This window comes from Emys orbicularis, chromosome 24, assembly GCF_028017835.1.
Source record: "Emys orbicularis isolate rEmyOrb1 chromosome 24, rEmyOrb1.hap1, whole genome shotgun sequence".
NCBI classification, from domain to species: Eukaryota; Metazoa; Chordata; order Testudines; family Emydidae; genus Emys; species Emys orbicularis.
Window position 1 is genome coordinate 8,961,094 of NC_088706.1, and position 121,362 is coordinate 9,082,455.

The following is a 121,362-nucleotide window of genomic DNA, read 5'->3' on the forward strand; positions in this document are numbered from 1 at the left end:
CTGAAATGCAGGTGCTAACTCATAGCCCCCGTACTGCCGCCCACGCCCCTGATCGAGCGGCTCGGTTTCTCTCCTCTCTCGCAAGCGGCCTCTCTCGGTACCAACTTATCTCTCGTCTGCCTGTCGGGCAGAAAACGAGCCTGTCCTGTTAGGAGGATGCCTGCAGCTTCAGCATTGCAGGCTGTATTTTTTCCATTTCTTTATTAGTAAAGAGAGAGCCCTCCAGCTCCCGACTCACGCTGTTAAAATCAATGTTTTCACATAAAAGGAAATACTTGCAAACCTTTGTGTTTCCAAAGGGCTGTAAATAGCGCTGCGTGGAACATCTTGCAACAGTACCATTTTTGACTGCTCTATTACTGCTCACTTAATTTATACCCTCCTTAAGCCTGGGCCAGCCTTTCCGTGAATGCCCCCTATTTGCAGGGGTTTAGAACTTGCAATGGAAAATTCCCGGCGGGCTGGGGCTCGGTGCGCTGGCTCCCACCGGCACCTTTGTCATCCGACCTGAGGCAGCTCTCCTGCTTAGCTGTATTGCTACCCGTTGAGGAACTGATTCAGAGTCACCGGTTCTATTAGCTGGACTGTTGTTCCAATGTAAACCCTAGGATGACAATGATCTTGTACCAGCAGATCGAGGGATATGATCATTCCCCTCTATTCGGCATTGGTGAGGCCTCAGCTGGAGTACTGTGTCCAGTTTTGGGCCCCACACTACAAGAAGGATGTGGAAAAATTGGAAAGAGTCCAGCGGAGGGCCACAAAAATGTTTAGGGGGCTGGAGCCACATGACTTATGAGGAGAGGCTGAGGGAACTGGGATTGTTTAGTCTGCAAAAGAGAAGACTGGGGGGGGGGGGGATTTGATAGCAGCCTTCAACTAACTGAAAGGGGGTTCCAAAGAGGATGGATCTAGACTGTTCTCAGTGGTGGCAGATGACAGAACAAGAAGTAATAGTCTCAAGTTGCAGTGGGGGAGGTTTAGGTTGGATATTAGGAAAAACTTTTTCACTAGGAGGGTGGTGAAGCACTGGAATGGGTTCCCTAGGGAGGTGGTGGAATCTCCTTCCTTAGAGGTTTTTAAGGTCAGGCTTGACAAAGCCCTGGCTGGGATGATTTAGTTGGGGATTGGTCCTGCTTTGAGCAGGGGGTTGGATTAGATGGAGTTCCAACCCTGATATTCTATGAATGGTCTAAAGCACCTTCCACTGGATGATCTCAAAGCGCTTTATAAACCTGAGCTCACTATCTTCCCCCCATGTCAAGTAGGTAAGTATTATTAGTCCCAATTTACAGATGAAGAAACTAAGGCATGTTGAAGTGAAGTGACTGGCCCCTGGTCACCCAAGGAATGTACGGCAGAGCTAGGAATGGAATCACGGTCCCCCTAACTCCAAATTCAGTGCTTTAACCACTAGACTATGCTCCCTCCTTTAATCACAATCTCTGTTATTGTGCTACAAACAGCAGTATGCCCCATGTAGAGGTCACAGGACAAGGATGAAGGAGACCTGGTTTCAATTCCTACCACGCACCTTGTGCCATTCTGTGCCTCAGTTTCCCCATCTGTAAAATTGGGATAATGATACTACCCTCCTTTATAAAGGGTTTGGCGATCCACAGTTTAGAGTTAGGATTTGTAATCCATAGCACCTGTGTCCTCATTCCCTGCCCCTGTTTGAATGACTCCATTTCCGCCGACCAGTAAAGCCATCTCAACCCCAGTTTTGATGTTACTCAAAACCTTTGAGAGGTGCATTTTCAGCAAGGGCTAGTGATTCTGGGGGCCACCTAGGGTACGTCTTCACTTACATCCGGGTCCGGATGTAAGCAATCGGTTTTCTGAGTTCGATTTATCGCGTCTGGTTAAGACGCGATAAATCGATCCCGGATCGATCCCGGAAGTGCCCCGGATCGATCACGGAAGTGCTCGCCTTCGACGCTGGTACTCCAGCTCGGCGAGCGGAGTACGCAGCATCGACGGGGGAGCCTTCCTGCCGCGTCTGGACCGCGGTAACTTCGGACTAAGGTACTTCGAATTCAGCTACGTTATTAACGTAGCTGAATTTGCGTACCTTAGTCCGAAGTGGGGGGGTTAGTGTAGACCAGGCCCTAGAGACCCCTTAAAGGGGCGTGACTTTCAGAGAGCAAGTGCCGAAAGCTTAAAGTACAAATATTAAAGAGCATGATTCCGGAGGGTAAAGGTTTGAAACTGGATTATTTAGGAAAGGGAGACACTGAAAATGCTTCAGAGCAATCGACTTATTAATGGCTTCACCCCAGTGGCCTGGATTACCTTCCCATCCCATATGATCTGTATTATCATAGCGCCTTGGGAGTGCTTCTCATTGACCGGGACTCATTTGTACTAGGAGCTGTACAAACATATACAGTCTCTTATGTGGTGTTCCTCATATACACGCAATGGCTGAGCCCGCTGAGGCCAAAGCCCCAGAATGACTTCCCTCTAAGCAGAGCTTCCCCGAAGCCAGCGCTGTAATTTTTGCCCATCAGGTCAACGCAGTGAAACACATTTTTATTTATTGTGTTACAACAGCAGCAAGACCCTCCAACCAAGATCAAGGCCCCATTGTGCTAGGTGCTGTAGTGGCAGTCTCTGCCCTGTAGCACTTACAACCTCAACAGACAAGGGGCGGGCAAAAGGAAGGATTGTTACCCATATTTGACCAATGGGGAAACTGAGGCACCGAGCGAGTCAATGACTTGCCCGCAGTCACAGAGCTGGGACTTAAACACAGATCTCTTGAGCCAATGAAAGCGCCAAACCAAATTTGTTCAAATTCAGCGTAAACAGGTCCCACCGTATGCAAACAGCTGCATCACCAACCTGCTTCTCTTTCCCAGCTGTCCTAACATGAGAGCTTTTAGTTATCATGGTCTGCAGTGTGTTGCTGTTCCAGGCAGGATGAAGCCCAGCACCTGTGTTGCTTCATTCACTTGTTTCGGTCTCTAACACAATCACTGGCTAAGTGGCTCGGTTTGTGTTCGTGAGTCCTAGGCAGGTCTTGTCTGTCTCTAGGTCTTTCTCTTGCCTGAATTGCTGCATTCATCTGTGTGCAGCTTTCAGCTAAGCTGATAACCTTGCTTATGAGCGCCTCACTTCTTTCTTCCTTGGCGGGTTTGCAGGAATCAAATTCCTTCACGCAGCGCCGGTGGGGCGCGGCAGGAGAATCGGTCCCTGAGTAATGGTGAGCACAGGTTATCATCCAGCCAGGAAACTGAATGGGTTCCAGAATCCAAACTCTGGCATAGCAGGGAGCCGGAGAAATAGAGTGCTTTGATGTACTTTGACAAACACAAAAGGAAACCAGCAGGAGTGCTGCTCTCTGGCAGGTTGCAGGGACTGAACAAAATTATATCCGCAAACGTGGCTTATAATGCTATCCGCTCTCGGGGTGCGAGCTGTGCTGTGCTAAAGGGCCGCTCACCTGCCACACGACCAACAAATGTCACGTGGGTCTCCCCCTCAAAGAAACGAGCCAGATTTTAAGGCGGGCACGTTAAAATGGGTGATAAGTCTTATTCTGCGTAGGTAGCAATACAGATCCCAGGTGGGAAGACAGTAATGTAGGTCTAATGGGCTTTCCAATGTACGCAGTGCATCGACCTTCCTTTGATGTTTAGGGGATTTTATTCCACAGTAATACCTAGCCACTAAATTACACCTGTTCTCAGAAAGGGGGAAAGAACCCAGGAGTCTTGGGTCCTAGTCTCCTACTCTGTAAACCATGTGCCCTCCTAAAGCGGAGTACAGACCCCAGGCGTCCTGATGCTCAGTCCCTGCCTGTTCTGCCCGCTAGACCCTCCTCCTATCCCAAAGCTGGAATAGAATGCAGGAGGCCAGATTCCCACCTTCCTCTGCTCTTAGACCAAGATGCTTTTGTGTGTGTGCACACCTGGGCCAGGAGGGGAGGGATCATTACTCCAGGGCAAGGGCTGAATCACATGGTTGTGGTTTTTGTTTTTTTTCCCCCCCCTTCCAGAGAAGATGGACACCTTCAGCACCAAGAACTTGGTTCTGCAAGCTCAGAAAAAGCTGCTGAGCAAGATGGCCTCCAAGACCATGGCGAACATCTTCATTGATGACACCAGCAGCGAGGTTCTGGACGAGCTGTACCGGGTCACCAAGGAGTTCACCCACAACCGCAAGGAGGCCCAGAAGATCATCAAGAACCTGATCAAGATCGTCATGAAGCTGGGGGTACTGTACCGCAATCGGCAGTTCAGCGCCGATGAGCTGCGGCTGATGGAGCACTTCCGCAAGAAAGTGCACACCCTGGCTATGACCGCCGTCAGCTTCTACCAGATAGACTTCACCTTTGACCGCAGGGTCATGTCCGGCGTGCTGAACGAGTGCCGCGACCTGCTCCACCAGGCCGTCAACACCCACCTGACGGCCAAGTCCCACTCCAGGATCAATCACGTCTTCAACCACTTTGCGGACTACGAGTTCCTGTCGGCGCTGTATGGACCTTCTGAACCCTACCGCACCCACCTGCAGAGGATCTGCGAAGGGGTCAACAAAATGCTGGATGAGGACAACATATGAACCAGCAAAGACAAGGCCTGAGAGCAAATGTTTGGCTCTTTGCCTGACTCTCTTCCACCTGGACTCTCCAGGCTGCATTCTGGTATCCGTGAATTCAACGGCAAGACGTCTGTTGTTCTCAGTGGGGTCAGGCCTTCTCGCTCGCTCTTTCTCCACGTTGCGAAACGTCTTGCTCTTTCCTTTTTTTCTTATGAAGACCAAGGACCCTTCACTTTCTGTCTAAATGAGGTTGCAATCTGCTGCTTGTCTTAGTAGCTGGAATCTCTTCACCTCACTTTAGCTCCCTAATGAAATTAAAATGAGACAAAGCAGCTTCCGTCTCTACCCTACTGGGGCACAACCACACCAACGGCGGGGTTGTTTGTATGAGTGAAACTGGAGAAAATGCTCTTTTTTGCACTGGCTTGATATCTCCGCTTTGGAACCCAATCCAGTGTCTATAACCCATCAGAGGCCAAGCCCCACAGCCCCTACCCACTGTACATGAGCTCTCTGTTTAAAGGTTCTTGGTCTCACTGTATATATTTTTATCCACCAAGTGCTCTTAAACCCACAATTCAGAGTCCAAGGAGTCCTGCTGTAGCAAAATCTCTCTCACTTCTAAATCTGTTTTCATTCTGGTGAGGGGGGAAACCCACTCCGTCTTGTGTGTAGCCTTTTTTTTTTCTTGGTTAAGATTAATTCAAGCAGAGAGCATGGAGGAGTGGTTCAGGTGTCCTGCCACTGCCAAGATGTAAGGCTGTCTATCCTGAAGTTCAACCATGGTAGCTGGGTTTAAACACCGTTTCCCTGGCCAGCGTAGAAAAGGATGAGCCATATTCTAAATGCTTTACAAATCCATGCTATGGTCTAGCACCCCTAGGCCAGGGAAAGTGCATTAGCACCTTGCAAGCAAGAATTGGGTTGTGGTGTTTACCTCACTATTGTCTCCCGGGAGGCCAAGATATGGATAGTGGGAGGATCTCACATAGGGATGGACCCTGCTTGGATGGATCACCCCACAAGTAGAGTCCTGCACGGATACAAAATTGGTATCCACATCCGCAAATATGGTCTGCGGATATAAAGTGGATATCTACAGATTTGCAGGGCTATACCCACCGGGTCCCAGGATGGGGAGGGACCCTTGAATGGGGGAGAGGCTGCAATGAGGGTGGTCAGGTTTAGACACTGTTGTTGTGGTTTGAAGCTTAACACAGGTCAGGCCTAAACTAGGTGCTGAAGCAAGAAGTGGTCATGCTCCAGGTACCACTTGCCCCTCCTGACTGTTGCCCAATGGGTACTTTGGGCCAGTTACGGAGGCAGCCTCTCCCTTCTGACTGAAAATGGTGGAGCATTATTTTCTGTCCATGTTCCTTTCCCATAGGGGAAAAGAGGAGACTGTATTTTCAAACCAAATAGCAAATGTGCACTTTCCTCCTCCTCCTCTGAAATCCAAACTGAATTTCTCTGTCGTCAGCCTCTCCGGCTGATTATATCAATGTAATTGTTTAGATTTGGTCCTCTGGGGCTTTCCCTAGTATGTCGTAGGTTGGAAACAACGTCTTAGATTCCAATAAATTAAAAAAAAAAAAAATGTAGCCCTGGTGAATAAATAAAGTTGCATCTTCCATCTGAGCACAGTACAGGGTTTGGTTACCAATTCTGTAAGTAACCAGGGTGCATTGCTGGCAGATCCTCGCATTGCTTTTGCTTTTTAAGCAGAAGTACTAGCCTAAGACCTCTCCTTTGCCTTTTTGGCACCAGGGTTCTGCCCAGGAAAGCAGAGATGCAGAACTGTGTTGCTGCACCTAGAGGTGCTGGGGCACCCAGAGATCCTACCCACGTTCATGTGAGTGGAGAGCATTTAACCCCGTGCAGGGCTGGGCCTCTGGGGAGCAGGAGCTCAGGTTAGGCACTTGTTGTGTCCCCTCTGACAGCCCCCGCTGTTTCGAATGTGTGCGACTCTGAACCACAGCCCTGCTCACTAATCCCAATCTTTTACCTAGCACGTTTCAAAGTGCTTTCCAAAGGACATCAGTAGCATTGTCTCCATTTTATGGATAGGGAAACCGAGGCACAGAACTGGGAGGTGAATTGTCCAAGGTCATCAACCGAGCTGGGAACAGAACCCAGCTCTCCTGAGTCGCAGACAAGTGCTCTGTTCACTAAGCCACACTGTTTCCAGTTAAGGACGATGGTGCTCCAGCCCTTAACCATCCACTTTTGTCCACAGAGCAGGTACAAGGTGGGCAGTGGCTGGGCAAGCTTCCCTCCCCCCACCTCAACCCTGAGCGGGAGGGGCCGTTTCTAGAGGGTGAGAAGGTAGTTGGGTCTTCACCCCCTGCTAACTTGGTGCCAGGAGGGGTCAATTGTGGTCATCACCTAGTTAGTGGGAATTAGCCCCGAGACCAGTTTGTTGGGCATAGGCCATTGCACCACCATCAAGTAGGTGATTCCATAATCCCATTGGCCAGCCATTCGAGTCATCCAGCCACCCTTCTTCTAAATAAAGTTTGACGGCTTTACTCTACTGCCACCATTCAACCAGGGGCTGGGCTTCAAAGGCGAATGAGAACACTTGAGCCGGGGGTGTTCGTTCCCCTTTGGCACACAAACCCAAGTGCTGTGTTCTGCAGCGGCGTTACCAGAGTGCCGGGGCCGGGCCCCGGATAAAGCCGCTGTTTGGCTTCTCACTCTTTTAAGAATGAACTGAAAGGCAGGGTGTGAACGAGAGCGCGGTCTGAACCGGATGCCACCCTCCAGGGCCTGTCTTCAGCTCTCTGATCTCTGCATTGTGCTTGGAAAATGGTCTTTTAAACAGAGCAGCTGCTTCACAAAGGCGGCCTTGCCTTATCTCGGTGACTTCCTTGTGCCTCCTATTCCGAGGGACGTCTCCAGGCGCAGCAGCCCGCTAATGCTCACCCTGTAGATTTAGAGCAGTGAAGCTGCTCGGCCCCTCTGATACACAGCACCTTTTCTGCTGCTGGTTCGAGGCACTGATAAATTTCAGGCTTTTAAAATTGCAAAGCCCCAGCCTCCTGTGTTTAATTTGGCTTATTCTGAACTATCGCAGCTAATTTAATTGTGCAAAGCAGCTGGGGATGCAGGGGAAAGGAGTGGCTACAGGTGCATGAATATAAGAGAGCCCAGCGGCACGCTGTGTACAGCAGCTCTTCACCTCTGGGGCTCGCCGTTGTAAAAGTTTGCAAGCGGAGGTTTAATCTCTATTACTTTACCATCCTGCGCCTGTCAATCTGTGCTGACGAGAAGCCCAGGCCTGGAACAGCCTGTCAATAGCCAGCTGGCGTATTGGCAGATGTGCAGAGAGAAACCGAAGCGGAACCGGTCTGATTGATGCGGCAGCAAAGGGCTGGAATGCTGACAGAAAAATGCTTTACTGCTCTATTCTCAGCACCATTTATGAGATTATGTGGAACATCTCTGGGGGGAAAAGTTGTCTGGACTCAGCAAGAGTCCTCAATCATGAGTCACTGGTACGACAGTGCATGACGTAGCATACCTCAGAACTCACCAGGAACGTGTCTATATAGCAACTATACAAGGAGGGTCCCTCAGAGATGGGCCTTGCCTGGAACTTCCCTTTTTCCCCCACTCGACTTCCCCCAAAATCTTCCCCTTTCTGTCTTTATGAGAGCTACGAGTTCTCAGCATCTCCGGAAATCCAGCAGGCTTCTAAAAATCTCAGTACAAGGCGCAACAGACTTCCAAAGAACACGTGGACTCGACAGAATGTAGGTTAACCAGTCCCTAACTACTGTCCAACACACAAGTGACCCAGCAACAGCTACTGGGAGAATGGGACAAACTCATAGATTTAGTGTTGTCTTTGCACCATGGCTGGGGACTACAATAGATGATGGATTCAGTGTTGCAATTGATCCTTTGCATCCCTAACTTCTAGGTTCCTCAGGCATAGGCCATGGGTTATCTCCCTGAAGTGGCCTTTGTCTTATGACATGTCAACCTCCCAACCAAGGAGACCCAGTCTGAGGATTTGCAGGTGTCTGCTGATTGGATGTCAAACTGAAGAGCAAAGGCTATTCCACACTCCGGGCTCCCAATCATAGAGACGGTAAGAAGCTGGAACAGCCAGAGTGACCAGTCTAAGCGAACTTGGAGACAAGATGCTTTGCTTTATTTTATTTTTTTATATACAGATGAAGGGAATTCTGGATTCCTTCACAGTTATTAGACTAAATAAGAAAATCACTTCAGTATATACGAAAATAGTCCCGGAACTGTATTGAATAATGGATGCCTCATTGGATGGATTTCTGTGTGGTATCAGAATAAACAAGGCCTGTGTGGACCCCACAGTTCTGCTTTTCTTATGCCAAGGTGCCAAATTCTGATCTGGGCAATAGGGTAGAGTTTCCTCCTCAGCTCACCAAATGCTGCTCAGTGGTGATCACCCACCAAATAGGACAGTGAATGGGTTTGGCCAGTTCCGTGCCCCCTCCTACTACCCGTTTAATCTGTTCTTCCTGTCACGCTTCTGGGCAGAAACCCTATTCCCTCTCCAGAGACTAGAGAGTTAACTACTTTCCTTTAGCAAACCTTGTTAAAATCCTGCTCCTTATCTTTCCACATTGCTCTGCTTAGCAAGGAAGATAAGGAGACACAGCTAGAGGAGAGCTTTACCCTATTCAGCTGATCACTGAAGCAGAAAGCAGGCAACAGAATGGCTGGCTACAGATCAAGAATCTCAGAGGAAGTCTCCAGCTGCAAAGGCTTCTAGCATCTCAGGCACCTGGTTACTCTGACACAAGACAGAGGGTATCTGTCTTAACACCACCGAGTCCAGTTCAGAGCGGACCCCAATATACTTCTATGTGGGAAACAGGAAAGAACACCCTAGACAACCAGCAATTAAGAAAAAGTCCCCTTTATCCGCCACGCTTCTCCAGCCGAGAGACAAGCCCCTTCCCTAGGTCCCTGGATCACAACTCGTCATGGGGCGTTTTCGCTACAATCACTAGTTTGGACAGTTCGGAACGGAACTTCCCTTCTTTGTGAGCCACTAGAATGAGAGAAAACACAACAGGGAGTAAATGGACGATGAAGCATCAACTATTAGAACCGCCGGTTCCTTCCAAGAGATCGAGAGGGCAAATCAAAAACTGAACTGCACTGATCACCTACAGGTGGAGTGTATTTGCAGCGTTTCTCAAATGCAGCCACCGTGGCGGGGCAGAGGGGTGGCAAGCTCTGGTCACAGGGCTTTGGGCTCCCCCCACCCACCCCCATTGCCCCTGGCCCCCGCTGCATCAACCCCTCCATCCAGGGCTTAATTTGTCCCCAGGCTTGACAGGGCTGAGTAAGTCTGCTGTGAAAAGCGATACTTGTATGCTTGTTACCAGGAAGGGTTGGTGGCCACACTCTGAGGCCACCAAAATATTTGTCCGGAGAACCCCCCACCTTAGAGGCTTATTAATAGTCATTGTCCCCCCTGCACATACATAGTGTGGTAACACCTATGGGATCCAGGAACGGTTCAGGGCCCCATTTTGTTAGGTACCGTACAGCCAAGCACCAAAAAGTCAGTTCCTACCCCAACGAGCTCACAATCCATGGTTACCATTAATACACCACCTGTGATTCGGAATCATCCAGGGCACAGGTGCCTTTCCATCCGTCCCCTATTAGACTGCCAAGCTCCAGACGTGGATCAAAATATACCACAACCATCCACCTGGGTAGCGTATGTAGTTTTTCCATACTTCTGTTGCACATTTGCATCTAGTCTAAATGCCCATTTCCCCAGGATATACAGAGATCTCTCTCTCATGTTGGATAAGTGACCTCATCTCCCTCACGAGTCACCCTCTGCTCTTTAGATAGCTACATACCTGTGGTTTCAGTGATTTCAAATTCCTCCGCCTTTAAGGGGACGTCGCTCTGTCCACCCGTCGCAGCTTGGGACTGAAATGGGAAAGAAGAATTGTTACCGTGTGAGCTAATCCAGAGAGCTTCCGTGTTAAACAAAATAATCATCTGGCTCCACTGCCAAAGATCGCTTTGGCTCCTGGAGCTTGTAACAACTAGGGTCAAGGGATTAAATCAGCAAAGGAAATTTAGAGGCCAATCTCTGGGAATTTGTCCTAGTTCCTCTTAACTTTATTTCCCTGGGGAGGTGCTGGGAAGGCTCATCATTTGAGACGTTTAGAACGGGATAGGGCAAAGCATTGCAGAATAGCATGCAGGGGGACAATTCTGCACTGGCCAGGAGTACGGTTTGAGGAATGGACTGGACGGACCATGGGGGTCATAAAGCGGTTCCATGGGGTTATAAGCTCCCTTCCTTTTTTAATGGCTACATAAAACGGGGGAGGAGGGGAAAATTTTGTTTCTGTTGGAACATGGGGTTCCAGTATAGAAGAAGCTGTGAACCACAGAACTAAAAAGTCTTTTCTCTCTCATTTCTGTGGTTCTCTAGAAACCTTTTGTATCTTTTAACGGGTCCAACAGAGGCTTTATACACTGCACAATGAATGATTGGATGGATTGGGCCACAACTCCCCTCCCCATGCATCCCATAGCAGCATTGCTTCGGAACTACTGACAAGAGTAGCAACTGGTGTCCATAAAGCCAGCAACCAGTCAAAAACTTTCAGGGGGCAGGTACTGTATGCTGCACGAGGGTCCTTTTTTAGCCACGTTTCTGGCCAGAACCACGCTTTAATTCAGTGCATAACAGAGCAATGATTTCATTGTACACATTTTATAGTACAGCTGTCTGATCATTCTGATGTATAGCCCGTCTCCCATATGCCCATTCAAAGTAAGCAGCTGGGACTTACATAAGCCATGCCATACTCTATCTTTGCTCCTTTCACTTCAGCTTTAAACTGGGTAAAGAAGAGATAAGACTTTCCTTGGGGCCTGAAAAGGAAGAGCAAAATCTTTGACTTTGAAAGAGGGAAAAGGTTATCCAGAAGGCACAGAAGAGGAGCGCGCTGCCGGCCCGGCGATTAGAACATCACTGCCACTCAGGGAAATCGGGATCTGAATTTCGTCCCATGGCTTTCCCAGCTAGCAGGGGTGGAAGCATTACAGACATCGCGCTCAGCCGAGGGAGGAGGTGACGTGTATCTCTCTTACTGGCCAACAGGGGTGGGAAGAAATGCTCTGAAAGGAAGCAGGTCTCTGGTGGGGGCTGGACGTCCCTGTTGTGAACTGGCCCAGCACAAGAAAGGACAGAGGTGCAGTGAGAGCATGCATAGGGATAGCTCAGTGGTTTGAGCATTGGCCTGCTAAGCCCAGGATTGTGAGTTCAATCCTTGAGGGGGCCACTTAGGGATCTGGGGAAAATCAGTACTTGGTCCTGCTAGTGAAGGCAGGGGGCTGGACTCGACCTTTCAGGGTCCTTTCCAGCTCTAGGAGATAGGATAGGTAGTGTTCACAGGGTGTACTGTTCCTTCAGGAATGTACCAGGGTTGTGAGGGCTGGACTCAATGACCTTTCTGGGTCCCTTCCACTTCTAGGAGATAGAATATCTCCATTCCTCACCTTTCTCCTGTACTTCCACCTAGTGAGGAAAGGCTGGGGGACGGCAGGGTTTACAAACTGCTGCCAGGCTAAGGAGGCTGCCGGAAGCCTGAAGATTCCTTTGGGGGCAAAAGCCCCCTAATAATGTGCACAAGGGTTTAGCCTGAATCCAGCTAGGCTCATCTGTTACCAGGGACTCCAAGTTAGGGGAAGGGGAAATACCACCTAGCATGAAAATGTGCGATGGTTTATCTCCACCCTGAATCCTGGCTGACAACTAAGTCTGAGGGCTTGTCTACACTTGAACGCTTCAGTGTAGGCCCTACCTATGCTGATTGGAGGGGTCCTCCTACTGGGCTCTCCTCTGAGAGGTGGTACCTAGGTCGAAAGAATTCTTCCAGCGGCCTAGCGCTGTCTGCACTGGGGGTTAGGTCAGCACAGCTAAGTCACGATGGGGTGTCGATTTTTCACCCCCCTGAGCGCTGTAGCTGGGTCGACCTGGCTTTTTAGTGGAGACCAGGCCTCAGCGCAGAAGATCCCAGCTGCATGAGGAGGGACACGCCACCGAACGAAGAAAAGAAAAGAGTTAAAACGGACCCCTACCAGATCCAAACATGTTACCAAATGACCCAAAAGCCTCAGACCTCTGCAGGAGAGTGCAAAGTGGGAAAGAGTCTACCAAACAGAGAGGATCTCTGGAGAACTGAATACTGAGAGCAGAGGGGATTCAAGGGACCAGGTACAGAGAACAAGGCATAGTCTTAAAGGACTCCACACACCTCCACACTGAACAGGAGAAGAGCTTGTTGTCTTCACTGACTCCAATGCTCATCTGCCATTGCTGTGGAGAGAAAAGGTCTGAACAGTAAATCTCGGTAGCATTTACAGTCATGCCCAAAGCAATGGTGCTAGCTACACACATCGCAAGCCTCCCCCGAAACAACTGACACTCCTGGGGAGGGATCTCATGAGAAAGACCAAGACTGGAAACTTAAAGTCACATTCTTCATATTGTGGCTTTATTGCATGAGGAGGGAAAGCTTGAGAAGGGCAGAACATGATTCTCAAACGAAGGGCAGTGCTTAATTTGTGCCAGGGCTTGCTTGAGCCCCGGCGCCTCTGGGCCTGGCCGCATCAGTTATGAAAGTAAAAAAATTGACAAATTTTGCGTTGACAAAGGGTGATTTGTTAAAACCGCACATACACCATTAAACACCGTTTGCCACTTAATTACCCGTGGCTCTTTTTAATAGCTTCACTTCTAGCGGGTGGAATACAGGGGAACCCTTTCCTCTAGCTCCGCTTCTTGTCAGTACCAATGAAAGGGTGGAGCAGCAGCGGTCCCCTGCCCCACCCTAGAAAAGCCATAACCCCATTCATGCTACAGGGGCTGACCCTTCTCCAGAGGAAACTGCCACAAGAATCTAAAGTCATTTTGTTCTGTTTGTACAGCAATGGGGCCGTGATCCACGCCTGGGCCTCCTACGTACTATTGCAATACAAGTAATAATAAAGTCTTCAAGCCTCTTTAAGAACAGAAAGCCTGTTGGTTGTTTGCACATAGATTTCCCCAGCACCAGTAAGGGGTTGGAAAATACCACGCTCTTCTAGAGAGAGTTCCTGCCCCATGCCCTCAAAAGCAAAACTAACTACAAAGCTATATAAACTTTACAGATATCCAGGACTTGCTAAACACAGCTTATTATAGCACACAAAGACTTCATCCACAGGTGAGGCTGACACAGGTGATTCTCTTTTGCAGACATGCAGTGTTTCCAACTCTCATGATGTTTGTTTGAACTTTTAAAGCCCCAGCTCCCTGAGTCAGGGGATTACAAAAGACTCTTGGCCTTTTTAAAAAAAGGCCAAATTTCTAGCCCTGGTGGTTGTGGAGAAAAGCTTGAATACACGAATCCTAAAGGCGCAACAATCAGAAGGCAGTGGGAAAAGACCCAACATTTATTAATTTAAGTCAATAATTATTTTTGCAGGGGGGCTGCTCAAGATGTTTAAACACTTTGGGTTGCTGTGATAGAAACAGAGGTCTTTATCAGATAATTTCTATATCCAGAAAGAGGGATGCAATTGTTCCTTATTCTTACACTGCAAGATCTAGAAATCTAAATACACTAATGTTCTCCAGAGACCCAGAAAAATGGTGAACAAAGTAATTAGCTACAGTCATTCTACAGACAGACCTCTTGAAAGGTTTCTTATTCTACTTCCTTGAAGCCTCTGCACCTGTGTTTCTTAAGTGAAGTGTTCAAATAACTCACCTCATTGGTCCCTCCCTGAGACGCGTATGTGAATGTGCAGGTGTAATCCTCCTTGAAAACAGCAGAGAAAAGTCAGTAGTTTTTCTAAAACAAGATATGCTATGTTACTAGCTATTTGTTGAGCATAAGCAATTTGCTTGGCATTGTACAGAACATACGTAACCTGGAGAAGCTAGGGGGAATTTAGGTTCTGATTTGCCAAAAGCCCTTAAATTTTCTCTCCAAGCATGAGAAAGTGGTGAAGTATTCACAATTCCCCCAGAACGTGGCTATAATATCTTGTTTCCTCTATGCACAGGATCAAGTTTAGTTGGGTTAGTACCCAAGCAGGGGCCTTGCTGCAAGCTGCCTTGAGTCGGGTTGCCAACTTTCTAATCACACAAAACCGAACAAACCTTCCTCGCCGCCCGCTCGCTCCATCCCCCCTCCCTCTGTTGCTCACTCTTCCCCACCCTCACTCACTTTCACCAGGGTGGGGCGGGGGGTTGGAGTATGGGAGGAGGTGAGGGCTCTGGCTAGGGGTGCAGGCTCTGGGGTGGGGCCAGAGATGAGGGGTTTGGGGTGCAGAAGGGGGCTCTGGGCTGGGGTAGGGGTGCAGGAGGGGGTGAGGGCTCCAACCAGGGGTGTGGGCTCTAGGGTGGAGTTGGGGATGAGGGGGTTGGGGTGCAGGAGGGGGTGAAGGTTCCGGCTGGGGGTGGGGACAGGGATGAGGGGTTTGGGGTGCAGGAGGGTGTGGGTTCCCAGCAGCATTTACCGCGGCTCCGGGGAAGTAGCCACCAGGTTCCTGTGGCCTCTAGGCACATGGGTGGCCACTCCAGGCAGCTCTGCCTTTGTGCCTGCAGGCGCCACCCCCAGCTGCTCCCATTGGTCACGGTTCCCAGCCAGTGGGAGCTGCGGAGCTGGCCCTGGGAACAAGGGCAGCGTGCAGAGCCTCCCTGGCCATCCCAGTACCTAGGGGACGCAGCGACCTGGCGATCGCTTCCGGGAACAGCGCAGAGCCAGGGCAGGTAGGGAGCCTGCCTTAGCCCTGGGCCTAGGGTGACCAGAAGTCCCGATTTTATCGGGACTGTCCCGATTTTATCGGGACTGTCCCGATATTTGCTTCTTTGTCCCGCGTCCCGACCAATGTTTGGTCGGGACACTGGACAAACAAGAAATTTTGCCCTCCGCTCTGGCACTCGCGCCCCCCCTGCCCGCCCCAGCTCCGCCCCTTCCTTCCCCCATTGGCTCCCTCCCCAAATCCCCGCCCAGGCCCCGCCTCTTCCCCAACCACTCAGCATTCCTCCTCCCTCCCAAGCTTGCAGCTGCATGGCGGAGGTGGTGCCTGGATCCTGGAGCTGGTGAGTCAGCTCCGGCACCCAGGCACCGGGCGGGCAAAGGGGGGCTGGCAAGGGAGGGAGACGGAGGGGCTCAGCTCTGAGCCCCCCGCCGCGCCAGAGGGCTCCTGCCCGGGCCGCTGCACGCCAGGAGCGCAGCCTGGAGGCTGCTCCAGCCCTGCAGCCCGCAGGGCAGCGCAGTGGGTCCGGGCGGGGACAGCGCGGAGCGGGCAGGGGCCGGGTGGGCAGCGCGGGGGCGTGGGCCGAATCCCCGCTGCTGCCGGGGAGCCCCGCGCCTCTCCCTCCCGCTCGCGGCTCCTTCCCGGCAGGACGCGCCCCCCGGCCCGCCCCGGGCACATGCGGCGCGCGTCCAGCAGCTCCTTCCCGGCGGGAGGGAGACTAGGCACGGGGGACGTGCACCGCATGTGGCCGGGGCGACGGGAGGGAGAGGCGCGGGGCTCCCCGGCAGCAGCGGGGATTCGGCCCGCGCTGCCCACCTGGCCCCTGCCAGCTCCGCGCTGCCCCTGCCCAGACCCACCGCACGCCGCATATGCCCGTGGCGGGCCAGGGGGCGGGAGGCTCCGCAAGGAGGGCAGCGCGCGCGGCCGGGGCCTGCTAATGCCCCCGGCCCCTTTGAAACTCCTTCCCCCCCCGCTTGCGTCCCAATATTTTATAGCGCTGATCTGGTCACCCTACCCGGGCCTCCGCTGCGCCGCCAACCGGACTTTTAACAGAGTCGAAAACCAGACACCTGGCAACCCTTAGCCTTGAGGCTGCACTTGATTAGTGTGGTCCTTCCCTCATACAGCATCCAGTTCAGCTTGGCGACGCTGCTGCAGTGGGAGTCCTGCAGGCTGGGGGCCAGTCTCTGCAGGGCTCAGAGGGGACACTTGTGGGTAGGGGTCATTGGGGGGTGGCAGGGGTCTAGTCACAGACACGCAGGGGTGGGGGGTGCGGAGGGACTCATAGGATGCCTCTGTCCTGAGAACCTGGGGGCCCACAGGACAGGCCTTTGGCAGGCGATGGGTGTGTATTGGGGGGCGGGGGGGCTACCTCTTCCTATTGAAAGGGGGTTACACATGAACACCCCCAAAAAACCACTGGGGAGGGGCTCATGGAGCGACCCCCCTCTACAGCAACTCGGGGAGGGGCTCCAGACTGAAGCAAGGGGCGGGGCTACAGGCCCGATGCCCCGCCCCCCGGCTCAGCCTTCCCGCCCCGGGAGCCACTTGGCCGGAAGCGGCCCGGACCCGGCCACATTGAGACCCACCCCGTTTCCCAGTTCCGCGTCATCACCCCTCCCGCCCTGGCTCTCAGCCAATCAAAGTGGCGGGACGTTTGAGCGACGTGCGGCTCAGCCAATCAGGGCGTCGTGCCCATACGCCTCCCCCCCTCACCAGGCTCCGGGAGAAGGAATGGACCATCCCGCCGGGCCGCACGTCGAACTCGGCCGTGCTGGGCCCCTCTTCGGCCGTGGCGAACAGGAGGAGAACGGGGACTAGCCCAGCCCAGAGCCGCCAGGCGCTTGCTCCATTGGGCGCCGCCATCTTGGAAGAGATGCCTCCCTACGGCGAGCCGGAGGGGTCAATTCAGAACGAGGCCGAGCCGGATCACGTGAGGAGCATCCCTAGGCGGCCATCTTGGATGTGGGCAGAGGTACCAGGCTCGTAGATTAACCCTTTGGGGACATTCCCATTCTACTCCCTAGAGCCCTGAGGGCAGCAAGGAGGGAGACCGGGCCCCCACCTTGCCATGAGCTAGGGTGGTGTGGGGGATAGTGCATGCACGAGGGTGCTTCGCTTGCACAAGTGCCACGGCCCATTGTGTGCATGAGGGCGCTTGCACAAGGGTGGTGGTGTTTGCACAATGGAGGCCCAGCTGACTGTTTGCAGAGTGGGGCAGGTGGGCGGCTTTGCACTGCGGCGTGTTGGTGTGGTTCTGCGGCAGCAACGGCTTCTTGGAGCAGCATGTTGGAAGGAGCAGTACAGTGGGGATGCCGTCCGCATAGCGGCACCGTGCAGGGCTCGTGGTGCGGCGTGGGGATGACGTTCGCCAGGCATGCGGCAGTGACGCTGGGGCAGCTTCTCTTAGCAGATGTTTGTGCCACTGTAGAGCTGTGGCACCGTTTGCACAGCAGGGACGGCATTTTCCTTCTGCCACGGTGACGGCTATCTCGACTGGTGCTGCCGGGAGCGGGTTCGCAGAGCAATCGAACAGCGGCATTGGGTGATCAATGGTGACCTTACTCTAGGAACGCTACCATAGGAATGGCATGTGCAGAGCCGTTGCCAGGGTGCCCTCCATGGCAAGGGGCCTGCAGGGTAGTCGAGGATTGAATGGGTGAGATAATATCTTCTGGACAAACAGACGTCCAATGAAAGATGTTACCTCCCGCACCTTGTCTCACTAATATCCTGGGACCAACACGGCTACAACAACACTGGCTTGAATTTCAGAGCGGTAGCCGTTTTAGTCTGTATCACCAAAAGGAACGAGAAGTCCTTGTGGCACCTTAGAGACTAACAAATGTATTTGGGCATAAGCTTTCATGGGCGACAGCCCACTTAATCAGATACATGCATGTTCTCTGTATATATATATATATCTTCCTACTGTATTTTCCACTGCATGCATCTGATGAAGTGGGTTGTAGCCCACCAAAGCATATGCCCAAATAAATTTGTTAAGTCTCTAAAGTGCCACAAGTACTCCTTGTTCTTTTTACTGGATTGAATGGCTCCTTTTCACCCCCTACAGGTCAGTATGCTGGCCGCACACCATAGGAGAAGCTTGCACTGCTGCTCACTGCCCATATTTGATAACGAGAAGATTTCATTCTCCAGGGCTGTCAAATAGGCCAGCACTAAATTAGCCCCCCCACCCCACCCCACCCCCAAACCATAAAATAAAAAATCTCCTCTTCCCTCCATCTCTTTCAGGTCCGTGTCCATTGGGTCTGGCTCATATGCTCATGCAATGACCTTAGCCAGCCCAGGCCCCCTGCTAAAAATGAGGGACTGGCTGCTCTTTGACAGAGGTGCTGCGGAGAGCCAGCGCTGCTGCCTGTAAGCGCAGCAATCAATCTAACTGTTCCTGAAGCTGGCTGTGAAATGCTTGATTTATACCATAAGTACAGCTTGCGATTTCATAGAGCGAGGGGCAAATAAAGCTGAAGGAGCTGCTAATTCTCTCATAAATCTCAGGAGGTTTAGCATGAAGGACACCAGCTGGGTTGAGTGTTGTATGCTGCAAAGCAAATTGTCAAACTAGGCTTCCAAGGCACAGGGCAGCTTCGGCGCAGCGTCCCGAGAATAGGCCAGAACAGCGACAGCAGTAACAAGGCTCATTGAGCAGAATTCTGGACTCCCCCCGCCCTTCACACATGCTGATGCTGCTCAGATTGCATGGCTCTTGGAAGCCTGGCGAAGAGACAGGTGGATATCTGCCGTTGGCATGGGCAGGTGTTCGCTGCCTGAGGTCCAGGGGTGACCTACAGGTCACTCTTTTGGGCTGGTACATTGACAGATTTGAACAGTTGCAGGCATGAAGCACCAGGGGCCTCCCTCCCAGACTCTAGCTTTCAGCTGAGAGCTTTACCCCTCGCCCACAGCCACCTTCTGCCTCGGTAACAAGCAAGGAATACAGCCTAGAAGGGCGGGATTGATGGGAAGGGGCTCCAAGCACATGAGACCTCACTGCAACAATAGATGAAGCTGCTATCCCCTTTCTCCAGCGGGGCTCAAAGGGCTTTACAAACACCACGGCAGGGCATTTGGTCGGTATTATCACCCACCTGCTGTGGATGGGGAAACCGAGGCACAGAAATGGGACGTGACCAGCCCCAAGGTGTGTCAGAGTTGAGAATAGTGCTCTGTTCTCTTGCTTCCCAGTTCTAACCATTGGGCAGTACTCCCCTTTTGCTTTACTCAAACATTGTTGGGTAATGGTCATTTTAACAGCCCTGTGGGTTTTTTGTTTTGCAAATACCAAAGAAAACGAAAAACAAGGTGTAAAATAAAACAAAAACTCCCTGCAGTGGCAGCTACCGCCTGTGAGGTTGAGCCTGGGGACCTAGTACACGGGGTAGCAGCAGCACTTGGGTTTGGCCCAGCTGCCCCTCTGTCATGATGGTGGGAGATGGCTGGGCCAAATTTGAGTGAGTAGCATTGCAAGCTGGCGCATAGGGCCAAAGAGTATGGGGTGGGTTTGCATTGCAAACTCCCCCCACCCCGGCTTCCTACTCCACTGGAACCAGCATCTGACCCTCCTCTGGCTGGAGAAAATGAAACCACACAAAATTCCCCCCAAAAATAAAATGAAAAATGATATAGAGAATTTGATGGGGTTCTAATCGCTTTCTTTCTCCCTGGCATCATCATATCTGAATAAAGAGGGCCTGGGGAGCAAATGTAACGGGAGCTATTTATATGGCTTCTTGCCTTGTTGTTCCTGTTTGGTTGTAAATACATATCTTCAGGACAGTAAGCTCTGCGGTCTTAGATCCTGCCTGCACAGAGGCAGTGCTTTAATAATACAGACTCAGGTTACAGGCACTTCTACACCTTCCCATCATCATCTTCGTGGTTTTGTTGGCAGCCGGTTTGGCACGGTCTCCACGGGCTTTTGGGCTTTAGCTAAAGAGGAAAATGGGATCTAACAGCTAAGGGAACTTGTGAGGTGTATAGAAAGCTCCTACGGAGAAGCATCTTTAATCATCTTTCAAACCCACAAGGAGACTGGTTTTCACACTGAGAGGAAAACATTCTTTATTTTATGAATACGTCGGACAGGCCACTAAGCCTCGTTCAGCGATGCTGCGGCGTAACCAGAACAGGACTTACCCAGGCTTGCAAGAGCAATTTGCTGCACAACTTTTAATCGCTTCTAAACCCATGTAAATCGCAGCTAAGAAATAGCCCAGAAATCACTGCCAGGAGCAAAAAGAATCTCCATGCTGAAGACGAAGATCAAGTCATTTTGACTGTGGGAAGAAAAAAAACCCCACACAGTATGTGAGGCCTTCTGCCATGCAGGCCCAGGGCAGGAGGAAAACCCAGCACTGGCTACAAGACGGGATAGCTTGCTTGATTGGCCACACCACAGTGATTGTTGGCTCCTTTCGCCAGCCGGATGTAACCTTTTTCGCCCCATAGCTCAGACCAGCTGCGGGAAGATAAAGTGAAGAGAGCATGAGAGAATCTCTGTGGGAACAGAAGGGCGTTTGAACATTATAATGAGAAAGAAAAGTTGTCCCAATATGCTAGACCAGTGGTTTTCAAACTGCGGGCACTGGTTAGCACCGCCGACCGGGCCGTTAAAAGTCCCATCTGCAGTGCTCCCGGCTAAGACAGGCTAGTCCCTACCTGTTCTGACACCACGCTGCGCCCCGGAAGCGGCCAGCAGCAGGTCCGGCTCCTAGGTGGGGGGGCAATGGAGCTGCACGCGCTGCCCCCGCCCCGAGCACCGGCTCCGCACTCCCATTGACCGAGAAGTCTGCCTTTGCACCCCCGCTGTGCCGCTGCCCGGGAGCCGCCCGAGGTAAGCCCGTGCCCCAACCCCACGCCCCAATCCCCTGCCCTAAGCTCCACCCTAAACCCAGAGCCCCTTCCTGTACCCCAAACCCCTCATCCCCGGCCTCACCCCAGAGCCTGCACCCAGACCCCAGACCCCCAACCCCCAGCCTTGATCCCCCCCCAAACCAGAGCCCCCTCCCGCACCCCAAACCCCTCATCCCTGGCCCCACCCCAGAACCTGCACCCCCAGCCCAGAGCCCTGACCCCCCACCCTGCACCCCAACCCCCTGCCCCAGCCCAGAGCCCCCTCCCACACTCTGAACCCCTCATTCCCAGCCCCCCCCCCCCCGCAGCCAAACCCTCTGCCCCAGCCCCGAGCCCCTCCCACACCCCAAACCCCTCATCCCCAGCTCCTTTGGGTCACGGGCATCAAGAATTTTCTTCAACTGGGTCCCCAGAAAAAGAGTTTAAAAACCACTGTGCTAGAGGCCAGCTTCAAGGATGCTTTGAGCATCTGCCTAACCAGCTGTCCACTGGCTGATCTCAGGTTCTCCAGACCATCCAATGAAGGCACCAAACGCTTGTTCTCTGCAGCGGGATGCTGTGCATTGGCACGTCCCTTCTGCCTTCGATCACAAAGGGAATAAATCTGGCAGCCTCAGCTAAGCCATTTCTCCAGAATACCCCTCCGTCAACTAGCAAGTTTGGCCTTCTCATTTCAGGAGTCGCCAGGGAGAGGGGAGGGAAAGTAGCCACGTGGCACTGAGGCAGTGGAAGGTGGGGGAGGCTTGCCCAGCGCTCAGTCCACGTACGCCTGGCTCCTGACAGCTGCTTAGCTCTTTCATTTTGAGAAGGCAAAAATCCAAAGACAGGCCCAGAGCGAGACAGATCTCCGGGGTGGGGAGGTGCAAGTTTGCACGAGTGCCCATCCTGAGGCCTTGGGAATGCGTACGGTCGGGGAGCAGGGTGAAGGGTTGTGAGTTCACACGTGGGCACCTGCATGCTGGGGGGCAGGATTGAGTTGGCACAGAGTGTCCTGCAGGAGGGGTAAGGGGGGGAGTTTACATGTGTGTGTACATGCAATCTGAGGGGAGGGTGCACATCTTGGGGGCGGGGCGTGTTTTGATCATAGAATCATAGAATATCAGGGTTGGAAGGGACCTCAGGAGGTCATCTAGTCCAACCCCCTGCTCAGAGCAGGACCTAATCCCCAACTAAGTCATCCCAGCCAGGGCTTTGTCAAGCTGGGCCTTAAAAACCTCTAAGGAAGGAGATTCCACCACTTCCCTAGGTAACCCGTTCCAGTGCTTCACCACCCTCCTAGTGAAATAGTGTATCCTAATATCCAACCTAGACCTCCCCCACTGCAACTTGAGACCATTGCTCCTTGTTCTGTCATCTGCCACCACTGAGAACAGTCTAGATCCATCCTCTTTGGAACCCCCTTGATGTGTGTACACATACAGTTGGGGGCTGGGGAGGAAGTGGGGGGGTGCATTTTCACAGAGGGCATGGGTTGGAGGCAGCTTTGGATGCCGCCAGAAGGCGACAGAGGTGAGTGTGCCAAGGGTGTCTCGGGGAGAGCTCTCTCGCCTGGCTACTCCCCCTCACCTGTTCTTTAGGAGCCAGTAGGGGGCGGTCTTCCCATTCTCCTGAGATGTGCCGTAGCCCACGGCCAGCATCGCGTGGTTCACTGTTTGGCTGCACTGGCTGTCGGTGAAGACTCCTGGGGAGAGCAAAGCCGGAGTGAGATGAGCTGCTGCGGGTCTCTCCCTCTCGGAACAGAAGCAGACCCTGGAGGGAGGTCCCAGCGGATTGGAAGGAAAAACTCCCCCAGGGCATTGGATTGAAGCCTGCTTGGTCCCTGCAGGCTGTCAGATAGCAGGCCCAGCTGGGGAAGGAGGTAATCAAGTGCCCCCCGGGAGGTGAGATGAAACTAAGCGACAGACCCAGTCATTCCGGATGGGAGCCCGGACAGCGCAGTGAAAAAGCCCCGAGCCAAAGTGCTGGAATCCCGTGTCCTGTTCTGGTCTGCACAGAAGGACGTCGATAAATTGGAGAGGGCTCAGAGCAGAGTCATCATGACGATCAAAGAATCTGGGCTTGTCTCCGGCTGTAGCGCTTAGCGAAGATGCTCCCTATGTCAATGGGAGAGTTTCTCCCCTCGGGGTTGGTACTCCACCTCCCTGAGAAGCAGTAGCTCTGTTGACGGGAGAAGGCCTCCTGTCGCGGTAGTGCTGAATAGACCCGGGGGTTAGGTTGGTATAACTATGTCGCTCAGAAAACACGCCCCATAGTGATTGACTCAAGCGAGGAGCTCAGTTCTATTTAGCTTCAAGTGAAGGCTAAGGGGTGACTTACCAGTCTCTAAGTACCTCCAGGGGGAATAAATATTTGAGAATGGGCTCTTTAGTCTAGCAGACAAAGGCGTAACGTGATCGAATGGCTGGAAGTTGAAGCTAAACAAATTCAGACTGGAAATAAGGGGCAGACTTTTCACAGTGAGGGTAATTAACCATTGGAACTCACGGTGGATTCTCCCTCCTGGGCAATTTTTAAATCAAGGTTTCCTAAAAGATCTGCTGAAGCAGAGGTGCTGACTCTGTGGGTGCTCTGGGGCTGGAGCACCCACGGGGGGAAAATGGTGGGTGCGGAGCACCCACCGGCAGCCCCCCTATCAGAACCTCCCCCTCCCCGCAGCGCCTCCTGCCCGCCGCAATCCACTGTTTCACAGCATGCAGGAGGCTCTGGGGGGGAGGAGGGAGGAGCAAGGACAGGGCAGGAAGAAACGGGGTGGGGGTGGGGCCTTGGGGGCGGAGGCGGAGTGAGGGCAGGGCTTGGGGCAGAGCCGGAGGGGCAAGCACCCCCCCCCCGGCACATTGTAAAGTCTGCACCTCTGTGCTCTAGCAATTAATTCAGGCAAGTCCTACGGCCTGCATTATGCAAGACATCAGACTAGATCAGTAGCTTCCAACCTGTGGCCGGTGGACTCCTGGGAGTCTGCCGACAATGCCTCCGATTTCCAAAGGGGTCCGCCCCTCCATTCAAAAGGTATGGGGTCCGCAAATGAGAAAAGGTTGAAAACCACTGGGTTAGATTATCCCAGTGATCCCTTCTGACCATAGACTCTCTGGGACGTTTGGTACCTGACTTGTAGAAGTGGAAGTAGAAGGTGCTGGCATCCACGGCAACGGAGACCGGGCCGACAGTGGCCACCGCCTGCTCCAGAGCTGTCTCGTTGCCCGGCTGGATCTGCATGAGAGAGGTGCAGTTGGCAGCGTTGTCCTGGGGGTTGTAATGGCAGCTGAATTCGTCCTGCAGAGAAAGGAGATGGAACGGGAGCTCGGGCACTGCTCCCTGGAGAAGCAGCCGCCCGCCCCAGAAGGCCACGCTCGCCTACGTTACCCTCTCCAAGTAGGGGTAGTTGAGCTCCGAGTTGATGCCCTTGTTGTCCCGCACGTACTGGAAGGCCCGAGTGATGAAGCCCCCATGGCACCCGTTGTTCCCCAGCCTCCTCGAGCAGTCCATGAGGTTCTGCTCGCTCAGCGACAGCAGTTTGCCCGTCTTCTTGAAGACCAAGCCCTCCAGGGCTCCCGTGGCACTGAAAGCCCAGCAGGACCCGCAGTGGCCCTGCAGAAAGCAAGGCAGGTGGGTGGGGGACAGGTTCTAGCTCAGACGTTCTCAATCTATTTGGCCCGGAGGACGTCCCATGGGCCGCGGCCGTGTGCTGATTGGGCCACGGGTTGAGAACCACCGTTCTAGCTCAACCAGGAGCTGCTGGGCTCAGTGCAAGAATCCCAGCGGGAGGTTCCCTGGGCTGTGTGATGCAGGCAGGCGGGCGGCTTAGATAATCGTCAGGGCCTTACAAGCTCTTGCTCGCTGGAAAGCGGCGGGAGGGAGTCCGAGCCCCAACGCGAGGCCGGGGAACCGGAGCAGCAGCAGCAGAGAGCAGCTGGGGTGCTCTGGCTGCCCCTCCGTCCCGTGGCAGAGCTGGGGGTTGGGGATTTGCAACGGGGACCCTCGCCTCTGGGGCTTGCTCCCTCTGGCGGTTGCTGTTAGACGGGGGAAGAGAGTCCCACCACCGCCTGCTTTTAGCGATCCCGGCTCCCGCCCCAGCGCGGCGGGGCACGTGGCCGAAGTGAACCCAACTCCTGCACGGCAGGGTCTGGATCAGGCTCAAGCTCCAGGCAAAGGCCCTTGGGGAGGCAGAGGCAGGGCCCCAGGGGGGCAAAGGCCCATTCCATGGGGCTTCATGAAAACCAGGACAGGCCAAGGGCCTACCAATTCCACGCGGGTTAGCCACTGCCACCCCACCTGCCAGGCCGTCCTCTAGGCCCCGGGCTGAGCACATTCCAGAGGGGCAGCCAAGGGCCCCTCCATCCATCAGCCAGGAAACCACAGGCAGCGACGCTGTTCGGACAGGCAGCCAGGCCCGCCTGAGGCTTGCCTTGACCCAGGCTCTGGGGGCCAGTGACAGGGAGCTCCGGGGCTGGGAGGTTTCCATGGCTGGCTGAGGGGTTAGGCCCCAAGCAGGGAGCTCTCTGCACCGGCACCCACCTGGTTTTTCACGGGGGTGACGTAACCCTTTGCGCGCCAGTCCACCTCCGTGGGAGTCTCCCAAGCAGCCAATTCCTGGAAGAGAGGCACCTTCCCGCCATGCCGCTCGGCTAGGAAACCATTCAGAAGCTGGTTAAACTCTTCGTCCGTCTGGAGGGGAAGGAAAATTTTAAATCCGGAGAGCACGCGACCGAGAACTCCTGGCCAACAGAGGAGCTGCATTCTCAGCCCTGGCCCTGGCCCCCAACCCCTGAGGATACAGACAGATCAGACAGCTGATGATGTTGAGAGAGGGGGAGGCAGCCCCACGGGGAGGCTGGGGAGCTGCGTAGGAGGAGGCTCTTGCACCAACGGCAGCTAGGAGGCCAATGAAGAGGCAGGTGCTGAAGGAGGGAAAGTTATAAAACAGCGGGGCCCTGACGTGAGTGGGGGCAGCAGTGGTATGGAGGTGGATGGGGCGAGGGGAGCGGAGTCACGGGTGGGCTGGGAGCTGGGATCTGCCGGGCCCAGCGAGAAGTGGGGAGTCATGTGAGGCAGGGGGAGAAACCAGGGAGGAGGCTTCGGGTTTGGTCCCACGGGTGCCTCGCCCCGCAACCAAGTGCCAGGATCCGCGCCGGGGGGCAGGTTACCAGGTCCCCGAAGTGGTTCATTTCCAGGCGGTAGCTGTGCTTCCCCAGAGACTCCTCCAGGTTGTGGCGCTCGATCCGCCGCAGGTTCTTCTCCCAGACCGTCCTGCGGAAAGCTTCCGCCTCCTGCCAGGGGACGGAGCGACAGCTTGGTTACACTTGGCCAGGGCCCCCGCGCCCTGCAAGCAAACATCTAGCAGGCAGGCAGTGACGGGAGCCGTGGTTGGCCCCAGCCTGGCCTGGGTTCCATTGAGGGGGGCGACACGTGGGAATCCAGGCACCCGCAAGCCGGCCAGGAGCTCGGCTCGCCTGGGCAGGCTCTGTGCAGCCGGTGAGCACAGGCCGCGGGGCTGGGGAGGGCGGAGCAGCGAGGGTAAGAGAAAGCAGCAAACATTTTGCCTCAAACGTTTGAGAGCTGGTAGCTTTCCTGCCTGCTCCCAATCCTCCCTGATTCTCCGTGCACCACAGCTGCTTGCAGGGGCTGAAGTACGGGGGCAGAGCACATGTCCCCCTCCTCTCCCAGGCCTGGCTAAATAGGGCATCCCCTAAGACTACCCCTCCTTCTCCCAGCTCCATTAACCCCCGAATCTCCCTATTTCCAGCTGGGAGCAGATGTGCCAAAATCCAGCCTAAGAGTGGCTGAAACCCCACAGGAGCTGGGGGAGCCCTGAGGCTTCCCAGAGGGTGGAGGAGCAGCCAAACCCCTACAGCCATTGGGGCTCACCCCATCCTCCATCAGACCCCAGCGAGGAAGAAAGCAACAGCTCCCCTACAGGGGCAGCTGACATCCAGGTCCTACAACCTCCCGGCCAAGCCACCACGGCTCTCCGGGAAGTCGAGTCTGGCCGTGCCCTGGCCGCTTCGCACGGCCCGGTGGGTGCTGCTCGCTCTCAGGCCGCTGGGGCTGGAAGCGCTGGATTGCGAGAAGGCCTTGCTCGCTACTTCCCTCTCCTCTACCCCCAAATCCTCGAAGCTCGGGCTCTAGCCACTCGGTTTGGTTCAAATGCAGCCGAGCGAGGAAATCCCGCTCCCAGGGAGCGGAGGAGATGGAGCGAGCCGGGGGACAGCCGACGAGACGGTCACAGTGGCCAAGCCACAAAGAGTCACTGGGGCTGCAGTACTTACTTCAGGATACTCCTTAGCGTGGAAGGTCTTCCATCCTCGCCAGCCTTCCTCCAGGGCAGGGTCCGGTGCCCGGGACGCACCCAGCAGGACCGCAAGGGACCCCACCAGCACTGGCAGCTGCATCTCTCTCAGGCTGGGTGGGTTAAAACACACCTGTTAGAGTTTAATCCTGGCTGCTCTTGGCATCTCACCGAGCCGGGGCGTGGAGGGGGACAGGAGCCAAGGAGCGCAGCTTGTCCTCAGTTCCCAATTGTAACTCAGCCTACGATGTCCCCTCCCCACCATTGACGGCAACTTGATGGGGAAACCTCCAAAAATAGAGCCCTAGGAAATTCATGTCAAAGACCCCGCTCTCCCTGGCAGCTCCAATCCAGCCCACAGCTGAAATGTGCCGTCACCTGAACAGCTGCGGAGTGGCTACTAGGAATCAGTGGGTGGCTCTCAGTCCAGTTTCTAGCTGGTTACACCTCAAAGATCAGCAATTGCCCATGATTTCTTCGTTCTCGGTCTCAGCTGGGAGGCCGAGGACGGAGCCCAAGCTCCAGGTCTGGCCTGGGGCTGTCAGCTGGTCCTGCCGAGCCCTGTATTGCATACACGAATCCAGGCTCAGAGCTATCAGCTGGGCCCCTTTCCCCCTCACCAGCTGCAAGGTCACTGGTTGCACACTGCCCACCCTCCTCCTTCCTCCCACTGTATTCAACAGAGGTTTAGAAAATAAAACACAGCAGCAATCTGAAGATCTGGCTTTCCGGCTCTGCTTCCCGGGCCCTGTGTGTGTGTCCAGCATTGGGTGCCGCCCGCACTGTCAGCTAGCACGCTAGGTTCCCCAGGCCAGGGACTGCATTTGCACCTTGGCTTTCTTCAGGGCCGAGCGCACGGCCGGCTCTCACCGATCATATCGTAACTCTGATCAACCTAACGGATGCGTCAGCCAGCAGCATCTCTGCGTGAGGACAAAACACCCAACCTTTGCCGCTTGGAAATGACTCAGCCTGCGGCTTCCTCCCTGCCAGCAGTGCGGGGCTATTGCAACATGCTGCCGGCGTGTGCCCTACACCCCAGGGGGGCATCACCGTTTTGCAGCCAAGAATTTAGCAAGGTTCAAGGCGGGCTTGGCCTTCTCTGTGCGTAACCAGAGGCTCTAGTTAATGCTAACAGAAGCGGAAGAGAGAGAAACGCTCAGGCGTCAGGGCTCAAACTGCTCTGTATTAGGGATGAGGATGAGATTGTCAGGGTGGGGCAGATTATTGCACATTGGCCTCCAGCGGAGTTTTTTTGCACCTTCCCTTGAAATGTCCAATGCTGGCCATGGTCAGAGCTGGGAGCCTGGACCGGCTGGCCCATGGGTCTGATCCAGCCTGGCAGTTCTCCCCCAGGCTAACCCCATTTGCGTTAACACCAGGACAGCCCACTGGTGTCAACGCCTGAGATCAACAGGAAATAGGACTCTCCCAGCCAGGCAGGGCTGCTGCTGCAGCCCAGGGGCAGTGGAAGCAGTTGGGGCAGAGGGTGAGCACACCAGCACTGGAAATGTCCTGGGGGCTCAGCTCCCATGTAAACTTGGGCACAGCTGGGGGGAGGGGCGCAGAGGCAACAGTGGGACCTGGAGAAGTTGGAGCAGCGGCTGGGGAGCAGGGGCTAAGACCCAGAGGGGCTCGAACAGGCTGGGAGCAGGTAGGAACCTCAGAGACCCTCTTTCTCCAATCACAGGGAGGTTCTGCCCCCCCTCTGCTCTTTCCTAACTGACCCCCTAGACTTTGAGGTCAGAAGGGACCATCATGATTCTCTACTCTGACCTCCGGCCCATTGCAGGCCACAGAACCTCACCCACCCACTCCTGAAATAGACCCTCCAACCTCGGTCTGAGTTACTGACGTCCTCAGATCATGGTTTAAAGACTTCAAGTTAGAGAGAATCCACCATTGACACTAGTTTAAACCTGCAAGTGACCAGCGCCCCATGTTGCAGAGGAAGGCAAAAAAAGAGAACTGGATAAATTCATGGAGGTTAAGTCCATTAATGGCTATTAGCCAGGATGGGTAAGGAATGGTGTCCCTAGCCTCTGTTTGTCAGGGGGTGATGATGGACAGCAGGAGAGAGATCACTTGATCATTACCTGTTAGGTTCACTCCTCTGGGGCACCTGGCATTGGCCACTGTCGGTAGACAGGATACTGGGCTAGATGGACCTTTGGTCTAACCCAGTATGGCCGTTCTTATGTAAGGCAAAAAAAACCCCAGGGTCTCTGCCAATCTGACCTGGGGGAAAGTTCCTTCCTGACCCCAACTATGGTGATCAGTTAGACCCTGAGCACGTGGGCAAGACCCACCAGCCAAACACCAGGAAAAGAATTCTCTGGAGTAACTCAGAGCTCTCCCCATCTAGTGTCCCAGCACCAACCATTGGAGATCTTTGCTGCTCGCCGTCGCAGATCAGCTACATGCCATCGTGGGCTGCCCCACCATCCCATCCCCTCCATCAACTTTTCTTGAAGTCAGTTAGGGTTTTGCTCCCAATGCTCCCCTTGGGAGGCTGCTCCAGAACTTCACTCCTCTGATGGTTGGAAACGGTTTAATTTCAAGCCTAAACTTGTTGATGGCCAGTTTCTATTCATTTGTTCTTGTGTCCACATGGGCGCTTAACTTAAATAACTCCTCCCTCCTCAGTGGTTAGTAGGCCCACTTCTTTCCTTTTATTTATATGGCTATAGAACCTTTCGCTATTGGCTTTAATTCCCTTTGCAAGGTCCAACTTCGCTTGGCTTTTGGCAGTTCTCACTGTATTCCTACACTCTCTGACCTTCCCTTGCTCATCCCTCCCATCTTCCATTCCTTGTAGGCGTTCTCCAATCACCTGTTTGAGATGCTTGCTCATCCAACTTGGTCTGCAACTCTTCCCTACAAATATTTCCCCCTTGCTTGGGACCCAGGCTTCAGAGAGCTTCTGCAGCTTTGATTTAAAGTAATTCCAAGCCACCTCCACCTTCTGATCCTTGAGTTCTTCAGTCCAGTCCGCTTCCCTAATTCCCTTCGTTTTTTAAAGTTTGCCCCTTTGAAATCAAGGCCCCTAGTTGCAGAGTTCTTTTTGTTTATCCTTCCATTTAATTTAAACAGAATTAGCTCATGATCACTCGAGCCAAGGTTGTCCCTTGGTGATCACTGCTCACCAAAGCCAAATCTAAATGGCTGCACCTCTTGTTGGTTCAGCGCCTATTTGGTGAAGAAAGCGGTCACATACATCCAGGAAAATCTGGGCCCTTCTATTAGTAGTAGCACTTGTCCTCCACTCTGTATCAGGGAAGTTAAAGTCTCCCATAATCACACAATTCCGAGCAGTATTTTATTTAATTAAAAGCATTACAAAGCTCTCTCTCCCTCTCCATAGCCAGATCAGATCCTGGGGGCTTTAGCACACGCCAGTGACTAGCCCAGGGGAACCCCCTCTGGTAGCTTTCTTCCCCCAAGTGGTTTTGGCCCCGACTCGGTCTTATCCATTCCATCACTTCTCATTTCTGTACAGTCTGCCTTCTCATCAATACACATCACTACTCCGGTGCATCATTCTCATCTTCGCCCCTTCTTTCACAAACAGCCCCTCGGCCTCGGCGCTGCCTCCCTCGTTTGCAGCTCCCTCACCTTCCACTCCGGGCTGTTTCTGTGACGCCTTCCAGCAATGACCTTGGTTCTGCTCCACCTCAGGCTTGGATCAGCCTCTCTGGCTGAACTCTAAGGGTACGTCTACACTGCACGATTTCCAGGCCGAGCAGACGGACTCACGCTCGCTTAGCTTGAGCTAACACGAGTCTCCCCGCTGCAGTGACTAGACGCTCCCTACACTTCTTGGGGCAGAGACCTGCCTCCAGCCCTCCAGCTCTGTTGGTTACAAAGAGGTTGGGGGTTCAGTGTGTGTCCCCTAAGTATTTAGCTCAAGGCTTGATGCTGCTAACTGGCAAACATCACAAGGCGAGTGGTACAACTCCCTTTGTATTTTTTTTATAATTTCAACTGATAAATTGATTTTAAAAAAGCTTAAAAATCAAGTTTTCATGGTTGTGCAAAATGATAGGGGGAAAACGCTTAAAACCATTTTTATCTTCACAGTTGCAGGAAATTGGGGCGGGGGGGGTGTCAGGCAATATTTATTTAACAGTTGGTGCTGACATTCAACAAGTGAAAGCTTCATAAACTGTTAAAACACCCGTTGGCAACATCACCTGTCAAACTATACAAAAAGTCAAGAGCCTTAAATCAAACTCTGAGAAGTTATCAAGCTACGTTGCCTGTCAGTTTCAGTTAGCAGCAGTGGGATTTTTGTGCATGTGTGATGAAATCTACTGACATTTACCGATTTGAGAAAAAAAAAAATCTAATTTTTCCAAACCTCCTCATGAGCAAGAGCTTAGAAGCATCGTGGACAAACATCTCTAGGAAGCTGGTTTTCGTATTGCCCAGAAAGTCAGAGTCCAGCCCAGCCCAAAGACCTGGTTGAAAATTAGTGCTGGGAGAAAATGTGTCTGCAACATTTTTAAACAGTAGAGCGCCTCCCCTCCCTCCCTGGGCTGTGGCTGCTGCAAACTATCACACGTCCTCCCGCAGCGCTGATAAGTAGAGCCGTTTGTGAGCAGCATGATCGGAGGCAGAAATAGCATGTGTGATGGATAAGGTCAGAGAAACTGGGGGAAGGCGAGAGAAGGCTGTTGCTTTGCATTGAGGTTTAGTGCAAGGCGTGGGTGAACACAGAGCTGTGCGTGATGGATTGAGCCTTCAGTTCTAAGCTCAGGGCCCTACCCGCTAGGACTCAGCTCAGGACGACTGTAGGAAGGTTTGTCTAATGCCTAGGGTTAAGGGGAGGTAGATCTGACTGTCTCCTCCCTCCAAGCACTTAAGCACCCAAAGGAGCTGCAAAACCATCCTGCATACAGCTCCCTGCCTGCTCCCTAACTGGGGCCTCTAGACTTTGTTGCAATATCAGTAAACCCCATTTTACAGAGGGGAAACTGAGGCACGATGCCTCGCACTGGGAAGCCTGTGACAGCTAGAATCCAGCTGTGACTGCGGATAGAAGACCATCCCCAAAGAGCCCCTTACTCCTGTGTCAGCTTCACCGGAACAAGTTGATTTCCTCTCCCATTTCCTCCCAGAGAGCATACAGGGTTGGGCTGGTCAGGGATGCCCTAGCTCCGTCACTTCAGGAAGCTAGCACTTGCTGAATTGTTGTGACCCCCTCGTTCTAGGTAAGCGTTGCTGTAGGAGGGTGGAAACAGCATGCACTACTCCTTAGCACCTCCTTTGTGGACCAGATTCTCCATTTCCCTGTCACCTGTGCAATCATTTACCCCAAGGCCAAGCAGGTATACAATGAATGAATGGTAGAGTTGATACACACTTGCCCCTGGGGTAAATAACTATATGGGGCATAGGGTACTGGCCAATCCATCCCAATCAATGGAATCATTGCATCTCAGCTGGAAAGATCCTAAATGTTTTCACCCCGCTATTGTAGAGCGGGGCCAGTCGTTCCATAGTTAAGGTTGCAAGGGGTGGCTGAAGCCAAGTGTGGGCTGTCAAGCAACTGCGTAAGTCAGATCGGCCTTAAAGTTAGAGCGGAGGTAGAATTCTACAAAATGTTAAGTGTATTGGACAATAGCATCCTACTTAACAGCCTAGAAATAGTTGAAGAGCTACAGCGAAGGAATCCTCTTTTCCACCTCTAAAACGCAGCTAGCTCTGGGGTGGAAAAGAGGGGCTGTTTAAGGCACTGCAGTGCTACACTGTTAATGGAGAACAAAACGGTGAGTGCTAAACATAGCTGCTGGCACCATTGCAGGAAGGGGGCTTGCTGGAGGTTAGAAGCTGGTAAAGATGTTTTCAGTGAACTCCCTTCATGAGAATTTTCTGGTGTATTTTAGCATACTTTATTTTTTGGTGTATTTCTGGTGTACTTCATTTTTCCAGCTGTGTAACAAAACTCCTCCCCCTACCAGGGCTGCAGGACCCCACCACCACCCACCCCTTGCCCTAGAATTTGTCTTCTAGCCACCACCTTATAAACCACTGCAGTGTTGTAAATAATGCAGAGCTGCGGGTTCTGCCTCACAGAGCAACACAACACTCCAGAATGTGGCAATACTGTTTCAACATGGCTCAGTGGTGAAAAAGCGATCCAAGGGCTCAATGCTTCTAGCCCTGGCTCCCTTGACGCTAAACATTAGAGACAAGGTGGGGGCTGTAATCGTTCAAGATCTTTCATTAGCTCACGCACCCTGTGTCTCGAATATCCTGGGACCCACACAGTTGCACCTCTACTTGACACCAATATAACACACTGTGCAGTGATCAAGGGAAATGCTAGAACGTTTTCCGTCAAAACATTTTGGGGGGGACAAAGTGGCTTTTGATTAAAACTGAAATTTTTCTGACCCCCCCCGGTATTTGTCAAAACCAAAAACTGGGGGGGGAAATATTATTTTAAAAACAATGTTCTGGCCCTTAACACCAGAACATTTTCCACATTGCAGAAAACCCGAGGGAGAGGGGGAGGGGGGGAGGAAGAGATGGACGAATAATTTGTTTTTTCAATTTTTCACAGGGAAAGAATTCCTTTCCCAACCAGCTCTAGTGGTCACTCCCATTCTAACAGAGTATTATCAACACTCACACCGAATCCCCAAATACCATTCACGTCCAGGTGCAATTCATTTAACATCTGTCAGCAGCTACCTTTGAGATACAGATGCAGTAAGGTGCATTGAACCTGGCTTCAGCAATATAGGAGGTAAGTATAAGGTAAGGGGCAGCTGAAAGGAATAAGGTGGAGACTCTTTGCATAATTTGTCCGCAGTGCCCAATAGGCAGTGCCAGATTGGAGTAGGTTGATTTCCCAGCTACTGTCTTTCAAGCTCTCAGTCCCCCACACAGAAAAAACAGCCCCTCTTCATGGCATGGAATAGTCTTACAAATTCAAGGGATGAGCTTGGATGAGTGCAGTAGCGGAGAGATTTGTAAACGCTTCAGGAGAAGGACTTTAAAAAAAAAAAAAGATGTTGCAGAAGCATTAAGTCCACTTACTGCACAATACAACTACAATCAACTGCCTTAGGCTCTTGGGTCATTGCTGGTCACCTACCACATAGTCTAAGGAGGAGGAGGGAAAAGAAAGAACACAGCAGGCTGGGAATAAGGGGCTCAAAGGGCTCAGGTCTGTCCTGCGATCCATCACGCTTTCAGCTGTGAGGAAGCTGTTAGGATTAAGGAAGACAGAAGAGGAACAATCCAGGCAACACACAAAGGCTTTGTTGTTGACTGGCACTTACTTACCTGGATCTCCAAAGGCCGGGAGAAAGCACAAGCAACTCCAATCTCTCTCTTTCTCACAGCAATGTGGGGCCACCAGTACCTTCACTCGGGGAACTGCAGATGTGTGCAACTTCCTCCATCACATCTCCCTCCCCCAGCCCTGCTGCTCAGTCTCTTACCCCACAGGACTTCCTGAAGCAGCTAGAACAAGATTACAACACCGTCAGGCCAAGATAGAAGAGAAGGAAGGGGGGGAAGAGGGAGATTTTGAGAGTAGCCACCAGGTAGGAGGATCTTCCAGGTTCAGTCTTCAAAGGTCGGGTAGATGCCCTGGCTGTGAGATAATATTCTGCACCTGAACAGGACCTCTGGCTCCATCTCTCTCAGGCTTAATTAATGCATCACTCCCTTACACAGAGGGTCAAATTAATGCAGATTTTTTCAAACTTCCCACCCCAATTGTGCCATGAGATGAGCACAGGCAGGCCTGAGCACCCATGCAGAGGGGCTCTGCCCAGGGGACCACCTGCCCACATTTCACTGCAGGGTCAGACCCTTAGATGTCAAATGTGAAGTACCTATGTGGCCTGATGTCGAGTTGCAAGCGTGTCCAACTCCCACAGTGATCAGTGGGAGCTGCTGGTTGATCAGCTCCTCTTGAAGAGTCAGGCCACTTATTACGGGACCTAAATACGGACCTGAGGCCAACCTTTTAAAACACATCCTCCCGCAAGGACGCACTGAGCCGGTGGCAGGCTTACAATCCAAGAGTCCCAGCTGTCTGCAATTTCAACCACTAGCTCATGGTTCTCCTGAGGAATGTCGTAGGGGCGTAATACGTTCCCAATCCGCAGCAACAAAACTGAGCCTTTTGCGCTCACCCCGCCAGCAGCGTCGGCCACGGCAGGCGAGGCACTGTTTCCCTCCCCGAGCTTCCCCAGGCAGTCTGAAGACCAGTGAGCACTGCTGGGTCTGCTTCCAATATTTTAATGAGTCGCTACATCGTACACTCATAATTATAAAAGAATAAGAATCCATAAAAATATTTTCTTTTCATAATACGCACTTAAAATACTCGAGGGCAAGTTGATGTGGTTCATTAGGATGGGTTTCTTTTTTTCTTCGCCCCTGGCAGAACCCTTGGCGTGGGGGGTGGGTGCGACCCTGAGGTGCAATTGCTCGACCCCCCCTCCCTGGAACTGCAGTTCCCGTTGAGTAGGAAAATAAAAACCAGAAGAGTGTTCACCAAATAGATGCGCGAGGGAAACAGTCACTGACCCGCAGAGAACTGAAGCACAGCCAATTTCAGTGCACGTCTGAAAGCTCAGGGCATGGTTGAGGAGAGAAAGGCAGGGTCGGGACACAGCACGAAGAAGGGTAGAGGGGCGGGAAGGAGAGAGAAGGGGGGGGGAAGTAGTTGCATAAATATCCATTGTGTGTGGCAAAATCCAGATGCTGCTGCTGCCATGCGCTCTGTTGGCACGGTTCTGCCCGCGAGCAGAGAAAGGTGCCCGAGGATGCTGACTGTCGCCAACCCCAGCTGCTTCCCCCAATCTGCTATGCAAAATTAATTTAAAAAAAAAAAACGACTAGTGTTGCATGCTTCTACGGAGCTCTTCTCAGATCCCAGGGCTCAGATACTCGTCACATACGGGCCAGGAAGCAGCAGCAGTGATCGGACTCCACAGGACGCAGCAGTGGATCACCCTCTCCCCTCTCCCTCCTGGCTTAAGGCAGCTTGCTGATTTGCCTCGTCCATCTCCAGCACAGGCACGGAGTTCTTGCAGGTGAGTGGAGGTGCAGTGGAAGGAAAAAGGAAAGAGGCAGACCTCAGCCTCTGGAGACACTCCACTGATTTCCCAGCGTAGAGGGAGTAGCAGCAAAAAAAAGCATTAACAGCCAGGCCAGAGAGGAGAGCGGCTGAGCAGGGCAGAGCTCCAGCTGGAAAGTGAAGGAAGGTGGCACTGTCCAGAGGAAACAGGAGGGGTGACTTCCACCCTCCCCCTCACTGGAGGCAGCACCCCTGTTTGGGGGTGGGCACTCAGTGATTTGTGCACTGGATGAGGAGGCTTTTGGGCTGGGGGGGGGGGCAGCGGCAGGAGGCAGAGTTGAGCTGTCAGTGTCCAACAGTTTGCAGAGGCCTGTGCGCTCAGAGGTATTCTTGTAGAAAGTGCAGCAGTGTGATTTCATAATGCTCTCCGGACTCGGGGCACCGAATACTGTGTCTCTCGTTGGGGTAGATCTGCCAGAAGCAAAAGGGATGGCCGTTAACTAGGAATAAGTCATAGAATCATAGAATCTCAGGGCTGGAAGGGACCTCAGGAGGTCATCCAGTCCAACCCCCTGCTCAAAGCAGGACCAACCCCCAACTAAATCATCCCAGCCAGGGCTTTGTCAAGCCTGACCTTAAAAACCTCTAAGGAAGGAGATTCCACCACCTCCCTAGGGAACCCATTCCAGTGCTTCACCACCCTCCTAGTGAAATAGTGTTTCCTAATATCCAACCTAGACCTCCCCCACTGCAACTTGAGACCATTACTCCTTGTTCTGTCATCTGGTACCACTGAGAACAGTCTAGATCCATCCTCTTTGGAACCCCCTTTCAGGTAGTTGAAAGCAGCTATCAAATCCCCCCTCATTCTTCTCTTCTGCAGACTAAACAATCCCAGTTCCCTCAGCCTCTCCTCATAAGTCATGTGCTCCAGCCCCCTAATCATTTTTGTTGCCCTCCGCTGGACTCTTTCCAATTTTTCCACATCCTTCTTGTAGTGTGGGGCCCAAAACTGGACACAGTACTCCAGATGAGGCCTCACCAATGTTGAATAGAGGGGAATGCCCCTACTTATACAGCCCAAAATGCCGTTAGCCTTCTTGGCAACAAGGGAACACTGTTGACTCATATCCAGCTTCTCGTCCACTGTAACCCCTAGGTCCTTTTCTGCAGAACTGCTGCCTAGCCACTCGGTCCCTAGTCTGTAACAGTGCATGGGATTCTTCTGTCCTAAGTGCAGGACTCTGCATTTGTCCTTGCTGAACCTCATCAGGTTTCTTTTGGCCCAATCCTCTAATTAGTCTAGGTCCCTCTGTATCCTATCCCTACCCTCCAGCGTATCTACCTCTCCCCCCAACTTAGTGTCATCTGCAAAATTGCTGCGGGTGCAGTCCATGCCATCCTCCAGATCATTAATGAAGATATTGAACAAAACCGGCCCCAGGACCCACCCTTGGGGCACTCCGCTTAATACCGGCTACCAACTAGACATGGAGCCATTCCCTCCCGTTAGCCTGCCTCTCGGTTCAGAAGATGTAGTCCATTTTAGGGGAGCAAATGACGGTTCGGAGAGACAGCGACCCCGGCGCTCCATTACGGTGGCATGCTATCTGCGAGCCAAAGGCCTGAGAAGCCTACTCAGTGGCATCAGCAGAAGTATCTACTGCCAGAGGGCAGAGGCCACCTGGGGAAATGAGATTCCCAGCCGTAGAGTGCAGGGGAAGAAGGACAAACACCAGCCAAGAGGGTGAGAGTCCAGATTCCGAACTACTACTCAGTATTGGAACACGCAGTGGATCAAGCAGTGACAGAGTGCCACCTACTGGCCAGGCCTGTGCAGTCAGCTGCCAACAAGCCAGTCCCACAGGAAGTCATAGGAGAGAGAACTCTGCTTCTCCAGATGAAAGAGCATCCACACTCCACTCATATTTCCCCTTGGGGGGGTGGAGGAGGGGAGTTTTCCATTGCCTCCAGGCTAAAGAGACCTTCCCACCTCACTCCAGTCCCTCCTACCTGCAGCTGGTAAGGCTTTCCAGCCCGGATTAGCTGGGAGACCAGAAAGTTGGTGTGAAAAAAGTGCACATTTTCATCCAGAAACCCATGGAGGATCAGCAAGCGGTTTGGCCTGGAGATGCGACAGGATGAGAATCAGAGCAAAGCCCTGCAGGAGCCCTGAGCGGGGAGCTGCCAGCCAGCCCCTAGCCCACTTGGCATGGCACAGTGCCACAGGCTTGGAGTCCTGCCTCTTCCCTGTGGGTGAGCACAATGCCACCCCGGCTCGCTGCAGAAGGCAGCGATGAGCCGAGCAGAAATAAGGCTACATGGGGCCTGGAACCACCCAAACAAACCTTCAGGGCCCTCTGGACAGATGTTCTCCAAGCTGAACAGACTCTTCCCCAACTAGACCCTCTAGTTAGACTCCCTGGTCATCATCTTCCTGCATCTTGATCTTCCTTCCAAGTAAGGCAGCTCAGCTCAACCCAGCAGGAAGGTGATGTGTCCTGCTCTGGCCAGGACTCTTCTCCCTGGGAGACTTGGACTCACTGGTGGCCAGTGTACCTGACATGCTCTACACTGGCCAGTGCTGGCGGAGCGGAGTTTCAGGAACCAGGGAGGAGAACCCAAGGCACAATCAACAAACCAGGAAGGATTATTCCTGTGAGCTTTTTAATAACGTCAACACCCGCCCCACACGCCAGAAAGCATTACAGATTCTCTACCACTCCTCACAGTGCAGGTGCCCAGAGGGTGGGCTTCCAATTATAAGCATCCAACCCCGCAGTACTCACTCATTGGGGAGTTTTTCTACATGCAGCGCCACCGAGCCGGCCTCATAACCTTGCTGGTTGTTCTCTGGGACATCCATGTACCGCTCGGTGTATCCAGTATCGTACGCCATCCAAACCGTGACAGGGGCACCTGCTATAGCAACCTGCCAAACAGGTAACGGGGAGGGGTGTCATTTTTCCTTTTCTAGGACATTTTTGGGGGCGGGGGGGGGAGAGCCCATCTGTTTCTGCAAGTGGTGATTCTCCCCTGCCAACCCATGTCATTTGCACCGGAGTATCCCACAACCAGGGAGTCAGGGACTTAGAGGTCTGGATGGTTGGTGAATTTCTTCCCCCATTTGTTATTTTCCTTCCAATTCAAGAATTAAAATCACTACTGCAGTGCTGGCAGTAACAGTCTCACGGGAAGCTGTGCTACAGCTAGTTGCTGGGGGATGCAATGTCATTAAACCTTTTTGGGGCAGGGACTGTCTTTGTACAGCACCTGGCACAATGGGGTCCTGCCCCAGGACTGGGGCTCTTAGGTGCTATGATCACACAAATAATCTGCTGTCTCAGCACACTCTAGTGTCTCCCCCCGCACAGTGCCTAAACCCCACCTGCTGGAGTCCCCACATGCCACGCCTGGTCTGAAACCCAGAGCCTAAGTGTGATGCACGCTGACCTGCCGGATTCTGGGGAGGAGCTCTGGCGTGCTAGCAGCAGGCTGAGGTGAAGGGACTTTTCACACTTCACTACAGTCTGGGTCCACAAGCCACCAAGGGCAGCAAAGAGTAAAGGCCACTGACAGGTTCAGAGCCCTAGTCCTCCCTGCCCGGTATTATTCCTCCCAGACACAGCAGGGACTTAGAGAAGGACATCCGACCCTAGCCAGACTCACCTTGAATACATGGGGCTTACAGATAAGGCCCATGAGGGAGAGGAAGCCCCCGTAAGACCAGCCATGTATGGCTACCCGACTCAGGTCAATGAACCCGTATTTTTCTGCTACGTAATGTAAACCTTCCACCTGGTCCTCTATCTCCACCTGACCCTAGGAGGAGGCAACAGGAAGGCGTAAGGTCAGTTTGTCTCCTCCCTTGTAACTGAAGAGACACCGAACAAGGCAGCGAGGGAAATACACACAAACAGAGTCAGGCTGTTCTAAGAGACGGGAAGAGGGAAGGAAGTGAAAGGAGACACCGTAAAACAGGATATTACCATCTGGTTTTTAAGGGCCCCTTCAAATTTGAGTCCTCGCTGGCAAGAGCCCCTTCCATCAATCACCACCACAGCGTAGCCTAGAGACGCTAGCGTGTTGAGCCTTAGGTACTTAATACCTTTGAAGGAGTTATTCACTAACTGCACCTAGAGCAGGAGAAAGGACAAGTCACAGGGAACGTTCCCCCAGTGAAATCTTTAGCCTTTCAGCCCTACGCACGCCACTAGAGGCCACCAACAGTAGCAACTGAGTGTGGCTGGGCTCTGTACTAGCAGAAAGGGCCATTCCCAAATTCCAACAGGTTCTGAGCTGGGCAACCAAGTTTGCCAGATGGGCAAAAGCCATTAACTAGGGAAGTTATGCAATTATGGATTAAATGGGAGAAGCCATCTGCAGTTCACCAAAGGGGGTTTACAATACTCCAGGCAAAGGTGTCCAATTCCAATCATGCAGAGTGCTTCCCCACCCCCGACAGAGCTGAGCTATGGAGAGCTCTGTCCTGGACCGCACCACCAGGCTCACGGAGGAGAGCCAAGGTCAGCGGTTGGTCCTGGCCGTGGCTGGGTCGTTACCTGAGGGCCTCCATAGACGAACAGCACCGTGGGGTGCTTCTTTCCAGGCTGGACGTTATGAGGTTTGTAGACCATCCCGTAGAGCTCTACGTCCGACTGGGTACGGAAGTGAAAGATTTCGGGGGGGATGTAATCTGCAGGACAGCCTGCGGGAAACAGTTCAGACGCTAGCTACCAGGCTAAGGACAACATGCTTTCATCATCCTCCCCAGCCCAAACCAGGTGAGTTCGACCTTTGCCCAACGTGCCTCAGACCAGGGGTCCCTCCCCACCTTCCCTTTCAGGATGAACAGACTGTCCCAGATCTTAGCAAAACCTCCTTTACAAGAGCCCCTCTCCGCCTGCACCTGGGAACTGACCACCCGCAGCGCTGGGACAACCCAATACAAAACTTCACCAAGTTGTGCTCCGAGCCCCTCGTACCATGCACAGCCCAGTGTGACCCTGTAAGGGGAGAGGAGGATGGGGTGGAGGGAGAAAGCCTTCCCAGCAGGCTGCAACAGCTGCTGTGAGCTGAAAATAATTCTTTATGGGCACCAAAAGCAGGAGTACAGGAGGAGCCAGCAGCTACACACATTCCTTGGATGAAGCAGTCAGTGGATCCCCACCCATCCAGTCTCTGCAGACCATCACAGGAAAGAACTCCAGGTTCACATGCAGCCGTTAACCTGGCACCCTGTAAGGAGTGTGACAACTTCTACAAGGGGTGGGTAGTACCAATGTATAGCATTAGGGCCCCTCTGGCCCCAGCAATGCCCAGTCTGTGTCAAGCAATCCACTGAAGAGATCTCTCCAAGGATTTCACAACTTCACCATGGCAGGGTGGAAATCAGCCAGGTCATTTGCCATCTACCGGTCTTTGCCTCTCCCTTTCCATCCCGTTCAGTTACGGGTCTCCGTGATGCTCTCCTGGCTAGGTCGCCTAGCACAGAGGGGATTGGGGAAGGACTTACTGGCTGCTTCCATCATGCTGGCCCAGAACTTGGGCTGTTTGTGGAGCGGGTCGTCAGCTGAGCCGTTCAGTTTGTAGACGTGCACGCAGGGCGGGGTGCTGACGCTGCTGTAGTGGCTGATGAACATGTCAAAGTTCTACAGACAAGAAACAGTTGATGGGGGTTAAGCGAAGATGGTTATTCCCTCAGGCCACTTCAGTGGGGGTCTGTATCCCTATCAGGGCCTTGAGAACTAGCCAACGCTTATTCCCCCCCGCCCCAACCCCCCCCCCATGCCTTCCTCTCTGGGGCATATTAACATCACTACTCCTCCAGAGGAGTAAGTCCATCATGAAGCCTTCCAAATGAGCACCAGCATGGACCTCTACTTCCCATGATGGTATCTATGGAGTCCCATCAGGAGATCATGGTAGGAACCGGATCACTCCCATCAGAGTCCAGCAGAGCAGTCACAAGCAGCCACGGCATCTAAGGGAGCCCTCATGGATCATTACTAGCCAGGACTCATACTAGCCGGAAGATAGGGAGCCTACATGGTATCCTATGAACGGGGCAAACAGACCTGGCTCATAGAGCAGCTGTGAGAGAAGCCCAGTGTGGTGAGCCGTACAATCTCGCCCGGGGACTCGTAATTGACCAGATAGAGGTGGTGCTCCAATGGGGTGTCCTTCGTGCCTTGGAAGTACACCAGCTTCGTCTCCTCATTCACCCAGATCTGCCAAGAGAACAGAGGGCTCAGTGTCAAAGGAAAACAGCTGACTGCTCCCTGCCCCCACTGCAACGATCTGTCACCAGGCAAAGTCAGGGACAGTACTTGGTCCTGCTAATGAAGGCAGGGGACTGGACTCAATGACCTTTCAAGGTCCCTTCCAGTTCTATGAGATAGCTGACTTTATATATGGAGATATACCTTAAATCAAACACATCACAGCGGTACAGGGTGCTTGTGGTATTAATGGTTAGCGCATGAGGTCTGTTGATCTGGTAAGTTACAGAACATACACAGTGCTTCTAGAAGACAGGATAAAGCCCAGTCCTTTGCACCGGAGGAGACAGCCAGCTGTCCAGAGGAAGCCTCACTGTGCCTATGTGCTAAAGAGCAAAGCCAGGAAAAGAGGATGTTCTGGCTCTGTTCATTCTGACTGAAACCCTGTTTGAGCACAGATGCATCCACCCAGTGTTCCAGCATTGCTTCCCTGACCAGCACGCACCTCCAACATTTCTGTCCAGCCACCATGCTATACGTTCATGCTCTACACTCCTTGCGGGGGGCGGAATAGCCACTACCCCATGACAGAGTCCCAAACCCAATTCAACTGCATGTCTCTGTTTAATCATCGGTCCAGATCAAGCCGTTTCTAAAACGATCTGGCCGGCCAGCCTGGAGGAGGTCACACTGCGTTAGAATTGTACCGCTAGACTAGAATAGGGCTTTTAAACGGAGTTCTAGCAGCGCTTCGCTCCATAGCTAGCCGGCCCGTTTTAGAAAGTTCACGGGGAACTTAAGGTTTCTGAATCCCGAATGCTATTCTTAGCCCAGCCTAGTTGCAGTCTGCAGCAGAGTTTGGCCAGCATGGCGCTGGGGGGGGGGGGGGGGGGGGGAAGAGAGAAAGAGATCCGTCTACATTAGCCAAGAAGACAGGGATAGAACCCTGCAGAGCAACAAATGCATTGAAATAATTGCTGCCAGTACAATTTCAGCCATCGTGTGCACAGAACAATACTGTGGCCAAAAACAAACAGCACATCCCACATGGATTCTCTGGGTGAGGGACAGAAGATGAATTCCAGAGTGGGGAAAAGCCGCTGAGACTAGCTGCATGCCCTCAAGAGTGTGAAGTGAGTGAAAATCCAAGTTAATTGGGGCTGAGCAGACAGGCTTGTAATTTCAGTTGAAACCGACTGGGTCGGAGCGATTAGGTTGAGGGCCACCTCATTCTTAAAGCAGAAAGGAACCGGGCCTTCCATAAGTCAGTAACAGGCTAATAAAACACCTATCTGGCTATTCTGTAGATACACAGTTCCCTCCTCTCCACCATCTCACTAAATCCCCCAGCCTGTTTCTCAAAACGCTCGGCAGAGGGATCAGCTAGATGGAAGCAGATAATTCCAAGCACCGGGCAACGTCCCCGATTCCCAAATGCCTTTTGGGGTTAAAATGCTGCAAACCAGCCCCACGATGGGTTTGCACAAAATGTCTTTTCGTGGCTATTAAACCTCACTCTACTCCTTTTTATGGCCTGACCCACGTGGTTTCCCAGAAGGAGCAATAAGAGACCTGATTAAAGGCAATCAGCTTTCTGTGCACTCGGCTACAGTGCTCCTGGGGGAAGCGAAGGCAGCAATAAAAAAAGGAAACTAGAAACAAAATGAAGCCTAAACGGTTGTAGCTGGTCCCAAGAGCCTGTAGCACAAGGTACATGCTAGGATTGTGGGCAGTGAGTACAGAAGCAGAGCACTGCAAGAGAAAATAAAGGTAACCGGTACCTTGGATCCATGCCTCGCCAACACCTCCCATTCCCCACTGGTCAGGGCGACCTCCTCTTTGATAGGACATTTGAAGTCTTCTAGAAAAGAGGGAGTGCAAGGATGAGACACAGATCCCCACCGCCAGAGAACAAGAGCTGAGTACATTCAGAAATGCCCTCCTGACGAGGGTGAGGCAGAAAGGAGGGGGAACATTCCTCGGAGTTGGGAGGGGATTTGCACTCACCTTCGCTAAGGACATATGGCTGAGTCCAGTCATAGCTGCTCTGCCTTAGGATGGCTGTGACTCTGTACAAGTGACAGAAACCGGTCTTGCATTCGTTGGCTCGGATGAAGCAGAGCTCTTCTTCCTCACCCTCCAGTTGGGCAAAAGGATAAAAGATATCGTGAACCTAGCAGACAAGAGATGGACAAAAGCACCATGAGCCAGGCAGCCCCTATGCTGGAATAACACAGCAGAAGCACAGCTTAGGGAGCCAACACTAACCCATGCACTTTCATGGGAAATCAAAATGACAGATGGTGGGGAAAGCCGGATCCTCACTTACCGTCTCACCAAAGGAAAGCCCTGCGTGCTCAAAAAAACCAGGCAGGTCAGCCTTTCCATCTGGCCCCAGGACACAAGTGAGCCCACGAGGCCTTTCAAATGCCCATGTCCAGCAGACACACCCTCCACCCCCACCCCTCCCATGTAATTTTTTAAAACCAAGCTGCGTCAGACTGACAGCCCCGGGGACTGAAGTCCTGTTTATTCACAGAACAAGGATAGCCCTGAGAATGCAAACTCTGTCCCCTCGTCCCGTGTCCATCAACTACCTAAACCCTGACAGAGGAACCAATTCTAGGGCTGAGGATAGTTCATTCTTCAAGATCCCTTCACTCCTTGACCTCTCTGCCAGAACCTTCACGAAGAAGTCAATTAGCACCACAGCGAAGGAGGTCTGCAAGGAGGAGAGCTGTCTACTAAGAGTCAGACTCACTAACTCATTTCACTCTGGCCACTCAACTGCCATGAACTGTCTTTTCCAACCTAGGCTTGAACCAGTAACTCAGAGGGGACCGTTCTTTATTATCCCACTACCAGTCCTTTGAACAATCAGAGTTTGACATGGGTCAGAGTACCCATGGACATTATCAGTCTCCTAGGGCTACCTGCATCGGCAAAGGCCAAGCTGGTTGCACGTCTCACACTCAAGAGGATGGGGGGAAAACCCAGAGGCCCGTTTCTAATTTGGGACAGCCCCGTGCCCTTACATTTATCCACACATCTGTGACTTCTTCATAGATCACGTATGGCTGGACGTTTTCTGGCACGGCTTTGGCAAATTCGATGCGCTGCTCCTCACTTTCTGGTACTGGGATAAAGAGCGCTGGAGGCAGGAGAACTAGCTGGAGCCGTTGCTGAGGTCTGTCTAGGAACATGGCCCAGGCGCTGGGAAAGAAAGAAGTTAGCAAAGGTGAAATTGACAGCATTGCAGAACAGAGATCTCGGCTGTCAAGAACACACTAGCTTTTCCTCGGCTGAGGAGGGGATTTAGGCTCCCCCTCATTTCGGCCTTACATATTTATTGGAAAGACTCATAACTTTGAATCCCAAGGCATCCATGGTATTGTACATGGGTAACATACAGGCAGGTTGTTTGGGAGATTTGCTAGAATGGCCATTTACAAAGAAACTCAATTAGCAGAGCTGCATTTTTAGAATTTAACTTTTCAGTGAGCAGTCCCGCTCCATGGGTAGCGGGGGCCACTTGTATTATCATGAGCTCCCAAAACAAAACGAGAAACTAAAATAACTACTTTGCAGCTTCCTTGCTGCCTGGCTATGCGAGTGGGGAAAGGAACAGACCAAAGATCAGTGCAAACTGAAGGAGTTGCTCCAGTCTCAGCTTCCTGTCTCTCAAGGGAGACAGCTGATTAATCAGGAGTGGTGCTCTATTGCAGTCCTCCTGGCTAGAGGAGGCAGGTCATCATTGCTTGGTTTGGATACCCCTCAGGCCTGTGTCCACAGCAGAAGAGATTTATAAAACTGGGAAAGATGAAGGAGCAGGTTCTCCCATGAACGATACCCTGCTGATCATGACCTGATTTCATAAACGCATGAGTACTGCCTACCTCGATGAGCCCTAGTGCATGGCAGTTGTATCATGAAGTAGAAAGCTGCCTTGTGGTTCCTATGTAACGCTGAGTAAACCTAGCGCTAGGGCATGGTGAATTAATCAAGAACGGGCCCAAAGGAAAGTGCAGCATCATGCTCCAGTTACTGATCAGCCACAGAAATTACATCTTCTGAAAACAATTTATAAATAGCCAAAACAAGTATGATCTGGATTGAAGCCTGCCAAAACCTTAGCAAGCTTTTTAAGCAAAATTAAAGAGATTTTAGTAGGAAAGAATTTTTTTTCAGATGCTATTTTGGGGTCCTGTAACAATTTTAAAGAAAAAGAGAGCCACAGCATGTCTGAGAATCATCCAGGTTTGCGTGGGGGAAGGGGAAAAATGAACATGACGTGGTTCTTGTACTTGGAAAAGCAAATCACTGAGCCGGGACCTTCACCTCCAAGGTCGCTGGACTATTTTTCTGTTGTACTTGGAAACAAAGATATACTGTCAAAGGAAAGCATGTCGGGAACCATGTAGCTAAATCTGCCAGGCACCCCTTAGAAAATACACACACCCTAATACAAGAGCCCCTTCCCATCTAGCCAAACAAGAAGTTCCCCAATACAGATTCACTCAGTCCTTCAGGGCTGGATGTTATGACCATTAACAACTTCTATAGCTATGTCAGCTGAGAGACTAACGTTCCAGAAGTGTAAGCTAGGCCTCTGCAGAGATAAAGGAGTTCTCCCAATATACAGAATGCACAAAAGACTAGGTGCATTGTGGGAATTTTTCACCTTCCTCTAATGCATCTGGCATGGTCACAGACAGCGGCAGGACAAATCATTGTTCCATTTAATGATGTGACCCTTTATAAAGTTCTCATTTCCTATCAGGAGTGTTGTGTCCATGTGCCTATGGGTTAACTGTCCTAGTCATGGAATTTTAATTGAATTCCCGGGGGGGGGGGGGGGGGGGGGTTGGTCGCACTTAATACATCAATGTCATTTACACTTGTGGCAGTGTTACGGTTCTGGCTTAAAACCCACAGAAGCTAGAAAACATGAAGCCCTTCACTCTGTCCTCCACTTGGTCAGTTACTACATGTGCTGTGTAAGGTCATATTATTGCAGGGGCTGAGTCAAGCGCAGCCAAGACTGGCTTTTGTGGGTTTAAAACCAGGCCTTTATGGTGGAAGGTGAGAGGCAAATTTCTTCAGTGAGTGGCTGTAATAGCTCAGTAAACTGGTGGGGCGGGTGAGGGGTAGTGTGTGGTAGAAAAACTATGTACTATTTGCCATCTCTGGTCCATCCAGCCCGTGCGATGTACTCCACCGTAGGGAACAATGTGGCAAAAGGCTGTACCAGCTCCTTGTCCTGAGCGCACACAATCTGCAACAAGAGACCAAAAAAGAGTATTAAAAAACTAGGATGTTCCAACATTGTGGGCTGGTCTACAATGAAAACTTAGATCAGCCTAGCTATGTCTCTGAGGGGTGTGAAAAACTCACATCCCTGAGAAATGTAGCTAAGCCAAACGAACACCAGGTTTAGACAGTGCTAGGTCAACGGAAAAAGAATTTTGTCGACCTAGCTACCGCCCCTCAGGGAGATGGATTACCTATGCTGACGGGAGAACCCTCCTGTTGCAAGTATCAGAGGGTATTCACCCACGAAAGCTTATGCGCCAATATGTCTGTTAGTCTATAAGGTGCCACAGGACTCTGTTGCTCCTGTTGCAGTAGTCACTGCTTACCTTTCCCTGGCTGTCCATTTTAAACTCTGCCAGTTTTAATGAGATCTTGGGATTTTTGCTACCTGCAGAGGAAGAAGCAATGAGAGAGAACACCATTATCAGATGGCAAGCGGTCGGAGCATCCCAGGAGAACAAAAATCTGAGCCTGATGCTATCTGGCTCTGTGTGGATATACACCTGGGGAATGGCATTGCTGGTGTGGAGATAAGAGATTCCATGTGTGGAGAAGTATGCCTGCCCATGTGAATGAATGCATGGGCAAGCATTCCCAGTATGGAGAAGGTGGGATTCCAAGTGTACTCAGCAATATGGCAAAGGGATACCCTCCATCTCGTAACAGCAATCCCTTTACTTAAGTTGGACTTTAGCTGTCCTTCCTGCAATGAACTTTGTGCTGACAGATTCAGAGACTGTCCTGAATATTTATGGACCTTCTCCTAAATCCTGGTAAGTATCTAGATTAATAATGCAAAGTCGATAGCACAGATGATGCTTCAGCCTGCATGAGGAGGCAGCAGCTGCATTAGTCGCTCCCCTGCGCCTCACTGACCTGTCCTGGGGTACCGATAGGAATCGGTTTTTCTCTCCTCCAGGGCAGGTGAAGGAACATGAATTATCTCCACCTCTGACTCGTCCACTTCTTCATACAAGATCCGCAGCGTTTTCCAACCCTCTGAACCTAGGACAAGACAAGGTAGGTCTGTTTGCCATCACGCAGTTTCCCAACTGTATCGGCTTGCAAGGACCACCACAGCAGCACATACTGGGCCTACTGGTTTTCCACATCTCCCTTAGGGTCATGCCGCACCTACGAACTATTCACACAAATATTTACCAGCACACAGTGCACATCCCATAATGAATGACCTGGAACTCAGCACCTTAAAGGGGCCAGTAATTATGTTACCAATGCAGCTTGGCCTCTCCAGGGCTAAGCAAAGCACTGACCTTCTAGGGTGGCTGTGGGGCACCACCAGTACCCTGTGAACCGATCAAACTCCTCCTGGATGACAAATGTGGCTACACCTGCCGATTTGGGGTCATCTAACACGTTGGATAAACCTGCAGATAAAAGAGAGCAGAGAGCGGTTGAAGTTAATAGAAAGACTGAGCCAGAAAGGGAATGAGACTCAGATGAAAAACAGAGGAGTAAATCCTTCTGGTCAGACTCTTGTTGTAAGAGGTGATTCTCCTCCAGATGTGGAGGAGCAGTTCCTGTTACCTTTATGGCAATAAGTCATCCGTTTCTCCTCTCCTGTCTCGATATTTGCTACCCACAAGTCATTGTTATTGATGAATGAAAAGACGGAGGGGTCGGCAGGGCAGATCTTGGGATCCATTCGAGGTCCTGTGCACTGGGTCTTGATTTCCAGGGGCTTCATTGGAGACACCTGGGGAAATAAGGCACATGATGTGCCCCTATTCTGCTTTCAGCTTCAAACAAAGGCACAAACTTCTCGATAGATCCAGCCCACCCACAAGGGAACCAAGACCAAGAAAACAAGACTAGATGGCAGACCAGAGCCAAGGTCTGACTCAAGAGGTATTCACTATGGGAACACCACGCTGAGCTGCGGAATCCCTCAAACCTCCCACACAGCCGTTAGCAGACCCACCATGAAGCCATTCTGGCCCCCATCTCGACAGTGGAAGAGGCTGTTGCTGGCCTGGAAAAGAAAGAGGCCGCTCTCGCTGTGGAAATCGTAGGAAGTGATTCCAAAGACCCCGAGACGCTTGCGTTCCCTCAGGAGTTCTTCTTCCCTAGAGTACATCCCATGGTGAGGGGTTGCCTGGTTGCGAACGACAGAGAGAGACAATCTGCAAGTCTGAAGGAATGGCAACACTTTATTAATGAGACCAGCTAATCCAGGAGTGGCCAGAATGTAACCCACTAGCCAAATGCAGCCAGCAGTCCTACAGCACGGCCATCACCATCTTTAGTGTGAAAGCGTGGCCCACAAAGGCTACACCCCCATGACCTTCCAATTGCAATGTCCCCATCTAGATCTGAGCCAAAGGCTTGGACCTGTAGTCTATGAATGGCACCTCCACCTTAAAACTGAGGAAGAGCTGCCGCTTGTTTATGCAAATTAGGAGCAGCCAATTCACCTAATGACATTATCCATGTCCTCTCATATACAGCTTCCAAGTCAGACACTGCAAACAACTGCTATTCCAGGAATCTTAAGTTAGTTTCAAGGGGACTGAGAAGATCCAAGTGTAGTTCCAGGCACTTGAAATCTCTGCTTAGCAGAAGACCTGAGAAGTCAAAAGCCAGTCCCATACCTTCCACCCTCTTGTTGCTGAGGCTGGCGAATTATTAATGGTACCAGAACACCAGGCCCCTGTGAAGATAGGGAGCGGGAATCCATTTCCCTTCCTAATTCAATCTGGTTTATGTGAGTCTAGCTGGCAATGTATGTTTAGAATGCAGACAGCAGATTGATCCTTATTCCACACATTTGATAAAAGTACAAAGTTATCAAAAATAAACATGGTAATCAATGTGCAAATGGAGGGAGGGCAGGTGGGGGAGTCTGGCCAAGACAGCCAGAGCTCTGGTCTATTCTCCCAACAGTTTATGTTACTGGTTTATAACTGGAGGTAGACTGCAGGCAACAGGAGACTTAGGTACAGTGTTAAACCAGTCCTTGCCCTGCCAGCTGTTGTTCCATGCTCTCACTGCCAGCCCCATGCCTGGCACACCAGCCACTCTCCTGTATTACTGGGGAAGGCATCTTCCTACACAGCACTCTACCAATGCCATGCCCACAGCACCAAGCCCTGCTCCTTGTTCCTGCCTTACATGCCACTTCACCGAACTCCAACATACCAGCTACCACTCCAACATCCTACTGTCAGCCTGGGTCCCCACGCACCACCACAGCAAAGAGGATGTTGCAGCGCCTCACCTGAAAGTGATCCAGCATCTGTTTCCATGACAAGAGTAGCAGGGCCTCTTTCCGTACTTTTTTGGGAATCTCTGAGTAAAGAAGGGAATTCTCCCGGCTACCATATGGCATCCCTGTATGGAAGAACAAAACAAAACAATCATGGCAATTTCAGAGACGTCAGCCAGGACGAACCCAGGAAAGGCAGATACACAAGGCCATTTTCTTAAATATTCAGGAAGACTAGATGGCTCGGGAGCTTTTTAAGAGGTGTCTTTCTCAACCTGCTCTTACACAGTCCACTTACTGCCTAGGGTCCAAACGCTTTAGTTTTATTAACATGCAAATTTTTCAAGAGGACTAAGTCCTACTCAATCCCTCTCCCAGCTTTGGCTGCTCCTAGGGTTCCTCTCTACAGTCGGCTCAGCCGCCACCCTAGATCCTCACTCTAGAGAGCTGACCCCTGTAGCTGTGTGTGTCCGAGTCAGCAGAACCCTCTTAACATTCCTCAGCACAACGAAGATCTGCTAACCGGAAAGAGCGTTCCAACAAACACAGCCAGCCTGTTACAGCTTTAGGTCCTAGAGACCAGGTTCAAATGTGGCTTTGTTGAATACTGGCCAAAAGGCATTGCTATATGCTGGCTGTTCAGTGGCCATGGTAAAATGAAGTTATTTGTGCCGGTCCAATTTCCAACCTCAAAAACCTAACATAGCTGGCAACTATGTTGGCAGTTTCAGCAGAGGCACCAGAGACAATGAATGTTTCCTTTCACCTTTACTGGTGGGGACGCTCTAGATCAAGGCTGTAGTACACTGACAGGATGCCATGTGGGGGAAGCTTCCCATGCTACTGTCCCTGTGGCCTCTATTCTGTGCAGGAAAGGAAGCCTTCAGTCTCCAAGCCTGTTATTCTGTCACTAAATTCACTTTACAACAATTAACATTTAAATATAGTTATAAGTACTCAGGAAGCAAAGCAACTTATGAGCATACAATCTTCAGAGATGCAGAAACACTGAAATGCTGAGCATGTGGTGTTTAATATAAGCAGCATCTGCCATGATACAACACGAGAATCTATGGGAACAGCCCAGGAAAGATCTAACATGTTCAAACAGAACAGGCTGCAGTCAGGGACACAGACAATACTACAGATGCATTCTCAAGGCCGTGACTACAACCACCTGTGAACCTCCAGATCCATCTATGGATATTCTCGTACTGTACTAATATTATCTATGACGACTCTACTGTCAGTATTTGCAAAAGAATTGTCCCCCAGTTTTCAATACTTAGTATTTTGGTCCTTAAATGAAGTCGAAAAGATGCTCAGCTCTGATATCAAAGTTTTCCAAAGGTCGAATAGAAAATATTTACTCGCTCCTCCCCACTCCTCAATGGGCATACTCCAATAAGATCCACACTGATGCTTGGAAAGCAATACTTATGCTAAATGTGGGAAAATACTGGTATGCTGCTTTTAAGCATATTGGTGAAATGTCAACAGGCACATCTCTTAAATCAGAATCAGATTCTTCACAATACCTACCTAATGCAGTACGGATCAAATAGAACGGGCAACTCAACCCCAGCTTAATGAGGCTGTAATAGAGTAGGAAGGTTTTACCCTATATTGTGGGAATGCCTTGAAGTTAAGATATTTTGAAATCGAATTACTAGACACTGCTTTGAAATACACCTCTACCCCGATATAACGAGACCCGATATAACACGAATTCGGATATAATGTGGTAAAGCAGCGCTCGGGGGGGCGGGGGGGGCTGCGCACTCCAGTGGATCAAAGCAAGTTCGATATAATGTGGTTTCACCTATAACGTGGTAAGATTTTTTAGCTCCCGAGGACAGCGTTATATCGAGGTAGAGGTGTAGTCGGCCAACATCTAATCTGCTCCTGTGTTTCATATATCTTCTTGGGGAGCAATGAAAATTAAACATCAAACATATGGATATATCATCTAACACTGGGTACTAGAATCATCATGGTCATTCTACTGTGCGACTTCAGCTAGGAAGATGAATTAGAAACTCCTGACACGATGGAGAAAAATTACTAACATTAAATGAGACTCAAGCCAACTACAGCAGAATCTCAGTTACAAACACCTCGGGAATGGAGGTTGTTCATAACTCTGAACAAAACACTATGGCTGTTCTTTCAAAAGTTTACAACTGAACATTGACTTAATACAACTTTGTAACTTTACTATGCAGAAGAAAAACACTGCTTTTAACCATCTTAATTTAAATGAAACAAGCACAGAAACAGTTTCCTTAACTTGTCCAAAAAAAATTAAACTTTCCCTTTATTTTTATTTTTTTTTAATAATTAACGTTTAACACAGTACTGTACTGTATTTGCCCTGGTTTTTTTTGTCTCTGCTACTGCCCAATTGCGTACTTCCAGTTCCAAATGAGGTGTGTGGTTGACCGGTCAGTTCGTAACTCTTGTGTTCCTAACTCTGAGGTCCTACTGTACTTAAATATCTGGCTACCTTTTGTCACTTACACCAAAGAACCAGCACCAAGGGGATCTAACGTGTCTATTCTGGTCTGACACATGGACAAACTTAATTAATGAAGAGCCATTATTGTCCATACTCTCTCACTAAGGAACCCACATGCTTTTCCCTCCCTCTTAACACATCTGTTTAACTTGTTTGCAGGGTGCCTGTTCCACTAATTTCTCTATGAAAATGTACGGAGGACTACAATAAGTAACAGTCACAGGCACACAAGAGTTACCAGAATGGGTCATACCATTGGTCCATCAAATCCAGTATCCAAGGCTTCAAAAGAAAATGGGCCACTGCAGGGAAAAATGGTCAGTTGTGTGGAGTGTCGCACATGGGGGAAGTTCTTTACTGAGCCCTGTAATGATCAGCTTTTGCCCTGGAGCACGAAATATTTCCCTTTCACAGCCTGTAAAACTAATTACTACTGACCATAAAATTATCCAGCCCATATAAAATCCAGCCACTGTATTTAACTGTTGCTTATTAGTTTCATCATGGTTCTGCCTATAACTATAAACTGGTACAGCACAAAGATCTGCCTTCTCTCAAGTCTCTGGTAAGGAACAGAATATTTCTCTAGGAAACATCATTAATACCCAACACTTATCTAGTTATTTTTCCTCTTGTCAAAGTATTTACAAGCACTGATTTATCCTCACAACACCCACAGCGAGGTCAGGCTCTTCCAGTTTATTGGGCAAAACAGCAACAAGACTGACTGATGGGCTGCCTCTATGAAAAAAAACTGATATCACCTGGCCAATCAAAGAAATGCACTGGGCTTGCAAGGATACAATAATCATAGGGAGAGTTATCAGGTCCCTGGATAGCCAACCTGCTTAAAGAACCAAATTATCCCCATTTTTTTGAGGTAAACTCCATAGTTCGGAGAACTGACCAAACCAAGTCCACATGAGAAATGAAAAGAGGCAGTGGCACACAGAGGTTCCAAGCTGGGGCCCTATTTGGGTCAGCCACTATACGCAAGCAGTCAGCTAGTCCTTGCCCTGAAGAGTGTCCAGTCTAAACAAAGGGTAGGAGAGAGGCAGGCTTATCTCCATTTAACACATGGGGAACTGAGGCATGGAGAGATTAAGTGACTAGCCCAAGATCATACAAGAAGCCTACACCAGAGCCAGGAACTGAACCCAAATCTTCTGAGTCCCAATCCAGTGCTTTAACCACAAGACCATCCTTTCTTTTTCCCTTCCTCTCTGGCACCGAGCTGCCTAGTGATGAATGGAGACGTCAGCCAACAAAGCTTACCCTCCTGACACAGAGACGGGTTTGGCTCTGCCAAGGGACTATCAAGGTGACCTACTAAGGAAGGTGGTTGGCTGAAGCCAGGCTTACCCAGATAGTAAAGGCGATGAGAATGTGGGCTGGATTCTTCTGTTTTCTGGACAAATTGGAAATCATGGGGCGCCTTGTTCACTATCATGCCTGAATACTTCCTGCTGCTGTGAATAATGTCACGCAGCCCATCCCACGAATGCTTCTCCACCAGGAACTGGGAAGGCGCGTCCTCCATCTCGACCACTTCAGTGCTGTCTGACAGCACATCCACTGCAGTCATCCTCTCTTCCCCCTCGGAACTGGTCAAGAAACTGAGAAAGAAGGTGGGGGAGATGAATTAATGTGGGGAATCGGATTAGGCACACTCCATCCGCTCACAGGGAGCTCTGAGCATTCAGCTAACTTCTAAGGACACATCCTAAAGTTACCTACACATTCATAAAGGTTACCAGTTAAACGTAAACAGTACCAGATGGAAAGGAATACTCCATTCTCCCACGCCCAACTTGGTAAAGGATGCTAACTGAGCCCAAGACTCATTTGCAGGACTTCTTCCAGGAAAAAAGTCAACTGTTAAATCAGAAAGGGCAGGAAAGCATCTGGTGTAGCAAGTGCTTAATCATTTGACCTAAGTGAAACATACTCCAGGCATTTAGATGGGATAGGTCCTGATTGGAAGATACCATCAATGTATGGGTGAGCACACAGAGAAACTTCTGACCTGTGGGAATACAGAAGTAAAGTCCCCTTCCTGTCCTGCAGAGATCAGATAAACATCTCAAATAGGTTTAGCGAAGGCATGACACCTGCCTTACTTGAAGTGCTGCTGCAACCAGGAGTGAAGTGGCACAAATGACAAAATAAGATACCAGTGCAATTGAGTTGGCTAATGGAAAGTGGCACAGGAATAATGGATATCCTGGACTCCTACTGCATAACCAGCAGGAATCCCTCATTGATTTCCCAAGTATCACATTATATAAAACCCACAACCCATCTCCCATAGTCATAAAACCTTCCAGTTCAGCCCCTCCAGCCATTAGGCACTTCTGGGAGGTGCACAGTCCAGAAGCAGGATACACTACCCTTGATCAACCTTATTCCAGATGAGGCAAGGGCCCACAAGTCAGAGTAGGGACCTTATTCTCAGTGGAACCGGGGCCCAGGGAGCATAGATCCAGGTAACCCAAGAGCAAGCTAATTTGCAAGACTCATTTTCTTCTTTAAAAAGTGACATTTCTGTAATGGCACCCTCAAGTCACCGCAGCACTAGTCCCTTTATTATTTCCTAGTCCTATTTATTAACATGGTATCTGAGCACCTCAATCTTGTATGTATTTATCCTCACAACACCACATGAGGTAGGCCAATGCTTTTATCAAGTGCTACTTTACAAATAAGAATTGACACAGTGAGGTAACCTGTGCTGGAGCAGGGAATGAACCCGTGTCTCAGGCTAACACCCAGGAGCGGCTCTATGTTTTTTTGCCACCCCAAGCACGGCAGGCAGGGGGCTTTCGGCGGCGCACCTGCGGGAGGTCCGGTGGTAATGCGGATTCGGCGGCATGCCTGCGGGAGGTCCACCAGTCCCGCGGCTAGCCGCCACCGAATTGCCGCCGAAGCCGCGGGACTGGCAGACCTCCCGCAGGCATTCCGCCGAAGGCAGCCTGACTGCCGCCCTCACGGCGACTGGCAGGCCGCCCCCCCCCGCGACTTGCCGCCCCAGGCATGTGCTTGGTGCGCTGGTGCCTGGAGCCGCCCCTGCTAACACCCTAACCGCTGGACCATCTTTCTTCATGGTCATCTTATGGGGTCAAGGCTCCTACTCTGGGACATTTAGCTATTCGTGGGTATCTGAAGATTTCAGTTTGCTGGAAAATAAATGAAACCAGAGAGGTCTCATCACCTTGACAGAATCACCATCTTGGATGCTGCATCAATATAACAATGTAGTAAATAAGGGCTATAGGAGTTTAAAAAGGAGTCAATGCAGCTTGCCCCTTAAGAGATTTGTCTGCATTCCGACAGGAGAACATCCTACCATGTGCCTGTCAGACTTGAGTATTTAATTTGCATGAAATATACACCAACTCTTTGAAAGTGCAGCCTCAGCACCACACAGGACCTGAACAAGCCCTCTCCCAGTTTGATTCTGGCGGGAGTTGGGGGTGGGTGGTTAATTCATAAACCAGTGTTAGATCGTTTCATCTCAATCCACTTTATCTCACAAATGATTCTGCCAGGAAATCTCTCAGCACTCCTGGGGGACTCCCCACTACCTTCCAATAGCCTTTTCAGAATAAAGTTTTCTTCCCTACGTCTTGATCTCATTTGACTATCAATTAGACATTCTGTCCTATAGAATTATGCCTTTCAACGGTCAAGCACAATGACAACTCGATTTCCCTCTTAATGAATAAATACCTCTTGTGACGTCAAACACACAAACCTCTTTTCCTTTAACCAAGAGGGAAAAGGAAAGTCTTTACAGTTCCTCCTCCAATCTGTTACTTTCCTGACTTCATTCTGAGAGACTAACCTGAGATTAGGCAAGTAGCAATCCAAACCACACACAGAATCTGCTGCCTGAGACCCAGTAAGTGGAGTGGGCTCTGCATAACCAGCAGACCAGACCACAGTACACGAGGCCAGAAAAACTGAACTAAAATACAGCTTGGCTCCATTAACTTACAGCTACAGAGTAAAATGGCAGCTTCCAATTCCTGAGTCTCTCAGTGGTGCAGAGAACAAAATACAATGTGGAAGCTACAGAAAGGGGATCTCAAAATAAACCTCTCCCCACTACTTCTAATATCTATGACCCTGAAGCCAACCAACAAAACAAATCACAGCTTGAAAATTAAACAAAGAAAAGTACTTTCCAATCAGACCACGGCAGGCAGCACAAGTAAAGCCAAAGTGGCAGAGACAGCTGACAACGTGATGAAACGTTGGACCAAGCTTTGAGGAACTTTCTCCCAAGACTTTGCAGAGTGTCAACAGTCTTGAGTCTGTCCAGTGTGAATGCAGAACCATGCAGGGGGAATTAAATTCAGTCTAATGTCCTTCCCCTTCAAAGTAACTAATACTGTGTTTCAAGGCAAACTGCTGCCTATCAAAAATACATCACAGAGAACATAAGGATATAAAAAGGGATAGAGCAGTGATTTGGGTACACGCCTCTCTTCCCAAATCCCACTGCAGCTTGGATCTTAAAAGTCTGCTCAGCTGGTAAAACAAAATAGCTTTCATGCAACTGAAGACATTCCACCCTACAGCTAATTCCCACCCAATTGGTGAAGCCTCTTCAAGGTTAGTGACGTGATCATTCAAACAACACTGCTCCTCACAAGAAGGGCTTTCAAGGCCAGATCAGGTTTCAGGGACCTAAGTCTAGTACAGTCCATTCACACCCAGATTTTACATACTTGCAACCACCCACTCCACAGTGACTAACCACACTGCTCCCCTTCCTGGTGAATTTTGTCTGTAGAACACACTGTGATTGAGGCCTGGTCTACACTTAAAATTTAGGTTGACATAGCTACAGCACTCAGGGGTGAGAAAAATCCACACTCCTGAGCACCACAGCTACGCCGACCTAACCCCTGGTGTAGATGCAGCCTAGGTCAATGGAAGAATGCGTCTGTTGACCTAGCTACAGTCACTCGGGGAGGTGGTTTTCCCACAGCAATGGAAAAAACCCTTCCATCGCTGCAGCGTGCATCTACACGATGGGGTTAAACTGGCATAGTTACAGCACCACAGATATGCTGCTCAAGACCCTGCAGCATAGACATGGCCCAAGATCCAAGATGATCTCAGTGGAAGCGGAACAGTCAGCCTTTAATCCTACGTTCAGTATTCCTCAGCCACAACACAAAAGAGTCTGAAGATGTCCGAATATACTGTTTTACCATCCTGCTTAATCTGACACATCTGACAAGGTTACATGGCTGCAGGTTTTGGGGAGGGGGGAAATTTAATAAAGTTAGGCCAAAGAGAAACAGCAAAGGTAGGGGAGCAAGGAGCATTAGGGTAGACAAATGCAGACAAAGACCTTTTAAAGCCTGAAACCTAAATTCAGTAGGAAAGAGGTAATTTTCCTCAAACATTTCAGGCACTCTCAATACAGTTGGACACAGGATGCCATGGGCAGAATTAACAGGTGGTGGTTTATTGTGTCCATCACTCATTCAGAATGTTGACTGTAGCCCTCTGACCACTTGGTCCCAAAGGCCACAAAGATCCCGATAGAGACCAGGAAAGTTACCTTCTCCAACTTCCTGCAGTCTCGTTTTCCAGACGAACCCTCTTTATCTTCTGCATTAACTACTCAGCGAGCCTTGGGCAAGACAGGAAACTAGATGAGGAGAGAGAGAAAGAACAGATCTCATGTAACCGCAGTTCCCCCTGGCATGGGAATGAAATACTGTAAAAGGAGTCCTCCATCAATCATGTTGCTGACACAGCCTGGGGCCTACCGAGCCGCTTCCTGGGGATATCTTTGCTTTGCAGTCCAGTTCCATCCCAATGAACCCATATGGGATATTAATACCCAGATATTTTAAGAGGTGGATTTCCTCGCTCCTCAGCACCAAAGCTCAGTGTATGCAGTGAACAATGCAGGTAGTCAGCAGCTTTTTCTTCTGCCAAATTCCCAGTTAAAATCTTCTGAATGATCTCAATCTTTAATGCCCAGATTGCTGTAAGGCCCTAGAGTAGAGAGAGTACTCAAGTCTGTTGCATATATTTCAGGCACCAGCTCCACCAAGAATATAACCCCCACTTGTTTACAGAGCTGGCAATCCTCTGTCTCAGCAACAGCCTGATGACTGCGACAAACCATCCAGGGTCATTGGTATTTACAAGATGTTATTGCTCCTTAAGACCGTAAGGAGGAATGGGTCTTTAATGCATAACTCTTCCCTCACCCAAAATCCTAGCCAAGAAAATCCTGAAAGTACAATGAGACCTCCCCCTCATCTCCCATCCCCTTGTAGAGCTTTGGATTGTAAATACGCCCCAGATCTGCAGCACTAACAGCCTTCACTAACAGACCCCTGGGCCTGTCCAAACAACCACCACCTCTTATCCCCCCAACAGTACACTAGGGGAGGCTAGGTACAGAGGCTATTAAACTTGCCCTCTCCATGAGGGAGAGCTCCAGGCAATGATGTTCCCTGACTCTGGAAAGCTCAAAGTGGGGCTAGGCAGAAACAGCCAGTATTTTGGGGACAGTTTTAGATGCGCGTATGAACCACATCAGGACTGGAATTGGGTCTGACCCAATGGACACCCTTTTACAATCCCTTAGGGGATCAAACTCTATGCAGAAGAGCCACAGCAGTGCCGATGGCTCCCAACTGAAGATGACCCAAACTAATGGGACCTAAGAAATCAGAAATCTGGCAGAGAGGCTGAGGAGATGGGCAATTATAATCTTGTCAGCAAGACCCTGGACTGCTGCTGCATCTGCAAGCCCCACAAAGATGCTGTCACCCCCAGGCCCAACAGCCTTAAATGGTTCCCTGTGTTGTCTGGAAGCTCTGAGACCTACCTACCCCAAAATAGGCAAATCAATAAGAATTTGCACAGAGAGGAATAGGGCTTGGCATGGAGCAGCTGCCAACAGCGACTGGCATTAACGGCAAGGCGGAGAAGCCCTGCCCAAGCTCCTGTCACAGGCAAGGCCAGAGAAGCGGTTATTTCTCTGTAGGAGGGAGCCGGCTGCCAAGGCAATGCCCGGCAAAGAGGGCAGCTGGAACGTGTGTCACTGTAACCTCCGGCCCAGCTGCCAAAAGGGTGAGTCGACGCTTGCCTGCGACAATAAGGAGTGAGCACATTCCTCACCCCCCCCCCTCCACCCGCACCCCCAGGAGGCAGCCAGGGGAGCAGACTCCCCCACCCTCCAAGAGACTGGGGGGGGGGAAGGGGGAGAGTGACATCCCCCCACCCCCAGGGCAATAGGGGCGAGGCTCCCCATTCCTCCCAGGAAATCTGGGGAGAGGGAGCCAGTGACACAGCCCCCGCCCCCCAAGGCACTAGGGGGGCCCCCATCCTTCTGGGCAATGGGGACAGAGGCCCAGCCAGAGACAGCCCCTCCCCCGGGGCAGAGCCCACCCCCCCTCCGCGCCATAGCCCCTGCGGGAGAGGGACAGTGACCCCGCCCCTCATGTGGGGGGCAGTGACCCCGCCCCTCCCTCAGGCTGGGGAGGGGGAGTCAGAGCCCCGGCGGGGAGGGGCGTCTCCCCCCCGTACTCACCCCGGGGCTTGGCGTCCTCCCCCGGCCGGGGCGGCTCCTCAGCGGGGAGGGGAGGGGCGGTGGCGCCTTCACTCCCGCTCCATGTCCCGGGCACTCAGACAGCAGCCCCGGAAACGGGGAGGGGAAGGGGGGGCAACTTGCTCAGGCGCGACCTTTAACCCGGAGGCGGAAGTGCCCCGGTCTCGGGGTGGAGAGGGGAGGTCCGCCAGGAACCAGCCCGCCCCTGGGAGGGGCACCAGGGAGAAGAGCTTGGGAGGAACCACTCTCGAGGATAGGGGAGCTTGGGCGCAACCATTGTACCGTGGGGAGGGGAAGCCAACATTCCAGAAGAGGGATGGAATCGTTCAGCCGGGAATTTGAGGGTCCATGGAGGGAACTAAACCTAATGGGAGGAGGATGAAAGAGGCTTCTGTCCCCCTCCTGGAGCCTGGGCGCGCTCTCGCCCAGCCCTCCCTCTTTCCCACACAGGCGTTGGTTTAGTCCTCAGAATACCTTTCGTAGGCACTACCCCCTTCCAAGACATAGCAAATGGTACATTCCTAGAGTTGGGCTGTTCTCCTGTAGCATTCTCAGAAAAGAGCTGTCAGAAGCGCGTTGGTGGTATAGTGGTTAGCATAGCTGCCTTCCAAGCAGTTGACCCGGGTTCGATTCCCGGCCAACGCAGCTCCGTGTGTTTTTTTTTTTAATTCATTCAAAAATTAAATTTAAACAATAGTTGTTAATTGCTTAGTTGTAAGTAATGATCAACCTTTATTCTAATAAGCAGTAATGAATGAAGAATGCTTAACACTAGGGGGCACAGGAATTCTCTTCAGGGTCATGGTATTTAACTTGAAATTAAAATCAAGATTCTTTTTTTATTGATTAATAAACCTTGATGTTCAATGAGCATGAAACTGAGAAAATAGAAATAAAAAAAAAATTGAACATGTTCCCGCCCGGGATCGAACCGGGGACCTTTCGCGTGTGAGGCGAACGTGATAACCGCTACACTACGGAAACCCATGTGCAAAAGGTTTGTCATAAATTGTGATATCCCTTATAAATCTGTGTGTTCTGGGCTATTGCTGAAAATTCTCAGAAATAATTAATGTTAGAAACCCAGAGGTTATTTGATATTTATTTTGCAGTCACACTCAGAGCAAACACAGAAGAACAAGTCAAGCAGCACTTTAAGAATGTAAAGTACAATGTAAGCCCTAATTATTCTTCATTTATTAATTATGGGGTGGTTTATTATTAATTAACAACACATAATAATAATGTGTTTACAGTAAGTTAAAGTTCACAAAACAAGCTGGAAAACTAGGGTGTAATATCAACACTAAATATTATAGATTTGTGACTGATTCCAAAATATTTTGATTATTAATATTAATTATAAATACTGGGAATTTGTGAATATAGTAAGTGAAAATTCATAAAGCACTGTGGAGATACAAACAGCAATACAATCCCTCAACCTTGCAATGAACTCGCATGGATCCGAAATGTTGAGTACTATTAATTCATTACTGATTATTAGAATAAATGTTGATTATTAATAACAACGAAGCAACACTATTAGCTTGGTTGTAAATCAGCATTGGTAAAGCACTTTGAACATATTATAAAGTGAAGTCTAAATGCTAAGTATTATTGGAACCAATGTTGCAAAGTACTTAAGTGTGAGCGTAACTCATATTGGAGTACATGCTTTGCTGAAAAGGCCCTTAGTCGAGCAAACACTAATGTTTGTGTTTTAACTTCAAGAGTGTGAATAGCCTAAATCAATTCATTAAGCTATGCCCACACGTAATTGTTTTGCAGGATCAGGGCCTACGGAGGAATTTAGGCATGGGTTCTCGTCTATACTATTCTATTCCATGGGTGCTTTTATTGTGTTCAATGGGAGTTATGAGGATACCTTTGAGGATCTGGGCCCAGGGACCTTCCAGTCATGCATTAACCCACGTGACTGACGTTGGTCACTTGTTTGCCAACCACAAGCACTGAAAAATTATGAGGTAGGCCCCCAAACTCATGAGATTAAAAAAGAAAGAAGAAAGACATTTGGATTTTTTTTATTTGTCTTCTGATTTCAGAACATTTAGGGTGTGCTTGCTTCACGTTTCCAGGTTTTCTTTGCAAGAGCAAAAAACTTACATTTTTTAAATGAAAATTGAGAGTCTCGTGTTGATTTGAGGAGCTGAGGGTTTAAAAATAAGCACCACCGAATACTGTGAAATCGCTAGGGTTGGCAACACATCACCTGCTTAAAGTGAAGCACATGGGCAAGTGTTTGGCTGAATATGGGCCATTGTAATTAACGAGTAGTATAATATATTAATTGTTAGTAATAACTACGAAGAGCAATATGTGCGTGATCCTGTGAAGAGTTCACTCCGCTCCTGTTGACAATAATGGGAAATGAGGGTGCTTGCTGTCTTGCGAGATCCATCCCGTGGTATTGGCATATCGTATATTTACACAGGGGTTTTCAACACCCAGTACCTCTCAATTGCAGAGGAGTTAAAGTGCATGTAATCTACAGATCAAGGGCAGCGTATCTTCCTCATGGCCCTTCGTGACAAGCCCAGCTCAGAATGACAGAGGCCAAGGATTTTGTGTGCCTCCATATTTGGGCGTCCAGCCTGAGACCCCCAATTTTCAGAACTGCTGAGAACCCACAAGCTCCAAAGGAAGCAATCGGGCACTGCATCGTGCTGGGTTCCTCTGAAAATTAGGATAAGTGGCCACTTTGTAAATTTGGCCAGAGTAGGTATCTTCCATGCATATCCTCCACTCCGCTACCAGCCCCAGCCCCTCGCCTTTAGGCCTGTAAGCAGCCCACTGAGCCATTCCAACCCACGCGGAGTAGAGGGCATCCACGGAAGAAGTGGTACACTCACAACCTCATGTGATTCCAGCAGCTTGATTCATTTGTCTGCCCGCCTGGCAGGGAGTCTCAGCTTTGCATTTTCCTTTGATTGATTTGCATTCTGCATGGCTCGTGTGTGCTATCCCTGAGCAACCCACTCGCCTCCAAGCCGCCGCTAGTGTGGATGCAGCTGCCACCAGGTGTCGGCAGAAGAGCAGAAATACAGGACAGGCCTTCTTCCTTCCCCTCCTTGCAGAACAAGGATCCCGCAGCTCAGGAAAGAGAGTTCCAAGCAACTGACAGCAGCATCAAGAGGTCTGTCCTTGGCCTTCTGAGCAAGGCTCTGGGAGGGGCCTGTAGGGAAGGCAGTCATGCGGGATCCTGCAGATGTGGAGGGAGCTTGGAGAAGTTCTGGGGGTGGGTTGAAGGAGTGAGGGACCTGCTGCTGGAGAAGGGGGAAGAGAAGGGGAGCTCCGTGTGGGGAGCAACTCAGCCTCCGTTGCAGCCGCATCGAAGCCGGGTGCAGTTCTGCTGGTGTCCCGAAGGGCGGAGTCAGAGGCATGGAGCCAGCCAGCAGGGCGGCGCCGGAGACCTGACTGAGATTCAGAGGGCTTGAGCAGCCCACTCAGGCCTGGGCCAACTCCCTTGCCTGCTCCAACACTCTTGGGCAGAAGCCCTGCCTGCAAGCAGAGCTGCTCCAGTACCCCGTGGGCCAAATATTGCTCTCCGTGGTCACCACGCAGCACTACCAGGGTAACCCTGAGCAGGACTGGGCACAATATAATAATAACCCCTACCTCATTTTCAATAGCTCTCAAAGGATCCTTTACTTAGGAGGTCAGTGCCACTAACCCCATTTTACAGATGGGGAAACTGAGGCTCAGAGAGGTGCCCAAGGTCACCCAACAGGTTATTTGCACAACCAGGGCTCATAGGATGATCAGATAGCAAGTGTGAAAAATCAGGTGGGGGGTAATAGGTGCCTGTATAAGAAAAAGGCCCCCAAAATCGGGACTGTCCCTATAAAATCGGGACATCTGGTCACCCTAAGGGTTCACCATGCAATGTTGCCAGCTCTACCGGGTTTCACGATAATTGGTATTTCTATTATATATGCTGGAATCATGCAACTATATGAGAATCTCAGCTTCCATATATTTTTTTAAACAAAATTATGTTCCTAGCCCTCACGGCTGCAAAGAGAAGCATGAATAATAATAACACCAGATTGCCCTTCGATAGCACCTTTCCTCAGTAGAGCTCAAAGCATCCTCATCATTATCCACATTTTACAGATGGGGAAACTGAGGCAGAGAGGGGAAGTGAATTGCCCAAGGTCACCCCACAGGCCAGTGGTAGAGCCAAGAAAAGAACCCAAGTTTCCTGCATCCCAGTCCAGTGAGCGATCCACTGAACCATGAAAATACAACCCTTGTCTAAACTAAAGGCTCACAAATCTGAAGAGACATTAAAAGACCCCAAACTTTTAGGTTATTTTAGTTTTTTAATCTCATGATTTATTTTCAAGCCAAACTCATGCTTTTGGGGGGTGGGGGAGGGGCTGACTCAGGATTTTTAAACATGGATCAATGTTGAAAGGGGTTGGTAATACTGAGAGTGAAACAAACATGAGTGGAGGCATTCTCCCAAGCTCCGCCCACAGCCCACGCTCCGCCCACACCCAAGCTCCACCCACAGCCCAACTCTGCCCACTCAACTTGAGGCCGCTTAGTTCTCCGTAACACAGTCATCTCTCGCCTTTCTTACGTGCTTTGGTTAATGCTGACATTAGACTTCAGTGTTAATACCTCCTTGCAAATAGTAGGGATGGTTCACACCTGTTTCAGAGATCTTGTTTCAGGCAGCTTACAGACTCAAGCAGAAGTCACTGCATCCGTTTACATTTTGAAGGTTTTCTTTGCCACCATAAGGGTTGACAAGTTAATTATCATTATTAATTATTATTATTATTTTAGTTTAATAAATTTAAGCTTGGATTCTGGAGCACAAGTGGAAGCCTCATCCCAGGAAAAGTAATAGCTCACTGAATTGCTGTGAGCTAGCCCAATCAGACCTCTGCACCAAAAAGTACGGATAGCCCTAAGGACCAGCCTCAGTGCTGGATATAAGTCGATGCAACCCCATCAAGGTCAGTAAAAGCTGTGCTTCCTTGCACCAGTTTGATCCCTGCTGGGCTATAAGTCCTGATGAAGAGCAAAAAGAAACTGCCACTCATCACAAGAAAAATCCCTCCTGTTGGAAATCAGAGCTTGCACAATATTGTGCATGCAACATACCCCAGCACCGATCTCCTCTAGCCACCGCTTCCCCAATCGGGACATGCACGCAAAGTCCGTATGTGGACACGGTTATGGTAGGCAAGAGGAGGAAACCAGCTCAGACTGGAACGTTTGTGTCTGTATCTCTGTATGTGAGAGCAGCTTTTGCTGGGGAGCAGCCCCGAGATGAAGGAGGCTGTTTGAACACCTACCAGTGTATGTCAAAGTGAACCTGGTTCCAGGGACATCTATTCAGTTAGGTCTTGGTGAGATTGGAGCTGAGGCTGTGTCTATAGCTTTATGCTCCTCAAGGACATGTTTCAATGCCTGCAGAAATTCACGGCCAGCGCAATTTTAGAAAAGAAAACCGTATGCTGGAGAGTGACTCATCAGAGAGACTCACATGTGGACTAAATGAATCTATCTACCTAGGCTTTTCTGTCTCACCTGGCACCATGGTACCTGGGCTCCATACACAGTGACATCAGTCCTTGGCCCTGCTCCAGGAAGGCACTTACACACAAGTGACTATAAACGCATGAGCCGTCCCTTTGACTTCACTGGGAGCTGTAGACTTCAGTGGGGCTAGTCATGTGCTTAAATTTACTTATGCCTCCTGGCTGGATCTGAGGCCGAATGACTAGGTCTGCCAATGAAGAGACAGAATAAACCAAAGCCTTTTGCCACCATCAGGGCTGCCCTCCCGAACATTGTCCTGAACATCTTTTTCCAAAGAAGGCTCCATTCACTAAGGACCTTTCAGTAAATATGACCTTGTCTGGGAGTTCAGACACCTAGTTTGATCCCTGAGCCAGTGACAAACAGTATTACCAACTCTCCTAAGAACATAAGAACGGCCAGACTGGGTCAGACCAAAGGTCCATCCAGCCCAGTATCCTGTCTACCGACAGTGGCCAATGCCTGGTGCCCCAAAGGGACTGAACAGAACAGGTAATCACCAAGTGATCCATCCCCTGTCGCCCATTCCCAGCTTCTGGCAAACAGAGGCTAGGGACGCCATCCTTGCCCATCTTGGCTAATAGCCATTGATGGACCTATCCTCCATGAATGTATCTAGTTCTTTTTTGAACCCTGTTATAGTCTTGGGCTTCATAACATCCTCTGGCAAAGAGTTCCACAGGGTGACTGTGTTGTGTGAAGAAATACTTCCTTTTATTTGTTTTGAACCTGCTGTCTATTAATTTCATTTGGTAACCCCTAGTTCTTGTGTTATGAGGAGGAGTAAATAACACGTCCTTATTTACTTTCTCCGCACCAGTCATGATTTTATAGGCCTCTATCATATCCCCCAAGTCATCTCTTTCCCAAGCGGAAAAGTCCCAGTATTTTTAATCTCTCCTCATACGGAAGCTGTTCCATACCCCTGATATTTTTGGTTGCCCTTTTCTGAACCTTTTCCAATTCCAATATATCTTTTTTGAGATAGGGCGACCACATCTGCATGTAATATTAAATATGTGGGCATACCAGGGATTTATATAGAGGCAATATGATATTTTCTGTCTTATTATCTATCACTTTCTGAATGATTCCCAACATTCTGTTTGCTTTTTTGACTGCTGCTGCACATTGAGTGGATGTTTTCAGAGAACTATCCACAATGACACCAAGATCTCTTTCTTGAGTGGTAACAGTTAATTTAGACCCCATCATTTTATATGTATAGCTGGGATGATGTTTTCCAATGTGCATTACGTTGCATTTATCAACATTGCATTTCATCTGCCATTTTGTTGCCCAGTCACACAGTTTTGTGAGATCCCTTTGTAGCTCTTCGCAGTCTGCTTTGGACTTAACTATCTTGAGTAGTTTTGCATCATCTGCAAATCATCTCATGATTTCATGATGAGTCTCACAATTTTTGGAGTTTTTCTTAAAGCCCCAGCTCCTGCGGTCATGAGGTTACATAAGGATCTTGGCTTCCATGTTTTAAAAAAAGTAAGTTTCTCGCCCTGGTGGCTGCAGAGAAAAGCTTGCAAATGTGATGCAAATGCATCCCAAAGGCTCAGATTCCAGATGGCAAATCAAAAGAACCACACAAATCTATATCGGTTTATTTTAAAATCTCATGATTTTTAAGCCAATCTCGTGATTTCTTGAGAGCCTGGCTCATGAGTCTGGGGGTTGGCTATATTGCAAAGATAGTTTCAGATTGCGATAGGTCCTGGATCTTTATTATTCCATAGCCACACTGAAGCCGTGGGACCTTGTCTGCATTACCATTTTTGTTAATGTCTCCCAGCATTCCAGCAGCACTGGTGGATGAATATCAGCCTGGACAAGACCAGATGGTTTCAAACCACACCACAAAGACCTATTTAACTCCAAGAATAAGTGAACACTCTGGAGAAAGGACAGGGCAGAGTCTGTGCTGCGCCTCGCACAGACAGCACAGCCCAGGCGATGGCAGGGCACGAGTGGATCCGATCCCCGCAGCAGTCGTAAGAGCAGGATCAGGCCCCCCCCCGAAAGGCACGAAGGGACCATAAGGACCAACACCTCATTGCAGTCACTCTAGCCACGTTCAATAAACAGGCTTAACTCTGGTCAATTTCATAATCTAGACGGGCCCAATGAGGAAGAGTAAGACAGAGAGGGGTGGTGCTACCCAGTGGGTAGGCCATTGGCCTGGCAATCAGGACACCTAGAATCTATTCCGGTTCTGCTGTGTGACCAATGAGCAGGTGGTTTCCCCTCCTGCCTTTTGTCTGTTTCAATTGCAAACCTCTCGATGTTGTATAAACAACCGTAAAAGAGCAAGCAGGGGCTAATTTAGATGTGAGGGGTAAATGACCCTGTGAATTGCTCCAGTCACTGCACTGGCTGAATTACCCCCTTCTAAATTGGCTTTTTCACTGGTGTAATGAGCAGTGTCATGCTCTGCTTTGTTTCGGTGACAAACCATAATGGCTCCAAAGGTCCCCGCCCCCCAACAGTCGGCATGATTTGTTACATGAGAGCCGAGAGACATTCAGGGGAGCTCAGAGCCCCATCAAGCAGGGAAGTTGACAACCGGGGCTGAAAGACAAAGCTGCCTTCATAATACTCCCAATTAGCCATTCATTTGGGCTGCCCATGGAACTGGGAGCACATCCCTTGTGCCGGGAGATAAAACAAGAAAGGATTCAATAGCGCTGATTCAAATTAGGTCAGGCTGGCTTTTGAGTTGCAGGGGCTGAACAATAGCAGTGACACGACCACGGAGGGGGCAGACAAAGGAAAGAAGACCGACCAGGCAAGTGGCACAGGGGGCGGGTGCAGCAGGGGACATATTGCAATAAAAAATTATTCTAACAAGGAGACAAGGGGCCACATGGACTGCACAAAACGGGCTGGTCAAAAATACACCCTGCTCCTTGATAAGCCAACCCCACTCCTTCCCATGCTTAGCCAGGGACTCCTGAGGCAATAGAGATGGCAACGCAGTCTGCGGCCTTGACCGGTACGTGGTGGGGGCGGGAAAGACATTCCCTCCTTTGCAGAGCAAATTCTCCCATGACTCAAGTAGGCCGATCCTCAGAAGTAGTTAGGAAATCAGTGGAAGTTAGGCACCTAACACCTTTGAGAATCTGGGTCGTAGAGTTTACGGGTGCGTAGATCTTGTTCTGGTCCCTCTGCACGGGGATGGATTCCACCCCATCTGAGGATCTCAAATTCCCCAGCCAGCTTTTCTTTGCTCCTTGCGCCCAGGGGCGGCTCTATGTTTTTTGCCGCCCCAAGCACGGCAGTCAGGCGGCCTTCGGCAGCGTGCCTGCGGGCAGTCCGCGGTCACACGGATGATCTGCCGGTTCCGCGGCTTCGGCTACCCGCCGCCGAATTGCCACCAAAACCGCGGGACCGGCGGACCTCCCACAGGCGCGCCGCCGAAGGCCGCCTCACTGCTGCCCTCCTGGCGACCGGCACGCCGCCCCCCCGGCTTGCCGCCCCAGGCACGCGCTTGCTGCGCTGGTGCCTGGAGCTGCCCCTGCTTGCGCCTCACAACCCCGCTGTGAAGCACCGGTCTGTTATCCCCATTGTACAGCAGAGGAGATGGAGGTGCAGAGACATTGGGCAAGATCACACAGCAAGTCAGTGGCAAAGCTGGGTTTAGAACCCATCTTGGTTTACAGTCCCCAGAATTAACCCCTTGGATACCACTCCTTCCCATGTAGGATGACCTAATAAATCTATTCCCATGTTGTGTGTCTGAGGTTCTATGAAGTCTTGTTCTTAGCTCTGGGCTGATGGATAGACCTTAGAGAGAATCAGCAACCTAGTGAAAATAGCCTCATGGGTCCAGCTCTTGGGCCTTGGAAATTTGGTTCCAGCCCCAGACCAGGCTATCAAATAATTCGTATTATTACAACAGGGGTTACATACGTTTGTGACTGTTTATCCGGCAGTGGAGAACAGGGCCGTTTCTGTGGCAATATCAGGGCAGCCAGAGATATTTACAAGAACCTGATCTTCAAAGGCTGCCTGGCCTGGTGAGTTGTTGTTATGATCTGAAATCTGCAAACTAAACAAGTTCATGTAGGTGAGTCCGCTTACTAGTGGGGAGTTTTAAGAGCAAGGGCTCACTCCTGTGAGTCCTCTCTTAATAAATTTCCCACTGACATCTCTCATGCCCCAGATTGGAACAACGGGGGCGAAGTTGCATTGCTAGAGGACCAAAGAAACATTAACTAGAGGAAATGTGTGTGCGGAGGCAGGGCACTTTCCACCAAAGGAAAAACAGATCCAGACATTTAACACAGGCAAAGCCTTTCACATACACGCAACCTTCCCATGGCTAGAACTGAAGCCAGGCAATGGAAGTTAGGAGTCTAACTACTTTTGTGGAGCCGGGCCATACAAGGATAGTTAACCATTGGAACAATTTATGTCGGGATTTGGTGGATCCTGCGTCACTTGAATTCTTTAACCTGAGACTGGGCGACTTTCTAAAAGCCATACTGGAGTTCAACCAGAAGTTAAACTTGATGCATGAGTCACTGGATGCAACTTTCTTGTGTGATTAGATTATCATAATGGTCCTTTCTGACCTCAGTTCTATGAATCTGTGGCTATTACAGAGTTGCCAGTTTTCACGGGTTTATCGCAAGCCGCGCAATATTTGACGCTTTTCTGAAAGCCCTGGTGTCATGTGAATTACACCAAATCTCATTTCTGTCCCTTGGGGTTGTGGAGACAAATGCAAACCCTAAAGATTCCAAAACCAGAAGTCAAATAAAAGGGACCCCATATACACCTCTACCCCGATATAACGCTGTCCTCGGGAGCCAAAAAATCTTACCGCGTTATAGGTGAAACCGCGTTATATTGAACTTGCTTTGATCTGCCGGAGTGTGCAGCCCTCCTCCCCCGCCCGGAGTGCTGCTTTATCGCGTTATATCCGAATTCGTGTTATATCGGGTTGTGTTATATTGGGGTAGAGGTGTATGGGTTGTTTTTAAACCCTCATGATTTTTAAACCAACCTCATGATTTTGGGGGACCTGGCTGCAGACTGTTGACACTCCAGTGGTTGGCAAGGCTGGATTGATAGCCTGGTTTTGAAATATAAGTCCCTGCATCAAGCAAGCCCAGCGGTTCCAAGGCCCCTCATGTAAATAGGACGTGTGTTGAAGGACGCTGATTTATTCCCTGCCTGTTTGTTTCCTGATGTTTTAGTTTATTTTTCCTTCTTTTATCAGCTGCAGCTGAGACAGGAAGGGGGCGGGAGGAGGGTTTTGTTCCTCTCTCTGTAGATAACAGAAGCTGTGTTTGTGCAGCCATGGTGACAGAATCCAGGGCGCTTTCTGGCTTCCAAGCAGTTTGCTCCCCACCCCTGGCTCCCAAGTGCTGGTGAAAGTGGGGCAGACAGAGATGAGCCTTTGTCTCTCAAGTGCTTCAGCTATTGCTACTAATTAAGCAGAGAGCTCTAGTGCATTCCCCCCCTCAACCTCGCCAGCTTAAGGAGAGTCTAGTTGGGTCTAAAGAGAATCGAGAGGCAGGGCTGAGGGCACGGAGAGCCAGTACTCCTGGGTTCCTCTCCTGGCTCTGTCACTCGCTAATTGCGCTGACAGTGACCTACCTCGGGAGGGGGCTGTTTGAAAAGCGCCCTGATGATGCTCTAGGTGTTACGACTAGTTGAATGTATTATATCCCCGGCATCAGGTTGCTCTTTCCCTTCTCACTTCATTCCTTCTCCTCTCCCTTCTCATTGTCATTCTTCTTCCCCTCTCTCTCCTTCATTTCTCCCTTCCTCCTTTCTTTCTCCTTCCCTCTCTTTAACTCCCCAGGCCTTCCTGTTGCTTCTTGGGTTCTAATGGCCTCCCCTTGGCCTTCGTGTCCCACCCGCTCCAGTGTCACCAGGAGGGGCAGAAAAGTGACCAGCTGTTACCATGCAAGGAATGGTGGTTCGTTAAATGGCCTTTCAGCAGGGTGATGCTGGTGCATCCCAGAGGAAGGAGGGAAGGAGCGTAGGTAAAGGGAGGGGGAAAGGCTGGCGAGAAGGAGAGCGAGTCAGTGAAGGAGGGAGGAGAGAAGGAAGATGAATGAGGGAGGGGTGATGGGGAGAGGAGACAGAGAAGTCACCCCAAGGGCCACGGCTCTCCAGATTCCAAGCCCAGAGACTCAGTCTGCGCCTGGTGACTTCTGAAGTCGCTCCTCATCTCACCGGGAAAGGACCCGGTCATCCCGCGAGCCCCGCGTTGAAGTCTGTGGCCATTCCTTACCCGGACACCTAGCAGGAGGAGGTCCGGGGCTCAAGACTGGAGCAGATGGTCTCCCCTGAGCAGCCCCTCTCCGTAGAGCGGAGCAGAATCTTGTTTACTTTACCCCTGGTGTCAGCAGGGCAGGGCCGGCGCAACCCATTAGGTGACCTAGGCGGTCGCCTAGGGCGCTACAATTTGGGGGGCGGCGACCGCAGCGGTATTTTGGCGGCGGGACCTTCCGCCGCCTAGAGCAGCAGAAAAGCTGGCGGCGCTCCTGCAGCAGGGTGACACGCAGGGAAACCAAGCTTCCCGGGGGCCGAGCCTCAGAGCTCGGGGGTTACAGGCCCAGCTTTCTACAAGTGGCCAGTGATTTGGGGGATGCCTTAACTTACAGGGGATGGTAACAAGGTGGTCTGCCCCTTTAAGAGTCTGAAAGCAGCCAGCCCAGTTCTGAGGCAAAGCCCTGTTGAGTTTGCAAGGAGCCGAGGGATTGCCTGATGAGCACAGGGGCTTGGTATCCAGGATGAAAGAGCTCAGCTGAGGGGGGAGCTGTAAGAACCAGGTCCCTGTGGCCTGTAGAAGGGATGGGGCGGAGCAGCCAGGAACAGGGGGGACTCTCCCAAGGAAGCCCGTGGCTCAGCAGCTGGATGTAGGGTGAACTGTTTTATCCTGGAGTTTTGCTGAAGATGGTTGGTGCCACCGTTCCATGGGGCCCTGAGGAAATGGCTGGAACGGAGGCCAGCAACCTGGAGGGCCGGATTTCAGACTGCACCGGGCACCCACAGCTTCGGGCGACTTCATCTGGAGTTGCAGCGGCTCAGAATCAGGCCCAGGACGTCCGGACAGCCAGAAAGGGAGAATTAGTGGCCGCTTGGGGAAAGGGCAGCCTTTGCTCCTAGTAACTTCCGGTGAAATCCCGTCTTTGCCAAGTCAATGGCAAAACTCCCGTGGACCTCAGTGGGGCCAGGATCTCACCCCTGGCCCCTTGCAGACCACCTCCCAAATAAAGGCTGCACAGGCTATGGATATAGGCTCCTTGGGCCAAATCCCCTGCTGGTGTAAATCTGCAAAGCCTCATTGAAGTCAGTAGATCTAGTCTGACTTACACCTAGGCCTATAGTCTCGTCGAGGTTAACCAGCCTTCACTGCCCCACCGTGCTGAGCTGGCAAAAAGGGAATTGGACACCACAGGCCAAACTCATCCCTGGTGCAGCTGTCCTGGGGCTGTATTTGGCCCTGTATAATCCAGAGTCTGACCATCCTTTGGCAATGCTGCAAAACCTTCTGCTTCGGAACAGCCGTGCCCCCATAAGAATGACACTCACAACACCGATGCCCCCCCCCACTAGCCAGTGAGCCCCCCGCATTGCCCCCCCCCCGTGATCCCTTACCAACCAACAAGGATCAATCCAAATCAAGGGAATGGATAAAATCTAAACAAGAAAATGAAAATCTCCTCCCCCAAGCAGGGTTCTGACCCCAAAAAGGGAGACGTGCCAGAGATTGCATGGAGTCTACTAAGGACAAGGCGCCCCGATACTCTGGTGCTGGATGGCAGGATAAAACCCGACGATAGCTAGATGTACGCATGTGTGCGGGTCTCTCTCTTTTTCCTTGCATTTCTCACTCCCTCTTCCTTTGTGCCAGCGGCCTTGCCTCCTCTGTCTTTTCGCCTTTGGCAAGAGATATTTGCAAACATGTTGTGCTAGAAGCCGGGAATGGAAGACAGGGGATGGATCACTTGACGCGTCCCTGTTCTGTTCACTCCCTCTGAAGCACCTGGCATTGGCCACTGTCGGAAGACAGGATACTGGGCTAGATGGACCTTTGGTCTGACCCAGTCTGGCCGCTCTTGTGTTCTTATGACTCGTGCAAACAGATAAAACTGCACGTCCCTCCCTTAGCGTCCATCTCTGATGGATGCAGGTCACTGGGGGACATGCCACGGACACCAAGTCCCACCCTCTGTGCGTTGCATGAAACGAGTGTCTCCGTTCACAGTCCGGTCGACCGATGCCCCCACTGCAACCTGACTGGCTGCAATAAAGACCCAGTGCCGCTGACTGGCACCTGCTGCCCTATCCTCATTGTGAGTCATCTTAAAAGAGAGCCTAAGGGTTGAATGGGCCATGAATGGCCCTTAGCAGTGGGTCTTTCCAGGCCAAGTTGCGTGTTAGCAGGGCGGGTGGGTGTGTGTGGAGGGAAGGGGGGAGCTCTTACCCTGAAGCTGCCTCTTCTGCACCAGTTCACTGGATAGACAGAGAACCACATCCAGCGTCTCTCGGCCGTGCTACATGTACACACAAACAGCAGAGAAACCAGTCTCCCCTCTGCCAAGTGCCGGTGGAGAATTGGTGCTGCACCCCCAGCAAAGCCGCCCTGCTTATTCTTTGTTCCAGCTTGTAACATCGACGTGCAGCTGATGAGCCATGCAGGATGTCAAAGGAGATCATGCATCCGTGCGTTAGTGCATGTTTCCTACATGCCCTGGTCCCAGACACCGGGCCTCTGAGCCCCCTTTCTCCTAGGCCCCTAGGTCAGGCAGGCAGTGCTCTAATGGCCCTTGGTAAGCAGAGGGCACGGATCACTCCCTTATCCCCTTCCCTGGGGGTCGCCATCCACTGAGGCTAGGCCTTGGGATGCTGCCGCTACCAGTTCAGCAGTAATCAGCCCTGAGGCAGGAAGTGGAAACTTTCAAGTGGCAGCCACTTAGCTTCATTAGAGGCATCAAGAGAGACAACAAGCCTCAGGTGGGGCAGTGAAAGTAGACGCTATGGGGGGCTGGGGGGGGGGCAGCCCTGACACTACTGCTTTCCATGCAGGTCTCTGGGTAAGCTTGGGCTAGCGTGAGGGGGAAGAGAACAGAGGATGCTGGGATGCGGCCAGGGCCGACGAGAGGGGTGAGGGGAAGCCAGTACAAATTACTGGGGCCTGGCGGTCCGGAAGGGGGCCCAGGGCCCGGCTTCCCCCCCCTTGTCGGCCCTGTTTAGCCGGTCCGCCCTTGCTGGGGGGCCCGAAAAAAATTTTCACCGGGGCCCGAACCCGCTCTCGGGGGCCCTGGATGCGGCAGGATGGCTTGACTGACCTCATGGCTTGAGACAGGCATAGCCACAAGGAAATCATACAGCCTGTCCCAGGGGAGTGCTGATAAAACCTCTCTCTCTCTTTCTCTCTCTCTCTCTCTCACACACATACACACACGCATGATGTGTTCCGGAGCGAGAACACGACAGTGTGCCGGGGTGAAACAGCGAGGGCCAAATTCCCTCCTGTAGTAATAATCCGTTGATTTCATTGGCGTCACGCTGGCAAAGGCTGGCTGCAGGTCCCAGGTGAGAACGTACCCATGGTTAGAGTTAAATCCAAGCCTTCGGCCGTGCACCCGCCGTGACCTGCTTTGTTTAGACACAAAAGAACAGGTTGGAAGCAGGATCAGGCCGGTAATCGCATTTCCTTTCTGCAGCAGGTTCTTTATCAGCCCTGGTCTCCCTGGGCGGCTTGTGCCCGGCTCTGCTCACCAGAGCTTTTAACCTCATCAGCGTGGATTTTATTTTATTCTTTTTACCCCGTTGCAATCTCGTCGCATCTTTTCTTTTAAAAGCAGAAATGCAATTTCCCACTTGGAGCTAAATGGGTCCGTCTGACTAAGGCACCTCTGTGGCCTCCCATCACCATCATTCTGAGCACCTCATTCTCTTTGCATCACGCGCCAGCCCTGCTGCAGAGAATTCGGTTGCAAGTCTCCTGAGCCCCACTCCCCTCCTCTAATGCACGTTTAGACTTTCTCTTTAAGCCACCCTGAATAACGCAACTGGCACGCACCGCTGGATGGGCCACAGATGGCTCCCTCGTGGCATGCGTACAGCTGTGCACATCTGGCAGGCAGGTATTTGCTGGCGTATTTGCTTGCTAGCCAGATGCGCCAGCCAGGAGCCGGGTTGAAAGGGGAGGGAGAAATCGCTCACAGAGACAGAAATGGAAGTCTCTTGGGGTTAATCCTGGAAGGATCCTGCACCCAGCTTCCCCTCCTGTCTATCAGCGTCTCTGCCCTCCTTTCCAGCAGGGAAGGGGATTGCCTTGGCTGGGAGATAGGCACAGGTGGTAACAAGACACTCCAGGCCCCCCTGGCAAACACCTGCAGCGGGTTGTTATCTCTACACAGCTTTCCATTCAGTGGAGGAAGGGGAAGGGACAGCTGGAGTTTTGATGCTGGTGATAATGTTCAGTGGCAGCGCCAGCAAAGGGAGCATTAGCGGTTAGCACAAGGGCCCCAGAGGCAGGGTTGCTGAGCGTTACAATGACTCCTGCGTTCTGCTGCTGGCTGTGCTGCCGGCCTGCGGTGGGACCACAGCCCAGTCACTTTGCCCTCTCCATGTCTCCGGAAGAAGGGATCATGATTTTGACCTACAGCCCAATGGGCGTGTGACACCTCATGAACGAATGGGGGTAAAGTGCTTTGAGGGGAAGCTCGCCTCAACTGCAAAGCAGTATGTAAAGCCTAGGGGGACCCCACGTCCCGTTTTGGCCAGGACAGTCCCTTTTTTAAGCCCTGTCCCGACTTTTTTTTGTGTGGCAAAAGTGGGTGTGCTGACTTGATCAGTTGGCAAGAGCAAATGGGACACATGCCCGCTTTTGTCAGAAAAGTGGGGAGTGGTGGGGAGGAAAGTGTGGGGAGACGAGCGGTGATGCCAGCCCCACGCAGGGGGGGGAGGCAGGGCTCTACCAAGCATCAATATCTCATGCAGGGGGCAGGCAGGGCGAGCGGTGACCCCAGCCTCGCGCGGGGGACAGGCAGGGCGAGAGGTGACCCCAGCCTCACGCGGGGGGCAGGCAGGGCGAGCGGTGACCCCAGCCTCGTGCGGGGGGCAGGCAGGGCGAGCGGTGAGCGGCTCAGGCCAGCCCCATGCAGGAGGCAGGCAGGGGGCTTGGGCCGGCCCCGCATGGTGGCCTGTTTTCCCTTTGGCAAATATGATCACCCTAGGTTGTCCTGAAACCCGGCTGCTCTTTAGGGATGGGGGATTCCACGGTGGCATTTGAAGAGGATCGGTGACATCATGGAGGTCAGGCCCAGATTTGCTGTGTGTCTCTGAGCCTTGAGGCGTGGGAGCCAGTAACCCAGTCTCCAAACCCGTCCCAAAGTTTGAGGGGGACCAGATCTGGGGTTCTGGCTTAGCCACATCTCCTTATTATCACGTGGATTACAGTAGCAGCTAGAGGGCCTAACCGAGCCCCATTGTGCCAGGCGCTGCACAGAGGCATCATTGTCTGAAACAGCTCCTAATCCAAACAGATAAGGGCAAAGGGCAGGAGGGTAAGTGACTGGCTCAAGGACATACAGCACATCAGTGGCAGAGTCAAGACTAGCTCTCAGCTCTCCTAATGGCAGGCTAGTGCCCTCCCCTGCTAGACCATGCTGCTGCTCATCTCAAGTCGGTGCCTTTTTGGAGGAGATGGGTGTAATGTTCCTCCTGTTCTTTTCCAGGATGGCTGCTTGCTGCAGGCGAGTTTCCTCGCAGGAGCCCAGCCCCCTAGAGTGACCCGAAGGCCTCGTTTGCTGGAATTGGAAAGATCAGCGCAGGACACAGCCGGCACGCACACCGCTCTCCAGAGTCTGCCGCGTCCCTGACTCGGGGAGGCAGGCTGGGGATACAGAGACCAAAGGCCTAGGACAATGGCGGCATCGTGCCTACTTGGCATGGCACGGGCAGGAGAATGACAGGCGAGGGAGTCAGGGCTCTCAGCGGAGTCCTTGTCTTTCATGAAGCAGATGTGGCTGCTTTCTCAGGCTGTGTGTGTTTGAAAAGAAGTGGCAGAGCGTATGGATTTGTGGCTCGGAGCTGGGATGAGGGGCCTTTCATTTCCTTCAAGGGCTCTCGAGGAAGGTCTCATTGTACCTGCCTGGAATTAATTCTGCCATCATCTAAACATTCAATTCGCTGTCTGCTCAAGTGCTCGCAACCCCCAGAGAAGGAGCATAAGGGAGGAAGGGGGAGGGGAAGTCTCCACCTGGGACAATTTGTGCCTTGGGATTAAAGCGTGGCCAGCCAAGGGCTTGCATCAAACAGCCATGGCCAGCGCCTAATCTAGGTTACCCTGGGTCACTTTACTGGGCCAGATCCTCAGCAGGTGTAAATCCACATAGCTCCATTGATTCCAGCCGAGCTAGGTTGATTTATACCAGCTGACGATCTGGCCGATTGGCTCCTGGTTTACAACTGTGAAGCCCAAAGCAGAGCCGGACTCAGGAGAAGGAGCTTCTTTGCAGCCAGCGGGGTCTCCTCTCCTGCTTGGGAAGCAGAAAAGCAGCAACCACAAGGGGGTGAGGTATGTGACCTTTCTCAGACTTGGGGAGAGCAAGGCTTGGAGCTTCTGGGACATACACACACACACACACTCAGGGGGCTGGCAATTTTTGTGCCAAGCGACGTACCCCCCTTCTCAGGAGCTGCCACCCCGGCAGACTGCAGACGGCCTGGGCTCCCCTCTTCGTTCCAACTACAGCTGCAGGAGAATTTCTCCGGGGAACCCTGGCAACGCACTGTTCTCCAGCTGTTGAACTTGTAAACCTCTTCTTAGCAGTGCTCTGCCAATACCAACTGGGACCCCATCCGCGTGCTCTTCCCCACGGCTGGGCCTTAGCACGGCCAGGAGAGGTTTGTTCCTCTTCTGATGGGACCTATTCTAACCCCCAGGTCTCCAATACATCTCCCCTAGCTGCTTCCAGTGAGGAGGGGGAGGGGCATGGCCCTGAGCCAGGAAATGTGCCTTCTATTTGTTCTGTGTTTGTACAGGGCCTAGCACAGTGCAGGTCCTGGTCTACGGCCATGGCTAAGCATTACCAGAATACCAATAAGAGTCTGATGACAAGTTGGCATTGGCAGTGTGTCTGTCTGTCTCACTCCTGCTCTTCTAACTCCCACCAAATGTCTTTCATTTTGTCTCCACACCCTCCAGCAGAGGGGGTCCTGTGTGGCGCGGGGCGCGGGGTGGGAAGAGGGTCGCACCAGGGATGCCGGCACAGGAAAGCATTTCTTTTTCGGCTGAGCCCTCAGTGTCTGAGCTTTCGTGCAGTCGGAGTCTATTTTCTCAAGAATAAAAACAGTGAATTAATGAGCTGCTTGTGGCTAAGGCGTAGGGTTTCTCAGAACTGGGGCTATTAGAGCCCAGTGGCATGTAGGAGTAAATGGCAGCACATGGTGAATAAAGAAGTGATATAATAGGTTTAAGTAGCCCATTTTCCTTTGGAGTGTTACTGATAACAGACCCAAATGCATATGAGACCATTACCTTAATGAATAAGACCCCTCTCTGGCAGCAGACACGCTGCCTCTCAGAACAAGGGCTTTATTTTTCATAATTCTATTCCAAAAAAAAAGAAAAGAAAAGGCGCTGGTATATAAGTGGAGCAAAAGGAGAGGTGGAGGGAGAAAGAGAGTATGGAAAAAAGGGAGGGAATGAGAACTGGGAAGAAAGAGGAGTGAAGAAAGGACCAGAGTTAAATAAGGGGGGCTCTAGGCCAGTGTTTCTCAAACTGGGGCCGCCACTCGTGTAGGGAAAGCCTCTAGCAGGCCGGGCTGGTTTGTTTACATGTCCCGTCCGCAGGTCCGGCCGATCGCGGCTCCCACTGGCCGCGGTTCGCCGCTGCAGGCCAATGGGAGCTGCTGGAAGCGGCGGCCAGCACATCCCTCGGCCCGCGCCGCTTCCAGCAGCTTCCATTGGCCCGGAGCAGCGAACCGCGGCCAGTGAGAGCCGCGATCGGCCGGACCTGCGGTCAGGACAGGTAAACAAACCGTCCCAGCCCGCCAGGGGCTTTCCCTACACAAGCGGCGACCCCAGTTTGAGAAACACTGCTCTAGGCCATGCCCCGGGCCATTCTGATCACCAGAAGCTGATTCCCGTGGGATTTACACACCCACACAAACAACACACCGCAACATCGCACAGAGGATCACGCACATGTGCACACACTGCGGCATCGCACAGTGGATCACACGTGTCCACAGCAACGTTGTACAGGTATCGGCAACAGCGGGCCAGACCCTGATGCCTGCTATATCAGAGTCAGTCTGGGGTAACTCCACTGATTATAATGGAGTTTCTCTGGATTTAGACCAGTGTCACTGAGGTCAGCATCTGGCCCTGTCACCGTGACTCCACCTGCCTCTTACATGCCCCTGCATACATGACTCTTTCCGTATCATGCATGTGTTTGCACCAGCTTTTAACGAGCCTGTGCACATGTGTGTCTGCTCTACCTTCCAGGTCTTATCCACGCATGTAGCATGTCCGATAATCCCCTCTGTTAGCACCCAGATCACACCTCACAAAGATAACTAATCCCCCAAGAAAACAGATCATAATTTATCCCTCATAGAGCCCAGGGAATAATTTGCAACAGATCATCTAGCTGATGAATGTAGCCACTGTGGCTGTTCATGAAATGTCTGCCATTGGGTTGCGGTTTCCTCAGATGCATTCGTTCTGCAGTGAGGCCTGCCCGAGCTCCGGGACGATTCATCCCAGCTAAACTCTATGGCTTGAATGCTCAGGGGAAGCAAATGCCAAAGAAGCAGAAACATGGGCAAAGCAAATGCTGTTAGAAACGCCAAATACATATTTCTGGACACCTGGCTGCCGTATTTGGGGCTGAAGGTTTGTCTTGTGGTTACAGCACTGGCCTAGGGTCTATTTTCAGTTCCTGCTTCTCCCTCAGACTCTTTGTCTGACCTTGTCCTCTTTATCCCGGGATCTGTTTGCGCCTTGGTTCCCCATGTGAAAATAGGGCCTGTAACTGATTCTTTGCCTATTTAGATTGTAATCTCTTAGGGGCTGGGACTGCCTTTTACAATGCACATGCAGTACCGAGCACAACAGGTCACTGTTCTTGGCTGGGGCCCTAAGGTCCCTCTAAGCTGTGCGGCCGTGCAGCAGCCTATTAAGTGCCGTGCAGGCCCACAGGGCTGCGGTGGGGAGAGATTCCTCTCCCCTAGCCCCAGACCCAACCCAGCCCAGCCACGAGACACGCCCCTCCCCCAGCCCCAACCCAGCCCAGCCACAGACCTGTCCTGGCCGCGGGAGAGGCACCTATCCCGCAGCCCCAGCCCTTGAGCTGCTGTGGTGGGGAGAGGCGCCCCTCCCCCCCCAGCCCAGGTGCTGCTGTGGGGAGAGAGAGCTGGGGGGGAGTCCTCACTCCCCACAGTAGCCCTGGGGCAGCCTGCACTCCAAACCCCTCATCCCCAGCCATACCCCAGAGCCCCCATCCCCAGCCAGAGCCCTCACCCCCCCTGCACCTCAACCCTCTCTGCCCCAGCCCTGAGCCCCCTCCCACACTCCAAACCCCTTGGCCCCACCCCTGCCACACATCACCTCCATATTGGTGCACATAACAACATTCATTCCGCACATGGGTGGGAAAAATTAGAGGGAACATTGGCCCTCCAGGTAATACTGTCCTATCAATAGCAATTATTATTCATCTAGCTCTAATTGCTAATAACAGATGATCCAGGCTGTGGTTTAGACCCGGCCTCGCCTACCAGACAGCGGCCCTCATTACCACCAGATTCATTCACAGTTGGCCAGTTTCTGCACTCAGTTGTACCAGCGAAAACCAAGAGCATCTCCACACTGACCCCAGCGGTGCTGGGCCCCTCTGGCCCCTTTCTCTGCACAGTTTGCTTTTCAGCTGGGGAAGCGGACTCAGAGAGCAGCACCATCAGAAAAATCTCTAGGAAACACAGTGGCGGAAAGTTTTCTGCGTTTGCTCCCAGGACTCTCAGTGGGAATGAATTTAGCCTTTTCTGCAGCAAAGCCAATACCTTGTCAGTGCTAAATAAAATGCTGGAGGAGCAGTCATGGCTGTGTCAGGCCCGGAGACAGTTCTGCACTACAGACACAATCAGCTCCATACGCTCACACACACGTACGCCACAGGCTGTGTCCAAATTACAGCTCCAGCCATACCAGCAACAACTCTTAGCCCAGCCCTCGCTGCAGATGAAGCTAGGGATTGTTGCTCGCGTGGTGGCAGCTGTGATGTGGTCAAAGTCCTTTGTGCCATACACACCAGTTATTCAACAGACACTTGCTGACCTGCCATTGATTCAATGGGAGAAGAGAGAGGCCAAGGCTGAGCGCGTCTGAAAAATCCTGCCCCTAGTGTAGACAGGATAAGCCACTACATGCTACCATTTGCATTAGTGCAGCTTGATTCAAACCAGCGTGACCTGTCTACAGTAGGGCTCTGTGCTGGAACCTCTGAATAGCTGGTTTTAATGGGAGCAAGCCCAGTGTTGGCAAAACCTAAGTTAACTGTTTGGGGCTTGATTCACCTCTCACTGATTACACACATTTTACACAACCGGGTCCTGTTGAGTTAATCCTGATCTACACCAGTGAAAATCCTAGCACATCGTTTAGGGTAAAATCTCCAAAATTTTCTCCATGCTTTAAGAGTCTCCGTCACACTGAAAGTCAATGGGGTTTTGGCTCCTAAGTCACTTTAAAAAATGGACAGGACTCCTAAATCACTTAGCTGCTTTTGAAAGTGTTGTCCCCACTGTTCTGATTTGCCAATCGTGTTTATTTAACTTTCTTTAACTGCCTCAGCAACTGGGAGAGTCTGGCACCAGGGAGTTAAACACAACTTTAACCAAGGACAGGTGTGCTTGGCTGAATGACTGCTTTCTGGTCCTTGTCTTTCTCATGCTTTTAATATCACAAGTTCAAGCACATCCACACGCAGTTTAATACAGTACTGAGACAAAGCTGTACAGAAATAGCCTGCCTCACCTGCCGCCCGGGCACAGACACACACACACGGCTGGCTTGCTTTTTGCACATCCCTCCCCAAAACTACACTTCTCTCTCTCTCTCTCTCTCTCTCTCTCTCTCTCTCTCTCTCTCACACACACACACACACACACACACACACACACACACACACACACACACACACACACACACACACACACCCCTGCACCAACACATCCACAACCCACAATCAGAAGCACAGATGTGTCCGCACAGGCACCAAACACATTATACACACTCCAACATTGATGCACCCAGAACCAAATATGTCCCTGCCCCCCCTCCACACACAGAATCCTGCCGTACACACTCATGCACTCCCCCACACAAAAAATGCACAGAGTTGTACCTTTACACTCACATTGCTATTGCTCACTCACATGTGCAATTTCAACCCCCCCATGTATGAACCATTTTGCACACCCCCAAATTATCTCCACCTTACTGCACCTTCATGCCCAATGAAGTTGGGTGTGTGCATGAGTACAAGTGTGTATTTTCAAAATTGCATGAATGTGTGTGTGTGTATATATTGCACTCATGCATTTTCACAAATACACACTTGAACACATGCACCCACATACATACGTACACTGCAGAGAAGCACATTCTTGCACACCGATAAGCCTACAATAACATCTAGGCTGTACGTTCCTTGAGGCAGGAACCTTTTGGTATTTGTCCATGAAACATTACACACATTGGCAGCCAAACTTTCAAAAGCAATTAGAGATTTTGAGTGCCCAGGTTTTTAGGGTGCCCAGTCTGAGGTGCCTTGGGTGTGCCCCTCACGCATGCGCCTTCATGCAGGCAGACAAACACACACACACACACACACACATTGCCCTTTAAAAGGAGAGGCTTGATCCAGTTAGTATTTGTTTGTTTCTTTGCACCACGTAGAGCTCTCAGCCCTGATTCTCCCCTCTGGTGTAACTCAGAAGTAACTCCACTGATTTCCACAGATCTAATCTGGTGTAGAACTGGTCCAAGCTGCAGGAGAACCAGAGCCCTCGGGTCCAGCTCTGTCCTCCCACCTGTGGGATACAATGAGCCTTCATTGAAACCAGCGGAAGTTACTCTTTCTCTTGGATTCTGGCAGGTGCCCTGGGGCTGCCCCTAGCCACCCAATTCTAAACCAGGCTCTGGGTCATGGAGGGAAGATCCCCTGGAAGCCGTTTGAAGGCCTGATCTGGCAAGATGCTGAGCGCCTGTCTCCTTGCTGGGAAAGGGAAGGACTAGCAGGCTATAACAGGAAAGCCTGCAAGGTAACTGGTGAAAGCGCGCAGTGCCTGGTTCTGGGTGTGTCTGTGGCCTGGAACATTTTGTGTTAGATCCTTAGCTGGCATAGATCAGTGTAGTTCTGTTGAAATCAACTGAGCGACGTTGATTTACTGCAGCTGAGGATCTGGCCCGTAGTATGCCGTTTCCATCCGCCCTTGTGCTCGCAATGGTGCGAGCACAAGTGTATAGAGAGTTTCATGGCACAATGGCCCTAACAGCTGCATCCCTGTCTATTCTCATGCTTACCCCATGGCTAGTACTGGTGGAACTGAGCCAGTGGGAACAACCATGGGGAATTATTGGCTACAACATCTATTGCAGACATGCAAACCCTTCTGGGGCCTCCGTCAGGGGCGAGGGAAGGGAGGAGAGAGAATCCGTTGTTAGATTGTGTAGCGTAGCTGAATAATCTCCGCACATCTTATGAAAGATTCAGTGCCTTGTATTTACCAGCCTAGCTGGGTTTGCCAGTTCAGGAACTTTATTATTACTGTCAAGAGCCTGTTGGCCTGCTGACACAGTGTGGCGTGCGATAGGCTTGTGAGGCACTGGTGCTGAGAGTGTCAGGGTGACAGGTGAGTGAGTGAGAGCGCCACTCTGCATGAGCTGGGAGAGGTCTCCGTGTGTGTGTGTGTGTGTGTGTGTGTGTGTGTGTGTGTGTGTTGGGAGAAGTCTCCACATGTATCTGTATATGGAGGGGTCTCTGGGTATATGTTTGTGTGTGTGCATACAACGGGGAGGGGCGGCTCTGAGTGTGTGAGTACCAGGGAGAGAATCTGAGCTTATGTGTGTGTGTGTATACTAGGGCTGTCGATTAATCACAGTTAACTCACGCAATTAACTCAAAAAAATTAACTGCTATTAAAAAAATGAATCGCGATTAATCGCACTGTTAAACAATAGAATACCAAGTGAAATTTATTAAATATTTTGGGATGTTTTTCTACATTTTCAAATAGATTGATTTCTATTACAACACAGAATACGAAGTGTGCAGTGCTCAGTTTACAGTATTATTTTGATTACAAATATTTGCACTGTAAAATGCTAAACAAAAGAAATAGTATTTTTCAATTCACCTCATACAAGTACTGTAGTGCAATCTCTTTATCGTGAAAGTGTAGCTTACATATGTAGATTTTTTTGTTACATAACTGCACTCAAAACCAAAACAATGTAAAACTTTAGAGACTACAAGTCCACTCAGTCCTACTTCTTGTTCAGCCAATCACTCAGACAAACAAGTTTGTTTACATTTATGGGAGATAATGCTGCCCTCTTCTTATTTACAATGTCACCTGAAAATGAGAACCAGTGTGTGCATGGCACTTTTCTAGCCAGTGATGCAAGGTATTTACCTGCCAGATATGCTAAACATTCGTATACCCCTTCATGCTTCGGCCACCATTCCAGAGGACATGCTTCTATGCTGATGATGCGTGTTAATTAAATTTGTGACTGAACTCCTTGGGGGAGAACTGTATGTCTCCTGTTCTGTTCTACCCACATTCTGCCATATATTTCATGTGATAGCAGTCTCAATGATGACCCAGCACATGTTCGTTTTAAGAACACTTTCCTAGCAGATTTGACAAAACGCAAAGAAGGTACCAATGTGAGATTTCTAATAATAACCACAGCACTCGACCCAAGGTTTAAGAATCTGAAGTGCCGTCCAAAATCTGAGAGGGACGAGGTGTGGAGCAGGCTTTCAGATGTCTTAAAAGAGCAACACTCCGATGCGGAAATTGCAAAATCCGAACCACCAAAAAAGAAAATCAACCTTCTGCTGGTGGCATCTGACTCAGAGAATGAAAATGAGCATGTGTCGGTCCGCACATTGCTTTGGATGGTTATCGAGCAGAACCCGTCATCAGCATGGACGCGTGTCCTCTAGAATGGTAGTTGAAGCATGAAGGGACATACGAATCTTTAGCGCATCTGGCATGTAAATATCTCGCGTCGCCAGTTACAACAGTGCCATGCGAATGCCTGTTCTCACTTTCAGGTGACATTGTAAACAAGAATCAGGCAGTATTATCTCCTGCAAATTGTAACCAACCTTGTTTGAGTGACTGGCTGAAGTAGGACTGAGTGGACTGGTAGGCTCTAAAGTTTTACATTGTTTTATTTTTGAATGCAGTTATTTTTTGTACATAATTCTACATTTTAAAGTTCAAATTTCACGCTAAAGAGATTGCACCGCAGTACTTGTATTAGGTGAATTGAAAAATACTATTTCTTTTGTTTTTTACAGTGCAAATATTTGTAATAAAAAATAAATATAAAGTGAGCTCTGTACACTTTGTATTCTGTGTTGTAATTGAAATCAATATATTTGAAAATGTAGGAAACCCAAAAATATTTAAATAAATGGTATTCCATTATTGTTTAACAGTGCAATTAATCGTGCAATGAATCACGATTAATTTTTTTAATCGCTTGACAGCCCTAGTGTATACATATGCGTGTGCATGTGTGTAATGGAGGTCTCAGTGCATGGGAGTGCGTGTGTGTGTGTGCGTGTACAGTGCGGGGGTCTCTGAATATGTGGGCAGGAGGTCTCTCTATGGGAGGGTCTGTGTGGGGGATGGGTGAGTCAAGGGTGTCTTGCAAGAGTGCACGGTTGTGCGGGAGGATGGCTGTGATGTGGAAATCTCATTATCGGCATGTGGAGGGGGGAAGGAGGGGGCCTGTGGGTGGCCAGGGGATGCATTTGTGTGGGAGCTCTCCGTGCCAGTTTGTGTAGGGGGGAGACTGTGGGGGAGATAGGGAGTCTTTAGCTGTATGTCAGGGAAGGGAATCTCGTGAGTGTGCGCACGCACATGCATTAAGCGAAGTCTCCAGGTGTGTGTGTACAGAGGGGCGTCTCTGCGTATGTGTTTGCATGTGTGTGTACAAGGGGGGGCTCTGAGTGTGTGAGTGCAGGGAAGGGGGTTTCTGAGCATGTGTGTGAGCGAGTATGTGAGGGAGGAGGAGATGGCCTCTGTGAGTGGATGAAGCTTGTGGGGTCTCTGCATGTATCTGTCTCTGTGGGTATCTCTGTGTGTAGGGTCTGGGGAGATCTGTGAGCATGTACATGGAAGGGGTGTGTGTGTGTGTGTGTGTGTGTGTGTGTGGTATTCCCACACCTTGAATACTGCATGCAGTTCAGCTTGCCCCATCACAAAAAGGATATATTAGAATTGGAAAAAGTCCAGAGACAGGCAACCAAAATGATGAGGAGGATGGAACTGCTTGCATATGAGGAGAGGTTAAAAAGAGTGGGACTGTTCAACTTGGAAAAGAAAAGTCTAAGGGAGGGATATGATGGAGGCGTACAAAATCATGAATGGTGTGTAGAGCAAGTGAATAGGGAAATGTTATTTATCCCTTCATATAACACAAGAACCAGGGGTCACCCAATGAAATTAATAGGCAGCAGATTTCAAACAAACATAAAGAAGTGCTACTTCGCACAACACACAGTCAACCTATGGAATTCGTTGCCAGGGGATGTTGTGAAGGCCAAAAGAATAACTGTGTTCAAAAACAAATTAGATACGTTCCTGGAGAAAAGGTTCATCAATGGCTATTAGCCAGGATGGTCAGAGATGCAACCCCATGCCCTGGGTTTCCCTAAACCTCTGGCTGCCAGAAGCCGACAGGATGACAGGGGATGGATCACTCGATAAATTGCCCTGTTGTGTTCACTCACTCGGAAGCATCTGGCACTGGCTACTGTTAGAAGACAGGATATTGGGCGAGATGGACCATTGGTCTGACCCAGTATGGCCATTCTTGTGTGTGTGTGTGTGCGCGCACGCGTGCAGGGAAAGATTCTGTGGGTGTACAGGGAGGGTGTGCAGGAGGTCTGTGTATATGTGTAGGGATGTCTGTGTGTGTCTGGGAGCTTCTCTGTGTGTCAGAGTCTCTCTGCATCGGGGACCTGCATGCACAGGGTGTCTGTATTGGGGGTATCTCAGTGTAGTAGGGAATGTCTCCTTTGCTCCCCTCTCTCCCATGCAGCTGGGTTTACAGGGCCCTCTGAACTGCTGCTCTCCCTTACTTGTTGAGGAGCTTCTGCAGGAGAAGGAGCGGTTCCCTTGGAAACCTCTGGATGCCCAGCAACAAGTCACTGGCAGCTGCCATGTGACCAGGTGCATTAATCAGACATGTTGTATGAATCAGGTCAGCTGGGGCCAAAGTCCAGCTTGCTCTCTCTCCCCATCTGCCCCCCCCCCCGCCCCCCAGCTTTGGTTGCTAATTACCTGAACCTCCAGGGCTGTTCTGAGCGGGGAGTGGAAAACAACTTGAAATAATTCAGTAAAACAGCAACCTTTCCTGTTGTGTCTTCCCCGGTCCACGCCAGACTTTCCCTTCAGAAACCAAATCTGTCCCATCCTCACCCCCACCCTCATGGAGACAGACCCTGAATGCAAATGAGCCAAGGAGACTTCACCCAGAGCAAACATTGGGTGAGAAGCAAGAAAGGCCAGAGGAAATTAATCTAAGCCACTGATGCTATGAGTTTCCAGGTCTCTGTTTGCAACAAGTCCTGCCTGTTACAAAACATAGGTCAACATTTTTCAAAAGTGGCCTCTGATTTGTCATCCTCAGGTTTTGGTTACCTGGCTTGAGACACCTGGGTCCTGATTTTCAGAGATATCGAGCACCCATGACTCAGCTCCTTTGAAAATAAGGCCCCTGCTGTCTCAGGTTTGGCACTCAGAATCACTGGCCAAAATCACTAGTTAAATTGCTTGCTGAGGACCCACGACTAGAACCCTGATCCAACAGCTCAGGTTTCTGCCAAATGAGCCAGCGAGGAAGCACCTGCTACGCTACCACATCCCTTATTCTTTCTGTGGACCCAGCCACTCATGTGCTATAGCCATCAGTCACAGACCCAGAGCCGGTGGGTTTATTCCTAGTGCTTCCTAATGGTCCATTTCTTCACACCACCCCCAGCAGGGTCCTTCTCCAGCTGAGTCAACAGCAGAACACTGCATGCCAGAAGCCGGAGGAGAATCAGAGCAGAACTCTTAGCTACAGCTCAGAATTAGAGTGTGACGCCCAATACCACGCTGGGATAGGCCTTGGAGCATGTCAGGAGGTGCTGGTGAGTAGGAGTACAATAAGAGAACCAAAGGGAAGGATCAAAAGGGCCAGCTAGGCTAGCAATAGCCATGGGCTCTGGACCAAATCCTGAGATTCTTACTCCATATTAGACTCGGGCTGGGATTTGCATAGCCACCCTAAGGGAGCAGACTTATGCTCCTAAATCATGTAGGTGCTTTTGGAAATTTTGCCTGGAGGTCCTAACTCCTGTAGGTGCCTTTGAAAATCCCGGCTTCAGCAGCTTCCCCTGAAATGCATGGTAGTTTTACCTGGGTAAAGACTGGTCATGGCCCTCGGGATTCGGCTCCCTCTGAATGAGAATCACTCCCAGACACACACGGCGACAAGGCTGTGACATCTTCTTCACCCAGCACACCAGTCTCCACTCTTCGTGCTATGACTAATGCATAGCCAGGGACCAGGTACGGCTCAGCCTCCATGTCTTCTTTCAGAAAATCAGTGTCTGTGCCTCATAGGGCATCCACTGCATCATGTCTGAGCAAGGGTACATGCTTCACAAAGCCATCTGTTATTTCAGGGAACCACAAAAACCACATTCTCAGGTGTAAAACCAGCCTGAGGCTTTGGCCCTTAGTCCTCGACTGCATTGAAGGCCAGAACAGAGAAGCAGGAGACAGAGTGGCTGGCTTTATTCTAATCAGTATTAATAGCGTTCATTGCTACTCAGAAATGAGCTCATTGTATTAGACCCAGATCAGAAGAGCACAATTTTTACTCCACGAGTTTCATTCAGTCCATTATTAGCAAGGGGGCCATTTGCAAAATTCAGATCTGGATTCAGATTTCAAATGCCTCCAAAAGTTTGGGGTTGACCAAACCTGGGGTTTGGCTTAGGACCGTCTTGATTAATTACCATTTATTTTTACTATTAATTATTATTCTTAATACAGAGTGATGTGGACAGGCACCATCTAGGCAAACCCAGAGAGGTGTGCGTGCTACATGTTGGAAGGATTTTGTCTGGAGGAGTGAGTTGTCCTGCAGTTAGACTGTAGGGAACAGCTGTCTTGCCTTTTTGCACTAGGTTTATAAGAGAACCAAATGGATTAGATACCCTCAGCTTGGATTTCACAAGCCTGCCCGGTGACTCTGGGAGGAGACAGAGGGATGGATACGTTTATAAGCACAGACAGTGTTATGGCTACAGATTAGCGTGTTAGAATGAGAGTTGGCTACAGCGATGAATGGGGGGGAGAGGACATAGACTCGGCGATGCTGGAGGGAGAAAGGGCACATGTCTGGGAAGCGTGGTGGCCCAGTGGAAGAGACCGGGATTATCTATCCATCTAGCTGTCTATGGCTTGATCCTGCCAGGTGCTGAGCACTTTGGTCCAATCCAGCAAAACACTTAAGTGCTTGCTTTAATTGAAACACTTGCATGTGTATCTTCACACACACACACACACACACACACACACACACACACACACACACACACACACACACACACACACACACACACACACCAGTTTCCGGGAGAGGAGATTGCTCCTGATCACAGTCAATGGCAAGTGTGTCCAGCCTCAGTCTCCCTGAGAGACAGACAGACCTGTTGCTATCTGCAATCACTCCAATCTCCCCGCCCCTCACCCTGGGAGGAGACTATTATGCTGAAGCAGAGGCTACTATCTATGATGTAATCTGTGCATTTGCAATAAAAAGCAAGATCTCATTGGCCAGAATAAAGAGCCCCCCACCCGGGCACTCCTCCCAGCCGCCTCCCCAACAGGCTATAAAAGCCCAAAACCAGATGCAGGGCAGTTTTCCTGCACCCTGCACCCGCAAAGGTGACCTCAGGGACAGGTGAGTTTTCCCACGGGGTTCGAACGCCCTCCTGGGAGAGCCCGGGGCAGGGGTGGGAGCTGCGGGGCGAGTCGTCTGCAGGGCCAGGCTAGGGAAGGCGTGAGGACTTTCTGTAGAGGGGGGGGGAACCCCAGCCACCTGTAGAGTGTAGATCTGCCGCTGACTCCTTCCCCCCGCCCCCAGTGAGGGGGGGAGAAGAGATAACTCCACTAACATTAGACAATTGGGAGGAAGGAAGGGAGAAAGAAAAAGAGGAAGGGAGGAAGAAAGAAAGAGGAAGGGAGGAAGAAAGAAAGAGGGAGGGAGGAAGGAAGGAAGAGGAAGGAAGGGAGGAAAGAAGGAAGAAAGAGGCAGGAAGGAAGAAGGAAGAGAATCTGCTGGGTTTGCTGTGGGGCAGAGGCACTGGCTAAATCATGTTTCCTTTTGCTTGGGGGAAAAGGCGCAGCTGGGACTTACCTTTCCCGGGGGGCGAGAAGTGTGTGTGTGGGGGGGCTGCTCTCCTCCTCTAGCCTTTGGGGGCGGGCAGCGTCCTGGGAGCCCCGAGCAGGCGCTGGGAGCGGATCAGCACCCTGGACAGATCCCAGGGGGCTGGACAGTTCCTCGCAGCGCCGGTGGGGCGAAGGCCGGTCCGGGGGCGGTGGGGCGGATTTGCTCGCTCCCAGCGGGACGGAGGAAAGTTTCCCTGCGACCCCAGGAGGGAGCTGGAGCGAGCGTCGGGCGGGGAGTGTCCGAGGGGAGGGCGCTGGGATGCGGGGAGCTCCGGGCTGGGGCAGCAGCTTTTCAGACCAGCCGGGGGGAGGCAGTGCAGAGCTTTGCCAGACAGGCTAACGGGGGTGTGGGGCTGACACGGCTTGGTCTGGATGGGCCCCTTCCCCTAGGGGACAATAGAGAGGGGCTGTGGACTAATCCCTGGGGCTGGAGGGGTAGCTCCGGGGCGGGGTGGGTATTAATAAGGGGAAATGATTAATTAGCAGTAATACTTTATACAGCACCCCCCAGTGCAAGTGATACCAAAGTGTGCTTCTTTCTTTCTTTTTCTTTTCCTGCATGTGTTTGCCCCCCTTTCTGGGCTCAGAAATGCAGCTGCCATAAACATTTCGAGGTCCAGCAACAGTCTTTTAAAAAAAAAAAAAATAGGGGAAGCGGTGAGAAAATGATCGAGCTGAAACTAGAAGGGACGCTGGAGAAGCAGAAGGTAATTGGCTGATTTGGGATTTGGCTGGGACTCAAGGTGCAAGGAGCGATTGAAAATGTTGGCTGTATTTTGCTGACTATGCCTCACCAGCCAAGGTAAGAAGCGTTCACAGTGACTGGGTCTTATCAGTGTGATCTGGACTGGTGCAGGAAATATTAAAGCTTGTTATGAAGCTGAAAGAGAAGCATTACTTCCTATGAGCTTCACCTAACGCATCCAAATTCCCAGAGCTGAAAACTTTATACTGAGTTAGTCGAAATAATTAATATATAGCTTACATGGTGTCTTGGGTGTTTTGATGTCGATTTCCATATGTGAAGTTGCTTTTAAAGTTGATCTGTGCTTGCCATCCATTGGGGATGTATATTTCAGGAATCTGTTACTCCTGAGCTGGTGTGGAGAATGAATTCCTCACTGGCCCCTGATCTAAAACATATATTCAGTAGCCCATCCCTATTCAGCTAAGCGCTTAAGATCATGCTTATCTTTAAGCATGGGCTTAAGTCCCATTGTCTTCAGTGCTTAAGCATTTTGTTGATTAAGGATGGATTTAAGCACACGCTTAAATACGTTGCTGAACGGAGGCCCAACCAGCAGAATAACCCAAAGCTCAGCATGTCACTATGTTGTATCATGACAACTAGACTCCCCTAGTGTATTTTTTTTAATATTGTTTCTTAACGGGGGACAGGGCATCTTTACTGAGAAACCAACTCACTAGCCTCCATTTCAGGGACATTTCTATCTCTGAATGACATACCTGAAAACAACAATATCATCTGGAAAAGAAAATGAATGGCACTTCAGTTATGGCCTTGCAGCCTTTCTGGAAGTGCAGCTATCTGTGCACTTTGAACAAACGAGGGCAGATTTCTTTCTCTAGACCATGAATAGGGAAATGTCTCCCTGCTAAAGTCCTTTAGCATCTCATCAGTGCTGTTCCCCATCAATTCCACCTTCCCGTAGTGCCTGGATCCTCTGAGTGTTCTTCCTTTGATATGGCACAGAATTGGGGTTCATTTATCCTAATGAGCCATTTAATCTATCACATCTCTTCCTCCAGCAGAAGCCCAGCTGCATAACAGGGGCAAGAAATCTGTTCACCAATCAGCCCCCAGCCAACCACAAGCATGAGTGAGGGCACGCAAGCACATGCGCGCGCACACACACACACACACACACACACACACACACACACACACACACACAGTCAAGAAGAAGGAAGTTAGAAAATTATATTGCATCAAATACCCTTTTCTGCATTTTTGGGGATTGCTTTCTTATCCTCTGCGTAAGTGTCTAAGCAAATCTGAGATTTAATATGAAAACTATAAGGAGAGATGCTAGAACACCCCGCTGCTCAACTGTATATTTTATTGTATGCAGTGCATTGTTAAACCAAAGTGGACTTACAATTCATTTGGAACATTTTTCCTTCAGCTATTTCTTTACTAGCAATTTTCTTTAGTTCTCAAACCAAATGCGTCTCACAGAAGGATTCAGTCCTGCCTCTCTTCTGAATAAGCTCAGGCAGAGAGCTCTCTGAAGAGCAGGGGATCCAGGGTAAGATCTGAACTTGAATGTGTCCTGATTTCTTCCCCTAAAATATTTAGCAAAAGGTGTAAGCTGAAAATCAAGCCCAGCTGTGATATTACAATATAGCCTTCAGGGGAGAGAATTCATGTAAGATTCATTAGGAGGAGAATCATTCTATGCCTTTATGCTGTTTAATTTTGTTACAGACAAAATCTACACACACCAGAGAGACAGCTTGTTCCAATCTCTGGGCTCTGTGTGCATTGCACAAATATTTGTCTGTGAGTCGCTTCTTTCCCACTGCAATCATGGCATCTGGAGGGGTTTCAGGCTGTGTGTAGCCAGGTAACTGGTAGGTGGTTGGGAATCTCAGCAGGAAAGAGGGAGTAGATTGTCGACACCAGGTCTGCAACAGTTTCAGTGTCATGGATAAACAAGTCTACAAGCCTCTCCCCTTTACACAGGCTTGTTCAACCCCGGTCACCTGAACTTGACATGCAGACCTGGACACCAGCCTTGCTACAGACACCTGCATTCACATGCAAGAGATCAACAGGGCCCTGTTTTAAACCCAGGTGCCTCTCCAATATCTGCATTCACATGCACTAGACACACATGGTGGACCACAGCATGTGCGTGCTGCACTGCGACACCCCGACTCTCCCCATTCTCAGCAAAGCACTTAACCACACACTTCACTTTAAGCATGCGAGTAAGTCCACCCCTGTTCCGCGAAGCATTTCAACAGGACTTAAGCACGTGCTTAAGTGCTTTGCTGAATCGGGACCAGAATTAGATCCTTAGGGGCTGGAGGAATAATACTGAATAAAGAAAGAGCCCTCTCTTGCTTTCCTGTTCACTGAAGTCAATTGGAGTTTGCTCTGAGTTCAGACAGTAAAATCAGGCCTTTCCAGAGAAAGGGAAAGACCCTATTTGGACACAGACTGGCTAACCTAGTGAGGAGGGCTTTAAACTAGGTTCGACGGGGACAGGTGAGCAAAGCCCGCAGGTAAGTGGGGAACATGGAGACCTGGGAGATGGGTCGGAAACGAGAGGGAGTGTGGGCTATATTGGCAGAGAGAAAGGAGGGTCAGGACAAAACTGGGAGGAAAGATCAAACCAGTATCTTAGATGCCTATATACAAATGCGAGAAGTATGGGTAATAAGCAGGAAGAACTGGAAGTGCTAATAAATAAATACAACTATGACATTGTTGGCATCACTGAAACTTGGTGGGATAATACACGATTGGAATGTTGGTGTGGATGGATACAGCTTGCTCAGGAAGGATAGACAGGGGAAAAAGGGAGGAGGTGTTGCCTTATATATTAAAAATGTACACACTTGGACTGAGGTAGAGATGGACATAGGAGATGGAAGTGTTGAGAGTCTCTGGGTTAGGCTAAAAGGGGTAAAAAACAAGGGTGATGTCATGCTAGGAGTCTACTACAGGCCACCTAACCAGGTGGAAGAGGTGGATGAGGCTTTTTTTAAACAACTAACAAAATCATCCAAAGCCCAAGATTTGGTGGTGATGGGGGACTTCAACTATCCGGATATATGTTGGGAAAATAACACAGCGGGGCACAGACTATCCAACAAATTCTTGGACTGCATTGCAGACAACTTTTTATTTCAGAAGGTTGAAAAAGCTACTGGGGGGAAGCTGTTCTAGACTTGATTTTAACAAATAGGGAGGAACTCGTTGAGAATTTGAAAGTAGAAGGCAGCTTGGGTGAAAGTGATCATGAAATCATAGAGTTTGCAATTCTAAGGAAGGGTAGAAGGGAGAACAGCAAAATAGAGACAATGGATTTCAGGAAGGTGGATTTTGGTAAGCTCAGAGAGCTGATAGGTAAGGTCTCATGGGAATCAAGACTGAGGGGAAAAACAACTGAGGAGAGTTGGCAGTTTTTCAAAGGGACACTATTAAGGGCCCAAAAGCAAGCTATTCCGCTGGTTAGGAAAGATAGAAAATGTGGCAAAAGACCACCTTGGCTTAACCACGAGATCTTGCATGATCTAAAAAATAAAAAGGAGTCATATAAAAAATGGAAACTAGGACAGATTACAAAGGATGAATATAGGCAAACAACACAGGAATGCAGGGGCAAGATTAGAAAGGCAAAGGCACAAAATGAGCTCAAACTAGCTATGGGAATAAAGGGGAACAAGAAGACTTTTTATCAATACATTAGAAGCAAGAGGAAGACCAAAGACAGGGTAGGCCCACTGCTTAGTGAAGAGGGAGAAACAGTAACAGGAAACTTGGAAATGGCAGAGATGCTTAATGACTTCTTTGTTTCGGTCTTCACCGAGAAGTCTGAAGGAATGCCTAACATAGTGAATGCTAATGGGAAGGGGGTAGGTTTAGCAGATAAAATAAAAAAAGAACAAGTTAAAAATCACTTAGAAAAGTTAGATGCCTGCAAGTCACCAGGGCCTGATGAAATGCATCCTAGAATACTCAAGGAGCTAATAGAGGAGGTATCTGAGCCTCTAGCTATTATCTTTGGAAAATCATGGGAGACGGGAGAGATTCCAGAAGACTGGAAAAGGGCAAATATAGTGCCCTTCTATAAAAAGGGAAATAAAAACAACCCAGGAAACTACAGACCAGTTAGTTTAACTTCTGTGCCAGGGAAGATAATGGAGCAAGTAATTAAGGAAATCATCTGCAAACACTTGGAAGGTGGTAAGGTGATAGGGAACAGCCAGCATGGATTTGTAAAGAACAAATCATGTCAAACCAATCTGATAGCTTTCTTCGATAGGATAACGAGTCTTGTGGATAAGGGAGAAGCGGTGGATGTGGTATACCTAGACTTTAGTAAGGCATTTGATACGGTCTCGCATGATATTCTTATCGACAAACTAGGCAAATACAATTTAGATGGGGCTACTATAAGGTGGGTGCATAACTGGCTGGATAACCGTACTCAGAGAGTTGTTATTAATGGTTCCCAATCCTGCTGGAAAGGCATAACAAGTGGGGTTCCGCAGGGGTCTGTTTTGGGACCGGCTCTGTTCAATATCTTCATTAACGACTTAGATATTGGCATAGAAAGTACGCTTATTAAGTTTGCGGATGATACCAAACTGGGAGGGATTGCAACTGCTTTGGAGGACAGGGTCATAATTCAAAATGATCTGGACAAATTGGAGAAATGGTCTGAGTTAAACAGGATGAAGTTTAACAAAGACAAATGCAAAGTGCTCCACTTAGGAAGAAAAAATCAGTTTCACACATACAGAATGGGAAGAGACTGTCTAGGAAGGAGTACGGCAGAAAGGGATCTAGGGGTTATAGTGGACCACAAGCTAAATATGAGTCAACAGTGTGATGCTGTTGCAAAAAAAGCAAACATGATTCTGGGATGTATTAACAGGTGTGTTGTGAGCAAGACACGAGAAGTCATTCTTCCGCTCTACTCTGCTCTGGTTAGGCCTCAGCTGGAGTATTGTGTCCAGTTCTGGGCACCGCATTTCAAGAAAGATGTGGAGAAATTGGAAAGGGTCCAGAGAAGAGCAACAAGAATGATTAAAGGTCTTGAGAACATGACCTATGAAGGAAGGCTGAAAGAATTGGGTTTGTTTAGTTTGGAAAAGAGAAGACTGAGAGGGGACATGATAGCAGTTTTCAGGTATCTAAAAGGGTGTCATAAGGAGGAGGGAGAAAACTTGTTCACCTTAGCCTCTGAGGATAGAACAAGAAGCAATGGGCTTAAACTGCAGCAAGGGAGGTCTAGGTTGGACATTAGGAAAAAGTTCCTAACTGTCAGGGTGGTAAACACTGGAATAAATTGCCTAGGGAGGTTGTGAAAAATCTCCATCTCTGGAGATATTTAAGAGTAGGTTAGATAAATGTCTATCAGGGATGGTCTAGACAGTATTTGGTCCTGCCATGCGGGCAGGGGACTGGACTCGATGACCTCTCGAGGTCCCTTCCAGTCCTTGAATCTATGAATCTATAAACTCCATTGCTAAGGAAGCAAAAAAAAAAAAAAATCTTGTTGAATTACACTGGGATCTTGCTAAAAGGCACAGAACAGATTAAAAGGCAAGTGGTGAGAATGTCCTGGGAGTTAGCTTTATCTTCCCCTGAAATGATTTTCTACTTGTTTTGATCATCTAGTAGTGAAATCGCCAGGTGAAGCATTATTTAAGTCCTGTCAAAACTGAATGAACTTGGGGCCAAATTTACAAAGGTCTTCAGGGCCAAAAGATGCAGATAGGCACGTAGTGGGATTCCCCAAAGTGCCTACGTGGGTTAGGTGCCAACCTCCCAATAAGTCAATGGGAGTTAGGCGCCTAATTCATTCAGGCACTTTTGTAAATTATTCTAGGTGCCTATTGCCTCTTTAGCTGCTGAAATTCCTTTGTAAATCTGACCCTTAGTAATTTTGGGTGCCACACAGATTCTTTCTTTTGATGTATAACTTGGGCTAATCTAAGCACATAGACAAAAGGAGTAAAAGAAAAAAAGAACAGAGAATACATTATTAAGTATTCACTTTAATGACTGAGATTTTCAAAGCTGCGGAGGAGAGCTGGAGGCTCGGTTGCCATTAAAATTAATGGGAATCAGCATCCAGGCAGCTCTGGAAATCGTAGCCAGAGTGCCTAAAAGCCCAAGAAGGATGGAGACTTTATGACGCTCGATGCTGGACAAACACAAAAGAAAAGACTGCAAGGAAAAATAGATGAATCTCAGCCCCGCAGCCATGGGTGTGATCCTGCAGCCTTTAGGCACAGGGGCAATCCTTACTCACACAAGCAGTCTCACTCAGCTAGCAAAGACTTAAGCATGTGAGTAATTTTGCTCCTGTGAGACAAGCCGCGCTATCCACACACTTGAGTCTTTGCAGGATCGGGCCCTGACTTCACTGGCAGAGAAAGGTGTCCTGTGAGTCTTGATCATAGGATCAGGCTCCATCTCCACTCAGGAAAAAGCCTGTGTAAAACGAATAGAGACCATTTTGTTCTCACAAGTCGATATATCGTTGTGTGTGACCACATGGGATATTCATAATTAAAAGGTATAATGAAAAGGGGATTTTCCCCTTTAATGACTTTTAAATTCAGGAGGGCCAAAATAATGCTGCTGACCAAGAATTTGTAGAGTGGATTGTTTAATTAATGAGCTTTTGGGTTTTTTGCTTTCTGAAAAAATGGAATGTATGTTCTGCTACCTAAATGCTGCCCTGATTTCCACTCTGTGGCCTCCATGTCGTCACTGCGGGTAGCCTGGCTGTGGGAGACTGCAGGCTCTTTGGAGACTCTTTGTTCTGTGTTTTTACAGCATCTGGAACGATGGGGTCCTGGCCCATCACTGGGGCTCTTAGCTGCTATGGCAAAACAAATAATAAATAATAACAATTAATGGCACTGCCTGGTTCTCCGAGGGTGAAACTCATCCCTGCTCAGAAAGCCAGCACTAACCCCATGCATCACTTGAGTCCCACTTAACCCTTGATTAGCGGGACTTGAGTACAGCAAAGAGGCAAATTTATGCCATAAATAACTTTCAGTCCTTTCTTTCTTTCTCTCTTTTTTGTTTTTGAATGGACCCTGGAGGTTTCACACATGAGGCCCAAATCCTATTCCCCACGCTGCATTAGGGCCCTGATTCAGAAGAGCAGTTAAGCATGTGCATAACTTTAAGTCTGTACTCAGTGACTTCAGTGGGAGCTAAGTAAGTATTTAAAGTTAAATACGTGGCTGGGTGCTTTCCTGAATCGGGACCGCAGGCTGGATTTGTCCCATAATGCTTTGCAGAAGCCTCTCTCTCTTATCAAGCATTTCTCCAGGCAGTACAGTGCGGCCAATTCATATAAGAAATATGAAGCATGATTTTCAAAAGTGACTAGTGATTTTGGGTCCCCAGCATGACACCTTAAAGGGCCTTGATTTTCAGAAAGTGCTCAGCACCCACCCCTCTGAAAATCAGGGGTGGCACCCACAAATCTACGGCGCCCCAAATTACTAACCTCTTTTGAAAAGCTTGAGGCATGGTTTACAGCTCACCTACAAGAACCCAGCACAAATCAACATTGCATGGATTGCGGTTTTCCCAGCCAGAAGCAGCATGCAGCATCCGCTCTCCCCTGCTACCCAGAGGTGACAATGCACCCTGCCATTAAACTAGAGCGCTCCCCTTAAAAGAGAGGAGAAAATTGCACAGTCCTTGGGGAGGACAATTCCAAAGCTTTTCAGTTACACACTCAAAATTATGAATGTGCTGTGGTCTGTAATTCTAGCTAATAGAATATTCCGTCACTCTGTGTTGCCAGCTAAAGGTAGGCTGAGAATCAGTGACACAAAGCAATGTAAACCCAGGGACCAAGCTTTATTTAAGCGCCCCCTGTTCAGTTATAATCCTGATCCTGGGAAGTAAAAATCCCAATTAGGGGCCCAGTTCTGCATTTGCACCCAGAACTCCCACTGAATTCAAGGAAATCAATGGGAAGTTTTCCTGAAGACCACTGGTTTCAGACCAGAAAGACACCCTGAATTCAGGGGGCCCTATTGTAATCCTGAACATTGGGTTCTATTCAGCCAGGCACTGCCCAGAGAGCAGAAATGGCCCCCACCCCTGAAGGGATTATGATATAAAGACATAAGGAAGGAGGGGGGGGGTACACCATACTAGCCTGGGAAGAATTGGCCCAGCTTTGTTAGTTACATGGATTGCAGTTTGTTTGTTTTATTTCACTGGGGGGTAGGAAATAGAAAGAGAAAAGAAGAAAAGGGGGCGCTGCAGCTTGCCAGTTTCCGAGCCATGATCATCAGGCTGGGTTGGGAAGGTATGCCAGCAGAGATGCGCCATGAGAAGGGATTTGAAGGAGCATAAGGTCGTGGCTCTTTAGATTTCATCTGCGTTTTTCGCTGGTATAAACGATGGCCCAAATGCAGGGCAGCAGAGAACCCAACCAAGAAAGCAGAACTGCTTGCTAGAGTTTTCCAACGCTGTTTTTAATCTTAATCCTGGCTGTGGATCATATCGCTGTGCCTCCGTTCGCTACTGTCAAATGGGCATAGCTAAATTTATCCGCTTCCCAGACCCTGGGGGACTGGGAGACTTAATTAGCTGACACTTGTAAAGCTCTTGAAATCCTGGGGTGAATGGGACCAGAGAAGTTCAAACTGTAATTATCTTGTCACGTCTGGTTTGAAAGGAAGATTATCTATCTATCTATCTATCTATCTATCTATCTATCTATCTATCTATCTATCTATCTATCCCCATACACATCTATCCTCATACAGATCTATCTATCTATCTATCTATTTATTATCTTATTTTATCTTCCTAATACATTCAATCTCATCTAGCTAGGATTTTTTTTTTTTTTTATCGCACTCCTCACCATGGCATGCTGATTAGATTTCAGATATAGGCATATTTATTCACACACTTTTTTTTCATGCCACCTGGGATACTTCACATTGAAGCTGATTGGATAATATTTGTTGAATAATTTATTTGATTAATTTCATGACTTATAAAAATAAATTATATGATTTTCCCACCTCCACTCACCTAACTCTTGTACATACCCAGGGCGTTTATTCCTCTGCCAGTACATAATAGTTCACTTGAAGGAAGGCATTGGATACAACTCCTGTTACCTTTTATGAGAATTTTAGTGCATCAGAGCCCTGCTGTCAGCGAGAGATTGGACCTCATTGTGTGTAACATACATTGATCTATATAGTGCATATATACTCCATCCTATGAGGAATGCGGGTATGTGACACAGAGCTCCAGGTAGTTAAGTGGATGCAATGTATGTAATAAGCTTCAGTGGTTTGACAGACCTAGTTGTGTAGTTGTGATCATGCAGGACACTGTGATAATGAATATAACAGGTGTAGTAGCTTTTTCAAGAGAGGCTTATGGCTTTGCAATACTGGCTCAGAGAACACTATGAAATTTGAGGACCTCCCCGCACCCCCCTTTGCAGAGCCAAACAATCAAGTCACTGGAGGTTGGGAGTATTCTGGAGATCAGCCCCCACTTGGATTTTTACTTCTCCTCTGCAATCAAACTGCGCCCATTTTCCCCTTCGGTGCTTGTGAACGCATCAGAGTCTAAGCTTTTCTCTGTGCTCTCCAGAGCAGCACCCCAGCACAGATTTGCAAACAGTCCTCACCTAGGGCTGGCTAGGAGCCTGGCAGAGATAATTACATTCAGACCGTCGCAGCAGAACTTCCTTGGGTTCTCACAGGTGCAACCTCTGCCTAATGCAGGAGTTACGATGCCGAACAGGCTTCCATTAGGGGGGCTATCTAGCTAGATTGATGCCCACCCACCCGCAAGGAGAGAGCACCTTGTTAAAATGCACACCACTAGCTCCCGAGCACAACAGCTTGGCTGGGCTTCATTAAATCACAAAACCATTCCAGGGGACATTGTTTCAGAGAGGAAAGAAATTCATTCCTTTTCAGCAGCATGCTTGGTCGTTAGTCATAGAGAGAGTGAAGGTTTGGATAGGGTTTGGTTGAAGGCTTGGTTATATTTTGACACCAGAGTATAGAAAACCAGCCATTTTTGTCAAAAACAAGTCCGATGTATATTGCAGGTTCTTTGAGGTAGGAATGATCTCTTACTATGTGTATGTACAGTACCTGGCCCAACGTGGATGAGGCCTCTAGATGCTACCATAATATAAATAATTAGACCGTACAGTTCTGTTTTAGGGATCTGGCTACGTGTGCATGTGCACCACTGCCCTCTTCTGGATGGAGTGAAAACTGCTCATCTGTGCATCAGAGGTCCTATATTGTTCATGGAGAATCTCTAGAGCCCTGCAAATCTGCAGATATCCACTTTATATCCACGCACCATTTTTGCGCATCGGGTGTGGATACAAATTTTGTATCCGTTCAGGATTCTAAGAATCTCTGCCCCTGGCACTGGTGGGCAGCAAGGAAGTGCTTCACTCTCTTTTCAGACATTCCTTTCAGCTGGCATGCAGGACAGCAGGAAGCAACCGCATTTTATTACTGTATTGCCTTTGAGATGGTGAATGGGGACTGCTATGATCCAGGAAATCGTAGTCCATCTCAGACAGGAGTTACTTATTAAATAAAAGAACTACAAGCAATAAATACAAGCAGGCATCCACACAGCTTGAGTCCCAGCTTTCTCTTACTTGTTAACCAGGGACCACACCTCATCTGGAGCTCTACAGCAAACACAGAGATGCTTAGTGGCTGACTAATGTACTGCAAGTAAACATCTCATTGCTGGGACTAGGAGGGAGGGCAACAAAAGGACTTCCCCCTCCCCCAACCCATTCATCCCGCAAGATTTTGTTTCTTGTGTGTAGTCTTGTTAAATGTCATGAAAAATGCTGCTCACTCTTAGCCCCCCACACATGCCTTTTAGGATTAAGCCTGGAGTCTGTTTATTCACCTAGCTCCACTCCATTTTTAAAATCTACTGTCTCCAAAAGGGCTGTCTTAAAAAAAAAATTGTACAGCAAAAGGGGATAAAATTGCTCGTCAACAAAGGGGCCTATCAGCAGCCCATCAATAATGTGCCAAAGGCCAAAACCTGCCTTTCAAAGAGGCTTCGCAGCCGCTGCAGTGCACTTGGAGAGCAATTAAGGGACGTGAGCAACATGCTGATTATCCCACCAGTGACATTTCCACTGGCTCTTTGGGAAGGCAGGAGAGCTGAGATGATTGAGATCAACATACAGCCCAGGCCTGCGTAAGAGGGGCAGGACCGCAGGCTGCAGATGGGCCAGGGGAGAGACGCTCAGGGGGGAGGAAAGACAAGAGGAGGGGAGGGGAGGGAACAAGGATGAGGATTGTAAAAGAACAAGGAAACTAGAGGCCTAAGGAAACGGGCTCGGAGAGTCATCAGTTACTGGAGGAGACTATCTGGGAGGATTGGAACAGGAGTGGATGATCAGGAGGCTAGCAGATCTCCAGAGGGCAGGGAAAACTGGGGGATTGGAGTCGGACAATCCATTAGGGAGGGGACAATGGGGGGGGGAGGGACTGCAGGATCCCTGAGGCAGGTTAGGGGAATGGAAGATCCTGGGGGGAGGCCAGATTGGGGGATTGGAAGATCCTTGAGGGAGAGGAAGAGGCTGATTGGAGGGTTGGAAGATCCCAGGAGGGAGGGGCAGATCAGGGGAATGGTGGTTCCCTGAGGGAATGGGAGGGGCAGATTGGGGGATTGGAGGTTTCCTGAGGGCTGGGGAGGGGCTGGTTGGAGGATCCCTAGGGCAGATCTCAAGTGGGGATGAAAGGTATCGGGAAGGGGAGACTTGCCATTTTTACAAATCAGAGCCCGGGGGCAATAAAGCAAATTTTATTCTCGGCCATCTAGTAAAGACGCACACTCGCCGAGCAATGTATTGGGGAGAAACCCTTTGGCCCACCCCTGAGTCGCCAAGGGGGGCCCAGGAGGGGACTGGGGAGGAGAGGGAGCTGGTCAGATTTTATATGAAGGGCCCACCTATAATGAGTTCATAAGCAGTGACCAAAGGATTGCCCGACGTTATAAGCATGTTGCAGACAGGACTGGTATACGCCAAGATGGCTCTGAACATCAGCAGCAGGTGGCAGAGAGAGTTATAAGCATCATTTTGACCTGCTGGACTTTATAACAATTGATTATTCCTTGATGACAACAGCTCGCAATCATGTAGCAGCCCTTTGTACGCTACTTATGAACATGCCCCTAAAAGTGACCAGGGTACGTTTATTTCCAGGGCAGCTACAGAACGGAGAGAGATGTTCCACAAGGAGATTACAACGGGAGGTGGACTAGATTGGAAAGCCTGTGCCTGGAGAACAGTATAGGCTCAGTGGGGCTGTGGGTCCTTTAACCAGGCAGCAATTCGACATCCAAACGGCCCTCTGAGTCAGATAATGGGGACTGGACAGCACACAATTTTATCTGGATCAGCTGCAAAAGCATGGCCCCAACTCACCGCAAAATGGTGCGGAGGGACTATAGCTGCTACTCCAGCCCATACACAGAGCAGGAGATTGGCAGGTGGGTGAGTCGTGTGTCTGCATTGCAGACCTGTGCACTGATCCCAGGTTAGGGGATGGATTCCATCTCTCTAATCCCCTGCACCCTAAATTGCCAAAGTTCTCTAGCTCTGCTCTGTTCTCCTGATTCTCACCGGACACGCCGAACAAAGCTGAGTGGGAATTTTTCAATCAACCTGTTTTTGATGGAAAATACTGACTATCCAAAACTGAAACTGTTTCCAAAACAGAGTCGATTTTGACCAATCTCCCGACTCGAAAATGTTGTGGGAGGAGCGGGGAAAAGGTTTTGGAATTGTCAAAACATCAAGTGTTGACATTATTGAAGTTTAAATTTTTCAAGTTGACACAAATTTTTGTTTTGAAATTTTAGTAAATTTGGACTAAAAAATTTTTTTTTAAAAGACAAGAGATGGGAATGAAATGTTTCAAAATGATCTACACAGAATGTTTCAATTGATCCAAACTGAAAATGTTTTTCAAATTTTCATTGTGGGAAAATTTTCAGCATTTCGACTTTTCCTCCTATTTGGGACGGGAACATTTTTCGATGCTCACAGGATGGGACAACCATTTCCAGCCCAGCTCCAACTTTGAATGCCCTTTCTTGCTTCCTTACCATTCACAGGTGGCTGTTTTGTTTCCATGCTTGGAAATGGGTACCTTCCACCTAACATTGATGCACTGCCTAGGTTTGGAGAAAGAGAGGCCCCATCTCCGGGATCCCTCTCCCCCTCGCCCAGAGGAAGTAATCTTGGCTGATGACTTTCACTGCAGATGCAGACATACCTTGTTGTGGTTTCAATAAGCCCCCAGCTGGCTCCGAGTCACCTCCAGATTTTGAACCCCCCGACACATTGAGGTGCTTAGACTTGGGGTCCTGCTCCAGGCCCTCCTCCATCTTAAACATCATCCTGGGGCAAATTCTTGGGTGATTGGACATTACTGGAAGTCAAAAGACTCAGCAAAAGAAAGGACCCATCAGGTGACTTGGCTCATTTCCCCCAGCTAAAACAGTATCAATCCCTACAGTATAATAGCCAGTGTTTTGTCCAGTCTGACTGTAAATGTCTCAGCTAGTGATGGAACTTGCTCCGATTCCCCTGGGAGGCACCCCACAGCCCTCAGCTCTCGCGGCTAGGAAGCTGCTCCTGAGATTCAGCCCTAATTGCATACAGATCCCTCCACATAATACAATTGCTCTACCTCCCTAGAGTGTACTTGGGGACGGCCCCACCATTCACGTGCATCTTCCGTTCTTGTAATCGCTCCTTCTAAGGCCTTGTGTAGACTGGGACATGTCGCATCATTGTAGTTATACCAGTGTGAGTCCCCAGGATAGACACCCTGCATTGGGGTAAGATGGGGCCTACACCAGTGTGCAAGTTACCAAGGTAAACTGCACCAGTGTAAGCCCTGTTTTGCACCAGAGAACTGGGTCTGTTAGAGACTTGCACGGGTGCAAATTTCCCTCACCAAGAAAAACCCTTATTGCCTCCAGCCTCTTCCTCATCTTTGTTGCTTGTCAATGGCTCGGTAAATTCAGTGGGTGAAATCCTGACCCCACTGAAATTAATGGGAATTTTGCCATTTACTTCAGTGGAGCCAGGACTTCCCTGGATGCCTTTTTCATCTACACGCCCCTTTCACCTTTGTGCATCCAAGGTGCAGTCTTGTGTTACCATATAATCATAGAAATGTAGGTCGAAAGCTTGTCCTAACATCTAACCAAATCTCTCTTGCTGCAGATCAAGCCCAGTGCTTCTTGTCCTGCCTTCAGTAAACGTGGAGAACAACTGATCACTGGCTTCTTGATAACTGCCCTTAACATATTTGAAGATTGTTATTGGTTCCCCCCTCAGTCTTCTTTTCTCAAGACTAAACATGCCCAGTTTTTTTAACTTTTCCCCCTAGGGCAGGTTTTCTCTGGACTCTGTCCAACTTGTCCACATCTTTCCTAAAGGGGGGCACCCAGAATTGGACACAATGCTCCAGCGGAAGCCTGACCAGTGCTGAGTAGAGCAGGACAATTACCTCCCATGTCTTACATACGACGCTCCTGTTAATACACCTCAGAATGATATTAGCCTTTTTCACAACTGCATCACATTGTTGGCTCACATTCAATTTGCGATGCAGTGTAACTCCCAGTGTAACTTTTCAGCAGTACGACCACCTGGCCAGTAATTCCCCGTGTTGTAGGTGTGCATTTGATTTTTCCTTCCTATGTGTGGTACTTTGCACTTGTCTTTACTGAATTTCATCATGTTGAATTCAGACCAATTCTCCAATTTGTCAAGGTCATTTTGAATTCTAATCCTGCCCTCCAAAGAGCTTGCAACCCCTCCTAGCTTGGTTTCATCTGCAAATTTTATAGGCACAGTCTCCACTCCATTATCCAAGTCATTAATGAAAATATTGAATAGTACCGGACCCAGGATTGACTCCCACATGGTCCCACTAGATATATCCCCCAGTTTGACAGCGAACCATTGATAACTACTCTTGAATGAATTAATCAGTAACAGTGAGTGAGCAGGAAAATCCTAATCAATTGCCCCTTCCTTAGGGAATTGGACCCTAATTAATAAGTGATGATTGATCACTAGTAACAGAAGAGCAGATAACAAAGGATACATATTTTTTGCAAAAAAATCAAATGAAACAAAAAAATTTCATTTTGTTTAAAATCTTCTCTGAATTTTTCAGTTTTTCATCTAAACAAAAACCAAACATTTTGTTTTTCATTTTTTTTCCTTAGTGCCTCTTCCTTTTTTTCCCTTTTAATGGATAGAAAGTGGTGTGGGGAGGGCAGACAAATTAAAAAAATCTAAAAATTTTGTGGGTTTCAGTCTTTTGTCAAAGAAAAACGGGAATTTTTGACCAAAACATTAATTTCCCCTGGGAAAAAAAGTGGCATTTTTCAATGCAAAAATGTTTTGAGAAAACATTTCAATCAGCCCTAACTGATCATAATAATAATAATAATCAATATCTAGTTCCAAACACATGCTAGAAATACCCTTGCAATGAAATTATGTGCATGTACATGTGTGGGTGGGTGCACATGCATGTTTGTCTGCATGCGGACATGTGTATATGTCCGCAGGAGCGGGACATCCACCCGAGCACTTCCTGCTCTCCAACCCAGGGAACCGGGGGTACATTTGTGGGGTTTGCATGGACAGGAGTCTATACTGGTGGCATGTCCCCTTGTCTCTCTCTTTCCCTGGGCTGACAAAATATCAGTGGACGGCACTGACTCACAAGGTAACCCTGGATGGCAATCACTTTGAAACAGCCCAGGAGAAAGGGAGATTATGTTGGTCCCACTCGGAGCCTGAAATAAAGCCTCTAAACAGTGTGACAGGCAAGGAGGGCTAGTTTGCTTTTTACCTGCTTGTCTCATTGGGGTGGCTCCCCTCCCTGTCACCCTTGCTATCTGTGTGGCGTCTCCACCACACAGACGCTTGGAGCCTTTCATTTTATTTAAAGTGAATTTTGGACTGTGGTATTACACCACCCTGGGTTCGGCTTTGGCGGCTACAGTTTCAAGCTTAGAGTGAAAGTCACCCCTGCTACGTGTTTTAGAGTTAGAGTCTCTAGGAACACAAACAGACCAAGGGTAGTGACCACACAGCCACTCATAAGTACAAGGTCTAGTCAGTTTTACAAGTTTTATTAAAGTTACAATGAAAGTTATGATTACTCAAACATATCGAAATTCTATACAGACCTATGCACAAGTTACAAATTTAGTTATACTCACATCCTTAACAACAGGGCTAGGGTCTGATGGGTCTCTCATGGTTTGATCATCAGTAGAGGGATGGTTCCTGCTGGAGTCTCCCATAGGGAGCTCAATTTTCCCGTTCTGGGCATCCCCTTTTTATAATGTGATTCTGTCTACACCTATACTCTGCGCATGTCCACCCTCTTTTCTCTTATTGGTTTGTGTCCCCTGGAAACTTAAGGGACCCCATTTTTCTACAAGCTGTGTCAGTTCCCTTTATTTTCATTAGCATGGACGCACAACCTGTATCCTGTGGTTGACACATGTCGGAGACAGATGCGCCTTTACAGTATTTTTATGATCTAATACTAATCTGGGTAATTTTGCACAATATTACCACTTGGTACCTCTTTTCCCATAATCCTAGGGCATTGGGTTATTTTCCAGTTACTTATGTCATCATTTCTTGTCTCCAAGGCCTAAAATAGCTAAGCTAAAGTCTTGCAGACCTCAACCTACCGTCACTTGCATTTCAGCTTGTCTTACTTATGTCTATGACTTGGTTCCTTTAAATACTGATCAATCTTATACTTTTATAATCCTACAAATTAACTTTAATTAACATACAATAAATAGACATCATAGAACATATTCATTAATTATAACACCACACAATCAATAAATAATAAACTAAAATCATTGGCTACACGCCTATACAAGCCCAGCGCTGAGCGTGTGCCTGTGATCATGTATAAACCCCACACAGGCAGTGACAGGGTGCTGGGGAAGCAGAAAGACCAATTAGCCTATTCTGTGGCACCTGGAGGAGAGGTGGGTAATTAAAAATTAAACCCAGCTGGGGAGAACCAGACTGTGTGGTTCCTATAAAGGAAGGACAAGAGGGGGAAGAGACCTAGGAGAGAGGGAGGTGGGAATTTCTTCTCTCTGGTTCCCGCCAGGCCTGCTGGAGGGAGTTTGTACCCTGGGACTGTGCCTGAAAGGAGAGGGCAGAAGGAGACTCCTAAGGAGAAGAGAGACTCTAGGGAAGAAGTCCGGCAGGTCAGTGGCTCAGGAGGAGCTGGGAGAATGCTCTGGGAGGGAACGCTCTGTAACAGAGCGAGGGTGAATTCACCAGAACCGGCGAGAGGGATGAAGAGTCGGTGGGGGACTGAGCCCAGGAAGTGCTCTGGGGGAGTTTTGAGCCCTGTCCGCTCGGACACTGTTACCCTGGAAGGGCTGAGACACTGAAGTGTGGCCTGGTTGCAGGGCCAAGTCACTGGAAAGGCCCCTGAAGTCTGGAGGAGGGAGAAGCAGAGGGGCTGCTGTGCTGGGTTTCACCGTGAGGAGGTGCTCTGGGACGAGGAGACTAGGAGAGTACCCTCACAGACAGGAATGCATGGAAGAGGTTCTTGTGCTGAAAGGCACATGACACGAACACCAGCAAGCTGCACTAAGGCACATAAGCCCTACTCATAGGTGCCAACTCCGTGGGTGCTCCGGGGCTGGAGCACCCATGGGGAAAAATTAGTGGGTCCCCTCCTTGCCTCCTTCTCCCCCGCCCCCCACAGTGCACCGCGTCCCCGCTCCTCCCCCTCCCTCCCAGTGCTTCCCGCCGCCCCGCCGCCTAACAGCTGTTTGGCAGCACTTACCACTTTCCAGGAGGGAGGAGTGGGGACGCGGCACACTCAGGGGAGGAGGCGGAGAAGAGGCGGGGCGGGGACTTGTGGGAAGGGGTGGAATGGGGGCAGGAAGTGGGCGGGGACTTTGGGGAAAGGGTGGAATGGGGCGGGGCAAGGGTGGTGCAGGGGCAGGGCCAGGGGTGGCAGGGCGTCAAGCACCCACCGGGAAGAGGGGAAGTCGGCACCTATGGCCCCAGTGGAATGCTTGGGTCCAGCTGCACGGAGAATAATGCCCTGTGCATACTGTGCCTCATCAGCTGGGCACAAACACAAGCAGGAGGGCCCGATGCAGATCGTGCCACGGACCTGACGTGCAAGGACCCAATATAGACTGTGCTGCATTGCAAGGACATGAATGCATGTGCCAGGGTGCCGTGCAGACTGGGCCCGGTTGTATGCACACAGAGGCAGATCCACCACCCAGTGAAGCCAGTAGGTCTATATGGGCGGCACTGGGCTCCACCCTGTCGCGCGCAGCTGGTCAGAAAATGTCAACGAAAAAATATTTTTGGAGGGGGAAAATGGTAATAAAAATGTTTGAACTGTTTTGTGACAATGGAGGTTTGTTTTCCAGCCAGCTGTCAGCACGAAGGTGCTTTCCAGACCGGGACACAGCTACTTCCCCCTTTATGGGGAGATTTGCAGTGACACAGTGGTAAGTTAGGAGCCCAACCCCTGTTGACTTGCAATGGGAACTAGGCACCTGCCATTTATGCCTTTTGAAAATCTCTCTTAGGCCAAGGATTTCAAAAATAAGAGTCTAAAACTTAGACTACTAGGTCCACATTTAGGCTCCTAAATAGGTGACCTGATTTTCACAAGCAGTGAGCACCTAAGGCAGGATTTTCAAAGGTGCCTACATGATTTGGAAGCACAAGTCCCAATGGAATTTTTGCGCCTAAGTCACTTAGGTATCTTTTGAAAATCCCACTCCTAGCACCTCCTGTGGAAGTCAATTGGCGTTGCTGGGTTCTCTGCACTTCTGAAAATTGGGCCTCTGATTTAGGAACTGAAATCATGATTTAGGAGCCTAATTTTAGTCTCCTATGTTTGAAAATCTTGGCCTTAATATATATTTTTTTTTCCCCGACAGCCAGGCTACTTAACAGCCATGTTTTCTTTATCAGCAGGTTTGTTTTCTGTTAGCGCAAGCAGAGAGGTGGGAAGCAAAAGAGACTGCTGCTCCAAAGAGATGGACAAAACTGAATGTTCCTGACAAGGACGCTGCAATCTGACTAACTAGAGATCAGACGCACGCATAATCCTCAGGAAAATTCATCTCAGTAAGAGGGCCTTGAAGGGGTCATTAAAATGCATTGAGCGGCGACTGCACCTGTTTAGAAGGGAGTATGCTGGTAAGTCTTACTGATACGTTTCAGGGGCGGGGAGCAAAGAGGGATGGGGCAGCAGAGAAAAAAAGAAGTGGTGGGGAGGAGGGAAGAAGAGATGGAGGAAGAGGGAAAAGAGAGAGGCACTCCTATGAGAAACAGAAAGCAGGCAAGGGGGAAATTGGGAAACATGCTTCCTGTTGGAACTGTTCTATCTCCTCTCCTGACCCCGGTGCTCACATGTGGCCAGTCGCTCCTGCCTTCTCACACCCACTGATGGAAACTCCAGGGGGTGTCCCTAAGCACTCCAGACACCGGATCAGGTGCTCAGCTGATGTAAATTGGCGTCACTTCGTTAAAGTCCATGTGGCGCTACACTGAGCTATGCCCGTTTACATCCGCTGAGGATCTGTCTCCATGACACTTATTATCAGCCGCTCGGCTCTTCACACTTGCAGCTGTAACGTGCAGTTTCTTGTCCTCTGGTTTGTCTGTCTGTGAAACAGACACAAACGGGCACATTCTCCTCTGTTACTTACACCACCGAAAAATCCAGAGTATCTCAGTTGAAGACAGAGTTATTCCGGATTTACACCCACTTTAGTGAGTAGAATCTGGCCCTACAAACCCCCATAAACCAAAAAGAGATCTGTATTTTGATAAGAAACTTTTGCCTAGGAACTAGATGTTCCTTAGTCAGCTGAGAATGCCAAGGCCTTTACGACCAAATTCTGCGCTGTATAAACTGGTGGCAGTTCTACCGACTCCAATGGAGTTGTGCTGCTTACGCCAGCGGAGAACGGAGTATGGCCAGAGTTCGATCATCATACAGAACAGCAGAAGGATACCCTAGATGGCAAGGAGAGATCTCCAGACCTCTGAGTGGGGTAGGAGCGCAAGAGAGAGAAGAAAAGCTTCAGGGTAGAATTCGGGGCTGGCCCCGCCACCCCGGGGCAAGGAACAGCATTGGGTAGTTAGCCAGGTACATACTCAAGTGGATCTGCCTTCCTGAGAGGCATCAAGGAAAGGAGGCAGGAGTAGGGGAGGTCTAGAAATCCTGAGTCCCATTGTAATAGGGTCAAGTCTGCCCTTCATCCCGGGACATTGATAAACAGAGGGCCATGCGATCTGCTCTGTGTGGGTGTTTCAGACAAGAACTCCTGTCTGCTCCATATGGAGATTACAGGCGCTCCTGATACTACTTGTAACAATGGAGATGGGGATGGTGGCTCCCTGTGTGTGTTGCCAACAATTGACTCCCCACCCCCCCCACGCACTATTGATGCATGCCCCACTGGCTACCTCCTTCCACCCCAGAGGTGGCTGCATGTCTGTGGGGCTGCGTGTGCACTCTAGACGCATACACTATTAGCACTGCAATCCTCCCTGTGCTACTACAGCCGGGGTTTTCAATCTGTTTTGTGTTTGCAGACCCTACACAATTTCAAATGGAGGTGCAGATTTCTTTGGAAATCTTAGACACAGTCTGTGGATCCCCAGGGGTCTGCGGACCACAGGTTGGAAACCACGCTGTACTATTGGCTGGGATTTCCCTGGGACTGGAGTGATTCATTCTCCAAGCAGCCTAAGGCTGAGCTGAGCCAATAATTCAAATAGTTCTTGCAAAGGTTTCTGTCTCAGTGGTTTTGATGGCAAAGAACCTCCTGTGAATACCCAGCCTTCTTACTGGGGTGGCTGGCTGGGGTCCGGGAGTTAAGCCATGTGATATTGTTCCTGTTCCCTGATTGGCGGAGCCTGGGGTGAAGGCTGTCACCTTTGCTTTCTGCAAACGCTGGCCCCTGTGCTTCTGAATCCTGCTCCCCACCAATGTCTGGGCCAGGACACTTGGACCTGCAGACATTCGTGGGAGGCAAGCGCAAGAGAGTTGAGTGTGGCCGAAGTAAAGTCCTTTAAGAATGCGGGTGGATATCGTCTGGAGTTTGCCCAGCTGAGGGCAGAGACGTCACCACTATTGAAACAGGATTCCCATTAGAGCTGGGCGATATTTTTTCCGGCAGATCGTTTTTCATTGAAAAATGCAGGGGGAGGTGGGGGGACTATTAATTGAATTTGGGTCAAATTCAGCAAATCATGTTGGCTGAAAATCCTTTTTTTTTAAAAACTCAATGTTTCGTGTAGACGTTTTTATTCAAAATGGCATTTCAATTTCATATTTGGCCAGGTTTAAAAAAAAAAAACAGGGTGAAAACACCCCAAATGTCTGAATTGAAATGAAACACCCCCACAAATCAAGTCAATTCAATGCGTGTTGGTCACTTCAAAAGGAAATCTTTTTTGTGATTTTCAATTTGTTGACAAATTTTGAAGTCATTTTGGTTCAAATCAAACTGGAATTCTGGGGGGATTTTTTTGGTTCAGACCCTGAACCCTAAAACCCATTATTCACTCAGCTCTAACTCTTATAGACTTCTCCCCCTTTCTCTCCCAGATTTCTGTCCCTTAGCTGCTCCAGAAGGGAGTTGTGGGGTGTATACCTTCCCCTAAAAACTGCAGGGTAATCACAGGAGAAAGCCAAAGGTTAGAGACATAGGCACAGATCTGCTGTGCCTCTCTACCCGCCAATGCTCCTGGGCCTCAGCAGGGAGCGCAGAAGGATCTGAAAAGGAGAATCGAGGCTGAAATACACATTGGGTGAACTGCTTTCCATTTAGGGTGACCAGACAGCCAGGGCCGGCTCCAGGGTTTTGGCCACCCCAAGCAGCCCAAAAAAAAAAAAAAAAAAAAAAGCCGCGATTGCGATCTGCGGCAGCAATTCGGCGGGAGGTCCTACGCTCCGAGCCAGAGTGAGGGACCGTCCGCCGAATTACCTGCTTGACAAGCTGGTGCCTGGAGCCGGCCCTGCAGGCAGCAAATGTGAAAAATCAGGACAGGGGGTTGGGGGGTAATAGGAGCCTATATAAGAAAGAGACCCCAAAATCGGGACTGTCCCTATAAAATCGGGACATCTGGTCACCCTATTTCCATTAAACCCATGAAAAACAAAAGCAGCTCCATTGATTCAAGTGGAGTTGCTCTGGATTGACAGTGGTGTAAATGAAAGTGAGTCTGGCCCAGTTCCCTAGGAGCCTGATTCTGACCCTACATGGCTTTCACCCCAGGATGACTCCACTGACTAAAGTGCACTCATTCTGGATTCATGTTGGTGAAGAGCAGGAGCTGGTGGAATTTGACCCAGGGTTTGCAATTAGCAGTGGGGGTGGGGAAGGGGAATAAGAGGTGTGGCCACCACAGAACCAGAGTCAGTTGAGTAATGATCCTAGTTAGGGTCTGATACTGGAGGGCTCCTGGGGTTTCGATGGTTGCAGGATCAGTCTGTGAATGGACACCAAAGTGGTGGAGAGCTTGCTATAGTATGATTTTTTTTTTTTTTTCAATAGGGGAATTGGGTCCTGATTCTTCACTTATCCTGGTGTAAATCAGGAGTCACTCCATTTTATCATTCGTAGTAATTACAGTGTCCAGAGGCCCGAGCTGAAGTCAGGGCCCCATTGCTGGGTGCTGCACAGACACAGAGTGAGAGACAGATCCAGCCTCAAAGTGTTCATCGGGGTCCCCAAACTTTTGAGGGCCGCGTCCCCCCTTACCCCTGTCTGTGCACCCCCCTGGAGCTGGGAGCAGGGCGCAGCTGTGTGGGGGACGCAGAGGGGGTAAGGGGGCTGAGGCTGGGACCACAGGGATGGAGCTGGGGCCAGGAGCGGAGTTGCAACCGGGCTGCGGTGGGGGTTGGCAGCCGGGCCCACGGCTGGGGGTGGGACCGGAGCAGAGCTCGGTGCGGGGAGGGGCTGGGTGGTACTCCCTCCCCATCCCCCATGGGAGCTGGCCCAGACCCACTGCACCCCTCTGAAGGTCCCTCCATGTCCCTCTAAGAGGATGTGCCCCACCCTTTGGGGACTTCTGGGCTAAATAGATGAGACAGACAAAGAGGTGGGAAGGAAACAAGGGTCCGATTGTAAAATATCTCAGCATCCAATGTGCAGTTCCTTCAGACATCAGGCCGCTTATATGAGTGCCTAAAAGGGAACTAAGCTTTTGTGAAAACTCTGACCCGACGGGACTTGCCTGTGGACACACAGGGAGTCCGTGGCAGAATCAAACCCCCATCTCCCGAGCACTAATGCAGTGCCTTGTCCTCAAACCCAGTCTTCTGCTTTAAGGTTCCCCGAGACCATGTGAAATGATGTTGTATCCCCTCCATTTCTCCCTCTTTCTTTGTTCCCCAAACATCCCTCTCTTCCCCTGCCCCCAGATCCCATGTCCCTCCATCCTCCTGGCTGCCGAGCAGCTCTTTGACTTTTCCATCAGTAACTCTAACGAGCATGTTTGAACCAGGCTGGCCGGTCTCCCCCCTCCCCACCACCCAGCTCCAAATCAGGCAGATCTCATCGATCACAGCAGCTCAGGAAATATCTGGTGTTTTGTTGTCAGGATGATAATAACATTGCCGTGGTGAATGGGCTGCTGCAGGCCTGACCTAGGACACCTGCAGGGTCTGTTTAATTGCATTTAATGACAACTCCCGTACAGAGACGCGGTGCCAGAGAGATTTATTTTCCGTCGCATTGGTGAAGCACAACAGCTCAAAATATAATTTGCACTGAGCATTTCCCCCCCTGTCTCTCCTTAAATCATTTTAATAAATTACAAATCAGGTAAAGTGGGCACCGTCAGTCTGAAGTGAGGGGAAGATTTAACTCAGAGGAAATAACAGCAGTAAGGCCATGCTGTTCGTTCCACCGCCCCCGGGGTCTGCTATATAGGAAATACGGTTTGTTTAATTTACAGCCTGGAAGCGCAGCTGGGGATCTCTCCAGGAAAAGCCAACCTCTTCCAAGATAGCTTGCGGCTATGCTCCTCGATCCCCATTCTCTCTGACTGGGCCCATTTCCAGCGTGCTCGCAGCCCAGTTTAGATCCTGTCTGTATCTGCGGCAAGTTTCAAGGGAAGCTATGGTGGACTCCAGCGCCATTGCTTGCAACAGGTGCAATCTGTAGAGAGGCAGTCGTTCCTAAATTAGTATTTACTTACTGCACTCTGATTGGCTGATGCTCACTGTCCCCTGAGCCAATCGGCTAAGCATATCAGGGTTTATTTCCCCTATTAAATTCTGAATAAGCTGGTTTCTGACTGCTGGCAACTTGACCCTTTTTCCATAAACATGTGCATGAATTCAGCAACCCGATTGGCCGGCACTGATTCCATTAGGGATCGAATTAAGGTGGGATTTCTGATTGGTTCCCAGTCTCTGACTTGACGGGGGATTCCCCTGCCTCTGGTGGGGCTACCCCGCCTTCTTTGAGTACCGGTCAAGGGTCAGTTTTATCGTCAGGTGTTAGGTCTAGCGCTGTGCAGGGGTGAATTTCCCCAAGCGGCACCAACCAATCAACCAAAACAAAATCTTCCAGGGACTCAATTACCCTAGATCAGTAGTTCTCTGCTTGGCGACCCCCTTATCTGAAGTCAAAAATGTTCATGACCCCCTGACATTTACTGGAAAAGTAATGGAAAAATATCCCCCCTTCTCATCCTCCCACCCCCAGCCAGTTGAAAAGCACAGCCCTGAAGTTTGAAAGCGTCTTCGGAGAGTTTTCTCTTCCCCTCTTCAAGTCACACACATGGGTTGTGGGTTTTGTCCTTATTCTGTTAAACACCCATTGATTTAAAAGGGAATTTGTTTAAAAAAAAAAAAAAAGGGAGGGGAGGCAGATTCTGATGATCTTATGCTGAATGGCTATTAGCCAGGATGGGCAGGGATAGTGTCCCTAGCCTCTGTTTGCCAGAAACAACAGGGAAAGGATCAATTGATGATTACCTGTTCTGTTCATTCCCTCTGCGGCACCTGGCATTGGCCACTGTCGGAAGACAGGATACTGGGCTAGATCAGGGGTCGGCAACCTATGGCAAGCTGATTTACTGTGGCACACTGCTGCCAGCCTGGGGTCCCCACCGCCGGCCCCACTCAGTCCGCTGCGGGCCTGGATGGACGGAACCCCGGGCCGGCAGCAGGCTGAGTGGGGCCGGCGGCGGAGACCCCGGCTGGCAGGGGCCGGCGGACAGAACCCCAGACCGGCAGCGGGCTGAGCTGCTCAGCCCGGTGCCAGCCGGGGTCCCAGCCACCGGTCCGCTCAGCCTGCTGCCAGTCTGGGGTTCCATCCACCAGCCCCTGTAAATGTAAAATGTATTACTGGCACACGAAATCTTAAATTACCGCGAATAAATGAAGACTTGGCACACCACTTCTGAAAGGTTGCCGACTCCTGGGCTAGATGGACCTTTGGTCTGACCCAGTATAGCCATTCTTATGTTCTATGAATAGTACTTTACTCCTTCACAATTATTATTTTGTATCTGTATTGCTCTAGTGTCTAGGAAACCCCAGTCATGGACCAGGATCCCATTGTGCTTGGCGCTGTACAAATACAGCCTATCCTGTCATCACAGGGTGTGGCTAGAGCTCGAGTAGATACATCCGAGCTAGCTTTCATCTAGCTAGTTTGGGTCCTGGAGCAACGAAGCCGAGGCAGCTGGGCTTGTACAGCTCTCACTGAAGGACACGCTACCGGGCTTCACTGCTCTGGGGCCCGAGCTGGCAAGCTCGAAGCGAGCTCAAGATGCCTGCCCGAGCTGCAGTCACACCCAGTGATCGCACCATAAACATGCCCTTTGTGTAAGACAAAAGACGACAAGTGGATATGAAATTGATGGGGCATTTTGCAGAGGAAGGTGCTATGTGATGTGAGTAAGGGTGGTTGTTCTGGCCTTAAGGGAGCCCTCTGGCTTTGCCCCAATGCTCCATTTCACAGGAATGTATTGTTCATTGACTGCTGCCTCCAAAGGGACTTTGGGTGGTTGAGAGAAATTGGCCTTTTCAGCCCTAGAAGTAGCACCCAGCCATGCACTCCCTGCTATATTTAGTTCATGTCTGTTTCTCAGGTACTAGCCGGCTACTCCCTCTGAAGTCACCTGCGTATGTCAGGGCAGAACTGAGCCTGTTATTTCCCAGCCTGTGAAACAAAGAAAGGAGGCCGCTTCACAAAGGGCTCAGTTGCCAAATCCAGGTAATAACCAGCATCTGGTGAGGGCATTACATCAACCGGGTGTCGAGTAACACCTGGACAGCAGCTCCAGCCCGTCACCTGGACAATGCAGGCAGGACTAGTCTCACTATTAAATAAGACCACCTGGACATCGCCCGATAGCTTTATCAGCTCTAGCCATTGCAAACACTGCCGCTCCCCGGGCTAGCACAATGGACTTATCTCCTAAGCAGCACAAACTCCCAGATTAAAATGTCCATCTGGAGTCAGACTCAAAAGTCCACAGAGAGCACACGGGGAAAAACCGAGTTGAGTGCCTGGGTTGTTTGCTTGTTTAAGGGCGTGCGCTTTCTCAGCACCAGCGCACGGACTCTTCCCTGAGAGAACATTTCCTCCTCCCCCGGGGAGAGTCTGGAACAGACACGGCTTTGCAAAGCTAAGGCCAGAGCAGCCTGATAAGGGGAGATGACAAAAAATGTGAACCTGCTCTTGTTAACTTTGTTCACACAGGGACAGTCGAAGATCAGACCGAAGGGAAGAACGACGCAGGGTAGATGCCTCTACCTGAGCTTTCCATGGCTCAGGTACGTCCGTCTGAGCCTCACCCCAGGGCAGCACTGGCATAGAATAGCTGTAGGTCTTGTCTAATGAGTTGCTATCGCCCCATCACAGGCTATCCAAGAGATGTGCAAGACATTCAGAGAAGAGAGCTGGGAGGTGGAAGCGAAGTTGAACCAGGAGAGAAATTACAATCGCGCTCAGAAGATCCAGGGGAGACGAGGGGGAGGAAAGAGCATCGCTAGTAAGCAAACCGCAGTAATTTCACTCACTCAGTAGGCTTAGGCTGGATTCAAGGAGACTCCAGGAAACTCCAGTGCTCCCATTATCTTGGTTTTCTCCTCTCTACGTGACTGCTTCCTTCTAGCACCCCCAAATACGTATTGCATTGACTCACTGGGACACAACCAGGAGACGGCCAAGTTGACAGTGCTTTGCACAGCAGCCCAGCACCGGGAGAAGCTGGGGGTGGAGGGGCTAGGTGAGCAGGAGGTCCTGCCGAGTCCCCGGGTGCTTGAAACAATGCGATCTGCATCCTCCTAGGGGGTGTGGTCCCCTCGCTGAGAGAACGGAGCGGGAAGTTTCAGTGAACCCCCAGACGTGGGACAAAAGGTTACAATGAGATGTGGGACTGACCCACACAGGGCACTGTGGAGAGGGTATTGGCCCACTGGGGGCAGGATCTGGGGCCTGCAGGAGGTGGACAAGGCGGGGAAAATCAGAAGAAAAAACTAAAGAGCATTTCCCTAAGGCGTTAGGAAGAAGTGCTGACACTCATGGTCTGGCTCTGTGTGGAAGACTAGTGATTTTGTTGTTCTGACTTATAAAAGTGACAACAAATCATAGCCTGCCATACAGCACGGACCACAACCGCCCACCAATAGGACAATCCGCCATACAGCATAAACCTGAGCCGCCATACGGCCCGGACCCCGGCCGCCCACCGACAGGACATGCTGCTGTACAGCCCGGACCCTAGCCACCATACGGCCCGGACCCCAGCCGCCCACTGACA

At 50.1% G+C, this 121,362-nt stretch overlaps 4 protein-coding genes and 2 non-coding genes across 7 annotated transcripts; 2 read left to right on the plus strand and 4 right to left on the minus strand.

Moving 5' to 3' along the window:
* Positions 1-4,001: 4,001 nt before the first annotated feature.
* Positions 4,002-6,125, plus strand: TNFAIP8L1 (TNF alpha induced protein 8 like 1). Its single transcript, XM_065421951.1, has one exon. The coding sequence runs from the start codon at positions 4,009-4,011 to the stop codon at positions 4,567-4,569; it is 561 nt and encodes a 186-aa protein (XP_065278023.1). The 5' UTR covers positions 4,002-4,008; the 3' UTR covers positions 4,570-6,125.
* A 2,566-nt stretch (positions 6,126-8,691) lies between these two features.
* Positions 8,692-17,288, minus strand: MYDGF (myeloid derived growth factor). The gene is made up of 6 exons (XM_065421952.1): positions 17,050-17,288; positions 14,337-14,387; positions 12,840-12,901; positions 11,373-11,454; positions 10,422-10,494; positions 8,692-9,592 (listed from the first exon to the last, which is right to left on the minus strand). The coding sequence occupies exons 1-6, from the start codon at positions 17,197-17,199 to the stop codon at positions 9,513-9,515; spliced, it is 498 nt and encodes a 165-aa protein (XP_065278024.1). The 5' UTR covers positions 17,200-17,288; the 3' UTR covers positions 8,692-9,512.
* A 3,110-nt stretch (positions 17,289-20,398) lies between these two features.
* On the minus strand, positions 20,399-34,915 carry LOC135893986 (procathepsin L-like). 2 transcript variants are annotated; one of them, XM_065421949.1, is made up of 8 exons: positions 34,790-34,915; positions 27,474-27,606; positions 26,352-26,474; positions 25,723-25,872; positions 24,571-24,795; positions 24,312-24,480; positions 22,777-22,891; positions 20,399-20,815 (listed from the first exon to the last, which is right to left on the minus strand). In XM_065421949.1, the coding sequence occupies exons 2-8, from the start codon at positions 27,594-27,596 to the stop codon at positions 20,716-20,718; spliced, it is 1,005 nt and encodes a 334-aa protein (XP_065278021.1). In that variant the 5' UTR covers positions 27,597-27,606; positions 34,790-34,915; the 3' UTR covers positions 20,399-20,715. The 2 variants fall into 2 exon arrangements, with proteins under 2 accessions (XP_065278021.1, XP_065278022.1); XM_065421950.1 differs by lacking the exon at positions 34,790-34,915 and adding an exon at positions 28,324-28,377.
* An 824-nt stretch (positions 34,916-35,739) lies between these two features.
* Positions 35,740-61,444, minus strand: DPP9 (dipeptidyl peptidase 9). The gene is made up of 21 exons (XM_065421933.1): positions 61,388-61,444; positions 59,396-59,485; positions 55,180-55,433; positions 51,312-51,424; positions 50,016-50,189; positions 49,622-49,790; positions 49,348-49,461; positions 48,950-49,078; positions 48,400-48,461; positions 47,935-48,035; positions 45,796-45,973; positions 44,768-44,933; positions 44,542-44,621; positions 42,617-42,769; positions 42,055-42,190; positions 41,102-41,247; positions 40,529-40,675; positions 40,209-40,361; positions 39,329-39,471; positions 38,553-38,664; positions 35,740-37,010 (listed from the first exon to the last, which is right to left on the minus strand). Exons 2-21 carry the CDS (start codon positions 59,449-59,451, stop codon positions 36,918-36,920), a joined length of 2,679 nt encoding a protein of 892 aa, XP_065278005.1. The 5' UTR covers positions 59,452-59,485; positions 61,388-61,444; the 3' UTR covers positions 35,740-36,917.
* A 534-nt stretch (positions 61,445-61,978) lies between these two features.
* TRNAG-UCC (transfer RNA glycine (anticodon UCC)) lies at positions 61,979-62,050 on the plus strand. Its single transcript has one exon. It is a non-coding gene; the product is annotated as a tRNA-Gly (tRNA).
* A 266-nt stretch (positions 62,051-62,316) lies between these two features.
* TRNAV-CAC (transfer RNA valine (anticodon CAC)) lies at positions 62,317-62,389 on the minus strand. Its single transcript has one exon. It is a non-coding gene; the product is annotated as a tRNA-Val (tRNA).
* Between the last annotated feature and the right edge of the window lie 58,973 nt (positions 62,390-121,362).

What these genes read in the sequence shown, in the direction of transcription:
- TNFAIP8L1 (XM_065421951.1), top strand. Translation starts at nt 4,009, where the DNA reads ATGGACACCTTCAGCACCAAGAACTTGGTTCTGCAAGCTCAGAAAAAG.
- MYDGF (XM_065421952.1), bottom strand. Translation starts at nt 17,199, where the DNA reads ATGGCGGCGCCCAATGGAGCAAGCGCCTGGCGGCTCTGGGCTGGGCTA. An exon ending in ATTCCTTCTCCCGGAGCCTG is followed by an intron (nt 14,388 to 17,049) that starts GTGAGGGGGGGA and finishes GCTGTTTTCAAG; the next exon opens with GAGGATTACACCTGCACATT. An exon ending in TTCTCCTGTTCAGTGTGGAG is followed by an intron (nt 11,455 to 12,839) that starts GTGTGTGGAGTC and finishes CTTCCTTTTCAG; the next exon opens with GCCCCAAGGAAAGTCTTATC.
- LOC135893986 (XM_065421949.1), bottom strand. Translation starts at nt 27,596, where the DNA reads ATGCAGCTGCCAGTGCTGGTGGGGTCCCTTGCGGTCCTGCTGGGTGCG. An exon ending in TCACCCCCGTGAAAAACCAG is followed by an intron (nt 24,796 to 25,722) that starts GTGGGTGCCGGT and finishes TGCTTTCTGCAG; the next exon opens with GGCCACTGCGGGTCCTGCTG. An exon ending in CTTCCACTTCTACAAGTCAG is followed by an intron (nt 22,892 to 24,311) that starts GTACCAAACGTC and finishes TGCTCTCCCCAG; the next exon opens with GAGTCTTCACCGACAGCCAG.
- DPP9 (XM_065421933.1), bottom strand. Translation starts at nt 59,451, where the DNA reads ATGCAGAAGATAAAGAGGGTTCGTCTGGAAAACGAGACTGCAGGAAGT. An exon ending in TCACAGATGTGTGGATAAAT is followed by an intron (nt 44,934 to 45,795) that starts GTAAGGGCACGG and finishes CTTGTCTGCTAG; the next exon opens with GTTCACGATATCTTTTATCC. An exon ending in GGGCCCTTAAAAACCAGATG is followed by an intron (nt 40,362 to 40,528) that starts GTAATATCCTGT and finishes GCCTCCTCCTAG; the next exon opens with GGTCAGGTGGAGATAGAGGA.